This window comes from Mobula hypostoma, chromosome 3 (genome assembly GCF_963921235.1).
Source record: "Mobula hypostoma chromosome 3, sMobHyp1.1, whole genome shotgun sequence".
Taxonomy (NCBI): domain Eukaryota; kingdom Metazoa; phylum Chordata; class Chondrichthyes; order Myliobatiformes; family Myliobatidae; genus Mobula; species Mobula hypostoma.
The window spans coordinates 179,963,401-180,107,579 of record NC_086099.1 but is presented as its reverse complement, the minus strand read 5'-3'; the positions used below and the strand labels follow the sequence as shown (position 1 = coordinate 180,107,579).

The following is a 144,179-nucleotide window of genomic DNA, read 5'->3' as shown; positions in this document are numbered from 1 at the left end:
ATTCTTTTTACATTATATTTCATTTATTTGGGTGATGGAATTGATGGTTCTGTTGCAAAGTTTGCAAACAATATGAAGGTAGGTGGAGGGGCAGGTAGTTTTGAGGATGTAGGGAGGCTAAGGAAGGATTTAGACAGATTAGGAGAATGGGCAAAGAAATGGTGGATTTAATAGAGTGTCGGGAAGTGTCTGGTCATGCACTTTGGTAGAAGAAAGGAAAGGGTTGACTAATTTCTAAATGGAGAGAAAGTACAAAGAAAACTGAGGTGTGAAGAGACTGGGGAGACCTTGTGCAGGATTTCCTGAAGGTTAATTTGCAGGTTGAGCCTCTGGCGAGGAAGGCAAATGCAATGTTAGCATTCATTTCAAGAGGACTAGAATATAAAAGCAAGGGTGTACTGCTGAGACTTTACACTGGTGAGGACTCACTTGGAGTATTGTCAGCAGTTTTGTTCTCCTTATCATAGAAAGGACATGCTGAAATTGGAAAGAGTCCGAAGGAGGTTTGAGAAAATGATTCCAAGATTGTCATATGAAGAACGTTTGACGGTGCTCACTAGGAGGTGATGAATTTAGTCAAGGAGAGAAAGGAAATGTCTGTAAACTAGAATCGAACAGGATCCTGGATGATTATAAAGAAGCAAGAAAATAACTCAAAAAGGGATTTAGGGAATGTAGGAGGCGTCATCAAAGGTCCCTGTCAGGCAGGCATTCTGTTCATACATCAGGAATAAGAGAATAACTGGCGGGGGGAGGGTTCAGAGGTGGAGAGCATCAGTAACTTTGAATTCTTGTGTGTCATTATCTCAGAGGACCTGTCTTGGACCTGTCACATAGAAAAGCAGCATCCATCATCAGAGATCCTCACCTCCCAGGCCATGCTCTTTTCTCACTACTGCCATAAGGTAGAAGGTACAGGAGCCTCAGGATTCACACCACCAGGTTCAAGACAGTTACTACTCCTTAACCATAAGACTCTTAAACAAAAGGAGATAGCTGCAGTCATTTATGGACTCTGTTATATTGTTATTTCATGCTCGTTATTTATTGCTATTTATTATTATCTGCATTTGCACTGTTTGCTTACAGTTAACAGTTCCTGATATTTATAGTTTACAGTTACTGTTCTATAGATTTGCTAACAAAACCTACAGAAAAAGAACCTCAGCATCGTATGTGACACGTATGTACTCTGATTATAAATGTTACTTTGCACTTTGAACTTTGACCACTCAAGGATAAAGGGGGAACATTTGTTTGGATGTAAAGGGTGAGCGTGAGGTCGTTAATGAATACTTTACATCAGTATTTACCAAGGAGAAGGACGTGGAGGATAAATAGATCGGTGCCGAGAGTATTAATATGCGAGATAATTTTGAAGTAAAGGGGAAGGTAGTATTGGGTGCATCCGGGAGGGACTTGGATAAGTCCCCAGTGCATGATGGGAGATGGCTCGGTTATTGAGAGAGGCAAGTGAAGAGATTGCTGGGGGCCTGACCAATATCTTTGTGTCCCCTCCAGACACAGGTAAGGTCCTGGAGGACCGTCGAGTAGCTAATGTTGTTCCATTATTCAAGAAGGGAACCAGCGATAATCCTGGAACTATAAAGTCTCACATCAGTGGTAGGGAATTTATTGGAGAGAACTCTTAGAGATAGGATTTATGAGCATTTGGAAAACTGTGGCCTAATAATGGAGAGCCTGCATGACTTTCTGCAGGGCAAGTTGTGTTTTACTCATTTGATTGAGTTTTTTTTAAAGGTGGCAAGGGTGATTGATGAAAGTAGAGCTGTGTAAGTGTCTACATGGATTTTAGTAAGATGTTTGACAAAGTCCCTCAGGAGGCTCATCCAGAAGATTATGATGCATGTGATCAATGGTGAATTGGTCGTTTAGATTCAGAACAGGTTTGTCCAGAGAAGGCCAAGGATGGTGGTTGAAGGGACTTATTCCAGTTGCAGGTCATGATTCATGGTGTTTCACAGGGATCTGTACCGGGACCTCTGCTTTTATGTTGTGATAGATATAAAAATATACATGGAAGGGTTAATAAGTTTGCATATGATATGAGGATTGGTGGTGTTGTAGATACCATAGATGACTGACAAAGAATACAATGAGCTATAGATCAGTTATAGATATGGGCGGAGTTGGTGTTTAACCCGGCCAAGTGCTGCACTTTTGTGGTCAAATGTAAAGAGACAACACACCGTTGAGGGCAAGACCCTTAGCGGTGTTGTTGAGCAGAAGGACCTTGGAGTACAAGTTCCTAGCTCCTTAAGAGTGGCCATGCAGGTTGTTAGGGTGGTTACGAAGGCATATGGCATGCTTGCTTGTATTAGTCGAGGCACTGAGTTCAAAATTCAGGAAGTTACAGTATGTCACAACCTTATAAAACTCTTGTTAGGCTGCATCTGGAGTATTTCATACTGTTCTGGTCACAGTAAGGATCTTGAGGCTATGGAGAAGGTGCGGAAGAGGTTTACCCAGGATGCTACCTGGATTAGAGGGCATGTGCTATAACGAGAAGCTGGACAAACTTGGATTGTTTTTTCTGGAGCACCCGAGGCTGAGGGAAAATCTGATGGAGGTTTATAAGGTTATGAGAGGCATAGACAGAGTAGACTGACAGTATCATTTTCCCAGGGTTGAAATGTCTAATACCAGAGGGCAAGCACTTCAGGTGAGAGAGAGTAATTTTTAAGGAAATGTGAGAGGCAAGTTTTTACCCAGAGAGTGGAGGGTGTCTGGGATACGCTGCCTAGGGTTGTGGAAGAGGCTCAGACTTTCAGAACATTTATGAGACGTTTAGATAGGCACATGAAGGTGGGGAAAATGGAAAGATACGGACTTTATATTAAGGGATTTTCTTAGTGGGCCATTTGATCACTAATTTATTTGGTTCAGCACAGCATATTGGGCTGAAAGGTCAGTTCCTGTGCTCGACTTTTCCATGTTCTATGTTCTAAAACCCAGGCCTCTATACCTCCCTCTGGAACTTTCTTACTGGGAGACCATAGCAGGTGTGGATAGGTAATAGCGTCTCCTCCTTATTGACTAGCAACATAGATGCACCTCAAGGATACGCATTTAGCCCACTGCTCTACTTTCTCTGCACTCATCTGTGTGGCTAAGCACAGTTTTAACACCATCTATAAAATTGCCAATGACACCACTGTGGTTGGTAGAATCTCAGACAGTGAGGAGGATGCTTACAAGAGCAACATAGATTGGCTGGTAGAGTGGTGTCACAACACCAACATTGCACGGAACATCAGCAGAACCAAAGAACTGATTGTGGACTTCAAGAAGGAGAAGTCAAGAGAAGACGCAGTTCTAATTGAGGAGTCAGCAGTTAAAAAGCTTAGCAGCTTTATGTTCCTGGGCATCAACATTTGGAGATCTATCCTGGGCTCAATATGTTGCAGTGATCGTGAAGAAGGCACACCAGTGACTCCACTTCAATAGACTCTTACAAATTTCTACATCACCAAAGGCTCTTCCAAATTTCTACAGATATATGGTGGAGAGCGTTCTGACTGGTTGATCGCAGCCTGGTATGGAGGCTCCAGTGCAAAGCATTGCAAGAGGCTGCAGGGGATTATTGACTTAACCAGCTTTGTCACCGGCTCAGCCCTCCCCATCATCGAGGACATCTTCAAGAGATGGTGCCTGGATTAGACTAAGATCCTCATCAACTGGGATGTATCTTCTTCTCAATCCTACCATCAGGGAGGAGGTACAGGAGCCTGAAGACATATATTCAACAATTCAGGAACAGCTTTTTTCCCTTTCGTATCTGAATGGTCCATAAGCTCATGAACATTAACTTGTTGTTCCTTTGTTTTGCTTTTTTTTTTGTAACTTATAGAATGCCACAGAACAAAAAATGTTGTGTCATATGACAATAAATCTGATATTGATATCTGGTAATTTCTGGTCCATAATTTCTTGAAGAAGGAGCATTGGGCAGGGTAATGAGATACAGTATTTTTACAGTGTTTCCCTTTTTTTAATCATTATATTATTTAGCATGTCCTTTGATAGCCACAAGATTTTTTTTAAATCTGAGAAGCCCACTTTTATTTTGCCTTCAACTCTATATTTTGTTCCAACTCTGTATTTACAGTGGCATGCAAAAGTTTGGGCACCCCGGTCAAAATTTCTGTTACTATGAATAGCTAAGTGAGTAAAAGGTGAACTAATTTCCAAAAGGCATGAAGTTAAAGATGACACATTTCTTTAATATTTTAAACAAGAAAACTTCTTTGTTTCCATCTTTTACAGTTTCAAAATAACAAAAAAGTAAAAGGGTCTGAAGCAAAAGTTTGGGCACCCTGCATTACAGTACTTAGTAACACCCCCTTTGGCAAGTAACACAGCTTGTAAACACTTTTTTTAGCCAGCTACGAGTCTTTCATTTCTTGTTTGGGGGTTTTTGTCCATTCTTCCTTGCAAAAGCTTCTAGTTCAGTGAGATTCTTGGGCCATCTTCAATGCACGGCTCTTTTGAGGTCTATCCACAGATTCTCAATGATGTTTAGGTCAAGGGACTGTGAGGGCCACGGCAAAACCTTCAGCTTGTGCCTCTTGAGGTAGTCCATTGTGGATTTTGAGGTGTGTTTAGGATTATTATCCTGTTGTGGAAGCCACCCTCTTTTCATCTTCGGCTTTTTTACAGATGGTGAGATGTTTGCTTCCAGAATTTGCTGGTATTTAATTGAATTCATTCTTCCCTCTACCAGTAAATGTTCCCCGTGCCACAGGCTGCAGCACAAGCCCAAAGCGTGATCGATCCACCCCCGTGCTTAACAGTTGGAGAAGGGTTCTTTTCATGAAATTCTGCACCCTTTTTTCTCCAAACATACCTTTGCTCATTGCAGCCAAAAAGTTCTATTCAAACAATTCAAAGGAACATCTAAACAAGGCTGATGCATTTTGGAAACAAGTCCTGTGAACTGATGAAGTTAAAATAATGGACTACCTCAAGAGGCGCAAGCTGAAGGTTTTGCCATGGCCCTCACAGTCCCCTCACCTGAACATCATCGAAAATCTGTGGATAGACCTCAGAAGAGCAGTGCATGCAAGACGGCCCAAGAATCTCACAGAACTAGAAGGCTTTTGCAAGGAAGAATGGGCGAAAATCCCCCAGACAAGAATTGAAAGACTCATAGCTGGCTACAAAAAACATTTACAGGCTGTGATACTTGCCAAAGGGTGTGTTACTACGTACTGCCATGCAGGGTGCCCAAACTTTTGCTTTGGGCTCTTTTCCTTTTTTGTTATTTTGAAACTGTAAAAGATGGAAATAAAATAGTTTTCTTGCTTAAAATATTAAAGAAATGTGTCATATTTAACTTCATGCCTTTTGGAAATCAGTTCATCTTTTACTCGCTTAGCTACTCACAGTAACAGAAATTTTGATCAGGGGTGCCCAGACTTTTGCATACTACTATCTTTAATGCATCCACCTTTTCTGTCATGTTTTAATGGCTTCACTTTAGTTTGTAAAGTCCATAATTATCCCAATTGAGAACTATTATTGCTATTTTCCTTCTGTATATGTCAAACTGTTCTTGTTCCATATTTGAAAGGTACCCACCATGCAGGCTATGCCATCTTCTTGCAGCTACCATCAGACAGGATGCAAAGGAGCCTAAAGTTCCTCACCACCATGTTCAAGAACAGCAACAATTCTTTAAGCATTTGCCTCTTGAACCATCCTGCATTATCCTAATCATCCACCTCAGTATTTCAACACTATAACCACTTTGATCACCTTGCACTACAATGAACTTTGTTTTTTTATTGTAATTATTCTTCTTCCTGTAAAAATTGTGCATAATATGTTTAATTCATGTTTGTCTTATGAATGCTGCATTTGTGCAATTAAACTCAGCATTGACTTTTGACTTTGCCACTGTTATAAAGAAACAAAATGATTACTGTTGTTTATATGGCCTGGTTACACAACAATGATATTAATAAAAACACTGGAGATGGGAGCTAAGTTTCATGGTTCTTTACTGGTAGAGTCCGAACTCGGCACACATGTACAGATCAATACGCGTCTAATAGCGCATGCTCAATACGTGCCTAATAGTGCATGCAACTATATGTCTCTACAACATAAAGTAGTCCCTTATTATACTGTAGGCCACACAGTACACTCTACCCTTTTTATTTTAATAGTGTATCAACTGTATTTTTTACTGGGTCACTATGCTGAACAAATATGTCTACCCTTAACATATAAATGCCTTCCATTTGTTTACTTAGTAATTTAATAATATCAAATCAGAACAAAATAACTTAATAATGTCAAATTATAACAAGCCTTTTTTTTACTTTTGTTTTAAGACCCAATTATAACTCAAGTCCCTGAGGGTGGGGGGTCTTCTCTAGATTGTCCAGCACTGAAGCAAATAGGTCTTCACTCTATTGTCTGGAATAAATTGAGCAATCCACAAATTGGCAGGTTCCAGTGAAAAAGAGTAATCACCTCCACGTTGCAAAGATGACAAAAGCAAAGTGAAATCTGTGAAAAGGTGAAAGTTATTCTTAAAAATATATACAATCATCAAAACTGAGATGGCATTGGAAAATGTCTTCAAATAGTGTGTTCTTCAGTCAGTCAATAAACTTACTTGTTTTAAGACAGATTTCCATATAAAAGTCATGAAAAGTTGACCTCTGAGCATAGGGAGTTAAGAAGATGTGCACCTCCAACTTGCTAAGAGATCTAGGCAGCAGATCACCTCCGTATAATGAAGACTCCCTTGTGCAGCTGTCCTAGATATATACGCATCTTTGTGCTATCACTTGTCTTCCTTACCCATATTTCATTTGTTCCAACGGAGCTAAATACACAACCAATCTTCGTATTCTCCTTATATTCCAAATAGATAACCTGACCTTTATGATACCATCTCTGTTCGTAATATAACTATCCATCTTCTATTCGTGCTTCATATCTTTGTGCTGGTGATTCAGCAGGGGTGTTGGGAAGATGCTCAGGAGAAGTTGGAGATGCTGGTCTTTTCAGAGATTTAAGCTTATTGAGAGTTCGCAGATCTTCCCTTATCTGTTCATCTGTTAACAAGTAATTTAACTGCGCAGGTGCAGGTTTTTGTCTTTTGTCTGTAATTGGAACAGGGTCATTAGGTCTCCTCCTTAGTTTCCTAGTCATTATTGGCTTTACCTCCATAGAATCTCCTGTGAGTTCCATTGTTAGCTTCTCATTCTCAACCACCTTTTTCTTTTCTTCTAACTCAATTTTTTTATCTTCAAATTCCTTCACTGCTGCTTTTGTAGGGTTCTCAGTAATATTAGATGGACTGTTAACTGTTAATTGCTTATTACAAAATGGCTTCTCGTACTGTTAACTGCTGAGCAAGGAGTTCTCTGTAACAGCATATTTGGGTTATAATTAGTGATGATGGAAATTGTATTCATTTGCTACCCAGTGGAAGTCATGTTATACCATCTTGTATGTGTGTGCGGAGCTGAGGAGCGCAGGCTTTTTCGGGAGGTGAACAGAGAAGACAGACGTGCGGGGAATGAACAGAGGTTCCGGGGTGGCAGATACCGGACCTCGGGGGTTTGGATGGTGGCCGGAGTCTCAGAAGGACGTTGTGGATGGAATCGGAGGCATGAACTGCAACGTATTAAAATATTATGTGCACAAGACTAATACATTACTTATGTGGCGCCTTTTCTTTTAGTTGTTGCTACTAACCCATCACCAAAAATTGCTATAAGGTATAATTCTTTACTCGCAATTGGTATATTGCTTGATATTTGTCTCATGGCTGATCATTGGGTGCCTCACACCGTATCCATACCAAAGTATTTTCACTGTTTGGCGGGGTCGATGGCTATTCTCCCTAGGCAACGGGAGTCAGTTGGGTGCAAAGGCGTTACATTGTGGGTTGCTAGTCCGCAGTTTCAATTCTGTCGGATACGGTGTAAGTCACCCAGGTTAGATTAGAAGAGATGGACGCGGATAAGATTGAACTTTGGTGTGAGATCGAGGATGTACCAGTTAATCACGCCTGCGTATTAAGTGCGGTGGATATACATACCTCAGACGATGTGTTAATTCGATGTTTGAGTACGGTCAGAGCTATCGGGAAGGTTGAAATTGTAAGCAGAAAGATGGTAAAATGGGGTCTCAGCCTTTGTGCTGGTACGGACTGGTGCTGACATCAAGGAATTGGGACTGCCGTCATGTATCAGTGACCTCAGTGAGGCGGGGCTATGGGGCGTGCACGCTGTCATGGAGGAGGGGTCTGAAGGGACACGAGAGGAGTTGCCCGACGCTGGGGGCGGAGATTTTAGAGAGTGGGTCCAATCGTTTTTGAAGGATGGAGGAAGGAAGTGGTCGGATTTGGAGAATGGAATTAGTTCTCATTCCTCACAGAAGGGGGAAGGCTCTGAGTTGGCCTCAGCCATTAACCCCCTGGTGAACCAGGCAGTGGGTCTGCGTCAGAAGTTAAGAATTTTCTCCGGAAGGTCTCCTATCCCCAAAGGGGAGGATGATTATGAAACATGGATAGAACATACCTCTCAGCTGCTATGTGAGTGGCAGTGTTCTGAGGAGGAGAAGCGGCAACGATTGGGAGAAAGTCTGAGAGGGGTGGCAGCTGAGGTGGTAAAAGGCGTGGAAGCGAACCTGCCCTTGGCATCTTGGAAGGAGTGTCTAGTCACCCTAGAGGAGACTTTTGGGTTAACGGGGGACACGGTGGAGCTTTTGGAGGGAATTCAGAATCTGCGTCAGGAGAAAGGAGAAAAGCTTTCTGAGTATCTTTTCTGGCTAGAGTGAAAGCTAAATTGCTTGAGGCACGGGGGGGATCATTTCGGGGCTTGAGGTGGATCGGATAAGGATCCAGGGGAGTGCAGAGACATGATGCGATCGCTGCGCACCTCCGGCAATCCCGTAGAGCACGTTCCCGCCCCCCCGTCTTTTGTTCAGTTGCTCAGAGAGGTAAGGGAGGAGGAGGATGCATTGGCAACAGAAGAGGGCTCCGTTAGTACCGTGCAGACCTCGGTAGCAGCTCCTGGCGGTGAAATGACCGGAGCAAGCTCCTTGCGGGAGATAGCAAAAGGAGTCTCTCCGCGGGAGGGGACTCGCAGAGAAGGCCCCTCCCAGGCGGGACGAACAACATTAAGGCCAGGTGGAGGCCGGGGTCCAGCGAGGCGAGGCATGTGCTATAACTGTGGTGAAGAGGGGCACTTCAAGCAGGAATGTGAATGGCAGGGATCCCCTCAGAGGGAGAGCCCACGGGTGTCCGGGGGGGGGGGGGGGGGTCGGGAAGCTTAGAAGAGACGCAGTGAGGGAACAGACTGGAGTCTCCAGAAAAATACGTTCCCAAAAATGTGCCACGGGGCCCTCAAGAGGAAAAGACCCTTTCTCAGAAGGATTGGTGGGACCCCGATCCAGCATGTCGATAAGGATAGAGGGGATAGATGCAAAAGCCATACTCGACACTGGGTCGCAGGTCACATTACTGTAGCGGTCATTCTACGATCAGTATCTGGCGCATTTACCCCTGACACCTTTCAGTGCACTGGAAATTTAGCGTATCAGTGATGGTGATTACCCGTACAATGGCTATTTGTCTGTGAAACTGGAGTTCCTGGAAGCTGAGGTGAAGGTATCTGAGGCTCATGAGGCCCTGGTACTGGTTTGCCCAGACCCTGGTGAGACTGGGGGTGTGTCAGTTGTCATGGGGACCAACACCCCTATTGTACGGAGACTCCTGGAAACCCGTAAGGAGAAGGCGGGTGAAGACTATTTGGAGACTCTGTCAGTGCACCCAGTGTTCTGAGCTGCTTTTGAGGAAGCATGGGGTCGCCTTGGGCTGGACGCGGTGTGTGAACGAGGCACTGTGTGGTGTGCCCAGTCGAAGACCAGGGTGGTGTGGCCAGGTGAAGTAGCGAGAGTGATGGGGATCCCTAGATTCCCGGGTGTGCCTGAAGGTGAAGCCCTTTTAGTGGACACCCCCCCCAAAGATCTTGAGGGGGAGTCAAGATTCCCTGTTGGGGTGCTGGTGAGACCTGAGCTGCAGAAGCCCTCGGTAGTACAGGCACGCAGGCTAGTGGTGATCGTCAGGAACACTACTGCACGGGAGGTCACCTTTAAGCGAGGAATGCCTCTGGTGTATTTGTTCCCAGTGACAGTGATGCATAGCGCCCCCATGAGGCCAGTTGGGGGAGAGCTGTCAGGAAAAAGCCAGGTTGGCCGCTGTAGCTTTTAAGTTTGGGGCATCACCTGTGCCGGAGGGTTGGAAGCGGAGGCTGGTGGAGAAGATGTTGACGATGACAGATGTTTTTTCCCTTGACGAGTTTGATGTGGGTTGTTCCAGGATCACTCGCCACACCATACGGTTGAATGAGGACACTCCCGTGAGGGGAACCTGAAGTACCCCTATTAACAGTGCTTTTGAAAAGTCAGAGAGTTACTTAACACTGACTTCTTTGTAAAAGAGAGAGAGAGAGAGAGATGAAGATTAACGGTTGGACTGTCATTTTAAGGCACTGGAAGTAATTTTGGATTTCAACTGAGTTGGGTTTGGAGACAGCACCAAGCAGCTCGAAAGTTCTATGGTGACCAAAGGCAGGTTGTTGATACTTCTTTCAAGGACTTGTTGCTTGCTTGCATTTCTTCACAGACAAAGAAAAGAGGGATTATTTGAATGACAGTTGATGCTCAGTATGGTGAGATAAATAGGAGGTCAGATGATACAGACCTCAGACACATGATCTGGACACTGAATGAGCATTGTTGTTCCCACAGAAAAAATGGGTTTTGGAGGATTGATCAGGTGGATCAATTCAATCGCTCTTGCAGTGGAAGGAGGAAGAGGGGTTGACTGGTGGGGAGTTGTTCATGTGTCCACCCTCACCTGGGGGATAGCTTCACCACAGAAAATCGGTCCCCTTAGTTAAAGTCACAGTCGGTGACTTGTAAAAGATTTCGAATGACAACGAGAAGATCTACGGCATTAGCTCACCTGAAGACTCAAATCACTCCCCCTGTCTCTCTCTCCATCACTACTCAACTCAATACCACGAATTGAACTGAACTGAACTTTACCCATCATTGTAAGACTGTATTTTTTTACCCCTAGACTTAAAGAAGTTCGGTTTTTCATACCTATATATTCCACACTTACTTTTATGTAATCATTGCTAACCTGTTTGATTTATCTACATTTATATTACTGTATTGCGTAGTTACTAATAAATACCATTAGTTTATAGCAATACTGGACTCCCAAGTGTTTTCCATTTCTGCTGGTTCTTAATTCCCGTCACGGGGTACGTGACACTCCGTTTAGGGATTGATCACTGCGACTGGCCTCTCCAGATATGGAAGACATGCGACAGCATTTGTGTAAGTTGAAGGAGGCTGGAATCATCATGGAGTCCCGAAGCCCTTATGCTTCCCCTATCGTGGTGACCCGGAAGAAGGATGGGAAGGTTTGTATGTGTGTGGACTATAGAACACTGAACAAGTGCACGGTCCCTGATCAGTACACAATCCCCCGGGTCGAAGACGCGCTGGCCTGTCTGAGAGGGGCAAAGTGGTTTAGCGTGTTGGATTTGAGGTGTAGGTATTACCAAATCCCGATGAGTGAGGCCGATAAGGAGAAGAGAGCCTTCATATGCCCTCTGGGATTTTACCAGTTCTAAAGGATGCCCCATGGTATATCAGGGGCTGCTACCACTTTCCAGAGGGTCATGGAAAAGACAGTGGGGGATATGAACCTGCTTGAAGTGCTAGTATATTTGGATGACCAAATAGTATTTGGATCCAGCTTGGAAGAACACAAAGTGAGACTAATGAAGGTACTCAACCGGCTGAAGCAGGAAGGGTTAAAACTTTTCCTGGACAAGTGCCAGTTCTACCAGACGTCTTTTGGCTATGTTGGACACATCGTCTTAGGGAATGGAGTCGCTTCAGACCCAGCTAACATTGAAGCGGTGACCACCTGGCCAAGGCCCCAGACCGTGAGTGCTCTGTGCTCGTTCTTGGGGTTCTGTGGATACTATCGGAGGTTTGTGAAGGGATACACTAAGGTGAGTCATCCCTTGAATCAGCTTCAGCGTAGCTACGTTCCCCTGGGACAGAGGGGGAAAGGAAGGAAAGGATGGGAGGCTGGAGAATAGTTGATCCCATCAGAGCCCTTCGGAAAGAGATGGGATGACCAATGTGAAGCAGCTTTCCAGTCACTGAAGGACATGCTGACTCAGGCTCCGGTACTGGCTTTTACAGACCCCCGGCTGCCCTACATGCTACACACTGACGCCAGCCATGAGGGGTTAGGGGCCATTTTATACCAGGATCAGGGCGCAGGCCTGAGGCCTGTAGCGTTTGTCAGCCGGAGTTTGTCACCCTTGGAGAGAAACTATCCCACTCACAAGTTGGAGTTCCTGGCGTTGAAATGGGCAGTGGTGGATAAGCTGAGTGACTATCTCTACGGGGCCAAGTTTGAGGTGAGGATAGACAACAACCCGCTCACCAACATCCTGACGTCGGCAAAACTGGATGCCACAGGCCATCCGTGGCTGGCAGCTTTGTCTGTATATGATTTCAGCCTGAAATACCGGCTGGGGAGCCGGAATGTCGAAGCGGATGCCCTGTCCCGAAGGGGGCATGGAGAAGGACGAGGAGTGGGAGAGTGTTCCTGCATCCGGGGTGAAGGCAATGTGCCAGTTTGTTATCACTGTGCAGGCTGAGGAGAAGGAGAGGCCAGATCGAGCAGTGGACTCATTGGGGGCGTCCGATGACACCCTGTCCCTAGTTTACTGTGACATGGCTGTCTGAAGACCACGCAGCTGCGGGGGTTAAGCCCTGGGGAAGTGGCTGCTGCGCAGCAAGATGACCTGGACATTGGCCCTGTCTGGCATGCCGTGAAAGAGTGGGTAGTGACATGGGCAGAGAAGGCTAAGCACGACTCAGTGCCTCTGTTACTGAGAGAATGGCTTCGGCTGAGGTTGAAGAACCGAATGTTATACCGGGTAACGTCACCCCCGGACTGACCTCGGTGTTGGCAGCTGGTCCTGCTGGAGAAGTATTGGAAGGTTGTGTTGAGGTCCCTCCATAATGACTCTGGACATTTGGGGGTGGAAAAGACCTATGGATTGCTCAATGATTGGTTTTACTGGCCCCGAAATGGGGACAGAATTTGATGAGTACTGCAAGTCCTGCATTTGTTGCATACGGCAGAAGACGCTGCCTGGGCAGGCTGCCCCTTTGTCCCACTTGCAGAGTGAGGGGCCTTTAGACCTGATGTGTATGGATTTCCTGGCCATAGAACCCAATGCCAGCAACATGGTGAATGTCTTGGTCATCACGAACCATTACACCAGGTATGCTCAAGCTTTTCCTACAAGTGGGTGCCTACAGTGGCGAAAGTGCTGTGGGAGAAATATTTTGTGCATTATGGCCTTCCTAGGCAGATACATAGTGACCAGGGACGAGACTTTGAGAGTAAGCTCATCTATGAGTTGCTGGGTATGCTGGGGGTTGAGAAATCGAGGACCACACCCTATCATCTGCAGGGCGATCCCCAGCCAGAAAGGTTTAATCGGACGCTGCTAGACATGCTTGGGACTCTGGGGATCAGCAAAAAGAGTCGTTGGAGTTGACATATTGGGCATCTGGTTCACTGTTACAAATGTACACACAACGAAGCTACTGGCTACTCGCCCTATTTTCTTATGTTTGGGTGCGAGGCAAGGTTGCCCATTGACTTTTGTTTCGGGACTGATGCGGGTGAGGTATCGCCGAAGCCTTACCTGAAGTATGTGTCTGATATGAGGAAAGAGCTGAAAAGAGCTTACGAGTTGGCCGGGGAGATGGCCGCCTGGCAGAATCGGGGACATAAGAGGAGGTATGACCAGAAAGTAAAGTTCTCTCAACTCCTACCAGGAGACCAAGTCTTCATCAGGAATCTGGGATTACCTGGAAAGCACAAGTTGGCTGATCGCTGGGCAGTCACGCCCTATGTGGTAGAGAGTCAGGTGCCAAACCTGCCGGTTTTCCGGGTACAGCCTGAGGATGGAAAGGGGCTTGTCAAGATTCTCCATTAGAATCACCTGTTGCCCCTGGGGCAAGATGTGCAGGTAGGGCGGGAGCCTGATGAGGCGGTTGCACCCAATACCAGGACTCTGCGTCCCCGCAGGGTGGAGGAAATGCCCACCCCGGGAGAGACGGGACCAGGCCCAGCCCCTGTGAGGGATACTGACTCGGAGGATGATTGGTACATTCTGCCGTTCGCTGATGCTCCCGTGATGGAGGAAGAGACTCCTGGCCTTTTCTCCATTGGGTTAGATGGGGCTAGTGAGGGGCAGACCGTGGTACCACAGGGTGCTGAAGGAGAGGATGTAGGTCCTGAACCTGAGATAGAGGGTTCCAAGGTGCAAAGGGGCTTGGGTGACCGAACAGGGGAGGGTTTGCCTTGTAGTTTCAAAGTGTCCCCTGTAGTGTCCGAACCGGAAGAGTTAGAAGAGTTAAAATAGGTCTCAAAGAAGTCGGAACCCCCCAGGGAGGTTGGCCTACATAGCAGCCCGGGAACAAGGTGTGACCGCTACTGTTTTGGGGAGTCAAGTCACTGCTTTCTGCATGTAGGTTGGGCTGTGTGATTTGCAGGAAGGGATGGTGAATTATCTGAACGTCATGAAGGCATGACTTAATTCGGTGGGGGGAGAATGTAGGGTTCTCAGTAATATTAGATGGACTGTTAACTGTTAATTGCTTATTACAAAATGGCTTCTCATACTGTTAACTGCTGAGCAAGGGGTTCTCTGTAACAGCATGTTTGGGTTATAATTACTGATAATAGAAATTGTATTCATTTCCTAGCCAATGGAAGTCATGTTATGTTATCTTGTATGTGTGTGCGGAGCTGAGGAGCGCGGGCTTTTTCGGGAGGCGAGCGGAGAGGACAGATGTACGGGGAACGGGCAGGGTTCCAGGGCGGCAGATACCGGACCTCCGGGGTTCGGATGGTGGCCGGAGTCTCGGAAGGATGTTGTGAATGGAATCAGAGGTGTGAGCTCCAAAGTATTAAAATATTATGTGCACAAGACTGATACGTTACTTATGTGGTGCCTTTTCTTTTAGTGGTTGCTACTAACCCATCACCAAAAATTGCTATAAAGTATAATTCTTTACTGGCATTTGGTATATTGTTTGATATTTGTGTCTCGGTTGATCACTGGGTGCCTCACACTGTATCCACACCAAAGCATTTGCACTGTTTGGTGGGGTCGACGGCTATTCATCCTAGGCAATGGGAGTCAGTTGGGGCAAAGGCATTACACTTTCTTCTCTTTAATATAATTCCTTTCCACTTGTTCTGTCTCCAGCTGCATTTCATATTCTTTCCTTGTATTGTTGATCTAGTTTCTTCATCCTTTTCTGATACTCTTTCAAAGTGCCTTCCTGTAACTGCTGTAGCTGTCTTTTGAGAGATGTCAATTTTTCCTGATACATCTGCTGTTTTACTTCCAGGTAGTCTTCATCATCCTGCTTATTGGCAATACCTGTCTCCCTTGCATCTCTGTATCTTCATCCGAGTCGTGGCCACGGATACTGCATTTGTCCTCATCGTTGATGCTGTCTAGCTCTTCCTCGTCATTGTAATAGTCGACAATGGGTGAGAGGATAGCTGCAGAAATCTTCCCCGCTGTGCTGTCCTCTTTTGTTGACACATCTAGTGCCTTGATGTTGTGCCAATCCAACTGGATTTTCCTGAGCCATTCACATCCCAGCAACAGTGGTCCTCCATTTTTCAGTACATAGAGGTTCAGCTGTAGTGTTTTGTCTCTGTACGTCACTGTCACTTCAATTTTACCTTTGGGACGCACTTTCTGTCCTGTGTAAGTCTTTAGCAGTAGTTTAGTTCGTTTCAGAGGTTTGAGAGAAAACAGTCGTTTATAGTCGTGTACAGAGATCACTGTTAAAGCTGAGCCTGTGTCCAACTCCATTTTCAGTCTCATGCCCGCCACTTGTGGGGTGATCCATTTTACTCTTCAATTACCTGTCTCTTTCATGCTGTGAAGTTGCCAACAAGACAATTCACTTTCATTGGAGTCATTCTCATCAGAACTACCTTCTTTTATTTTGTGTACCTTGTTGTGTTTTCCTTTCAGGGATTTCTTGTTTCTCCGTATTTTGTCATTTTTCTGCTGTTTACTAGCTTTGCATACTCTGCCAGTGTGGCCCTGTTTGCCACAGTTTCTGCATTCTTTGTCTTTAAACCAACAGTCATCCAGGTCATGTGACCTGTTCCCACAACGGTAACATTTCTTTCCTTCATTCCTGACATTTTATTTGTGGCATATTCCAGAGTTTTTTGTTGTATCTCAGAAGCACCCTGTGCCACTGTTTCCATTGATATTGCAATGTTTAGCGCTTTCTCGAATGTAAGGTTTCTTTCACACATAAGCTTCTTCTGTGTGGTTTCACCATGCATGCCACATACTAACCTGTCCCTCAATGCGTCCGATAGACCAGCTCCAAATTGACAATGTTCTGATAATTTGCACAATTCAGCACAATATTCAGAAATGCTTTCATTTTTGCTCTGATTCCGATTGTGAAATTTAAATCTTTCAACAATGACCAGTGGTTTGGAGTTTAAATGCTGTTGGAGAGTGTCTGTTATTTGCTTGCACGTTTTGTCAGCTGACGTTTCAGGGGTTAACAAGCTCCGTAGTAGCCCCTATGTTTTTGTTCCCATAATACTGAGTAAGACGCTGGCTTTCTTTTCATCATTAACATCGTTAGCCTCACAATATAACTCCACCACTCAATATAAGTTGCCCAGTCTTCAATACCACTATCAAATGCTGAAATGGTTCCAATCATCACCATCTTTGTTATCTTAATTTCGCCCTGTTTTCCCCTTGTTTTCTTTTTGACTCGTGTCCTTTTTGCTAAGCCACGAGCGCACTCCGTCTAGATGTATGTGTTGCTCCTTTTTATCTCCCTTCTGGGGCAGGCAGACCCTCAGCCCCTGGGGGTCAGCACCAGCTGTGGTCCCTGCTGGACGTGCTGCAGTTCTGACTGTGTCTCTTGGTCTCCCAACATTCCTGACCCCGGATGTGCTCCCGCTTCCTTTCGGACTCGTGGCCTCGCCCTGCCTCCATCTCCTGCTCCTTGGCTCATTTCTTGCGCTCTTCTTCCGAGTGTCGTTATCAATTAAAATACAGCGTTCCGATACAAGGTAGGTCCATTAACCTTGTCACCGATTTGTTGTGTTTGTGGCCTGGTTACACAACAATGCTATTAATAAAAACACTGGAGACAGGAGCTAAATTTCATGGTTCTTTGCTGGTAGAGTCCAGACTTGGTGCACATGTACAGATCAATATGCGCCTAATAGTGCATGCTCAGTACGTGCCTGATAGCAATGCAACGACGTGTCCCTGCAACATAAAGTAGTCCCTTATTATACTATAGGCCATACAGTACAATTACAACAAAAAATATTCATCAAAATTCTGAAAGAGCACCTGTCTCCAGCAATGAAATCAGCAGAGATCTGAATAGCAATTACAGCATTTGATAGTCTGTTATGTTTAGGACTGCTTAAATTCCAGGAGGTTCACAGAAAAGTACAAAGGTACAACCACACATACTGATAATTGATCAGAAAATTTGCAGTAACAGAGAACTGATAATAGATAAAAACTATATTGGAGATAGAAGGATGCAAGTGAACTTTGAGAATCAGTATAATATTGTTCATTGGAAAGCTAATGTAAACCCCAGAATGAGAAAATTGAATATTAGTAACCTTAAAATGTGACCATGATCATTGTTACAGAATTTTAATAGGATCAATTTTATTTTTCTAAAGTAACCTTGTGAATCCACATGTGTAACACGGTGTTTAAAATTTAGATTTCCAAAGTGCTTTTCATATGCTACGATGTTATGATACTATCCAACTTTGCCAAGCCATGGATAGGAAACAGAACAGACATTATGTTGACTGTTAGGCAGAGAGTAGAAAATTGGGATAAGTCATGACTTTTCTACGTCTTCTTCATCCATATGATACTGAGAAAGCAAATCAAACATCAATGTCCAAGGCCTAGGCTTTTTGAGGGCTCCCTGCTAATTTATTCCAGGAACAGATTTTGTTATGTTCATGATCTGCTTCGCAGCTAAACATTATATAATGGTGAACCCAACACATAAAGTGATGGAGGAGCTCAGCAGGTCAGGCAGCCTATGGAGAGAAACAAACAATCAATGTTTTGGGGTGAGACTCTTCATCACGACTGAAAAGGACACTGAGGGACTTGGGCTATATTTTGTTTCATTGTGACTGTATGTTTTTCTGAATTCGTAACCATATGTTCTAACTCTGCTGTGTGCTGTTGTTGATGTATTTTGAGGGAACGCTGTTTCATTTGGCCACATTCACGTATGGTTGAGTGATAATTCAACTTGAACTTGAACTTGATATCCAAAAGATCCAAAAACCCTCAGAATCAACTCTAGGCATATTGAATTAGGCATTCAGTCCTGTCAATACTCAGTCTTCAAAACCATTATATGACAGATGCACACCGAAAAATAAGGAATCTTTTGTTTTTACCCCAGAAGATTATGAGACAGTAGAGAAATTGATGAATGCAGTTCAGCAAGCAATAGACACCCGGACTAGAGATCCTACAAAACCTCTCGTTCTGTGAATTTTTGTTACTCCAGAAACCACTGTAGCCATCTGCTATAATGAGGGAAAAGAAACTCAAGCCCTTCATAAACTATGCCTCATTTAATTTCACCCCAACAGAACAGAAATTGACTGCCTTAGAACAAAACCTTGCTCTGCTTAATGCAGTTATTGTGTAAGACCACTGTAAGGGGACAAATCAATTGTTATGCAAATAGAGATCATGCCTTTGAAAAGTGATAGCATATTACCATGAAGTGAACGGAGATCTGCTATAACTAGATCTGGGGAAAAGAAAACACTTTTACATGACGACACTTTAATCTGAAATACATTTTATGGAAACGTTTGTTTGATGATGAACTTCAATAAAAAATAAAATACAAAAAAAAATGGGAATATGTTCCTGAGAACTCTGATTTACAATTCGTAAGTGTCATACGGAGGGTGGGGGGGTTGCTGGGAGTGGACTTAAATGCATGAAGCAGACACTGAAGTACTAGGAAAAGGACTAGGTAAGTCAAGAAAGCAAGGGAAGAGGGAAAGAAACAACGCTCGACAAGACACAGGCTCTGGACGAGACTAGGATACAGGGCCTGGGCTAGGACTAGACTAGGAAAGCGGGACCTGGACAAGCAACAAGGAACTTGGAACCTGGAGAAGGACTTTCAGACCTGTCAGATCTGGTTTTCAAGGTCCCAGATGATTGGGGCAAGGATCAGAGGGGATAGAATGATGGGCTGTGGGTCCACCTCCATTTCTGCTGTGTCAAACTGTCGTGACAAGGCTCCCACCTTTGTGTTCTTGAAGCTGGGTCAGTAGGATATGCTGAAGTTGAATTTCTCGAAGAAGAAGGCCCAGTGAGCCTGATATGGTTGAGTTGACAGGTCTGCTGAATGTTCCTGGGGTTCTGGTGGTCAGTCCAGATCAGGAAAGGCTCGATGGTTCTCATTAGACAGTGTCTCCATTCCTCCAAGGCTCATTTAATGGTGAGTAGCTCCTTTTCCCATTCCATAACAGTACTGCGTACAGTTGAACTTATGCAAGAAGGCACAAGGGTCTTCCCGTCTAATCATCTCTGGGAGAGGATGGCCTAGAATCCACATCAGATGCGTTCACCTCTACCACAAAATGCCTTGAGGGGTTCAGATGGTGGTGGTGTAAGGTCTCTAAGCTCTTCAAAGGCCTGGTCTAAGGCAGAGGGCCAGGTTATTTCAGAGGTAGGTGACTTGGTGAGGGAGGAGAAAGGAGTGGTGATTTGGCTATACTTTCTGATGAAACTATGGTAGAGGTTGGAAAAACCGCAGAAGCACCGTAGTTGTTTGATGGAGAACGGTCTGGGCCATTCAATGATAACACACATTTTCTCGGGATCCATGGTTGTGCTTTGAGATGACAAGACGTAACCCAGGAAGGAAATGACTGGGGTACTGGACTGTCATTTCATTCATTTGCAGTACCTTTGCTTTTCAAGAACGTGACAGACGTAGTCTTGGGGGTCCTTAAAGAAGACGAGAATGTCGTCAAAGGTGATGAACACATACCCGTGTAGCATGCTTTGGAGGATTTTGTGAATTAAAGCTTGAAAAACAGTTGGACTATTGGAAAGTGTGAAAGGCATCACCAAGTAACAGCCAGCAAGTGTTATCAACAGCGTCTTCTATTCATCCCCCTTTTGAATGCCGATAAGGTTGTAACACTCAGTTCTTCATCCATCAGAGGCCTAGTAGAGTGCTTCAAATGTACTATCCATCAAGGGGAGAGAGTACGTTCTTAATGTATCTTAATCCACAGTGGTCTATGCAAGACCGGAGACCACTTTCTTTCTCTTTGACAAAAAAGAATCCTGTACTGGCTGGGGACTGGGATGGTCAAATGAAGCCATGTTGTAACACTCCAGTGATGTAGTCATTCATGGCTTGGTCTCAGGAGGGAAGAGGGGGAATAGACCACCTCAGGAAGGGGTAGTGCCTTGGAGGAGGTCAATCGTGAGTCGTGTGGTCTGTGAGTTGGCAGAGTGCTGGTTTCCCTTTTACTGAAGGGGATGGCTAAATCCTGTGGGAGTCAGGTGAGGTCGAAGGGTTCCTCTGACTCCATGGATTTATAGTGTGAATTCAACTGAGGTTTCAGGTAGGCGAGTCCCCAACTCAGCAGTGAACCAGGTGACCAGATGAAGTAAGGGTCATGACAGGAAAGCCAGTGGTAACACAAGTTGAGAGGAGCTTGGGTGAGTTGAACATGTGAATTGAATGGACTTACGGTTCTCTCCGATATTCATGGTGCACAGGCCATGTGTGGGCTCTGGCCATCCCAGACCCCAAGGGACATCCATCAATGGCTGTGATGCTGAAGGGGTAAGATGTTGTCTCAGTAGTAAGCTCAAGCTACACACACAAAGTCCAGTCCAGAAAGGGGAGGGCATCTCTTGTGCACATAGAGCTGCCTGAGTGTGGAGGATGACTGAGTGAGTCAGGTTATGGTGCTGGAATGAGGAGCCGGGGGAGCTTATCAGTTAGGAGACCCCTTGTCTCTCTCTGTTGGTGCTGTTTCCCAGACACGATGATTATTTGATATGTGGGTGCTCTGTATAAGATGCCCAAATTGTTTCTCCACTGATGCTCACACTCTTAGGGGGTGGGAGGTGTGAAGGGAGCTCTCCCCAACTGGAAACATTGCTGATGAGGGTCCTGCAGCCTGAAATAGTTCTGGAAATGGGACTGGGAATGGGCCTGATTACTGGATGATGATTTGGAGGATCATTCCATAAGCCATTTGTCAATATGGAGAGCCAGAGTGACGAGGCTTTTGAGGTCGATGCCGAGAGTTCTTCTTTCAAGCACTCCCAGAAGCAGTGGTGGTAATGGGCCAGCAGTGCTTCTGCATTCCTGCCACAGTCCGCTGCGAGGGTCCTGAATCGCACAGTGCAATCCAGCACAGAGCATGTGACACAGGCAAAGTATTTGATCTGCTGCTTCTCTTCCACTTCCCAGATGGTGTAAAACCCATAAGACCACAAGACATGGGAGTTGAATTCGGCCATTTGGGCCTTTGAGTCAGCACCACCATTCATTCATGGCTGATCATTTTCTCTCCTCTCAGCACCACTCTCCGGCCTTCTCCCCGTAACCTTTGATACCATGTCCAATCAAGAACCTATCAATCACTGCCTTAAATACACCCAAACACTTGGCCTCCACAGCTGCCTGTGGTAACAAATTCCACACATTCACCAACTTCTAGAAACACAGAAACATAGAAAAACCTAAAGCACAATACAGGCCCTTCGGCCCACAAAGCTGTGCCAAACATGTCCTTACATTAAACATTACCTAGGGTTACCCATAGCCCTCTATTTCTCTAAGCTCCATGTACCTATCCAGGAGTCTCTTAAAATACCCTATCATATCCACCACTGCCACCATCACTGGCAGCCCATTCGGCGCACTCGCCACTCTCTGCGTAAAAAACTTACCCCTGACATCTCCTCTGTACCTGCTTCCAAGCACCTTAAAACTGTGTCCTCTTGTGCTAGCAACTTCAGCCCTGGGAAAAAACCCTCTGATTATCCACATGATCAATACCTCTCATCATCTTATACACCTCTATCAGGTCACCTCTCAGCCTCCGTCACTCCAAGGGAAAAAGGCCAAGTTCGCTCAACCTATTCTCATAAGGAATGCTCCCCAATCTAGGCAACATCCTTGTAAATCTCCTCTGCACCCTTTCAATGGTTTCCACATCCTTCCTGTAGTGAAGCGACCAGAACTGAGCACAGTACTCCAAGTGGGGTCTGACCAGGGTCCTATATGGCTGCAACATTACCTCTCGGCTCTTAAACTGAATCCCACGATTGATGAAGGTCAATGCACCATACGTCTTCTTAACCAGACAGTCAACCTGTGTAGCATCTTTGAGTGTCCTATGGACTCGGACCCCAAGATCCCTCTAATCCTCCATACTGCCAAGAGTCTTACCATTAATACTATATTCTGCCATCCTATTTAACCTACCAAAATGAACCACCTCACACTTATCTGGGTTGAACTCCATCTGCCACTAATCAGCCCAGTTTGGCATCCTATCAATGTCCTGCTGTAATCTCTGACAGCCCTCCACACTATCCACAACACCCCCAAACTTTGTGTCATCAGCAAAGTTACTAACCCATCCCTCCACTTCCTCATCCAGATCATTTAAAAAATCACGTAGAGTAGGGACCCCACAGCAGATCACTGAGCACACCACTGGTCACCAACCTTCATGCAGAATATGACACATCTATATCCACTCTTTGGCTTCTGTGGGCAAGCCAGTTCAGGATTCATGAAGTAATTTCTCCTTGGATCCCATGCGTCCTTACTTTATCAATAAGCCTTGCATGGCGTACCTTGTCAAATGCCTTGCTGAAATTCATATACACTATATCTACAGCTCTACCTTGATTAATGTGTTTAGTCACATCCTCAAAAAATTCAATCAGGCTCATAAGGTACAATCTGCCTTTCACAAAGCCATGCTGACTGTTCCTAATCATATAATGCCTCTCCAGGATCTTCTCTATCACCTTATCAACCACTGAAGTAAGACTCACAGGTCTATAACTTCCTGGGCTATCTCTACACTCCCTTTCTTGAATAATCAAACAACCTCCACAACCCTTCAATCCTCCAGAACCTCTCCCATCCCCAATGATGACGCAATAATCATCGCCATAGGCTTAGCAATCTCCTTCTTGCCTCCCACAGTAGTCTGGGGTATATCTCGTCTGGACCTGGTGACTTATCCAACATGATGCTTTCCAAAAGCTCCAGCGCATCCTCTTTCTTAACATCTACATGCTCAAGCTTTTCAGTCCACTGTAGGTCATCCCTACAATTGCCAAAATCATTTTCCGAAGTGAATACTGAAGGAAAGTACTCATTAAGTACCTCCGCTATCTCCTCCGGTACCGTACACACTTTTCCACTGTCATACTTGATTGGTTTCACATCTTATCCTCTTACTCTTAACATATTTGTAGAATGCCTTAGGGTTTTCCTTAATCTTGTCCGCCAAGGCCTTCTCATGGCCCCATCTGGCTCTCCTAATTTCATTCTTAAGCGCCTTTCTACTAGCCTTACAATCTTCTAGATCTCGATCATTACCTAGTTTTTTCAACCTTTCGTAAGCTCTTCCTTTCTTCTTGACTAGATTTACAACAACCTTTGTACACCACAGTTCCTGTGCCCTTTCCCAGTCTCACTGGAACATACCTATGCAGAACTCCACCAAATCTCCCCTGAACATTTGCCACATTTCTTCTGTACTTTCCCCTGAGAATCTGTTCTCAACTTATGCTTCCAAGTTCCTGCCTGATAGCCTCATATTTTCCCTTACTCCAAATAAATGCTTTCCTAACTTGTCTGTTCCTATCCCTCTCCAATGCTATGGTAAAGGATATAGAACTGCGATCACTATCTCCAAAATGCTCTCCCACTGAGAGATCTGACACCTGACCAGGTTAATTTCCCAATACCAGATCAAGTACAGCCTCTCCTCTTGTAGGCTTATCTACACATTGTATCAAGAAACCTTCCTGAACACACCTAACAAATTCCATCCCATCAAAAGCACTTACTCCAGGGAGATGCCAATTGACATTTGGGAAATTAAAATCTCCCATCACGTCAACCCTGTTATCATGACACCTTTCCTGAATCTGTCTCCTATCTGCTCCTTTATGTCCCTGTTACTCTTCGGTGGTCTATAAAAACACCCAGTTGAGTTATTGACCCCTTCCTGTTCCTACCTTCCACACTCAGAGACTCCATAGACAATTGCTCCGTGTCTTCCTCCTTTTCTGCATCTGCAACACTATCTCTGATCAACAGTGCCACTCCCCTGCTGCTTTTGCCTCCCACCCGGTCCTTTCTGAAACATCTAAAGCCCGGCACTCTACGTTGCCATTCCAGCCCCTGAGCCATCCAAGTCTCTGTAATGGCTACAACGTCATAGCTCCAAGTACTGATCCACGCTCTAAGCTCATCCGTTATGTTCATGATACTCCTTGCATTAAAATAGACACATCTCAAACCATCGGTTTGAGCGTGCCCTTTTCTATCACCTGCCTATTCTCCCTCTCGCACTGGCTCCAAGCTTTCTCTAGTTGTGAGCCAACCGCCTCTTCCCCTGTCTCTTCATATCGGTTCCCACCCCCCAGCAATTCTAGTTTAAACTCACCCTAATAGCTTGAGCAAACCTCCCCACCAGGATATTGGTCCCTCTGGGATTTAAGTGCAACCTGTCCTTTTGTACAGGTCACACCTGCCCCCAATAAAAGTCCTAACGATCCAGAAATCTTAATCCCTGCCCCCTGCTCCAATCTTCTGGCTAAAGAAATTTCTCTGCATCTCTGTTTTAAATGGACACCCCTCTACACTGAGGCTGTGTCCTCTTCTCTGAAACTCCCACACCATGGGAAACTTCCGTTCCACACCCACTCTGTCTAGGCCTTTCAACATTTGAAAGATTTCGATGAGATCCCCTCTTATCCTTCTAAATTCCAGTGAGTACAGACCCAGAGCCATCAAGCGTTCATCAAATAATGACCCTTTCATTCCAGGAATCATCCTTGAGAACATCCTCTGAAACTTTTCGAATGCCAGCAGTTCTTTTCTTTGAAGAGGAGCCCAAAGCTGCTCACTATACTCAAGATGAGGCCTCACCAGTGCCTTACAAAGCCTCAGCATCACATCCCTGCTGTTGTAATCTAAACCTGGCAACAACCTGGCGCTCAGCATCAGTAAATGAAAGAGCTGATTGTGGACTTCAGGAAGGCTAAAATGTAGGAACACATACCCATCCTCATAGAGGGATCAGAAGTGGAAAGAGTGAGCAGTTTCAATTGCTAAAGGTGTAGTCATGGGCACCCGTATGGGTCCCAGCTATGCCTGCCTTTTTGTTGGTTTTGTGGAACAATCCATGTTCCAAGCCTATACAGGTATCTGTCCCCCACTTTTCCTTCGCTACATCGATGACTGCATTGGTGCTGCTTCCTGCACGCATGCTGAGCTCGTGGACTTCATTAACTTTGCCTCCAACTTTCACCCTGCCCTCAAGTTTACCTGGTTCATTTCCAACACCTCCCTCCCCTTTCTGGATCTTTCTGTCTCTATCTCTGGAGAGAGCTTATATACTGATGTCTACTATAAGCCTACAGACTCTCACAGCTACCTGGACTATTCCTCTTCTCACCTTGTCTCTTGCAAAAATGCCATCCCCTTCTCGCAATTCCTCCATCTCTGCCACATCCGCCCTCAGGTTGCGGCTTTTCATTCCAGGATGAAGGAGATGTCCTCCTTTTTTAAAGAAGGGGGCTTCCCTTCCTCCACCATCATCTCTGCTCTCAAATGCATCTCTCCCATTTCATGCACATCTGCTGTCACTTCATCCTCTCACCACTCCACTAGGAATAGGGTTGCCCTTGTCCTCACCTACCACCCCACCAGCCTCCAGGTCCAACATATAATTCTCCGTAACTTTCGCCACCTCCAACGGGATCCCACCACTAAGCACATCTTTCCCTCCCCACCCCTGCCCCTGCTTTCCACAGGGATCGCTCCCTATGTGACTCCCTTGTCCATTCGTCCCCCCCATCCCTTCCCACCGATCTCCCTCCTGGCACTCATCCTTGTAAGCGGAACAAGTGCTACACATGCCCTTACACTTCCTCCCTTACCACCATTCAGGGCCCCAAACAGTCCTTCCAGGTGAGGCAACACTTCACCTGTGAGTCGGCTGTGATGATATACTGCCTTCGATGCTCCCGATGCGGCCTTCTATATATTGGCGAGACCCGACACAGGCTGGGAGACCATTTCGCTGAACACTGACGCTCTGTTCGCCAGAGAAAGCAGGATCTCCCGGTGGCCACACATTTTAATTTCACATCCCATTCCCATTCTGACGTGTATCCACGTCCTCCTCTACTGTCAAGATGAAGCCACACTCAGGTTGGAGGAACATCCCTTTATATTCTGTCTGGGCAGCCCCCAACCTGATGGCATGAACATTGACTTATCTAACTTCCATTAATGCCTCACCTCCCCTTCGTATCCCATCCGTTGTTTATTTATTATTATATATATATTCTCCCTCTGTCCCTCTCACTATACTCCTTGCCCATCCTCTGGGCTTCCCCTCTCCCCTTTTCTTTCTCCCTGGGCCTCCCGTCCCATGATCTTCTCATATCCCTTTTGCCAATCAACTTTCCAGCTCTTAGCTCCACCCCTCCCCCTCCTGTCTTCTCCTATCATTTCAGAACTCCCCCTCCCCCTTTCAAATCTCTTACTATCTTTTCTTTCAGTTAGTCCTGACGAAGGGTCTCAGCCCGAAACATCGACTGTACCTCTTCCTGTAGATGCTGCTTGGCCTGCTGCATTCACCATGTGTGTTGGTTAAAATTCCAGCATCTGCAGATTTCCTTGTGTAGCAGTTTCAATTTCCTGGGTGTCAAGATTTCTGAGGACCTAACCTGGTCCCTATATATTGATGCAGTTATAAAGTTGGCAAGACAGCGACTATACTTCATTGGGAGTTTGAAGAGATTAGGAGTGTTAACAAATACACTCAAAAATTTCAATCGAAGTACTATAGAGAGCATTCTGACTGGCTGCATCACCTGTTGGTTCGGGGCAGGGAAGGTGGGGCTACAGCACAGGACCAAAAGAAGCTGCAGAGTGTTGTAAATATAGTCGGCTTCATCTTGAGTACTAGCCTACAAAGTACCCAGGACGTCTTCAAAGACCGGTGTCTCAGAAAGGGAGCATCCATTATTAAGGACCTCCAGCCCTTTTCTCACTGTTACCATCAGGTAGGAGATACAGAACCCTGAAGGCAAACACTCAGTGATTCAGGAACAGCTTCTTCCCCTCTGCTGTCTGATTCCTAAATGAACATTGAACCCTTGAATACTACCTCACTTTCTTAATATATATTATTTCTGTTTTTTGCATGATTTTTGATCTACTTAATATACATATACTGATTTACTTATTATTTTTTTCTTCTATTATGATTTGCATTGATGTATTGCTGCTAAGATAACAAATTTCATGACACGTGCCTGTAATAATAAACCTGATTCTGATTCTTTTGAAAACAATGCTAACATTGCATTTGACTTCCTCACCACTGACTGTACCTGCAAGTTAACCTTCCAGGTGTTCTGCACAAAGATGCCCAAGACCCCTTGCATCTCAGATTTTTGGATTTTCTCCCTGTTTGGAAAAAAGTCTGCACATTTATTTCTTCTACCAAAGTTCATGACCATGCATTTTCCAACATTGTATTTCATTTGCCATTTTCTTGCGTATTCTCCCAATCTGTTTAAGTCCTTCTGCAACCTGCCTGTTTCCTCAACACAACTTTCCTCTTCAGCAATCTTCGTATCATCTGCAGGCTTGGTAATAAAACCATCTATTCTGTCATCTAAATCACTGATATACAGCATAAAAAGAAGTGGTCCCAGTACTGACCCCTGCAGAACACACTGGCAGCCAACCAGAAAAGGAACCTTTTATTCTCACTCGCTGGCTCCTACCAATCAGCCAATGTACCTTTCCTGTAACACCTTGGGCTCTTAACTTGGTAAGCCATCTCATATGTGGCACCTTGTCAAAGGCCTTCTGAAAGTCCAATATGAACATTCACTGCATCGCCTTTATCTATCCTAATTGTAATCTCCTTAAATAATTCCAACAGGTTCATCAGGCAAGGAAATCATGCTGATTTTGTCATATCTTGTCCTGTGTCACCAAGAACTCCGTAACTTCATCTCTAACAATTGACTCCAACATCTTCCCAACCACTGAGCTCAGGCTAACTGGTCTATAACCTCCTTTCTGTTACCTTCCTCCTTTCTCACACTGTGCATCTCAGTTAGCAGCAGCCCAGGTCAGAGTTCATTCAGTCAAAAGAGAGAGAGATGACAAACGCATTCTTGGCTCAGTATGTGAAATAGAGATGACTGGAGCTCTAAGTGCAAGACTTCCTGGGACAGGAAGTTACGGCCCTAAGTTAAGTATCCATTGAGCATTCAGGCTCTTGAATTTGGAGCTCTAAGGGAGGAGGTTGACTGGCGCAGGATTGCTATATTGAGACAGATTTGGTTGAAAGTGGTGAGCAGATGGCTTCCTGCTGTTTCTGGATCATGTGCTCATGTCAACAGATGATTTAATTCAGGCAAGCAAACACTGCTTCATCCATCCAGTCAGGTATTGTAGAGCAGCCGGTCAAACAATATTTTAGAACAATATTTTATTAATAAACTGCAACATTCAAGCCATGAAGGGCCACAAAGCAGGGGAAAACAGATACTAAACTGCTGTGAAATTTGTTAACTTTACAGCAGCGGTACAATGAAATATATGATAAATAGAGAAAATAATGGAGTTACATTTAGCCTGTACTGTGCTGTACTATTCCATGTCTATGTTCTATTTATAAGCTGTGATACTTGCCAAAGCGGGTGTTACTAAGTACTGACCATGCAGGGTGTCCAAACTTTTGCTTCGGGCCCTTTTACAGTTTCAAAATAAAAAAAGAAAAGATGGAAATAAAAAAGATTTCTTGCGTAAAGTATTAAAGAAATGTGTCATCTTTAACTTTCTGCCTTTTGGAAATCAGTTCATCTTTTACTCGCTTAGCTATTCACAGTAACAGAAATTTTGACCAGGGGTGCCCAAACGTTTGCATGCCACAGTATATACACTACATATTTCTATTAAATTGTTATGTTAAAATAAGTAGTGCAAAAACAGAAATAAAAAGTAGTAAGGTAGTGTTCATTGGTTCAATGTCCATTTAGAAATCGGGGGCAGAGGGGCAGAGGAGAATAGATTTGTGAGGTGCCAACACAGACCATCCGAAAATGGTGGCAGCTCAAAACAACTCACACAGATGTTGCTGAAAAACTTCGAGTGACAGATATCCCAAACATTCACAATTAATGCTGTGAAGGCTAACCCTTAAGTGCACAAACACCCCAACATGTAACCATGTTTGATGTGTTCAGTGACATACAGTAACCTTATTTTCTTGTGTCTGGCTAATGAACACAAGTCCCCTAGTCACTTTACTTTGCAAAGCTGTGCTTCCAAATTCAAATTGATTGCTACTTGGAATTGACATTAAATACTGGGACACCTTCTGTTTAAAACAAAAAGCTCAGCAAAGAATATTTGTTTAAAGTTTAACTTTATTAACAACAACTCTGCCGCCTTAGAAAGGTCATGCAGTTTTGCAAGGAAACTGAACTTTTTTTTAAGCCTCTCAGGCTCTGAAAACTGAAGGTCCATCATAAGTGACAACCAACTCCCTGCAGTTCATGAAAACATCCTTGGCCTCTTCACTATGTTCTCCATACTTCACTCTAACTTTCTCCCCTTCTTTATCCCTTTTATGATCTGCACAGTACTTTCAGTATCTTCCATTTTTTATTTCAGATTTCCAGAAACTGCCTTTTTTTGTTGTTTTTAAGTGTAAACAGATCTTGAGAAGCCACATATATATGTTTATTTTTAGCGTCATTCCCAACAGAGTATAGAATGGGCTGCAGGACAGGTAATTACTCTCCTGGGTACGAACGACTTAATGGACGAGAAAATCTAATGTGAAAACTGCTGCAAGATTCAAACTGCTTTCAGAAGAGTTTGTAGTCCACACGAGTTTATCGATGGAGCTGAGCCCATGCATACAGTGGAGAAGCGAATGGCGTGGCTGTTCACGCACCCTCGGCCGTGGAAGATGGCATTAAGAGTGGGAAAATGAATGTCTGTCCCTCTGCGCTGGGAGGCGTCGGTCAACATGGAAAAAATACCTGTAACGCGTACAGAGGTTGACGAACGACAGGGATTTCAAAACTGCAATTGTTCAAATTTAGTGATTTGTATTGGTGTCAAGAGGATTGATTACACTTTATTTTAAGATTCAGTCAGCAATCTGAGCAAGGTCGGGCAACGCTGCTGCAAATGAGGGTTTATCCAAAAGTCACATCCAACTAACGCCAAAAATAATATGTTGTTGAGAACCGGGGAACCAGAACATGAGAACCGATTATATTAAGTTTTTAGAGCAAACAAACCTGTTGGAAGAACTCAGCGAATCGAGCAGCCTCTGGGGGAGGGTTTCTGGTCAAGGTTCTGCTTCAACTCTTTCCATCATTCACCCTTCCCCAAATGCAGCTGGAGCTGCTGAGCTGTCCAGCAGGTTGTGTGTTGCTACACTCTCCTCTCTGGCTGTTTGTTGTTAAAACACGCAATAAGTGGGCGGAACCACTGGGTGAACCGATCGCTATAACGAAAGTAGAGTCACACTAGAAATCAGATTGTCGAGTTTCTCTGATCGTTGCGGGATCAGCCATGAACTCAAAATCACGGTATTTCCTTCTTTTAGTTTCTTCCGTTTGCTCCTGCTTCGTCTTTTGGATGGGAAGAGAACAGACAAATAAGTTCAGGTACGGAAAAATGATTTGCAAGTAGTTTGACATATTTTCCAAACCGTGGGAGAATAATTTTTCAGAAAAGTCCGTTGATAGTATCGATAATTAAATTGGTACATGGAAATATACTGACGTTATCTCAGCAAATGAAATTTGGTCTGGCCAGTTTACAACGGTATTTAACTTTTTTTGTGAATGAATTGTTTCAATTAGTTTTAGTCAGTTTTTTTCTTTAACTTCTGAAGCATCCTTGGTTAAAATTAAATGTGAAACACTGGCCAACTAGTTGTGCAACGGGAAAGGATCAGTTGAACTGCAGTCCTTAGGTTTCTTTACAAATTCGTCGAATTCCCCAGCGATAAACATCAAATATATTCTTAGGAAATCAGGGATATAGAACAACTGTAGAATGATCTTGAGGTTAAGTGATCAACCGTATTTTTGTTAATGGCGGAGCAGGCTCAGCAGGTTCACATAGCCTCTGTTTCACGTCTTTAGTTGTGGCGCTTAGTGTGATATCACACTTTCATCCTTGCTGCCGCTCTTTGCCATCAAAGAGACTTGACGTATACTTACATTACTGGAGGAGGCATTTCATTCATACAAATATGCTGTTCCGATTGTCTGCTTGTGGTCTTTGGAGAAACTCATTGCACAGTCAGTCTCTATATTGCCATATAACCCTCTTATAACTGTTACAAATCCCATGAAAACATTTTGTTTTCAGACCACTTAAAGTATTCTACCCATAAATGATGGGGTGAATGATCACTGAGTTATTGTGGGGCAAATGCATTTTCTTGAAGGCTACGGACTAGGACATCTCCTTCTATGCTACAGTTCAGCTGTAAATAAAATCCTGAAATTTCTTTACAGGTGCTTTATTTTGTAATATAAATTAAGTATAAATTATGTTCATTTAATTTTATGTTACATTATCTTTGTCATGTTTGTAATGTACTATACTGCTGTTGCAAATAGCTAATTTCTATTTTGGTATGTACTATTAATAGGTACGTAAGTGTAACAACTTAAATGTTGCACTTTATAGAAATATTAGGGCAGATATGCAAAAGTTTAATCAAAGACTTAGGTTTTAATGTGAATGTTAACAAAGAAAGGGAGAGCCAGAAATGAAGATTAAGGAGGGAATTCAGAAATTGGAGCATGGGCAGTTGAGGATGTGACAATTAGTGGAGAAATCAAATGCAGAACGTTTAAGATACCAGAATTGGAGATCCCAATTATCTTTGAGAGTTGGAGCAGTGTGGGAGATTATAGAGATATAAAAGGATTTTAAGACAAGGTTCGAATTATACAGTTGAAGTTTTATTTATGCAAAAGCTAAGGTGTAGTTAGCTTTTAACTACCCATCAGTAGTTGGTGAAAGGTGCATGATGTGTTGGGTAAGAGTGACCATAATAGAAACATAGAAACATAGAAAATAGGTGCAGGAGTAGGCCATTCGGCCCTTCGAGCCTGCACCGCCATTTATTATGATCATGGCTGATCATCCAACTCAGAACCCCGCCCCAGCCTTCCCTCCATACCCCCTGACCCCTGTAGCCACAAGGGCCATATCTAACTCCCTCTTAAACATAGCCAATGAACTGGCCTCAACAGTTTCCTGTGGCAGAGAATTCCACAGATTCACCACTCTCTGTGTGAAGAAGTTTTTCCTAATCTCGGTCCTAAAAGGCTTCCCCTCTATCCTCAAACTGTGACCCCTCGTTCTGGACTTCCCCAACATCGGGAACAATCTTCCTGCATCTAGCCTGTCCAATCCCTTTAAGATCGTATACGTTTCAATCAGATCCCCCCTCAATCTTCTAAATTCCAACGAGTACAAGCCCAGTTCATCCAGTCTTTCTTCATATGAAAGTCCTGCCATCCCAGGAATCAATCTAGTGAACCTTCTTTGTACTCCCTCTATGGCAAAGATGTCTTTCCTCAGATTAGGGGACCAAAACTGCACACAATACTCCAGGTGTGGTCTCACCAAGGCCTTGTACAACTGCAGTAGTACCTCCCTGCTCCTGTACTCGAATCCTCTCGCTATAAATGCCAGCATACCATTCGCCTTTTTCACCGCCTGCTGTACCTGCATGCCCACTTTCAATGACTGGTGTATAATGACACCCAGGTCTCGTTGCACCTCCCCTTTTCCTAATTGGCCACCATTCAGATAATAATCTGTTTTCCTATTTTTGCCACCAAAGTGGATAACTTCACATTTATCCACATTAAATTGCATCTGCCATGAGTTTGCCCACTCACCCAACCTATCCAAGTCACCCTGCATCCTCTTAGCATCCTCCTCACTGCTAACACTGCCGCCAAGCTTCGTGTCATCCGCAAACTTGGAGATGCTGCATTTAATTCCCTCATCCAAGTCATTAATATATATTGTAAACAACTGGGGTCCCAGCACTGAGCCTTGCGGTACCCCACTAGTCACCACCTGCCATTCTGAAAAGGTCCCGTTTATTCCCACTCTTTGCTTCCTGTCTGCTAACCAATTCTCCACCCACACCAATACCTTACCCCCAATACCGTGTGCTTTAAGTTTGCACACTAATCTCCTATGTGGGACCTTGTCAAAAGCCTTTTGAAAATCCAAATATACCACATCCACTGGTTCTCCCCTATCCACTCTACTAGTTACATCCTCAAAAAATTCTATGAGATTCGTCAGACATGATTTTCCTTTCACAAATCCATGCTGACTTTGTCCGATCATTTCTCCGCTTTCCAAATGTGCTGTTATCACATCCTTGATACTGACTCCAGCAGTTTCCCCACCACCGACGTTAGGCTAACCAGTCTATAATTCCCCGGTTTCTCTCTCCCTCCTTTTTTAAAAATTGGGGTTACATTAGCCACCCTCCAATCCTCAGGAACTAGTCCAGAATCTAACGAGTTTTGAAAAATTATCACTAATGCATCCACTATTTCTTGGGCTACTTCCTTAAGCACTCTAGGATGCAGACCATCTGGCCCTGGGGATTTATCTGCCTTTAATCCCTTCAATTTACCTAACACCACTTCCCTACTAACATGTATTTCACTCAGTTCCTCCATCTCACTGGACCCTCTGTCCCTTACTATTTCTGGAAGATTATTTATGTCCTCCTTAGTGAAGACAGAACCAAAGTAATTATTCAATTGGTCTGCCATGTCCTTGCTCCCCATAATCAATTCACCTGTTTCTGTCTGCAGGGGACCTACATTTGTCTTTACCAGTCTTTTCCTTTTTACATATCTATAAAAGCTTTTACAGTCCGTTTTTATGTTCTCTGCCAGTTTTCTCTCATAATCTTTTTTCCCCTTCCTAATTAAGCCCTTTGTCCTCCTCTGCTGAACTCTGAATTCCTCCCAGTCCTCAGGTGAGCCACTTTCTCTGGCTAATTTGTATGCTACTTCTTTGGAATTGATACTATGGTGGAATTCTTCATTAAGATGGAGAGTGACATAGTTAATTCAGAAACAAAGGTTCTGAACTTAAAGAAGGGTAACGTGGAAGGTATGAGACATGAATTAGGTAAGGTAGACTGGCAAATGACACTTAAAGGGTTGACGGTGGATATGCAATGGCAAGCATTTAGAGATCGCATGGATGAACTACAACAATTGTTCATCCCAGTTTGGCAAAAGAATAAATCAAGGAAGGTAGTGCACCCATGGCTGACAAGGGAAATTAGGGATAGTATCAATTCCAAAGAAGAAGCATACAAATTAGCCAGAAAAAGTGGCTCACCTGAGGACTGGGAGAAATTCAGAGTTCAGCAGAGGAGGACAAAGGGCTTAGTTAGGAAGGGGAAAAAAAGATTATGAGAGAAAACTGGCAGAGAACATAAAAACTGACTGTAAAAGCTTTTATAGATATGTAAAAAGGGAAAGATTGGTTAAGACAAATGTAGGTCCCCTACAGACAGAAATAGGTGAATTGATTATGGGGAGCAAGGACATGGCAGACCAATTGAATAATTACTTTGGTTCTGTCTTCACTAAGGAGGACATAAATAATCTTCCAGAAATAGTAGGGGACAGAGGGTCCAGTGAGGTGGAGGAACTGAGGGAAATACATGTTAGTAGGGAAGTGGTGTTAGGTAAATTGAAGGGATTAAAGGCAGATAAATCCCCAGGGCCTGATGGTTTGCATCCCAGAGTGCTCAAGGAAGTAGCCCAAGAAATAGTGGATGCATTAGTGATAATTTTTCAAAACTCTTTAGATTTTGGACTAGTTCCTGAGGATTGGAGGGTGGCTAATGTAACCCCACTTTTTAAAAAAAGGAACCGGGGAATTATAAACCAGTTAGCCTAACATCGGTGGTGGGGAAACTGCTAGAGTCAGTTATCAAAGATGTGATAACAGCATATTTGGAAAGCAGTGAAATCATCAGACAAAGTCAGCATGGATTTGTGAACGGAAAATCATGTCTGACGAATCTCAGAATTTTTTGAGGATGTAACTAGTAGAGTGGATAGGGGAGAACCAGTGGATGTGGTATATTTGGATTGTCAAAAGGCTTTTGACAAGGTCCCACACAGGAGATTAGTGTGCAAACTTAAAGTACACGGTATTGGGGGTAGGGTATTGATATGGATAGATAATTGGTTGGCAGACAGGAAGCAAAGAGTGGGAATAAACGGGACCTTTTCAGAATGGCAGGCAGTGACTAATGGGGTACCGCAAGGCTCAGTGCTGGGACCCCAGTTGTTTATAATATATATTAATGACTTGAATGAGGGAATTAAATGCAGCATCTCCAAGTTTGCGGATGACACGAAGCTGGTCGGCAGTGTGAGCTCTGAGGAGGATGCTAAGAGGATGCAGGGTGACTTGGATAGGTTAGGTGAGTAGGCAAATTCATGGCAGATGCAATTTAATGTGGATAAATGTGAGGTTATCCACTTTGGTGGCAAAAACAGGAAAACAGATTATTATCTGAATGGTGGCCGATTAGGAATAGGGGAGGTGCAACGAGACCTGGGTGTCATTATACACCAGTCATTGAAAGTGGGCATGCAGGTACAGCAGGCGGTGAAAAAGGCGAATGGTATGCTGGCATTTATAGCAAGAGGATTTGTGTACAGGAGTAGGGAGGTACTACTGCAGTTGTACAAGGCCTTGGTAAGACCATACCTGGAGTATTATGTGCAGTTTTGGTCGCCTAATCGGAGGAAAGACATCCTTGCCATAGAGGGAGTACAAAGAAGGTTCACCAGATTGATTCCTGGGATGGCAGGACTTTCATATGATAAATGACCGGATGAACTAGGCTTATGCTCTCTGGAATTTAGAAGATTGAGGGGGGATCTTATTGAAATGTATAAAATCCTAAAGGGATTGGACAGGCTAGATGCAGGAAGATTGTTCCCAATGTTGGGGAAGTCCAGAATGAGGGGTCACAGTTTGAGGATAAAGGGGAAGCCTTTTAGGACCGAGATTAGGAAAACCTTCTTCACACAGAGAGTGGTGAATCTGTGCACTTCTCTGCCACAGGAAACATCTGAGGCCAGTTCATTGGCTATATTTAAGAGGGAGTTAGAAATGGCCCTTGTGGCAAAAGGGATCAGCGGGTATGGAGAGAAGGCTGGTACAGGGTTCTGAGTTGGATGATCAGCCATGATCATACTGAATGGTGGTGCAGGCTTGAAGGGCCAAATGGCCTACTCCTGCACCTATTTTCTATGTTTCTATGTGAGATTGGATTATTGCCGCCTTGTTTCGGTTAAGAGGAATAACAGTTCTACTACACTAAGTTTTTTGGTTTTGAACTCCTTTCTCATACTTTTCATGAAGCCAATTTTTAATTTTTTTATTATAGAATCAAGAAACAGATATGGACTGATCAAAAGGAAATGAATCAACCAGAATGTGTGGAAATAGCCAAAATCCTCACACTTAAACCCAATAGGTAACAAAACTTTCAATTCTGAGTTCCACATCTGATTATATAAACTAAACCATTATATTGAAATAAGATGGATTGCAATGGACAAATAAAATTGGATCATTTAAAGATGTGTTCCTAACTTTAACAGTGGGGTGGAAACCTCCATGGAAAGAGTGGAGAGGAGCTCTGATTCATAATTCTAGATTGATATCAAAAGTGATACTCAGACAAATGGATGTCTTTATGCCCTTTCCCATCAATTGTTTTCTAGGATCTCTAAACCCTCTTCTGCTACATGGGCATAATTATCTCATTGATACCCTGTTATGGAAGAAAAGCAACAATGTACCCAATAGAATGGATTAGAAATAAATATCAGTTTTGGTACGAAAATAAAATTTTGACTGCTTGCCGGGGAACCTCTCAGTTTCTTGAGTCCCTCATTTTCTTTCAATGCATTCTGATAAATTTTCAAATGACTTGTGGTACAATTTGATATCGTGTAAAAAAGTTTTAAATTGAATTAAATAATAGAACAAGTTAAATTACCACAGCAGTTGTAAACAAAGGTGATTAAGGATGGAGTTGTAGTCAATAAACAATGTACGAGCCATTACTGCTGCAGAGATGAGTGATAGTGTTTGCCATAAACATGCTTTAGTGGTCAGTGATTTGTCTTGTGCCAAAGTTGACCAGGAAGTTGGAGTTGATGTGTGCAATGATCAGCCCGTCGAAGTACTTCATGACGGTGGATGTCAGAGCCACCAGGCACAGTGAATAAGGCACGATACCTTTTTTTTTCCCCCCCAAAGGTATTAGGATGATATAAGAAATAATAAGAAATAATATTCTGTGTGTAAGAAATAATATTAAATCATTGGAAAGAGATGACATAGGATTGGAAGGTGTAGCGTCTCTATGGGTTGAGTTAAGAAATGGCAAGTGTATGGCAGTTGTATACAGGCCTCCAAACAGCAGCCGGGATGTGGATTACAAATTACAGCAGGAGATAGAAAAGACATGTCAGAAAGTCAATGTCATGATAATCATTGGGGATTTTAACATGAAAGTGAATTGGGAAAACCAAGCCAGTACTGGACCTCAAGAGAGAATTTGTAGAATGTCTAAGGGATGGCTTTTTAGAACAGTTTATTGTTGAGCCCACCAGGGGTTCGGCTGTGCTGGATTGGGTGTTGTTCAATGATCCAGAGGTGATAAGAGAGCTTAAGGTTAAGGAACCCTCAGGCAACAGTGATCACAATATGATCGAGTTCACATTGAAATTTGGGAGGGAAAAAATAAAATCCAATGTGTCAGTATTTCAGTGGAATAAAGGAAATTACAGTGGCATGAGAGGGGCACTGCCTGATGTTGACTCGAAAAGGACATTTGCACAAATGGTAGCAGAGCAGCAATGGCTGGAGCTTCTGCGAAAAATTAGAGAAGTACAAGGCAGATATATTCCAAATAAGAAGAAATTTTCAAAGGGAAGGAGGACACTACTGTGATTGACAATTGAAGTCAGAGCCAAAGTAAAAGTAAAAGAGAGGGCGTACAAGGAAGCCAAAGCTAGTGGGAAGATAGACAACTGGGAGGCTTTTAAGAAAACTTGCAGAAGGAAACTAAGGTGGTCATTATGAAGGAAAAGATGAATTATGAGAGGAAGCTGACGACTAATATCAAAGAAGATACTAGAAGTTTTTTTTAAGTATCTAAAGGGTAAAAGAGAGTCGAAGGTAGATGTAGGACCAATACAAAATGATGCTGGAGATATTGTAATGAGAGATGCAGAGATGGCAGAGGAACTGAATGCGTATTTTGCATCAGTCTTCACAGTGGAAGACGTCTGCAGTATACTGGACATTCAAATGTGTCAGGGAAGTGAAGTTTGTGCAGTGAAAATTATGACTGAAGATGATAAGGAAGCTTAATGGTCTGAGGGTGGATAATTTTCCTAGACCCTCGGGTTTTGAAGGAAGTAGCTGGAGAGATAGTGGAGGCATTAACAATGATCTTTCAAGAATTGATAGATTCTGGCATTGTACCGGATGACTGGAAAATCTGCTTTTTAAGAAGGGTGGGAGGCAGCAGAAAGGAAACTATAGACCTGTTGGCCTGACATTAGTGATTGGGAAGTTGTTGGAATCGATTGTTAGGAATGAGATTACGGTATACCTGGAGGCACATGATAAGATCGGCCAAAGCCAGCATGGCTTCCTGAAAGGAAAATCCTGCCTGACAAACCATTGCAATTCTTTGAGGAAATTACAAACGGGGTAGACAAAGGTGATACAGTAGACATGGTGTACTTGGATTACCAGAAAGCCCTTGACAAGGTGCTGCACAAGAGGCTGCTTAGCTAGGTAAGAGCCCAAGGTATTATTGTGAATTTACTAGCATGGGTGGAGCATTGGCTGGTCAGCAGAAAACAGAGTGGGAATAAAGGGATCTTATTCTGGCTGACTGCCAGTTACCAGTGGAGTTCCACAGGGGTTGGTGTTAGGACTGTTGATTTTTACGATGTATATCAATGGTTTGGACTATGGTATTAATGGATTTGTGGCTAAATTTGCCGATGATACTAAGATAAGTGGAGGAGTAGGTAGTTTTGAGGAAACAGAGCCTGTAGAGTGACTTAGATAGTTCAGGGGAATGGGTAAAGAAGTGGCAAATGAAATACTATGGTGGAAAGTGTATGGTCATGCACTTTGGGGGAAGAAATTAACAGGCAGACTATTATTGGAGAGACTTGAAAATGCTGAGATGCAAAGAGACTTGGGAGTCCTTGTGCGGAATACCCTAAAGGTTAACCTCCAGGTTGAGTCGGTGGTGAAGAAGGAGAATGCAATGTTGGCATTCATCTCTAGAGGTATAGAATATAAGAGCAGGGATGTGATGTTGAGGCTCTATAAGGCCCTCACGAGACTATACTTGGAGTATTGTGTGCAGTTTGGGGCTCCTTATTTTAGAAAGGATATACTGACATTGGAGAGAGTTCAGAGAAGATTCACAAAAAGGATTCTAGGAATGAAAGGGTTATCATAGGAGGAACATCTGACAGGTCTGGGGCTGTATTCCCTGGAGTTCAGGAGAATGAGGGGGGATCTCAGAAATATTCTGAATGTTAAAAGGTCTGAACAGATTAGATATGGCAAAGTTCTTTTCCATGGTAGGGGATTCTTGGACTTCGGGATTGAAGGACGTCCTTTTAGAACTGAGATGCAGAGAAATCTCAGTTAGTGTCATAAGGGGGCAGCTGGGAGCGGACCCAAATGCAAGACAGACATTGAAGTACTCGGAACAGGACTAGAGTAGGGACGGGACTGGATGCAGACTAGGAGCTGGGACAAGAACACAGACTTGGGCTAGGACTTGACTAGGAAAGCGTGCCCTGGACGAGGATCTAGGAACTTGGAACCTGGACAAGGACTCCGAGCCAGAGACTGGACAAGGACCCGAAACCTGGGTCTTGACTCGGCCTCAGACCCCGGATCTAGGCGAAGACATGACGTGGCTGCAAGACTGGATGTGGCTTGGGTTCCTCAAGGTGAGGACATGACGAGGTTTGGGTTCGGACTCTGAGCCAGAGACTGGACAAGGATCAAGAACCTGGGTCTTGACTCGGGCTTCGGAACTAGGCGAAGACCTGATGTGGTCTTGGGAAACGAACCTCGGAACACAAAGCTGGAGCGCAGGGCCTTGGCCGAGGGAGAGACCGGAACGCAGGGACAGGAAAACAGAGACCCCTCCTTGGGAACAGGACGTAGGGCCGGGACTCATACACGAAATGCTGAACACGACAAGACCGTTCCCAACACTGGGTAGCTGTAAACAGCCAGACCTACCTAGCGAAGGTGTGGACACAGAGAAACAGTTCCCAACACTAGGCAGCAGCAAACAGCCAGACCTGCCCAGTGAACGGTGAATACAGAGACAGTTCAAAACAACGATAGACAGTTCCTTGTCTTGCTCCGGCAGTTGAACTTGACAGCTGTACAGGCAAGGGTTCAGGCAGGGCTCCAGGAGGAAGGAGAAGGGAAGGGAACAGTCCAGTAATTGAAGCTAAACCCAGGAGCTATTTATGTAGCAGCCCAAAATCAGAACCATGTGCTTCAATTAAGGCACACAACAGGACAAGGGAAAACTGGAAAACCTGGAATAGGATCGATGGACGAGACCATGAATATTTAGTCAGAAGGTGGTAAATCTATGAAATTCATTGCCACGTGCGGCAGTGGAGGCCAAGTCATTGGGTGCATTTAAGGCAGAGATAGATAGGTTCTTGATTAGCCAGGGCATCAAAGGATACGGGGTGAAAGCAAGGGTGTGGGGATGACTGGAAGAGTTGGATTAGCCTATGATTGAATGGCGGAGCAGACTCAATAGACTAAAAGGCTCCAACAATTCTAGTTTAAATTCTCCCCAATAGCCTTAGCAAACCTCCCTGCCAGGATATTGGTCCCCCTCATATTGAAATGCAACCTATCCTTTTTGTACAGGTCAGACCTGCCCCAAAAGGGGTTCCAATAATGCAGAAATCTGTATCCCTACCCCCTGCTCAAATCCCTCACCATGCATTTATCCTTCACCCCACTCTATTCCTATACTCACTGTCGTGTGGCACAGGCAGCAATCCCGAGATTACTACCTTTGAGGTCCTGCTTCTCAGCTTCTTTCCTAACACTCTGTAGACTGTTTTCAGGACCTCCTACCTTTTCCTACCTATGTCACTGGTACCAATATGTACCACAACCTCTGGCTGTTCACCTTCCTACTTCAGGATATCGTGGCCACAATCAGAAGCATCCCAGACCCTGGCATCTGAGAGGCAAACTACCATCTGTGTTTCTTTCCTGCGTCCTCAGAATCACCTGTCTGCCACCTAACTATAGAGCCCCTATCAGTGCTGCCATCCTCTTCCTTTCCCTACCCTTCTGAGCCACAGGGCCAGACTGTATGCCAGAGATGCAGCCACTGTTGCTTTGCCTAGGTAGGTTGGCCCCTCCGACAGTACTCAAACAGGAATACTTACTGTTAAGGGGGACAGCCATTGGGGTACTCTCTAGTATCTGACTCTTGGCCTTTCCTCTCCTGACTGTTACCCACTTATCTGTCCCCCAAGGCTCCTAGTGTGACCTCTTGCCTGTAGCTCCTCTCTATCACCTCCTCACTTTCCCTGACCAGACAAAGGTTATCACGCTGCATCTCCAGTTCACTAACCAAATCCTTAAGGATCTGTAGCTCGACACACCTGTGCAGATGTGGCCATCCAGGAGGCTGGGAGCCTCGAGCCTCCTGGACATCCCACATCTGACCCCCAGTACAGAACACTGGCCTCACAGACACACTTCCTGTTTCTTTTCTTCACAAGTAACTTACCTCACCTCGCCGCGTTATTGCTGAAGCCCCATTGAGCCAAAGCCCTCTACTCCGACGCCCTCTACTCTGACTCCCTCTACTCCATCACCCACTCCTCTATAAAGCTGTCTTCCTTTTGCATTCCTCCCACCGGTCTAACTTGTGACATACACACGCCAGCGCAGTCATGCCTCGATCAAAACTTTTTCTTTTCCCAGCATACCATCACCTTCTATTCTAATATCACTTTGTGGTTCGAATTTAAATTTCATAGCAATATTTGCGTTCGATATTTACTCATTGAATCATTCTACTACAAGCTACTTGGATGTATTCCTCAACAATCTCCTTAACTGTAGTGTATTCACCAGCAGGACTGGACGAAGGGTTTTGGCCCGAAACGTTGACTGTACTCGTTTCCATAGATGCTGCTTGGCCTAAGTTCTTCCAGCATTTTGTGTGTGCTGCTAGGCAGGCTTCACTCTCTTGCTTCTTCTTTCCTCTTTGGTGGGCTGCCACGTAACTGGCCTCTTACAGTACTGTCTCTAGCAACTGTTGTACCCATCCCATCGATTTCAGGTTCTGACAAATTTAATGATAACAACTCCTCTAATACTCTCATGTCCCTTCTCATCCTGAGTTTATAAGGGATGGAACCTTTTGAAGATGCCACTGTATTCCCTATTATCATTAAGGCAAAACTACCTGCCATGTTGCTGCACCATTTTTGCAATCGTATTTTGTAGTTGTCACAAAAAACTGTGGGTCAATTGTTTAAGAAGAATAACATATACACACACACAAATATATACATATACACATACACACACACGTATACACACACAAACGTACACACATATACATACATACACACATATACATACATATACTGGCTTCTTACCATGTGAACCTCTTGAAAGCCTGGGAGGAAAGAAGCAGCCCTCCTTCCATCAGCTCTCTATTGGCATGCCAGGTGATTGAGGAAGATGACTCTGAAGGTGTAGTGGAGGCCTGGAAACAGCCTGCCAAGGTGGATCTCTCTCACCTGGATGGTAAGAAGCCAATTGAATTGCAAGTCATATTCGACACCTTCCCTCAGTTGTTCACACAGAAACCAGGCCATACAGACGTGTTGCAGCATGCCATCCGAGTCAAACCAGGTCAGAGTCCAGTACAGCAGGCATGCTACCGAGTACCAGAACGTCTGGTGAAGGCGTTGAAGGAGGAGGTCCGCTTGACGTTGGAGCTGGGACTCATCGAACCACCTGAAAGTGAGTGGAGTAGCCCTATTGTCATTGTGCTGAAGAAGGATGGATCTCTTCGCATTTGCAATGACTTTAGGAAACGGAATGCCATCTCATTTTTCGATGCCTACCCGATGCCCCGGATTGAGGAGCTGCTGGAGAGGATTGGGAGAGCCAACTACATCACCACCTTGGACCTCTGCAAGGGGTATCAGCAGGTCCCCGAGTCCTGGCCCCTCACTGCATTCAGGATCCCTCTAGGCCTCTTTCAGTTCACGGTAATGCCCATTGGCTTACATGGTGCCCCAGCCACACTCCAGAGGCTTATGGACAGAGTGCTGCAAGGCTGTGAGGACTGCAGCACTGCCTGTTTGAATGATGTGGTCATTTTTAGCCTGACCTGGGAGGAACATCTGGAGCACCTTCGTCGATTCCTAGGTGTAATCATTGTGGCAGGACTTACACTCAACCTGCAGAAATATGAGTGGGCCAGGCAGGAAACCCGGTACCTGGGGTATCAGTTGGGGAGAGGAGAAGGCCAGCCTCAGGTGGATAAAGTTGAGGCCATTCTGAACAGCCCCAGGCCCCGTACCAAGACCCAGGTCCGGTCTTTTCTTGGCCTAGTGGGCTCGTACGGACGGTTCATCCCTCACTTTTCAACCCTGGCATCCCCATTGACCAACCTCACCTGCAAGTTGGCCTGTAATCCTGTGGAATGGAGTGAGGAGTGTGAAAGTGCCTTCCAGGGCCTGAAGGAGAAATTATTTTCTTCCCCTGTGTTGCAGAGTCCTGACTTTGAACGTCACTTCCTGGTGCAGGTGGATGCCTCAGGTGTAGGCATCGGGGCAGTACTGGCTCAGGGAGAGCCAGGTGGGGAACGTCCTGTGTTATATCTCAGCAGGAAACTTCAACCTCGTGAAACCCGGTACTCCACAATCGAGAAGGAGTGTCTGGCAATCAAGTGGGCGTTGGACAGCCTCAGGTACTACCTTCTTGGGAGGGAGTTTGACCTCCAGACGGACCACAGAGCCCTGACCTGGATCCAGACCTTGAAGGACCAGAATGCCAGGGTGACTAGGTGGTACCTGGAACTTCAACCTTTCAGGTTCTGTGTGCGGCATAAAGCAGGCAAAGAGAACATCACAGCAGACTTCCTGTCAAGCCGGCCAAACATTGCCGCAGCAGGAGAGGAGGGTGGTAATGTGACGAAGGCCCCTCACTGACTACGGAGGGCACATGGCGCACTCGGTAAAACACTCATCCCCAGCAGTAATAGTGACTGGGTCTGAAACAGAGCTGCTGCACAGAGCTGTCTCATATAGAGGCAGCAGCAACCTGCACAGGTGTGCTGATGGTGGAGGATAACATTGTTAATTGGATAATTGAGTTAATTAGCTTTTGGTCAGTCTAGGGGGAGGGGCTTAGCAGTTTTAAGCCTCAGGTTACCAAGGCTTTGGGGGTTAGTTTTCTTTTGAGTTTAGACTGAGTGTAGCTATATGTATATATACACATATATATATATATATAGACATACACACACACATATACATATATACACACATATACACATATACATACATATACACATATATATAGCTACACTCAGTCTAAACTCAAAAGAAAACTAACCCCCAAAGCCTTGGTAACCTGAGGCTTAAAACTGCTAAGCCCCTCCCCCTAGACCAACCAAAAGCTAATTAACTCAATTATCCAATTAACAATGTTATCCTCCACCATCAGCACACCTGTGCAGGTTGCTGCTGCCTCTATATGAGACAGCTCTGTGCAGCAGCTCTGTTTCAGACCCAGTCACTATTACTGCTGGGGATGAGTGTTTTACCGAGTGCGCCATGTGCCGTCCGTAGTCCGTGACGGGCCTTCGTCACATTACCACCCTCCTCTCCTGCTGCGGCAATGTTTGGCAGGCTTGACAGGAAGTCCGCTGTGATGTTCTCTTTGCCTGCTTTGTGCCGCACACAGAACCTGAAAGGTTGAAGTTCCAGGTACCACCTAGTCACCCTGGCATTCTGGTCCTTCATTGTCTGGATCCAGGTCAGGGCTCTGTGGTCCGTCTGGAGGTCAAACTCCCTCCCAAGAAGGTAGTACCTGAGGCTGTCCAACGCCCACTTGATTGCCAGACACTCCTTCTCGATTGTGGAGTACCGGGTTTCACGAGGTTGAAGTTTCCTGCTGAGATATAACACAGAACGTTCCCCACCTGGCTCTCCCTGGGCCAGTACTGCCCCGATGCCTATACCTGAGGCATCCACCTGCACCAGGAAGTGACGTTCAAAGTCAGGACTCTGCAACACAGGGGAAGAAAATAATTTCTCCTTCAGGCCCTGGAAGGCACTTTCACACTCCTCACTCTATTCCACAGGATTACAGGCCAACTTGCAGGTGAGGTTGCTCAATGGGGCTGCCAGGGTTGAAAAGTGAGGGATGAACCGTCCGTACGAGCCCACTAGGCCAAGAAAGGACCGGACCTGGGTCTTGGTACGGGGCCTGGGGCTGTTCAGAATGGCCTCAACTTTATCCACCTGAGGCTGGCCTTCTCCTCTCCCCAACTGATACCCCAGGTACCGGGTTTCCTGCCTGGCCCACTCATATTTCTGCAGGTTGAGTGTAAGTCCTGCCACAATGATTACACCTAGGAATCGACGAAGGTGCTCCAGATGTTCCTCCCAGGTCAGGCTAAAAATGACCACATCATTCAAACAGGCAGTGCTGCAGTCCTCACAGCCTTGCAGCACTCTGTCCATAAGCCTCTGGAGTGTGGCTGGGGCACCATGTAAGCCAATGGGCATTACCGTGAACTGAAAGAGGCCTAGAGGGATCCTGAATGCAGTGAGGGGCCAGGACTCGGGGACCTGCTGATACCCCTTGCAGAGGTCCAAGGTGGTGATGTAGTTGGCTCTCCCAATCCTCTCCAGCAGCTCCTCAATCCGGGGCATCGGGTAGGCATCGAAAAATGAGATGGCATTCCGTTTCCTAAAGTCATTGCAAATGCGAAGAGATCCATCCTTCTTCAGCACAATGACAATAGGGCTACTCCACTCACTTTCAGGTGGTTCGATGAGTCCCAGCTCCAACGTCAAGCGGACCTCCTCCTTCAACGCCTTCACCAGACGTTCTGGTACTCGGTAGCATGCCTGCTGTACTGGACTCTGACCTGGTTTGACTCGGATGGCATGCTGCAACACGTCTGTATGGCCTGGTTTCTGTGTGAACAACTGAGGGAAGGTGTCGAATATGACTTGCAATTCAATTGGCTTCTTACCATCCAGGTGAGAGAGATCCACCTTGGCAGGCTGTTTCCAGGCCTCCACTACACCTTCAGAGTCATCTTCCTCAATCACCCGGCATGCCAGTAGAGAGCTGATGGAAGGAGGGCTGCTTCTTTCCTCCCAGGCTTTCAAGAGGTTCACATGGTAAGAAGCCAGTTGACCAGTTTTAGCCTGACCTGGGAGGAACATCTGGAGCACCTTCGTCGAGTCCTAGGTGTAATCAATGTGGCAGGACTTACACTGAACTCGCAGAAATGTGAGTGGGCCAGGCAGGAAACCTGGTACTTGGGGTATCAGTTGGGGAGAGAAGTCTGGCCTCAGATGGATAAACTTGAGACCATTCTGAACAGCCCCAGGCCCCGTACCAAGACCCAGGTCCGGTCTTTTCTTGGCCTAGTGGGCTGGTACTGATGGTTCATCCCTTACTTCTCAACCCCGGCAGCCCCATTGACCAACCTCACCTGCAAGTTGGCCTGTAATCCTGTGGAATGGAGTGAGGAGTGTGAAAGTGCCTTCCAGGGCCTGAAGGAGAAATTATTTTCTTCCCCTGTTTTGCAGAGTCCTGACCATGAACGCCGCTTCCTGGTGCAGGTGGATGCCTCAGGTGTAGGCATCGGGGCAGTACTGGCTCAGGGAGAGCCAAGTGAGGAACGTCCTGTGTTATATCTCAGCAGGAAACTTCTGCCCCGTGAAACCCGGTACTCCACAATCGAGTGGGCATTGGACAGCCTCAGGTACTACCTTCTTGGGAGGGAAATGACCTCCAGATGGACCACAGAGCCCTGATCTGGATCCAGACCATGAAGGACCAGAATGCCAGGGTGACTAGGTGGTACTTGGAACTTCAACCTTTCAGGTTCTGTGTGCGGCACAAAGCAGGCAAAGAGAACATCACAGCGGACTTCCTGTCAAGCCTGCCAAACATTGCTACTGCAGGAGAGGAGGGTGGTAATGTGATGAAGGCCCGTCACTGACTACGGACGGCACATGGCGCACTCGGTAAAACACTCATCCCCAGCAGTAATAGTGACTGGGTCTGAAACAGAGCTGCTGCATGGAGCTGTCTCATATAGAGGCAGCAGCAACCTGCACAGGTGTGCTGATGGTGGAGGATACCATCTTTAATTGGATAATTGAGTTAATTAGCTTTTGGTCGGTCTAGGTGGAGGGGCTTAGCAGTTTTGTGACTCACCATCCCACTGCTGCCACCATATGTCACAAAAACTGTGGGTCAATTGTTTAAGAAAAATAACAAGATGGCTTGCGTCGCAAAACGAGATTGAGGTGCTGTTATCTACCTCAAAACAAGACAAGAACTGGAAAAAAAACAATATATATAGCTACACTCAGACGAAACACAAAAGAAAACTAACCCCAAAGCCTGTCTGTCTGTATCTTGTTTTACAGTGGTTGGCATCCAGCTTAATGGTGCATTACCGCCACCCTCTGCTCCGGAATCACACACACACTTCACCCTCCCATCTTTGACCATCCTAGTATCCTATTCCTGTTTATTCATCATATCCTAGAAAAAACCCCTGTACCCCTTAAAAATGCTAAAAATACCCAGACTTGTGCTCTCTCACCCATGCCCAGCAACCCTTTTAATGTGAATTCCTGCATCCCCGACTCTCTTAATTTATTTCTCATCATCTCTCTGTATCCCATACTTCCTGCAACACAGAACTACATGTTCTACTGACTCCTCTTCCTGACATACCTCACACAATCCTGTCTTGTGTTTCCCTATCATTTTCAATGTTTTGTTTAATGCACAGTGCCCCAGCCTTAACCTAGTCCACAGTTTCCTCTCTTCTGTTTCCATTACCTACCCTAGTAACTGCAATACTCTTTTGTATTTGATATAAATGCCTCCCTTTCCCCTCCCTGTCCCATCTTTCTTGCCACATTCGCTTGACTTTTTCCCCAGATTACACACTTAACCTCTGCTTTACTGATACTAATGTGCATTTCCACATTTTCTTTCTTTAACACCCTCTTTGCCAACTCAACCACCCTCTCATTCCCCTTCACCCCTACATGTGCTGGAACCCATAGAAATTTTACCTGACCTCCCTGATTTGCAATTCTTGTAACTAACTGAAGGACTTCATAAAGTACATCTTGCCGACTGTTTGTGTGAAAAGACCTTAAACTTGCTAGAACTGAGGATGAATCTGAATATCAATGCTTTGGCTTGTCTGGCTTTCTGCACCCATTGCAACACAACCAACACTGCCAGCATCTCCACTGTAAACACCCCTAACTTATTAGATGTTCTTCTGCTGATTCCAATTTCTTTTGCTGGTATAGCCACCCCAAACCCTGTCACTCCTGTTTCAGGTTCCTTCGCACCATCCGTATAAATATGAGTATAATCACTATACTTTTCCATCACATGACAGTTAAATGCATTTACCAAATCTGTTTTATATTTTTCTTTCCTTTTTACCTCTAACAAATGCCAGTCTATATCAGGCCATACAAGCTTCCATGGAGCTACAACCGGATAAACTACTGAAGGACTTATCCTCAGATCAAACACTCCACATTCTTTCGCGATATCATTCCCTACCTGACTAAAGGTATCCCTCTGAAACCTCCCATTTTCCCAGCACTCCTGCAACATTCCTTTAGTAGGGTGAGAATCATTGTACCCCTGCAAGTTAGCCCAGTAGTTTGCCATCAGTTGCATCCTTCTTAGTTCCAAAGGCATTATTCCCATTTCTACCTGTAGGGCTGACACTGGTGACGTTTTAAAAGCCCCACTGCACACTCTCAAGGCCTGAGCCTGAATCACATCCAGTTTCCTTATAAGAGACCTAGCTGCTGATCCATATACTATATTTTCATAATCCAATACAGATCTCACATCTCACTAAAGCCACATACATTCTCTTCAATGCTGAACAACTTGCTCCCCATTCCCTACCAGTCAAACATCTCATCACATTTATTACTTTTTTACATTTCTCCTCAACTTTCCTGATATGATCTGCCCATGTTAATCGTGAATCAAATATAACTCCCAGAAATTTAAATGATGCAACCCTTTCTAATTCAACCCCATACATCCTTAATTTCTTCCCTACCTCAACCCTTTTCCTAGTAAAAAATACAGTTTGAGTTTTATCTACTGAAAATCTACATCCCCAATCATAACCCCACTCCACCACTTCATCAATTGCTTCTTGTAGTTTCCTGATTATATGGTCCATGTTCCTGCCTCTTTTCCACAAGGCCCCATCATCCGCAAACAGTGACCTACCCATATCCACTGGTACCTTTGTGAAGACATCATTGATCATAATGATGAAAAGTAACAGGCTAATCACACTACCTTGAGGTGTGCCATTTTCCACTATGTACTGTTTTGATAATTCTGATCCAATCTGAACTCGAATTTTTCTACCAAACAAAACATCTTTAATCCAATTAAAAACTCTCCCACCAACCCCCATCTTGTGCAGTTTAATTAATAATCCTTCCTTCTACATCACATCATAGGCTTTTTCAATGTCAAAGAACACTGCCACTACTGACTCTCTATTTGCCTGGGCCTTCCTTATTTCAGTCTCTAACATTATCACTGAGTCCATGGAATTCCTTCCCTTTCTAAAACCACTCTGATAACTTGCCAGCATTCCCCTTTTCTCAAGCTCATATGATAACCTTTCAGTTATCATCCTTTCCATTATCTTACATATACTTGATGTTAATGCAATTGGTCTGTAGCTAGTGGGTTTTGACAGATGCTTGCCAGGCTTCCTTATTGGAATTACTACTGCTTCTTTCCATGCACTTGGTAATCTTCCCTCCTCCCACACTCCGTTATAAAAATGCAGCAACTTCAAGAGCGCTCCTTCTCCTAGATTTTTTAGCATCACAGAGCATATCAGATCTTTCCCTGGGGAGGTTGGTCTCAATCTCTTTATTGCTCTCACCATTTCTACTAATGTAAATGGATCATCAATTATATCATCTGTTCCTTCCCTCCTGCTTAACACACCTGGGTGTTGGCTCATTATTCTTTCCCTTCTTCTCCCTTCTTCAGACAAATTTTCTGAACTGTGTATCAGTACAAATGACTTGGCCATGACCTCAGCCTTATCCCTACTGGAAACTGCAGTTTCCTCCTCAGATATCATTACTGGATATTCCCATTCCCTTCTATCTCCTCCCATCCTCTTAATCATTCCCCATATCTCTCCCATAGGTGTTGTTCTTCCTACCTTGTCGCAAAAACTCCTCCAACTTGCCCTTTTAGCTTGACGTATAGTTCTTCTCACCACTGCCTGTGCTTTCTTATATTGAACCAAATGCTGCATATTATGGGTTCTTTTAACTAGCCTGAATGCTCTATTTCTGTTTTTTACAGCCTGACAATATTCCTCTGTCCACCATGGTACCAGTTTTCTATTCATCCTATTTTTACTCCTAGGTATAGATCCTTCTGCTGCCATAATAATTGCTAAAGTCACCTGACTGTTTAATTCATCTACATTTCCAGAAATATCAATCTCTGTCAACCCTTCTTCACTCAACTTCTGGAACTTACCCCAATCAGCTACCCCAAAGTCTGTCGTTGTCGTTGTCGTTGTCGTTGTCGTTGTCGTTGTCGTTGTCGTTGTCGTTGTCGTTGTCGTTGTCGTTGTCGTTGTCGTTGTCGTTGTCGTTGTCGTTGTCGTTGTCGTTGTCGTTGTCTTACAGCAGTTGGCATCCAGCTTAATGGTGCATTACCACCTACCCCAAAGCCTTGGTAACCTGAGGCATATAACTGCTAAGCCCCTCCTCCTAGACCAACCAAAAGCTAATTAACTCAATTATCCAATTAACAATGTTATCCTCCACCATCAGCACACCTGTGCAGGTTGCTGCTGCCTCTATATGAGACAGCTCTGTGCAGTAGCTCTGTTTCAGACCCAGTCACTATTACTGCTGGGGATGAGTGTTTTACCGAGTGCACCATGTGCCGTCCGTAGTCCGTGACGGGCCTTCGTCACAGTAGTGTTTGTTTTATCCTTTCCAAAATTCCACTGTGGTCTATAGGGTACATGAAATCTCTGCTTCATCCCTAAAAGTGCCAAGACATCTTGTATTATCTGGGCCGTGAAATGTGTGCCTTGTTCCGGTTTGTTACTCTGGGGTAGCCCACAGCGAGTGAATAACCTTCCTGATAAGACTTTTGCGGTGGCCTTTGCTGTGTTTGCCTTAGCCAGGAAAGTTTCCTCCCATCTATTACTAATAGAATATATTTGTACCATCCTCAGGTGGGCAGTAAGGGACTGATGTAATCTATCTGCAAATTAGTCCAAGGCCCTTCCACTGGTCTGGTGTGTCAAAGGGCTCCTTCCTTTATATTTCTCTCAGGATTATATTGTACACAAATGTTGACATAATTCTCTACATCATTCTTCATCTTAAGCCACCAGTCCACTTCCTTGATCTTTTCCAGAGTGCCTGGTGTCCCCATAGATCATGGTACCAATAGATCACCTGGTTTCTTCCTTCCAAAACTTCCTTCATGACATGAAGTACAGCTCCATCTTTGACAAGCACTCCCGAGTACTCTATGTATATTTCAGATAATTTTAAAAATTCTTATATAACTTGCTTCTGATCCTTTGTTAAATTCATAACTTTAATCTGTTGTTCCTTCTGCCTCCCAATATCCCCAATCTGTGGCTGCCATTCCTCCCCAAATAAAGCACCTTGCTTTGCCAGTTCGTCCGCCTTTCTATTTTCCTCAGGAGATGATTTGGAGTGGGATTTCACCTTTATGATTCCATACTTTTTCCCTTTGCCTCCTCAAATATATATTGTAATAAAGTAGCAGATGGGAGGGGCTTCCTGTCAGCTGAAACAAGCCCTCTGGCTTCCCACAGAGGCAAATGTTCTGTAGGGCTGTTCCAAACATACATACTATCAGAGTGTAAGACTGACCCTGGCAGAAAACGTTCTGGATGGCTAACAACATATGCTACAGCTGCCATTTCTGCTGCCTGTGCACTCATGGTTTTGTGTAACTTTAAAGCTATACTATACCTTTCCTGGCCATGTTCATCCTCTACATATATGCCACACCCAGTTCTCCTCTCACTATCCTGTACTGATGAGGAGTGATGTACAAAAATTTTAAAATAAGGTTTTTCTTTTTCCTTTGTGCTTTTGTTCTCAGGCATTACTCTATCTGATCTGCTTTCACCCCCTCCTCTTTGTTCTGACACAAATGGACCCTTGCAATCATTTGCTCTCATAACTTGACACTCATGTTCACTTCCTTGGTATACCGGGTTTTTGGCTAACATGAAGTAACGTTTATTCATTTTACACTAATATTTCTCCCTTGCAACAGCAATGTCCATTCTAGCAATTCTGTTTTGGCTTACTGAGCCATCTTTAATCCTTCCATCTGGCAGTAATTGTATGTGGGTATGTTCTGTCAGTATGTAAGTGGATTAAGTCCCACTATGTAGGCAAAATGTTGTACCACCCAGAAAACTGCCAGCAAGTGTTTTCACATACAATATACCCCTGTTCGACTGGTGAGAGCATGCATGATGCATACGTTACTGATCTTAACTTCCCATGCATCTCCTGTAACAGCACTGCTGAGAGGGTGGGTATCAGTTGTAGCCATCTCCAATGAGAATGGTTCATTCGGATTTGGGATTTTTACAGTACGCACAGTGGCCAGCACTTGCTTTAGAGCTGTGATGGCCTGGGTGTGTTCTGATTTCCATTCCCATGCAACATTCTTTTTCAGTAATTCCACTAAAGGAGCCGTGTTTGTGGAAAATCCATCAATGTGATTCCTACAGTATCCTACCAGCCCCAGAAAGGACCGCAGCCCTTTCAGGTCTCAGGGAATAGGCAGTTTCATAACCGATTCTACTCTTTGCTTATCAATTTCTCTTTTTCCCAGTGTCAAGATTATTCCCAAATTACAAACTTCTTGTTTCATCGCCTTTGCTTTTTAAGAGTTTACCTTTAATCCCAATGCAAATATTAATTGCAACAATTCTGTCAATAACTGATTATGTTCCTGCTTGGTTTCAGTCTGCAGAAGTAGATCATCTTTGTATTGTACCAAGCACTAAGGTTTTGAAAACTGTTTTAATCCTTTGCCAATGCACTGGTGAAATATAGATGGGGAATTATGGAACCCCTGTGGTAGGGCAATCCAAGAAAGTTCCTGAAACGTAAATGCAAACTTGTATTGACACTCTCGTTTTAGTGGGATAGACCAAAATCCATTATTTATATCTAAAACTGTGAACCATTGTGCTCTTTCATTCTGTTTGGCCACTGTCTCCAGGTTTGTTGCTACAGCTGGGGCTGTTAATCGGGTTACTTTATTCAGCTCTCTATAGTTTATTGTCAACCTCCAACTACCATCTGGTTTCCTCATTGGCCATATAGGTGAGTTACTAATGGAGACTACAGGCCTCAGTACCCCTTGTTGTACCAAACTCTCTATTACCTTACCTACATCTTCCTCTGCTTTTTGGGAGACCCATATTGCTTTTGTGGTTTGGTGTCTAAACCTTGTATATGCACACTGACAGCCATCCTTCCTCAGTCGTGCTTGTGCCTTGCAAATGCTCCTCAGTTCTGTGCAATAATTTGCTGCACCTTCTGATCATTGCTCATCTCCTCCAGTTTTATCCACACTTCACCCATTGTGCATACTCAATCCCGATATTCTCTTGCTGGGATCTGCATGTGGTATATTTTGTTCATGCTAGTTGGCATCTACCAAATCATACAATTAACTGATTCAGAACAAAGCCCTGCTTCGGCCATGTAATCACTCCCCAGTATATGTTCCTGATCCCAGGGTAATTCCACCAACACTATCGAATGTTCCGATGCTATCTGTCCTACCCTTACTTCCAATGGTGCACTCACATGTCCCACTTGTGAATGTCCTGTGAATCCACTGAGGATAATTTTACCTTGTATCTCCCAATTTGCGTTATTTACATTAGTGGCTTGGGATCCTCTTGTGTCCCATAAAAAGGTAACAGGGCAGCCTCCAACCCTACCACTCACTGGAGGTCTTCCAGTTTCATCCCACCTTGTGTCACACTCCCATGTTGGTGAGTCCTGACACCATCATTGAATCTGTATTTGCCGACAAGTAACTTTTATTGCCACAAGTATAAAGCATGTGGGTTCACAAACTAACTACCAGTGTGCACCCCACTAGAATCCCTGACGCTCCATGAACAGTCAATGAAGAGGAGAGGCGTTACGCGGGAAAACAGTCTATGCTGGCCAGGCATTCCTTGTGGTCCTGATCACCATGTGTCCACGGGGTCCTCCCTATTGGCAATGGTTGGTCTCTGGTTGCTAGAGTGTATTCACTGCTACGTATTTGGAGCTCCTGACTCTTGTACTGTTCCTAATCAATTGAACTGGTGGATCTCTGTCCCATCGGCTCAAGGTCACCTGCCCTACCCGGGCCACCTTCTTGCTGGTTCTTGTACAGGGCTACAACCAGCATTGTTTCATAGTTCTGCCCTACCCAGCCTTGTGTATTTGTGTCTTTCAAATCTGGCTGGTCCAAAGCAGTTAAATGTGGTGACCCAGACATAGTCTGATGAGATTACAGATTGTTTCTTTGGTAGGTCTGGTATTTTACATAATAATTAGCTACTCATCTGAGAATGGCCTCAGATTTAACAGGTCATTACCTGAAGTTCCTTGTGTCCGCATTGAATTGTTCTAATTAGATTGTTCCAGAGTAAGAATCAGTTCACAGAATGAGGGGGAAACAAAGACAATTGGTTTGTCTGCTTTCCCTGTGCTTTATTTGTCAAATCCACAAATTGCACTCTGTAGTTTCTACATGGCCAACAAGCTGATCGAAAAACCCATTTGTAGGCCACGGGTTGAGTTCAGTACAGAGACGAGTGAACCTCGCGGAGCAGCCCGCTGAATGGGTTTGACCTTCACCTCTGGCACCAACACTCAATCTGGCCCAGCACTTAAATCAATCAAACCTCTGGTCTTTCCTCATTCCTGGGCCCCATCACCTTGACTCTGCCTCATCTCCATTCACCTCTCCTCAGTTCAGCATCCAAATCCACTCCAGCAATGGACAAACCTTTCCCGCCTTCGGGCCTGGGTCTCACCGCCTTGATTCTGGCCGTACACGCCACACCACAACCATTCTTCACCTTTGAGACTTCAGTTCACACCACAAAAATGCCAAGTGATCCAGGTAGTTTGAAAGCTCAGCTCAGAAAGGGAAGTTACAGGCTATTGATTGCAATGATCATTTACCAGAAAGAGTGTGATTAACAAAGTAGGTAGTAGTTTTCTTTGTTTTATTTGCTACAGGCGAATAGTCCCTGTGCTTCATCTGCACCATCTTAAACTGGAAACGTATCTGAAAGAGAGTGGGAACAGACTACTGTGCCTCTGTAACGTTTTCTACCATTCATCAGGATCATGACTGATCTTCGATCTTCAACGAATTTTCCAGATTCAGCCATTGAGTTCCAAAGGGATTACTTAATTTGGAAATTGTGATTCATCCAGTCTAGATCCCTCAACTGAGGAAAACTTCCTTCTGAATGGACTCAACAAATTCTGGCCATCTAAGGCCCTCACACTACAGCAGTACCAGTCAATATTGAGGAAGACGAAATCACCTATTAGAATGTGCTGTTCTATTCACAGTATGCCTTGGCATGACCTGCCTGTAAATCTGTTCCACTATATAAGTAGTTTGTAAACTTTTTTCAGTTACCATCTTGGGTTGAACTCCATCTGCCATTCCTCAGCCCAATTTTGCATCTTATTAAAGTCCCACTGTAAATTCTGACAGCCCTCCACACTATCCACAACACCCCCAACCTTTGTGTCATCAGCAAGTTTACTAACCCATTTCTCCACTTCCTCATCCAGGTTATTTATAAAAATCCCGAAGAGGAGGCATCCCAGAATAGATCTCTGAGGCACACCACTGGTCACCAACCTCCATGCAGAATATGAACCGTCTACAACCACTCTTTGCCTTCTGTGGGCAAGGCAATTCTGGATCCAGAAAGCAATGTCCCCTTGGATCCCATGTCTCATTACTTTCTCAATTAAGCATGCAAGGGGTACCTTGTTAAATGCCTTGCTGAAATCCATATACAATACATTTACTGCTCTGCTTTCGTCGATGTGTTTAGTCACATCCTCAAAAAATTCAATCAGCCTCATATGGCACAACCTGCCTTTGACAAAGCCATGCCTACTATTCCTAATTATATTATGCCTCTCCAAATATTTATAATTCTGCCTCTCAGGATCTTCTCTATTAACTGACCAACCACTGAAGTAAGACTGACTGGTGTATAATTTCCTGGGCTCCCTCTACTCCCTTTCTTGAATAAGGAAACAACGTCCGCAACCTTCCAATCCTCCGGAAGCTCTTCCATCCCCATTGATGATGCAAAGGTCATCGCCAGAGGCTCAGCAATCTCTTCCGTCGCCTCCCACAGTAGCCTGGGGTACATCTCGTCCAGTCCCGGTGACTTATCCAACTTAATGCCTTCCGAAAGCTCCAGCACATCCTCTTTCTTAATGTCTATGTGCTAAAGCTTTTTAGTCCACTGTCAGTCATCCTCCGCTATCTCATCCGGTTCCATATAAACTTTTCCACTATCACACTTGATTGGTCCTATTCTTTCATGTGTAATCCACTTGCTCTTCACATACTTGCAGAATGCCTTGGGATTTTCCTTAATCCTGTCCACCAAGGCCTTCTCATGGCCCCTTCTGGCTCTCGTAATTTCATTCTTAAGCTCCTTCCTGCTAGCCTTATAATCTTCTTGATCTCTGTCATTACCTAGTTTTTGTTAACCTTTCATAAGCTTTTCTTTTCTTATTGACTAGATTTACGACATCCTTTGTACACCACGGTTCCTGTACCCCAGCAGCCTTTCCCTGTCTCATTGGAACGTACCTATGCAGAGCTCCACGCAAACATCCCCTGAACATTTGCCACGTAAATCTTCCGTACATTTCCCTGAGAACATTTGTTTCCAATTTATGCTTCTAATTTCCTGCCTGATAGCCTCATATTTCCCCTTACTCCAATGAAATACTTCCATAACTTGTCTGTTCCTATCCCTGTCCAATGCTATGGTAAAGGAGACAGAATTATGATCACTATCTCCAAAATGTTCTGCTACTGAGATATTTGACACCTGACCCGGTTCACTTCCCAATACCAGATCAAATACAACCTCTCTTCTTGTAGGCTTATCTATATATTGTGTCAAGAAATGTTCCTGAATACACCTCACAAACTTAACCCCATCTAAACCCCTCACTCTAGGGAGATGCCAATCGATATTTGGAAAATTAAAATCTCCCACAACAAACAACCCTGTTATTATTACACCTTCCCAGAATCTGTCTCTCTATCTGCTCCTCAATGTCGCTGTTACTATTGGATGGTCAATAGAAAGCACTCAGTAGTGTTATTAACCCCTTCCTGTTCCTAACTTCCACCCTCAGAGACTCTGTAGACAATCCCTTCATGACTTCCTCCTTTTCTGCAGCTGTGACACTATCTCTGATCAACAGTGCCACACCCCACCTCTTTTGCCTCCCTCCCTGTCCCTTCTGAAACATCTAAAGCCTGGCACTCAAAGTAACCATTCCTGATCCTGAGCCATCCAAGTCTCTGTAATGGCCACAACATCATAGCTCCAAGTACTGATCCACACTCTAAGCTCATCCGATTTGTTCATAATACTCCTTACATTAAAATAGATACATCTCAAACCATTGGTCTGAGCACGTCCCTTCTCTATCATCTGACTATCCTCCCTCTCGCACTGTCTCCAAGCTTCCTCTATTTGTGAGCCAACCACCTCTTCCTCTGTCTCTTCAGTTCAGTTCCCACCCCCCAGCAATTCTAGACAGTAGATGATCATCTTCAACCTGCGGGCATCAAGTTGCTGACACATAGTCTAATGGATTTAATTTCATTTTTCGCTTGCCTGTTTCATAACCCAGCCTATTGCCAACAGGAATATGAAAGGAGCCATCAAACATCCTTGCTTCATCCCAGTATTGACATTGAAGACTTCTGACCATTTTTCTGCATGTATAACTTTGCTTCACATGCTGTTGTAGGAGTTCCTGATGATATTGATAAATTTCTGTGGTACTTAAGGCTTTCTCGTAGTCAATGAAGTCGACATGGAGAGAAGTATTCCATTCGATTGACTTCTATGATTTTCTGAATGTAGCTGTCAGGAGCAATCTTTCCTAAAGCCTGCTGGTTCTTTAATGTTATGTCAACAACTTGTTGAAGGTGTTGCAGAATCATTCTGTTTAGCGACTTTCCAACCACAAGCATTAGCAGTATACTTCATTAAATTTTAGTCTCTCCTTTCTTTGGAAGCTTTATTATGTGACTTTACTTCCATTCTTGTGGCATCTCTTCTTTGTCCCAGATGTTGCAGAACTAAGTGTACAGGATATCTGTTTAGGGTCTACCTTCAACACCTCTGGTGGTTTGCAGTCTGGGCCAGCTGCTTTTCCTGACTTTAGCCTCTTGATTGCCTGCATGATTTCCTTCTTTGATGGCTTGACACAGTTGACATTCAAGTCCAATGGTAATTCTTGATGTAAAGGAGATTCCGGAGGAGGTGGTCTGTTCAGAAGCTCATTGAAGTTCTGTACCCTGCATTGGAGCTGTTCCTCTTCTTTAGTTATGACATTGCCATCTTTATCCTTCATTTAGGTATTAATCTGGTTGAATTTGCCAGTTAGCTTCTAGGTAGAATCCTGCAGTTCTTTCACAAACCTATTTGTTGAGGATTATTCTGCTTGGGAGACAAGGGTTTTGATGTACTCTCTCCTGTCCCTCTTGATGATTATCCTTAATTCCTTGTGCACTTTCTCATGTTCCCTGTGTGCCTCTGCTTTCTTGTTCCTAGTTCTACTTCTATTGCATTTTTCTTTCAGTGTTCTTCTCTTATTGATTGTTTCCATCATTCCTGGTATAACTCACTCCTTATGCCAAAATATCCTTTCTCCCACCACTTCCTCACAAGTTTCATTTATTGACTCTGACAGCAGTCCACTTGTCTTCAATATCAAGGTCCTCAAGTGCCAGGAACCTGTTGGAAAGTGTGACAATAATCTCTGAGATGTTCCTTTGTATTTCAGGTAGCTCATATTGTACTCCAGTCGCTGATTGGGTGGTGTGTAGTTTCTTTTATCTTCATCTGTACTTTGGCCATCAGAAGATGGTGGTCTGATCCTGCACCTGCACCATGTTTCACTCTTACATCACAGAGTGATCTTTGAAATTTCTTTGAGATGCATACATGGTCGATCTGATTTACTGTTACCTTGCTTGGTGACATCCATATTGCCTTGTTTATTTACTTGTGTGGGAATAAGCTTCCTCCAATAACAAGCCAGAAGTTAGCACAAGGTTCAGCAAATTGTTTCCCATTTTTGTTCATTTCTCTGAGCCCGTGTTTCCCTCTCTACTGTTTATATCCTGCATGATCCCTGCTTATTTTGGCATTAGAGTCTCCAATGACAATGGTCAAGATTTTTCCCTTCCCTCTGCTGATGACTGCAGTGAGTGTTAAGTAGAATTCTCTTTGTCTTCATTAGTATCATTTATTGGTGTATCACGTTGGATAACTCAAGCTGTGATCTTCTTGCTCTTGGTTTTAAAGCTAGCAGTGATGGTTCCGGAACTGATGGTTTCCCATGCGATCATGCCTGTATGTGCTTTTGGTTTCTTCATGAAGGCTACATTCTCTGTAGGTGCTGCATCATTGCTTTGATAGCCTGAGTAGATGATACTTCACCTGTTTGTCAGTCGAATCTCTCCAGATGACATCCATCTTGTATCAGTCAGTCGGAGAATGGACAGTTTGTATCTTTTCATCTCATTTGCTATGATGATGTATTTTCCTGTCTGGTATATGGTTCTCACTGTTGTGTATTTGATTTTTTCAATAATACTTGAGTAATCTTGCAATTGTGCATATTGTTTGCTCAGGCATTCTTGTTTGTTTAAATAACGAATTATGGCTTTTATGTAAAAATATGTTAACCACATACATCATCACGTCTGTGCCTCGCTTAAAATAAAGACGTAACTAGACCTGCATTACCAGACCCCTGTGTCTTCCTTGGAAGTAGTTTAATCTTTTGAAGTTACAACACATAACGTTGGCGATTAGGTATTTTAAAATGAACCCAAAATGGCTACCGACCTGTTCAAGTGAGCAAGATGTTCAAAATAAAATTCTGTGCGAAACAGCCAGCTAGAGCACAGACAAGTCAAGCTCTTTTTTTTTTTAAAAAAAAACGTTCTTCGGAAAGGAAGATAAGATTGAGTTGTTTTTAAAGAAATTCAGAAAACGGAAGATTCAGGGTTTCCTAAAGCGTGAGTACTGGGTGATAATAACCACAGAAAAAAAAACAGAGATGGCGGGCTACATTGGAAAGATTGATGTTTAATTACACAATGGTTAATTGGCTCATATATACTGGACTATTGGAACAATATTTTGAAGCAAATGAAACAGCAACAAGAAGCGAGTGCCAATTTTACTAAGTACAATGAGCTTAAAGGCATACAGTGTGCTTCAATATTTGACTGCTCCATTCAAACCAGCTGAAATGATCTGTGCTGTTATTCTAAGAGTAATGCAGGAACTTAACCATTGCTGATTGGAGAATGCTTCAGGTTTCATAAATAGAATCAAAAACAAGGGGAGTCCATTTCAGCATACGTGGCTGAATTGAAGAGATTGAGCATTTTCAGTTTGGTAATGGTTTTAATGGCACTTTAAGAGATCATTAAGTTTGTAGAATCGTAAAGGAAGCATTCAAGAATGGCTCCTATGTGAAGCACAACTTACATTCAAGTGAGCAGTGGAAATGGATATTTCAAAGGAAACTACAGACAGAGTTTAGATTATGAGGACACTCAGTCCTTGTTTATTGTGTTAGGTACCCCGTAACTGGGTTGCCAAACCAGCAGAAATGGACCACTTAGTTGGAGTCTGGATTACTGGAACTAAGAAAGTTTTATTAAAGAAATAAGCAACACAGTACTCTAATCAAAAGGATATAAATGCAACAGTTTAGCAATGATAAAACACACATGTACGCAGAACTAGGATAATAGGATCAATCAAGCTCTATCGCAGTCCAGGGGTAAAATGATTAGTCATCAATTGACACAGAGTTCAGTTTAATTCAGTTTGCAGTAGTCGCCGTCGTGTCATTGAGGAGAGAGAGATAGAGAGAACGAATGAATATGCAAATCGGTTTCCAAACAGACCTTCGATATTCCTCGCAGGTAGCTTTCGGGCGAGCCCTTTGTAATGTCTTCTGAGGTCACCGACTGTGACCCCTCCATTCCAGATACGATCGTTCTTCTGCGGTGAACCCGGCACCCAGGCAAGGGCGGACACACACACCAGGTTCCCGCCCGACCGTATCTTTCCACCCTGTGCGTCTATGGCTGGTCCCGCGACCAGATCTCCAAAAACTCCCTCCAACTTGTGGGGGGCACACCGCTTTCAGGGTCTCGTTACCTCGTGGAGTCGTGTGTCTGTTGCCTTAGTGAACCTGTCCCTTTTTATCCCCCTGCTGGGGTATCGCCTGTCCATCAAACTTCAAATAGTTCAGGGTTCAAAGCCACCGGTCTCTGACAATACTCGGAACCGTGTCTCCTTTCGGTAATCTCTCTCGTCTCTCTCTTATTAGCACCTTTCATGTTCCCCCATTGTCCTCTTATCGGCATCAATCTTCTGATAACTGGTTCTTTTGTCACAACCGTCATTTAGAAATACATGCATTAAAAAATGATACAATTTTCCTCCAGAGAGATATCACAGAAACACAGGACAAACCAAGACTAAAACTGACAAAAACCACATAATTATAACATATAGTTACAACAGTGCAAAGCAATACCGTAATTTGATAAAGAGCAGACCATGGGCATGGTAAAAAAAAGTCTCAAGTCCCGATAGCCCCATCATCTCACGCAGACAGTAGAAGGGAGAAACTCTCCCTGCCATGAACTCCAAGCGCTGCAAACTTGCCAATGAATTGGAAGCACCCGACCGCAGCTGACTCTGAGTCCATCCGAAAATTTCGAGCCTCCGAACAGCCCTCCGACACCGAGCACCGAGTACCATCTCTGCCAAGCGCTTCGACCCTGCCCCAGCTGCCGAGCAACAAGCAAAGTCGAGGACTCGAGGCCTTCCCCTCCGGAGATTCTGGATCACACAGTAGCAGCGGCAGCGAAACAGGCATTTCAGAAGTTTCACAGATGTTCCTCTGCGCTCTCACATCTGTCTCCATCAAATCAAGATTGTGCACGGCACCCTACTTGACAAATAACAGATATCATTCACCAGAGTGGCCGCTGCAAGCTGCGTAACGTCACCATCTTCTCCTGAGTTGCAGTCAGGAATGAAAGTGAGTGTGAACAAAATTGCAATACAAAAACAGAATCCTGCCTGGCGAAACAAATTTAAGTTACCATTGTGACAGGGGCTCACATACACCAAATACATGTTGATTTAAAGGTAAAACTGGCAGAAAATAGAAAGGAAAAGCAAAGTTTCCTGAAAAGAGAATTCAGAGAGCTAGGTAGAAAGCTGAGAAGCAGGACCTCCCATTTCTGGACTGCTGCCTCTATCACGTGCCAGTGAGGGTAGAAACAAGATGATTTGGTAGATAAATGTGTGGTTGAGAAGCTGGTGCAGGAAGCAGGGCTTCAGGTTCTTGGACCATTGGGATCTCTTCTGGGGGAAGTATGTCCTATTCAAATGTGGTGGGTTACACCCAAACCCAACGGGACCAATATTCTCAGGGGCAGCTTTGTTAGAGCTGTTGGAGAGGGTTTAAACAAATTTTGCAGGGAGGTGGGAACCAGGGTGAAGGGAGTCAGGATAGGACGGATGGTAAAGAAGTAAATATAGCGTGCAGTGAGACTGTCAGGAAGGGCAGGCAGGTGATGGGACTTAGTTGCAGCCAACAGGCTGAATATCAAAACATTAGAGATGCAGAATCAGAAAGGATAGCAAATATGGTACTCAAGGTGTTGTATCTAAATGTGCGTCGTATATGAAATAAGGTGGATGATCTTATTGTACTGGTACAGATTGCCAGGTATGATGTTCTGGCCATCACTCAATCATGGCTGAAGGATGGTTGGAGTTGCGAGCTGAATGTCCAAGGTTACACATTGTATCAGAGGGATAGGAAGGTAGGCAAAGGGGGTGGAATGGCTTTGCTGGTAAAAAAAAAATGGCATCAAATCAGTAAAAAGTTGTGATACAGGATTGGAGAATGTTGAATCCTGGTGGGTTGAGTTAAGAAACTGCAAGGGTAAAAGGACCCTGATGGCAGTTATATAAAGGCCTCCCAACAGTGGCTGGGAGGTGGACCACAGATTACACCAGGAAATAGAGAAGGCATGTCAAAGGGGCAATGTTATGATTGTCGCGGGAGATTTTAACATGCATGTTGATTGGGAAAATCAGGTTGCTAATGGATCTCAAGAGAGTGAGTTTCTTGAATGCCTAAGAGATGGGTTTTGTCATTGAGCCTACCAGGGGATCAACTATGCTGGATTAGGTGTTATCTAATGAACCGGAGGTGATTGGAGTGCTTAAGGTAAAAGAACACTTAGGAATCAGCGATCACAATATGACCGAGTGCAACTTGAAATTTGATAGGGAGAAAGTAAAGTCTGACGTAGAAGTATTTCAGTGGAGTAAGGGAAATTACAGTGGTGTGAAAGAGGAGTTGGTCAAAGTAAACTGGAAGGAGCTGCTGGCAGGGATGTCAGCAGAGCAGCAATATTGTGTGATTCTGGGGAGAAAGAGGATAGCACAGGGCATGTGTATTCCAAATATGAAGAAATACTCAAATGGCAAATAGTACAACCATGGCTGACAAGGGAAGTCAAAGCTATTGTAAAAGCAAAAGAAAGAGCATACAACAAAGCAAAAATTAGTGGTAAGATAGGGGATTGGGAAGTTTTTTGAAAACCTACAGAGAGCAACTAAAAAATCATTGGAAGGGAAAAGATGAAATATGAAAGCAAGCCAGCAAATAATATCAAAGTGGATAGTAAAAGTTTTTTCAAGTATGTTGAAAATAAAAGAGAAATGAGAATGGATATAGGACCGCTAGAAAATGAGGCAGGAGGAATAATAATGGGGGACAAGGAGATGGCTGATGAACGAAATGAGTATTTTGCATCAGTCTTCACTGTGGAAGACACTAGCAGTAAGCCTGATGTTGTAGTGTGTGAAGGAAGAGAAGTGGGTGCAGTTACTGTTACAAGAGAGAAGGTGCTCAAAAAGCTGAAAGGCCAAAAGATACAAGTCAGCCAGAGCAGATGAACTGCATCTTAGGTTTCTAAAAGAGGTAGCATTAGAAATTCTGGTGGCATTAGAAATGATCTTTCAAAAATCGTTGGACTCTGGCATGGTGCCAGGGAACTGGAAAATTGCATATGTCACTCCACTCTTTAAGAAAGGAGGAAGGTAACAGAAAGGAAATTATAGACCAGTTAGCCTGACCTCAGTGGTTGGAAAGATGTTAGAGTCAATTGTTAAGGATGAGGTGATGGAGTACTTGGAGACACAGGACAAGATAGTACAAAGTCAGCATGGTTTCCTTCGGGGAAAATCCTGCCTGACGAACCTGTTGGAATTCTTTGAGGAGATTACAAGTAGGATAGATAAAGAGGATTGTATATTTGGATTTTCAGAAGGCCTTTGATAAGGTGCCACACATGAGGCTGCTTACCAAGTTAAGAACCCATGATATTACAGGAAAGTTACTAACATGGTTAGGGCATTGGCTGATTGGTAGGAAGCAGCAAATGGGAATTAAAAGATCGTATTCTGGTTGGCTGTCAGTGACTAGTGGTGTTCCACAGGGGTCAGTGTTGGGGCATTTCTTTTTATGCTGTATATAAATGATTTAGATGATGGAATAGATGACTGTTGCCAAGTTTGCAGATGATACGAAGATTGGTGGAGGGGCAGGTAGTGTTGAGGAAACAGGTAGGTTAACTTGCAGGTTGAATCAGTAGTGAGGAAGGCAAATGCCATGTTAGCATTCATTTCAAGAAGTCTAGAACAGCCGTCCCCAACCTTTTTTGCACCGCAGACCAGTTTAATGACAATATTCTTGCGGACCAGCCCACCGGGGTGGTGGTGGTGATCAAGTAGGGTCAAACTCACCTCAACATGTCTTTTACAGTTAGGGTTGCCAACTTTCTCACTCCCAAATAAGGGACAAAATTAGCAGTCAAATCCCAGGACACTTGTGTTTACCCCAGGAAAGACTACCATGAACATGAAGCCTTGCGCGGGCACCTGTGTGCGCTTGTGTGACGTGCACATATGTGATGTGCGCATCCGCGTACATGCGGATTTTTTCCGCAGATCGGTTTTGGCTTAATCTTCCCGACTATACTATACATACATAATTTCTATTTTATATAGGCTGTGTATTAATCATATCATTCCTACTTTTACTATATGTTAGTGCTATTTTCAGTTTTATGTGTTATTTGGTAGGTTATCTTTTTGGGTCTGGGAACGCTCAAAAATTTTTCCCATATAAATTAATGGTAATTGCTTCTTCGCTTTATGCCATTTCGGCATGAAAAGTTTCATAGGAATGCTCTACCTTAGCGGGGGAAACACAGGACAAGGGCGGTCCCATATGGGACAAACCAATTTAGCCCAATATACGGGATGTCCCGGCAAATACGGGACAGTTGGCAATCCTATGTTCAAGTTCAACAGTGCGTGACAGGGAATGAGGAAAGGTGCAGCTGACTCATATCGTTTCCTCACGTCCCGGTAACACATGCTTTGCGGCCCGGTACCAGTCCGCGGCCCAGTGGTTGGGGACCGCTGGTCTAGAATACTTGGCCAAGGATGTGATGCTGAGGCTTTATAAAGCACTGATGAGGTCTCACCTTGAGTATTGTGAACAGTTTTAGGCCCCTCATCCTGGAAGAGAGGTACTGGCATTGGAGAGGATCCAGAGGATTTTCACAAGGGTGATTCCAGGAACGAAAGGGTTATTATACGTGGAACATTTGATGGCTCTGGGTCTGTACTCGCTGGAATTCAGAAGGATGAGGGGGGATCTTTCGAATTTCGAAAGGCCTAGACAGAGTAGATGTGGAAAGGATGTTTCCCATGGTGGGAGAGTCTAGGACAGGGGTCCCCAAACTTCTTTGCACTGTGAACCAGTTTAATATTGACAATATTCTTGCGGACCAGCCGACCCGGTGGGGGGGGGGGGGGTATGGTTGCCAACGGCCAAGAGTAGCAGTCAAATACGTTATGTTTACCCAAGAAAGACTACCATGACCATGAAGCCTTGCGCGGGCAACAGTGCGCATGTGTGTAAGTGCCGATTTTTTTTCCTACAACTCATTTTTAACGATTCTGTTTGCGGGGGGGTTAATCACAGCCGGAATGTAGGTGATAAGCGGCTAATATACTCAATTTCATTGCTAAAAGGGTTTATCTAATGAATTTAATATTAGACACGCATGCATATTTTCCTCACATGAAGACAACTATCAGGGGAGGACAGGAAAGCCTGAAGTAAGTGTTGAACCAATTTCCAGTGGAAGTGGTAGAGGCAGCTTCGATATTATCATTTAAAGAAAAATTGGATAGGTATATGGACAGGAAAGGAATGGAGGGTTATGGGCTGAGTGCAGGTTGGTGGGACTAGGTGAGAATAGTGTTCCGCACAGACTAGAGGGGCCGAGATGGCCTGTTTCCGTGCTGTAATTGTTATATGGTTATGTAAGTCACTTATAAGTCAATAGCATCATAACATTTTAAGTAACCTTTGGATATTTAACACACAGTGCATATTTTCCCCCTACAAACATATAAAATCATTGCAACACACCAATATCGCTGAATCAGTGAGAGCCCTGGGCTTGTTTCCCTGCAACAAGACGGTCCCATCGAGGGGTGACGGGAGACAGTGATACTTGAAGGGGGTTCCTTATGTCCAGTCTATTCCGCAGTTTAGTTTTCGTTGCATTCATTGCAGAGATATGTTGGAAATGGAAGCAACGTTTTCAGTGCTTTCGTGGCTATCTCAGGATATTTAGCCTTGACTTTGATCCGGAATGCCAGCAGAGATGTTATGTCAAACATACTTTTCAGCCAGCTGTCATTTGCAAGCTCGAGGAGTTGATCTCCTTCCCGCGCTGACATGGATGACGCGCAGGTAATGACCTCGCGTGCGTTCAAGTTCAACAGTGCGTGATAGGGAATGAGGAAGGGTGCAGCTGACTCATATTGCCAAATCATATCATTTCCTCGCGGTCCGGTAGCACATGCTTTGCGGCCCGGTAGTTGGGGACCGCTGGTCTAGGACAAGAGGGCACAGCCTCAGGATAGAGGGGCATCCTTTCAAAACAGAGATGCAGAGAAATTTCTTTAGCCAGAAGGTGATGAATTTGTGGAATTTGTTGCCACATGCAGCTGTGGAAGCCAGGTTGTTAGGTGTCTTTAAGGCAGAGATTTATAGATTCTTGACTGGACAAGGCATCAAAGTTTACGGGAAGAAGGCCAGGAACTGGGGTTGAGGAGGAGAAAAGAAAAGATCAGCCATGATTGAATGGCGCAGCAAACTTGATGGGTCAGATGGCCTAATTCTGCTCCTATGTTTTATGGTCTTATGGTCTAAAACACGACAAAGTAAAACACACAAAAAACATATCTTGGGCATACAAAAATAAATGGTCTGCACAGGCAAGAGAAAGCACTAAAATGTCAAGTTGTAGTTTCAAACAAAACACTAATCTGGACCCTGTTGACGAAAAATCTTATATGATGAGATTGTCACAGGATTGTGTAGTTCTGAGATTTACAGTGTAAAAATTAGCGATAGGCAAGAAATATGGATTACACCAGAAGTGAATGGCAAATTAATTAAAATACAATGGGCCACTGGCTCACCTGTTTCATTCATTCCACAAAATGAGTCTCAAAAGTCTCAAAGGTACATTTAATGTCAGAGAAATGTATACAAGATACTTCCTGAAATGCTTTTTCTTCGTAACCATCCACAAAAGCAGAGGACTGCCCCCAAAGAATGATCAACAGTTAAATGTTAGATCTCTAAAGTACCCCCCCCAGCTCCCCTCCCTCCCACATGTAAGTGGCAACAAGCAACAATCCCCCCCTCCCTCCACCAACAAAAAAAAGCATCAGCACCTGCCCCCGAGCACTCAAGCCTGAGCAAGGCAACGGCAAAGACACATACAGCACTTGCAGTACTCCAAAGATTACATTGTTCACCTGACATTGGACATACCCTTTTCAGGGAGAAAGAGGTGTCTCCGTTTCACAGTGAGAGGGGAGACATAACAAACAACTTGCTGGTTTATGATGTTAAAAGTCCGTTGCATTGCTTTTTCCAAGCATTGTACCCAAAGACATCTGGTATCTGGGCACACAGCCTTAGATTTTCCATCTCCCGCTAGTCTTCCCTGAAAGGGAAAATAGAGATATTAAAGATGGAAATAGAGCTGTTTCCAAAGAAGCAAGCAAAGGAGTTCCCTCCTAAACTCCGCCTTCCATGTGACTGGCATTTCAAAAGTACCAAACTGAAACCCAGCTGGATGAAAAAAGAAAGGAATAAATGGAGATACGGAAACACAGAATTCGTCAGATGAAGGAGCAATAGAAGGATTAATAAGAGAATACTCCAATGAACTAAACGCACCTTCTCAAGATCACAATGAACAATCTAGAAGAAGAAAAAGGAGGGAAAAGATGAAGAAAAAAATTGTGAACAAGAAAGAGAATGGTGTGAAAGAGAGAAGGAATATGAGAAAGGGAAAAATGGATCAACGTAGATCCAGAGAGAGAAAAGGAGAAGAAAGATGTCCAGAGCTGTCAGAACCAAGTCCTGAAGTCTCAAGGTTGATTCCAGCAGCCCCCATGGAGGAGACCCCAGGGCCTGGGATTGTTTTTGCAGAAGTAAGTCTCACCTGCCAAGCGGCGTGATCCTCCCGTCAGGAAATACATTATCCGACAAGGGTAAGAAATTCTCCACAGCAATTAAATCTTTCATCCTGAATGGGACAATTCTGAAAGTATTATGCTTTGGATGTCTATATGTATCAGTTATATTATACAATATACTGTGTATATAGTTGAGTTGCATTCTATATTGAGTTGAAGTTTACAGCTAAGTAGGGGTGAGTGTTGTGTATTTGATATTTCAATAATATTTGAGTAATCTTGTATATATGTTGGTTGATTAAGCATTCTTGTTCATTTGAATAGTTAGGAGTTATAAATGAGTATAAATACATTAATTGCATATGTCGTCACTGTACCATGTGATACATGCACGTCATGCTTAAACTCTTAGGAGACAGTGATTATAATCTGATAGAATTCATCCTGCAGTTTGAGAGGGTGAAGATGAAGTCAGATAGATCAGTATTACAGTGAAGTAAAGGGAATTAGTGGCATGAGAGAGGAGGTGGCCAAAGTTGATTGGAAGGGGATGCTATCAGGGATGATGGCCGAGCAGAAATGGCTGGAGTTTCTGGGGGAAGTTTGGAAAGCAAATCCCAAAGATGAAGAAGTATTCTAAAGGGAGAATGAGGTAACCGTTGCTGACAAAGGAAGTCTATGACAGCAGAAAAGGAAAAGAAAAGGCATATAATATGGCAAAAATTAGTGGGAAGCTTTCAAAACCAGCAGAAGGCAAATAAAAAAATTCATAAGAAGAGAAAAGAATAACTAAGAATGTTGGCTAGCCAGTAATATAAAAGAGGACACCTACAGTTTTTTTCCAGATATATAATTAGTAAAAGAGAGACAAAATGGATTTAAAACCACTAAAAAATGACACTGGAGAGGTAGGAATGGGGGACAAAGAAATAGCAAACAAACTTAATAAGTATTTTGCATCAGCATTCGCTATGGAATACTCTAGCAACATTCAAGAAAATCAAATTCTTATGGTCTTATGGAGTGTCAGGGATCAGAAGTGTAGTTGCTATTATTAAGGAGAAGGTGCTTGGGAAACTGAAAGGTCTGAAGGTGAATAAGTCACCTGGACCAGATGAACTACACCCCAGGGTTCTGAAAAAAGAAGCTGAAGAGATTATAGAGGCATTAGTAGTGATCATTCTGTAAATATCTGAAATATGCTTCCAGAGGAGATGGTTCAGGCAGATACAATGACAATGTTTACGGTCACAACATTTAAGAAGATCTAAATAGGCACTTGGATCATAGGGATATAAAAGGCTAAGGACCTAATGTGGGTAAATAGAGTTCATAAGGAAAGGTACAATGGCCATTGTGGACATGGTGGGCTGATTATGTTTCTGTGGTGTATGACGATCTCTCAGAAGCCTGTCTGCATTTTCATCTCTACTCACCTTCCCACCTCACGTATAAAACATGTACATATTTTTTTATTGAGGCATGACTGTGCAGGCGCGCGAATATCAGCGAGTTAGACTAGTGGGAAGAATTTAAAAGCAGGAGAGTTTTTTCTTCAGCAGTTTGATCAAGGCACGACTGCACAGGTGTGTGAATGTCAGCGAGTTAGACTGGTGGGAAGAATTTAAAAGGAGAGAGTGTTTTCTTCATCGGTTTGATCAAGGCACAATTGCACAGGTGCATGGACACCAGCGGGAAGAACTTAAAAAGAAAACAGCTTTATAGAGTAGGCAACAGAGCAGAGGGAGTCAGAGCAGGAGAGCTTTGGCAAAACGAGGCTTCAGCGATAACGGGTCAAGGCGAGGTAAGTTACTTCTGAAGAATAGGAATGGGAAGTATGTCTGTGAGGCCAGTGTTCTGTACTGGGTGTCAGATGCGGGATGTCTAGGAGACTCCCAGCCTCCTGGACGGCCAGATCTGCACCAGGTTCATCAAGCTGCAGCTGCATAGGGACCGGGTTAGAAAAATGAAGCTACAGATCGATGACCTTCCTTTGGTCAGGGAAAATGAGGAGGTGCTGGAGAGGACCTAGAGCCAAGTAGTCACACCGGGGCCTCAGGGGACAAATAAGTGGGTAAAAGACAGGAGAGGGAAGGGCAAGAATCAGGTACTAGAGAGTACCCCAAGATACTAGAGGGCTGTTCCCCTCAACAATAAGTACTCTTGTTTGAGTACTGGTAGGGGGGACGACCTACCTGGGGGAAGCAACAGTGGCCGTGCCTTTGGCACTGAGCCTGTGGCTCAGAAGGGTAGGGAAAGGAAGAGAATGGCAGCAGTGATAGGGGACACTCTAGTTAGGGGAGCAGACAGGCGATTCCGAGGATACAGGAAAGAAACACAGATGGTAATTTGCCTCCCAGGTGACAGGGTCCGGGATGTTTCTGATCACATCCATGATATCCTGAAGTGGAAAGGTGAACGGCCAGAGGTCATGGTACATATTGGTACCAACGACATCGGTAGGAAAAGGGAAGAGGTGCTGAAAAAAAACTACAGGTAGTTGGAAAGGAAGTTGAGAAGCAGCACCTCAAAGGTAGTAAATCTCAGGATTACTGCCCGTGACACGCGACAGTGAGTATAGGAATAGATTGAGGTGGAGGATAAATGTGTGGCTGAGGGATTGGAGCAGGGGCAGGACTCAGATTTCTGGATCATTGGGACCTCTTCTGAGGCAGGTGTGACCTGTTAAAAAAGGGCGGGTTGCACTTGAGTCTGCAGGGGACCAATATGCTGGCAGGGAGGTTGGCTAAGGCTATTGGGAAAAGTTTAAACTGGAATTGCTGGGGAGTGGGGACTGAACTAAAGAGACGGAGGAGGAGTGGTTGGCTCACAAATAGAGAAAGCTTGTAGGTAGTGTAAAGGGAGGGTGGGCAGGTGATGGAGAAGGGATACACTCAGACTGATGGTTTGAGATGTGTCTATTTTAATGCAAGGAGTGTCATGAACAAAGCGGATGAGCTTAGAGCGTGGATCAGTACTTTGAGCTAAGATGTTGTGGCCATTACAGAGACTTGGATGGCTCAGGGGCGGGTAGTGCCAGGCTTTAGATATTTCAGAAAGGATAGGGAGGGAGGCAAAAGAGGTGGGGGTGTGGCACTGCTAATCAGAGATAGTGTCAAGGCTGAACAAAAAGAGGAAGTCATGGAGGGTTGTCTACTGAGTCTCTGTGGGTGGAACTTAGAAACAGGAAGAGGTCACTAACTCTGCTGGGTGTTTTTTATTGGCCACCCAATAGTAACAAGGACATCGAGGAGCAGATAGGGAGACAGATTCTGGAACGGTGCAGTAATAACAGGGTTGTCGTGATGGGGGATTTTAATTTACCCAATATTGATTGGCATCTCCTTGAAGCAAGGGGTTTAGATGTGGTGGAGTTTGTTAGGTGTATTCAGGAAAGTTTCCTAACACAGTATGTAGATAAGCCTACAAGAGAAGAGGCTTTAATTGATCTGTTATTGGGAAATGAACCTGGTCAGGTGTCAGGTCTCTCACTGGGAGAACATGATGGAGATAGTGATCACAACTCTATCTCCTCTACCACAGCATTGGAGAGGGATAGGAACAGACAAGTTAAGAAAGAATTTAATTGGTGTAAGGGGAAATATGAAGCTATCAGGCAGGAACTTGAAAGTATAAACTGGGAGCAGACGTCCTCAGGGAAATGTATGACAGAAATGTGGCAAATGTTCAGGGGATATTTGCGTAGCGTTCTGCATAGGTAAGTTCCAATGAGACAGGGGAAGTATGGTAGGGTACAGGAACCATGGTGTACAAAGGCTGTTGAATATCTAGTCAAGAAGAAAAGAAAAGCTTACGAAAGGTTCAAAAAACTAGGTAATGATAGAGATCTAGAAAATTATATGGCTAGCAGGAAGGAGCTTAAGAATGAAATTAGGAGAGCCAGAAGGGGCCATGAGAAGGCCTTGGCGAGCAGGATTAAGGAAAACCCCAAGTCATTCTACAAGTATGTGAAGAGTAAGAGGGTAAGATGTGAAAGAATAGGACCAATCAAGTGTGACAGTCGAAACATGTGCATGGAACTGGAGGAAGTAGCGGAGGTACTTAATGAATGCTTCAGTATTCACTACAGACTAGGATCTTGGCAATTTTAGGGATGATCTACAACGGACTGAAAAACTTGAAGCATATAGACATTTAGAAAGAGGATGTGCTGGAGGTTTTGGAAAGCATCAAATTTGATAAGTCCCTGGGTCCAGACGAGATATACCCCAGGCTACTGTGGGAAGTGAGGGAGGTAATTGCTGAGCATCTAGTAATGATCTTTGCATTATCAATGGGGTTGGGAGAGTTTCAGAGGATTGGAAGGTTGCAGATGTTGTTCCATTATTCAAGAAAGGAATTAGAGATAGCTGAGGAAATTATAGACCAGTGAGTCTTACTTCAGTGGTTGGTAAGTTGATGGAGAAGATCCTGAGAGGCAGAATTTATGAACATTTGGAGAGGCATAATATGATTAGGAATTTTCAGCATAGCTTTGTCAGAGGCAGGTCATACCTTACAAGCTTGATTGAAATTTTTGAGGATGGGACTGAACACATTGATGAAGGTAGAGCAGTGGAATTCAGCAAGGCATTTAACAAAGTACCCCATGCATGGCTTATTGAGAAAGTAAGGAGGCATGGGTTCCAAGGGGACCTTGCTTTTAGGTTCTAGAACTGGTTTGCACACAGAAGGCAAAGAGTGGTTGTAGATGGGTTATAGTCTGCATGGAGGTTGGTAACCAATGTTGTCCATCAGGGATCTGTTCTGGGACCTCTTCTCTGTGAATTTTATAAATGACCTGGATGAGGAAGTGGAGGGATGGGTTAGTAAATTTCTTGATGACACAATGGATGGGGGTGTTGTGGATAGTGTGGAGGTCTGTCAGAGGTTACAGCAGGACATTGATAGAATGCAAAACTGGGCAGAGAAGTGGCAGATTGAGTTCAACCCGGGTAAGTGTGAGGTGGTTCATTTTGGTAGGTCAAGTATGATGGCAGAATATAGTATTAATTTTAAGACTCTTGGCAGTGTGGAGGATCAGAGGGATCTTGGGTTTTGAGTCCATAGGACACTCAAAACTGCTGTGCAGGTTGACTCTGTGGTTAAGAAGACATACGGTGTATTGGCCTTTATCTTCCTTTTTCAATCTTTTTTATTGAGCTTCAAATTGATAAACATAACAATGATAATAATACAAAGAGACTGGGATTACATCAATAACGGTTAACGTATATAGACACAGACTCCAAGTAACATATTTAATTTAAACTTCCTAATCTCTTAATAACTGAACATGAAAAAGATTCAAAAAAAAGTTTTTTCCCCTACACTAAAAAAAACAAAACGAAACAGAAACTGGGCTGCCATATTTCATCGGTTAGAATCATTATTTGTAATTAACACTGCTGCTCTATACGCAAACAAAAAGTTATTAAAAAGGATTCAGAAAAGGTCAACTTACATCATATGAAAATGTTGAATAAATGGCCTTCAAGTTTCTTCAATTTTAACCGAAGGATCAGTCGTACTACACCTAATTTTTTTCAAGTTTAAACATGTTACAGCTGGGAAAACCATTGAAATGTAGTACGGGACTTTGACTCTTTCCATTTAAATAAAATGGATCTTCTGGTTATTAATGTAACAAATGCAATCAAATGACAAGCTGAAGGGGATAAATGAATGAAGTCTATCATTGGTAATCCAAAAATTGCAGTAATAGCATGAGGTTGTAAATCAATACGTAAAACTACTGAAATAATATCAAAAATGTCCTTCCAATATTTTTCTCAAAGAGGACAAGACCAGAACATAAGCGTCAAGGAAGCTACCTCAGAATTACATCTGTCACAGACAGGATTTATATGACCATAAAAACGAGCTAACTTATCCTTAGACATACGGGCCCTATGAACCACCTTAAATTGTATCAAAGTGTGTCTAGCACACATTGAAGAAGTGTTAATTAGTTGGAGAATTTTCTCCCATTTCTCTATAGGTAAAGATACCTGAAGTTCTCTTTCCGATTCATTCTTAATTTTATCAGACATACATTAAATGTATTTTTGTGATTAAATCATAAACAATTGCTATTAAACTCTTCTGATAGGGGTTTACACTTGAAAATTTTTCTGTAATTTCAATCTGATGTTACATTGGAAAAGTAAGTAAAATAACCTTCAAAAAGTTTCTAATCTGTAAATATCTGAAAAAATGTGATCTAGGCAAATTATATTTATCAGACAACTGTTCAAAGGACATGAGACAATTATCCATGAATAAATCACAAAAACACATTATCCCCTTCGTTTTCCATAAATAAAAAGCTTGATCAGTTCTGGATGCTTCCAAGAGAAAAATTGGATATAATAGGACTTGATAGAATAAATTTATTCAATCCAAAAAAATTTACGAAATTGAAACCATATTGGTATTGTATATTTAATTATTGGATTAATTGTTTGTTTATTCAGTTCAGTAAGTGCAAAGGGAAAGCGGCACCCCTAAAATAGAAGCCAATGAGAACCCCTGTACAGACTCACACTCGAGCTGCACCAATCTTGGAAATTGAATTTCATCCAAACCTTGCGTCCAGAACGTTAGGTATCGAATATTAATTGCCCAATAATAGAATCTAACTTTTGGCAATGCTAAACCGCCATCCTTTTTTGATTTCTGTAAATATTTCTTACTTAATCTAAGATTTTTATTCTGCCATATATATGAAGATATCTTAGAATCAATAATATCAAAAAAGGATTTAGAGATGAAGATTGGTATCGCCTGAAATAGATACAGAAATTTAGGTAAAATAATCATCTTAATAACATTGATTCGACCAATCAATGATAGGGACAATGGGGACCATTTAGTAAGCAGTTGTTTAACATGATTAATTACGAGTAAAAAGTTAATCTTAAATAGATCCTTATGCTTCTTAGTAATTTTAACACCCAAATAGTAAAATAATCAGTAACCAGTCTAAATTGTAATTGTCTATAGATTAGAACTTGCATATTTAATGGAAAAAGCTCACTCTTATTAAGATTCAATTTATAACTAGATAAACTACTAAACTGGGCAAGTAATAATATTACTACAGGAATGGATTTCTCTGGATTAGAGATATATAGTAACAGGTCATCTGCATATAATGATACCTTATGCATCTCATTCCCACGAATAATGCCAAATATATTAGATGAATCACGAAGAGCGATTGCCAAGGGCTCCAAGGCAATATCAAATAGTAAAGGGCTTAAAGGACAGCCCTGTCTTGTACCTCGAAAAAGCCTAAAAAAGGGGGATCTCTGATTATTTTAAGTACAGAAGCTAAAGGTATATGATATATCAACTTTATCCAAGATATGAATTTTGAGCTAAAATAAAATTTCTCAGTAGACAATAGAAAATAGGTGCAGGAGTAGGCCATTCGGCCCTTCGAGCCAGCACCGCCATTCACTGTGATCATGGCTGATCATCCACAATCACTACCCTGTTCCTGCCTTGACTCCGCTATCTTTAAGAGCTCTATCTAACTCTTTTTTGAAAGAATGCAGAGAATTGGCCTCCACTGCCTTCTGAGGCAGAGCATTCCACATATCCATAACCCTCTGTGTGAAAAAGTTTTTCCTCAACTCCGTTCTAGATGGTCTACCCCTTATTCTTAAACTGTGGCCTCTGGTTCTGGACTCCCCCAACATCGGGAACATGTTTCCTGCCTCTAGCGTGTCCAATCCTTTAATAATCTAATATATTTCAATCAGATCCCCTCTCATCCTTTTAAATTCCAGTGTATACAAAACCAGTCGCTCCAATCTTTCAACATATCACATTCCCGCCATCCCTGGAATTAACCCAATGAACCTACGCTGCACTCCCTCCATAGCATGAATGTCCTTCCTCAAATTTGGAGACCAAAACTGCACACAATACTCCAGGTGGTGTGCCACCAGGGCCTTGTACAACTACAGAAGGACCTCTTTGCTCCTATACTCAACTCCCTTTGTCATGAAGGCCAACATGCCATTAGCTTTCTTCACTGCCTGCTGTACCGGTATGCTTACTTTCATTGACTGATGAACAAGGACACCCAGATCTCATTGTACTTCCCCTTTTCCTAACTTGACACAATTCAGATAATAATCTTCCTTCCTGTTCTTGCCACCAAAGTGGATAACCTCACATTTATCCACATTAAACTGCATCTGCCATACATCTGCCCACTCACCCAACCTATCCAAGTCACCCTGCATTCTCATAACATCCTCCTCACATTTCACACTGTCACCCAGCTTTGTGTCATCTGCAAATTTGCTATTGTTACTTTTAATCCCTTCATCTAAATCACTAATGTATATTGTAAATAGCTGCGGTCCCAGCATCGAGCCTTGGGGTACCCCACTATTCACTGCCTGCCATTCTGAAAAGGACCCATTAATCCCTACTCTTTGTTTTCTGTCTGCCAACCAATTTTCCATCCATGTCAGTACCCTACCCCCAATACCATGTTCTCTACTTTTGCCCACTAACCTCCTATGTGGGACCTTATCAAAGGTTTTCTGGAAGTCCAGGTACATTACATCCACTGGCTTTCCCATGTCCATTTTCATCATCACATCCTCAAAAAATTCCAAAAGATTAGTCAAGCATGACTTCCCCTTCGTAAACCCATGCTGACTCGGACCTATCCTGCTACTGCTATCCAAATATACCGCTATTTCATCTTTTATAATTGACTCCAGCATCTTCCCCACCACTGATGTCAGACTAACTGATCTATAATTGCCTGTTTTCTCTCTCCCTCCTTTCTTAAAAAGTAGGATAACATTAGCTACCCTCCAATCCGCAGGAACTGATCCTGAATCTATAGAACATTGGAAAATGATTACCAATGCGTCCATGATTTCTAGAGCCACCTCCTTAAGTACCCTGGGATGCAGACCATCAGGCCCTAGGGATTTATCAGCCTTCAGTCCCATCAGTTTACCCAACACCATTTTGTGCCTGATGTGAATTTCCTTCAGTTCCTCCGTTACCCTAGGTCCTCTGGCCACTATTACATCTGGGAGATTGTTTGTGTCTTCCCTGGTGAAGACAGATCCAAAGTACCTGTTTAGCTCATCTGCCATTTTCTTGTTCCCATAATAATTTCGCCTGTTTCTGTCTTCAGGGGCCCAGCTTTGGTCTTAACTAATTTTTTCTTCTTCACGTACCTGAAGAAGCTTTTAGTATCCTCCTTTATACTCCTGGCTAGTTTCCCTTCGTACCTCACCTTTCCTCCCCCCCCCCCCCCGTATTGCCTTTTTAGTTATCTTCTGTTGCTCTTTAAAAGTCTCCCAATCCTCTGGCTTCCCGCTCATTCTTGCTATGTTATATTTCCTCTCTTTTATATTTATACTGTCCTTGACTCCCCTTGTCATCCACAGTAGCCCCTTACTCCCCTTAGAATCTTTCTTCCTCTTTGGAATGAACTAATCCTGCACCTTCCGTATCATTCCCAGAAATACCTGCCATTGTTGGTCCACTGTCATCCCTGCTAGGGTATCCTTCCAGTCACCTTTGGCCCGCTCCTCCCTCATGGGTCCATAGTCTCCTTTGTTCAACTATAATACTGACACTTCCGATTTTCCCTTCTCCCTCTCAAATTGTAGATTAAAATTTATCATATTATGGTCACTACCTCCTAATGGCTCCTTTAGCTTGAGTTCCCTTATCAAATCTGGCTCATTTCACAACACTAAATCCAGAATTGCCTTCTCCCTGGTAGGCTCTAATACAAGCTGCTCTAAGAATCCACAAACTCCCTTTCTTAGGGTTCAGTACCAACCTGATTTTCCCAGTCTACCTGCATGTTGAAATCCCCCATAACAACTGTAGAATTACCTTTGTGACATGCCAATTTTAACTCTTGATTTAACTTGCACCCTATATCCAGGCTACTGTTTGGGTGCCTGTAGATAACTCCCATTAGGGTATTTTTGCCCTTACAGTTTCTCAGTTCTATCCATACTGACTCTACATCTCCTGATTCTATGTCCCCCCTCGCAAGTGACTGAACTTCATTCCTCACCAACAGAGCCACCTCACCCCCTCCACTTCACCCTGTCTGTCCTTTTAATACGAGGTATACCCTGAATATTCATTTCCCAGCTCTGGTTCTCTTGCAGCCATGTCTCTGGTATTCCCACAACATCATACTTGCCAATTTCCAACTGAGCCTCAAGCTCATCCACTTTATTTCTTATACTCCGTGCATTCATATATAATACTTTCAATCCATTTAAAGTAATACTTTTACTCCTCTCACCTTTCACATCGATTCCTATTGCACTTGGCTATACTCTCTGATCCCTTCCTGAGCTTTCTGCCCCATTAATTCTGTGGTCTTTCTTAACCTTTCTTATTCTCTCTTTCCCTTTAACTCCATCCTTATATTTCCAGTTCATTCCCTCCCCCCCACTACTTAGTTTAAACACACCCGCGTCGCAGTGGCAAACCTGCCTGCCAGAATGCTGCTCTCCCATCCGTTAAGATGCAACCCGTCCCTTCTGTGCAATTCATCCTTACCCCAAAACAGATCCCAGTGGTTCAAGAATCTAAATCCCTGTCCCTGCACCAGGTCCTCAGCCACACATTCAGATCTCCTATCTCCCTGTTCCTGCCCTCACCAGCACAAGGAACTGGAAGCAAACCGGAGATAACCACCCTGGAGGTCCTGCTTTTCAGCCTTCTTCCGAGTTCTCTGAAGATACGCAGCAGAATTTCTTTCCTCTTCGTCCCGCCGTCATTTGTGCGGACATGCACCACCACTTCCGGCTGTTCACCTTCACCCTTGAGGATGCCCTGCAATCGGTCTGTGACTTCCTGGATCCTGGCACCAGGGAGGCAACACATCATCCTTAAATTCCACCGTTCCTGCAGGAACCCCTTTCTGTACCTCTCACTATGGAGTCCCCTACCACTACGGCTCTGCCTGACTTCTGTCTCCTCGGCTTTGTTTCAGCGCCAGTTTTTGACTTGCAGACCTGAACACCTCTCAGACTGGCAATGTCTTCTGTCCCAGCAGCTTCCAAGAGGGTGAACCTGTTTTCAAGATGTACATCCCTCGGGGTCTCCTGTACTCCAAGCATCCATCCCTTCCTCATTGTCACCCCCCTTTTCTCTTCCAGTATCTTCGGTGTAACGATCTCACTGTAGGTCCTGTCCAGAAAAATTTCCGTTTCCCGAATGAACCCGTGGTTCTCAAGGATGTTAAATAAATATTCCCATTCAACTCTAACAAACACCTTCTTGGCATCAAGTGAAGGAACCCATTCTGCAGTTTCAGATGAAGAAGTATATACAATGTTCATCAACCTCCTAACATTAAAATGCGAATAACGATTTTTAACAAATCCTATCTGGTCATCAGAAACAACTTGTGGCAATATATTTTCCAAACTAATTGCTAATATTTTGGAAAAAAATTTCAAGTGAACATTTAACAAGGATAGAGGTCTATATGATGCACATTCAGTGGGGTATTTATCTTTTTTAGGAATTAAATAAATAGATGCTTCATAAAAAGATTGTTAATTTACCTACAAATTCTACATAACCAAGGATAATCTTTAAAAATTCTACATAACCAAGGAGAAAGTAGATTTGAAAAGGATTTAAAAAATTCTACTGTATACCCATCTAGGCCGGGTGCTTTGCCAGAATTCATCAAAGAAATTGCTTTCTTTCTTTCTTCTTCCATAATAGGTGCATCTAATGATAAACATTCATTAAGTAGTAATTTTGGAATATTCAATTTTCTTAAAAATTCATGCATTATGGTAGAATCATCAGGAAATTCTGATTGGTATAAAGAGGTATAGAATTCTTGAGAAGTTTTATTAATTTCATTGTGATCAACTGTCAAAGTACCATCCCATTTTCGAACTTTCATAATCTGACGTTTAGCCGAAGCAGCTTTCAATTGGTTGGCCAGTAATCTACCCGATTTATCACCATGTATATAAAATTGACTCTTAGATTTAAGTAATTGATTTTCAATTGGGGATGTTAAGAACAAACTGTGTTGCATCTGAAGTTCAACTCTCTTTTTGTAAAGCTACAAAATAGGAGCAATAGAATATTCTTTACGCAACACCCACAAAGTTGCTGCTGAACGCAGCAGGCCAGGCAGTATTTCTAGGAAGAGGTACAGTCAACATTTCGGGCCGAGACCCTTCGTCAGGACTAACTGAAAGAAGAGCTAGTAAGAGATTTGAAAGTGAGAGGGAGAGGGAGAGGGGGAGATCCAAAATGATAGGAGAAGACAGGAGGGGGAGGGATGGAGCCAAGAGCTGGACAGTTGATTGGCAAAAGGGATATGAGAGGATCATGGGACAGGAGGCCCAGGGAGAAGGAAAAGGGGGAGGGCGGAAAAAACCCAGAGGATGGGCAAGGGGTATAGTGAGAAGGAGAGAGGGAGTAAAAGGAGAGAGAGAAAAAGAAAAAGAATGTGTGTATATAAATAAATAACGGATGGGGTACAAGGGGGAGGTGGGGCATTGGCGGAAGTTTGAGAAGTCAATGTTCATGCCATCAGATTGGAGGCTACCCAGACGGAATATAAGGTGATGTTCCTCCAACCTGAGTGTGGCTTCATCTTTACAGTAGAGGAGGCCATGGATAGACATATCAGAATGGGAATGGGACGCGGAATTAAAATGTGTGGCCACTGGGAATTCCTGCTTCCTCTGGCGGACAGAGCATAGGTATAGGGTTTCCCTTGTCCTCACCTACCACCCCACCAGCCTCCGGGTTCAACATATTATTCTCCGTACCTTCCGCCACCTCCAGCGGGATCCCACCACTAAGCACATCTTTTCCTCCCCCCCCCCGCTTTCCGCAGGGATCGTTCCCTACGCGACTCCCTTGTCCAGTGGTACCCCCCATCCCTCCCCACCGATCTCCCTCCTGGCACTTATCCTTGTAAGCGTAACAAGTGCTACACATGCCCTTACACTTCCTCCCTTACCACCATTCAGGGCCCCAGACAGTCCTTCCAGGTGAGGCAATACTTCACCTGTGAGTCGGCTGGGGTGATATACTGCATCTGGTGCTCCCGATGTGGCCTTCTATGTATTGCCAAGACCCGACGCAGACTGGGAGATTGTTTTGCTGAACACGTACTCTCTGTCTGCCATTTGGGCTTAATGATAGGCACCTGATGCTCGTCTTGGGGCTGGGAATATAAGTGACCCTGGGTTCGAGTATGGTTGCTGGTTCATCTCGTCAGTATCCTGTCCTCGCCTCTGTGGGGTAAGTCAGGCTCTCTTTGCCATTACCCTGTGGATGGATCTGTCTCTTCTTGTCCTTGCCTCTGTTGGGTAAGCCAGGCCATCTTTGCCGTTACCTTGAGACTGGACTGTTCCCTTCCCTTCCCTTTCCGTCTCAAGCCTTGCCTACAACCTATGTCTGAAGCCTTGCCTGTAACCTGTGTCTGGAGCCTTGCCTGCAACCTGTGTCTGGAGACTTGCCTGTAACCTGTGTCTGGAGCCTTGCCTACAACCTTGTCAAGTTCAACCACCGGAGTGAGACCGGAGCCTTGCTGTGTAAAGATAAGGATCTGTCTGTCATTGAGTTGGAACGGTCTCTTTGTCCACGCCTTCGCGAGGTAGGTCCGGCCGTTTGCCGCTACCTAGTGTTGGGAACCGTCTGGTCGTGTTCAGCATTTTGTGTATGAGTCCCCACCCTATGTTCTGTTCCCAAGGAGGGGTCCGGGCTCTGTGTTCCATGTTCCTGTCTCTCAAGTCCAAGGCTCTGTGTTCCCGTGCTCTAGACCAAGGCTCTGTTTTCCTGTCCTCCCCAAGACCAAGGCTTTTGTGTTCTGCGTTCCTGTCGTCCCAAGTCCAAGGTTCTGAGGTTTCTGTCATCCCAAGTCCAAGGCTCGGCTGTTCCTGAGTACCAAGTCAAGGCTTCGTGTTCTCATCCTGTTCATGTGCTTTGTCCTCTGCTGGAGTTCCCTCGTCCTGTACTGGAGTTCCCTCATCTTGCCCAGGAGTCTCTCATTCTGTCCTGTAGCCTCGCCTAGTCCTACCTTCCAAGACCATGTCATGCCTTTGCCTAAGTCCGGAGTCCGAGCCCTAGTCAAGACCCAGATTCTGGGTCCTTGTCCAGTCTCTGGCTCGGAGTCTGAACCCAAGCCTCGTCGTGTCCTCGCCTTGAAGAATTCAAGCCTCGTCATGTCCTCACCTTGAGGAGCCCAAGCCTCATCATGTCCTTGCCTCGAAGTACCTAAGCCATGAAGTACCCAAGCTATAAAGAACCCAAGCCATGTCCAGTCCTGTAGCCACGTCATGTCTTCGCCTACTTCCGGAGTCCGCGCCCGAGTCAAGACCCAGGTTCTGGGTCCTTGTCTAGTCTCTGGCTCGGAGTCCAAACCCAAGCCTCTTCATGTCCTCACCTCGAGGAACCCAAGCCCCGAGGACCCCAAGCCTCAAGGAACCCAAGCCATGTCCAGTTCTGTAGCTACGTCATGTACTCGCCTAGTTCCAGAGTCCGAGCCTGAGTCAAGACCCAAGTTCTGGGTCCTTGTCCAGTCTCTGGCTTGGAGTCCAAGCCCAAGCTTCTAGTTCCCAGTTCCTAGTCCTGGTCCCACTTGCCGAGCCAATGTCCTAGCCCAAGTCTGTGTTCTTGTCCCAGCTCCTAGTCCACCTCCAGTCACATCCCTAACCCTAGTCATGTCCTGTTCCTAGTACTTCGGTGTCTGCGTCTTGCATTTGGGTCCGCCACCAGTGCCCCACTTATGACAGTAGAAACAGCAAATTTATTAGATATTTGAGCTCAGACTTTGATCCTCAAGTAATTGATGTGCTTCGTCCATGGATTTAAACCACTTACGCAATTTATCAGGCAGAACAACCCTTAGGTAAGCTGGAAATAGCAGAACTGGTTGGAAATTTCTTTGATATAATTCAGACATCACCGGTTTAAAAAACGATCTTTCTTGCATTACCTCAGGGCAGTAGTCTTCAACCAGACGAAACTTGAGATCTCCAAGCACAATAACCCCTTTCCAATGAGCAATTCGAATCAAATGCTCCTTAGTATGCACATAATGAAATCAGAGTATCACAGATCGGGGTTTCAATTCCTTAGGGGATTTAACTCTTAAAGACTGGTGAGCGTGATCAAGTATGGGGGGTGGGGGAAGAAAAAAATATCAGAACCAAACACTTCCATTAAAAATTGAGAAAAAAATTAAGTAAGGTCTCCACTCTCAACATCTTCACTGAGTCCTATTATTCGCAAATTCTGTCTCTGACTATGGCTCTCCAGGTCAATATTCTTAACTTTATACTGTTCCAGTGTTTGAGTGGTTGAAGTTAATTTCTTTTCCAATAGATAGAGCCTGTGATCTCTCTGTCTCCCAGCTTCAACGAGTTTGGAAATTTGTTGTTGTTGTTTTTCATTCTCCTGCTTAAGTACTGCCAATCTACCTTTGATCTCCTTTAACAATACCTCCAAGGTAGCAAATCTTTTATCGAATTTATCATCCAAGAGCTTCGAGGTAGCCTACAAAGTAAGTTGAGACTGTTTAGGCTGTTCAAAAACACCTTCTTTCTTTCTGTTTCCATTACCGGTTTCCTTGCCTTCAGCTAAAGCCTTTGTTCCTTTGCTAGTCATTTCCATCCATTAAAAATCAAAATTCAAGCATATAAAAGTGTAATAAACACTTTGATATAGATAGTAAAAGGGTGGTAAAAAGATTGAAAAATGAACATAACAAAGCCAAAATGCAACCTACTCCATCTAGTGCCCCAAGAGAGATCTGTATTGGCCTTTATCCACTGTAGGATTGAGTTCAACAGCTGAGAGGTAGTGTTACAGCTATATAGGACCCTGGTCAGACCCCACTAGAAGTACTCTGCTCAGTTCTGGTCACCTCACTACAGGAAGGATGTGGAAACCATAGAAAGTGTGCAGAGGAGCTTTACAAGGATGTTGCCTGGACTGGCGAACATGCCTTATGAGAATAGTTTCCACGATCTTGGCCTTTTAAGAGACTCCTATACAGGTAAAGGGAGCTTAGAAAAGTAGACGGCTATGGGTAACCCGAGGTAATTTCTAAATTAAGTACATGTTCGGCACAGCATTGTGGACCGAAGGGCCTGTATTGGTTTTTCTATGTTTCTATGTTTTTCTAATAGTCGATTACTCTAGAAATTACACTAACAATCAAGCTAAGGAAGGGCTTATGAAGTTACCAGGGGAAGCCCCAAGCCCAAAGATTGGGAACATATTAAAATTTTCTGAAGAGAAAACAAGGAACCAAAAGTTCCTTCTTTCCTTGCTGTGCTGACAATTAGCTGATCAAAATTAGTAATTACCACTGTGACTGCAAACCATAATCAAGTCTGGCAAAAATACAATAATCTAACCAGGGCTTGTGTGTGGTTATGTTGCTGCTTCCTCTTCCTCACTGCAAGGATGTTGAATCATTAATATCCAGGGTTCTTAGTCTTAAGACCATAAGACAAAAGAGCAGAAGTAGGCCATTTGGCCCATCGAGTCTGCCCCACCATTTTATCATGAGCTGATCCATTTTCTCCTATTTAGTCCCACTCCCCTGCCATCTCACCATAACCTTTGATGCCCTGGCTACTCAGATACCTATCAATCTCTGCCTTAAATACACCCAATGACTTGGCCTCCACTGCTGCCCGTGGCAACAAATTCCATAGATTCACCACCCTCTGACTAAAAAAATTTCTTCGCATTTCTGTTCTGAAAGGGCGCCCTTCAATCCTTAAGTCATGCCTTCTCATACTAGACTCCCCCATCATGGGAAACAACTTTGCCACTTCCACTATGTCCATGACTTTTAACATTCGAAATGTTTCTATGAGGTCTCCCCTCATTCTTCTAAACTCCCAGGAATACAGTCCAAGAGCGGACAAACGTTCCTCATATGTTAACCCTCTCATTCCTGGAATCATTCTAGTGAATCTTCTTTGTACCCTCTCCAACGTCAGCACATCCTTTCTTAAATAAGGAGACCAAAACTGCCCACAGTACTCCAAGTGAGGTCTCACCAGCGCCTTATAGAGCCTCAACATCACATGCCTGCTCCTATACTCTATTCCTCTAGAAATGAATGCCAACGTTGCATTCGCCTTCCTCACTACTGACTCAACCTGGAGGTTAACCTTAAGGGTATCCTGTACGAGGACTCCCAAGTCCCGTTGCATCTCAGAACTTTGAATTCTTTCCCCATTTAAATAATAGTCTGCCCGTTTATTTTTTCTGCCAAAGTGCATAACCATACACTTTCCAACATTGTACTTCATTTGCCACTTCTCTGCCCATTCTTCCAATCTATCCAAGTCTCTCTGCAGACTCTCCGTTTCCTCAGCACTACCGGCCCCTCCACCTATCTTCGTATCGTCAGCAAACTTAGCCACAAAGCCATCTATTCCATAATCCAAATCGTTGATGTACAATGTAAAAAGAAGCGGCCCCAACACTGATCCCTGCTGAACACCACTGGTAACCAGCAGCCAACCAGAACAGGACCCCTTTATTCCCACTCTCTGTTTCCTGCCAATCAGCCAACGCTCTATCCACGTCTGTAACTTTCCCGTAATTCCATGGGCTCTTATCTTGTTAAGTAGCCTCATGTGTGGCACCTTGTCAAAGGCCTTCTGAAAATCCAAATATACAGCATCCACTGCATCTTCCCTGTCTAGCCTACTGGTAATTTCCTCAAAAAATTGTAATAGGTTTGTCAGGCAGGATTTTCCTTTAAGGAATCCATGCTGAGTTCTGCTTATCTTGTCATATGCCTCCAGGTACTCTGTAACCTCATCCTTGACAATTGATTCCAACAACTTCCCAACCACCGATGTCAAGCTAACAGGTCTATAATTTCCTTTTTGCTTCCTTGCCCCCTTCTTAAATAGCAGAGTGACATTTGCAATCTTCCAGTCCTCCGGAACCATGCCAGAATTTATCGACTTTTGAAAGATCATCGCTAATGCCTCCACAATCTGCACAGCTACCTCCTTCAGAACACGAGGGTGCATTCCATCTGGTCCGGGAGATTTATCGACCTTTAGCCTATTCAGCTTCCTGAGTACTTCCTCTGTCGTAATTTTGACTGCGCACACTTCTCTTCCCTGCCACCCTTGAGTGTCCAGTATACTGCTGTCTTCCTCAGTGAAGACTGATGCAAAATACTTGTTCATTTCCTCTGCCATCTCCTCAGCTCCCATTACAATTTCTCCAAAATCATTATCTATCGGTCCTATATCTACTCTCACCTGTCTTTTACTCTTTATATACTTGAAAAAGCTCTTAGTATCCTCTTCGATATTATTTGCTAGTTTCCTTTCATAGTTAATCTTTTCTCTCTTAATGACCTTCTTGGTTTCCTTTTGTAAGGTTTTAAAAACTTCCCAATCCTCTCTCTTCCCACTAATTTTTGCTTCCTTGTATGCCCTCTCTTTTGCTTTAACTTTGGCTTTGACTTCTCTTGTCAACCATGGTTGCATCCTTTTTCCACTCGAAAATTTCTTCTTTTTTGGAATATACCTGTCTTGCACCTTCCTCACTTCTCGCATAAACTCCAGCCACTGCTGCTCTGCTGTCTTTCCCGTCAGTGTCTCTTTCCAGTCAACTTTGGCCAGTTCCTCTCTCATGCCACTGTAATTTCCTTTACTCCACTGAAACACCGACACATCAGATTTCGGCTTCTCTTTTTCTAATTTCACAGTGAACTCAACCATGTTATGATCACTGCCTCCTAAGGGTTCCTTCACCTCAATCTCTCCAATCACCTCTGGTTCATTACACAATACCCACTCCAGTACAGCCGATCCCCTAGTGGGCTCAACAACAAGCTGTTCTAAAAAGCCATCTCGCAGACATTCTACAAATTCTCTCTCTTGAGGTGCAGTGCTGACCTAATTTTCCCAATCTACTCACATGTTAAAATCCCCCACAATTATCATAACACTGTCCTTCTGACAAGCCTTTTCTATTTCCAGTTGTCATTTGTAGTCCACATCACTGCAGCTATTTGGAGGCCTATAAATAACTGCCATCAGGGTCCTTTTACCCCTGCTATTTCTTAGCTCAACCCATAAAGATTCTGCACCTTCCGATCCTATATCACCTCTTTCTAATGATTTAATATCATTTCTTACCAATAAAGCCACGCCTCCCCCTCTGCCTACCTGCCTATCCTTCCGATACACCGTGTATCTTTGGACGTTCAGCACCCAGAGACATGCATCCCTTAGCCAGGTCTCAGTGATGGCCACAATATCATACCTGCCAACCTGTAGCTGTACAACAAGATCATCCACCTTATTCCTTATGCTGCATGCATTTGAGTACAACACCTTAAGACCAGTATTTGATACTTCTTGCTTTGATTTCACTGCAACTTTATTGCACTGCAACTCATCCCAATGGCTACAAATTTGCCCCATCACCTGCCTGTCTTTCCTGACATCTTTACTGCTCTGAACTATTCTCTGAATTAGTCTTGCTCTGAACTATTTTAATACTATTCATTGTGTGACTTATTTTCCTCTTGTTAAGTTTGCTTCAACATTGGCCTGTTCACCTTTCTATTGCTGTGGGACTTGATTGTATCACAGGATGTGGGAGGGACAGGTCTGGGCAGTTGAACATCGGGTTTCCAGTGTTTCAGACATGATAGAGAGAGAAGTAAGACAGGGGAAGAGAAATTGTGCTACTGATCAGAGAATATCTTACAGCAGCAGCCAGGGAGGACAAACTGGAGGGCTGATCCACTGAGACAATATGGGTAGAGCTCAAAAATAAGGAGAATGTAATAGAACCATCGTCATACGGAACCACAGCACAGAAACAGGCTTTTCAGCCCATCTAGCCCATGCCACCCGGGTTTCTGCTGAGTCCCATCCGCATGCACCCAGATCATAGCCCTCCATACCTCTCTCATCCATGTACTTAATCAAACTTCTCTTAAGTGTAACAATTGAACTCACACCTACCAGTACTGCTGACAGCTAGTTTCACACTCGCACCACCCTCTGAATGAAGTTGTTCCTCCTCAGATTCCCGTTAAATATTTTTGCAACAAATTTTTGGACATTGTGGCTGTTTCAGGTCAAATTTGACCCGTATCTATTGAAATGAATTTTAGATCTCTGAAACATTGATTAAGGATTAATCGCCTGTTTAATAATGTCAGATAGGCTATTTATACATTCTAAATAGATCTGCAGTTCAAAATTTGGTATAGAACTTGTTATGAGGGGATTCTTGGGCCGGATCAGAATTGACCCAGACCATACTGTGAAGGTATAGAACAGGGGTGTCAAACTCATTTTAGGTCACGGGCCGGATTGGGCAAAATGCAACTTTATGCGGGCTGGATCAGTTGTGCGCGCGGGCGTGCTCCCACAGCTTTCGTTGCCTTCGTTTTTTCAACCTGCTCTCATGCATCTGCATCTCATTCTCTGCTATAACTACAAAGTGTTTCACTTTATGAATTTTGTCTCTTATAAAGAAGATTGCCGAGCAAGCATTATTTTTATGATTGGTATTAAGTTACAGTCGTAGGCTGCAAGGAAGTTTTGATGAGAGAGAAGAAAGGATGCTAGTTTGGCTAAGATTATTTTGGGAGCCACACCCTTTCCATTAATAAACGATTTGAAATTGAACATTAGCAGACACAAATGTAGACCTAACAAAACAAATTGTAAATGTAGGCTACACAACTGCACCTAATTCTTATTTGTCATAGTCATAGTCATAGCAAAAATATTTAACTGGAATCTTAGCCTGCTTCCAGCAATCAAACTCAGACAATGAACACAGTTAGCCTCTAATTTTTATTGAAGTGATCACATTTACAATAATAGAATAGTCAGAAAATGAATGAATCACAATATTATGAGACTCAATATTTCATAATGCATTTTGCTTACATGTCGCAGTGGATCGAAAAGTGTCACTCATTTTTCACTTGCTGCTTCCAGACACCTGACATCTCGTAGCTTTAACCAGCTGATTTTCATAATGTGATTTAAATGTCTGTGTGTCAGCTGCGAGCGCCGTTTGAATTTGTTAATGTTCATTATGGAGATCGCCTGCTCACAGAGATACGTTGTCTCGAACATGCAAAGGATCTTTGAGGCAAAGTCTGTCATCTTGGGGTACATTGGTCCCAGGTATTGATAGAATGAGTCCAGACCCACAGTCTAAAACCATAGAAACCACAGAAACTACAGCATGGAAACAGGTCTTTTGGCCCTTCTTGGCTGTGCCGAACCATATTCTGCCTAGTCCCACTGACATGCACACGGACCATATCCCTCCATACACCTCCCATCCATGTATCTGTCCAATTTATTCTTACATGTTAAAAAAGAACCTGCATTTACCACCTCGTCTAGCAGCTTATTCCATACTCCCACCACTCTCTGTGTGAAGAAGCCCCCCCTAATGTTCCCTTTAAACTTTTCCCCCCTCACCCTTAACCCATGTCCTCTGGTTTTTTTCTCCCCTTGCCTCAGTGGAAAAAGCCTGCTTGCATTCACTCTATCTATACCCATCATAATTTTATATACCTCTATCAAATCTCCCCTCATTCTTCTACACTCCAGGGAATAAAGTCCTAACCTATTCTACCTTTCTCTGTAACTGAGTTTCTAAGTCCCGGCAACATCCTTGTAAACCTTCTCTGCACTCTTTCAACCTTATTTATATCCTTGCTGTAATTTAGTGACCAAAACTGAACACAATACTCCAGATTAGGCCTCACCAATGCCTTATACAACCTCATCATAACATTCCAGCTGAGATCTATATTTCAAAGCCTAGTTACACTGAATTTCAATTAGTTTCATTTGGAGATCCTCCGGCACATCTGATGCTGCGTTGACAGCAAACGGTGAGCAAAGTAGTGATAATTCCTTCTCCAGCTGAGTGAAGACTTGGAAACGATTCTGAAACTCACTTTTCAGCCGTGATATTTTGTCCTTGTACCTGTCCATGTTGTCATTATTCCCAGAAGCGACACACACAGACTGCAAAGCGAGCAAATGAGCTGGTTTGCTTCAGGATAGTTGCATCTCCCACAGGCCTAATTTAATTTGAAAGGCACGAATGCTATCATAGTATTCCATAACAAGTTTGTTGTGGCCTTGCAAGTTAACATTAAGCACATTTAGTGCTCTGTTATATCCACCAAAAATACAAGATCATGAAGCCAGTCTGGGTCATCCAACTCTGCCACTGGCTTCCCTTTCTCGCACATGAATAGCCCAATTTCCGCACGTAATTGGAAAAAAAACGTTTGAGCACAACCACTCTGCTCAACCAGTGGACTTCAGTTTGGTAGGGTAGGCCGTGTCTAATATTACTTTTGGACAAAAGAGTGCCAAATTGCCGATGGTTGAGTCCCTTGGCTCTAATAAAATTAATCATTTTGATTACTACATCCAAGACATTGTCCATTTTCAGGCTCCTACTACATAATGCCTCTTGGCGTACAATACAATGAAAATTCCGGAATTCCTGCTCTGTCTGAACTTTCTCTCTGAGTTTCGCAACAACACCTGCCTTTTCCCCGACAATGGATGGTGCACCATCTGTTGCCACGCTGACAACGTGACTCCAGTCAACCCTCAGTCTGTCCAAGGCCTTGATGAGGCTGGAGAAAACGTCGTTCGCCATTGTGGTGTTTGTCATGGGCACCATCTCTACAAACTCCTTGGTGACGGTCAGAGATGCATCAACACCATGAATAAAAGTTCCCAATTGAGCTACATCAGTCACATCGGTGCTCTCATCAGTTGCAATAGAGAAAGTAATGAATGACTTCACTTTGAATTTTAGTTGACTGTTCAAATCTCCTGCAAGGTCCCCGATTCTCTTTGCCACAGCATTTCTTGACAAGCTGATATTACTAAAAGCCTGTCTCTTCTCAGGGCACACCAGCTCAGCTGCCATCAGCATGCATGCTTTGATGAAATCCCCATCTGAGTATGGCTTCAACACAGCAGCTATTTTGTTGGCAATAATATCGCTGGCCTTGACAATTCCATCGAGTCTCTTGACTTTTGGTGAAAACTGATGGCTGTTTTTTCAGAGCTGCTTCAAGCTCGTTTACCTTTTGCTTTCTGAATCATCCTGCGTACTTGTCATATTTATCTCCGTGTGACATCTCATAGATATTGTACTCTTTTGCCACTGCCACTTGTTGTGAGCATATCAGACACATAGGTTTGCCGTTGATCTCACAGAAGAAAAAACGATCTTTGCAATTATAATTGAATATCCGACCTTCGATGTCAACTCTTCTTTTCTTGGAAAGCATTATGAGCCACAGCAGCAAACAGTCTCAGCCTTGGTACAGGTGTTACTTACCTGAGTACCCTGTGTGTTCATACTGTGCCTGACGATGGAAGTGGGGCCCTAGTGGTCTTCAGTGCAGGGAGGTAGGTGCTTATGCACAGCGGGTGGTGAACTGCCGCCTGTTGTTTTCTAACTGCTCACAACAAGCTGCTGGAGCAGCAGGTGGCACAGACAGCCGTGGCAGAGAGAGCGGCTGCCGTACAGATACATAACAAATGGTCGTGAATATACTTTCCTCCCCCCAAATCATCCCACGGGCCAGATTGGACCCATTCGCGGGCCGGTAGTTTGACACCCCGGTATAGAATATGAACAGTATGAAAGGGTTAAGAAGCAGTGTTTGCGGGCTTTCAGCTTTTTCCCAGCGCCCAATCAAAGCGGGAGCATGATCGGAGGTGACTCACAAATTGGGGAGAGATATTTAAAAAGGAGCATTCACGGTTTTTTTGGTGTTTTTCTAGTGGTCCAATCTCATCAGGACTGAGAAAGAAAACTACTCACAAGTCGGGGAGAGAGATTTATAAAGGAATGTTAGCGGTCTTTTGCTGTTTTCTGGTGGCCCAATTACATCGGGAGTGAGAGAGGAGCAACTCATAGGTCGTGGAGAGAGATTTAAAATGGAGCATTTGTGGACTTTCGGTGTTTTCCAGAAGCACAGCCAAATAGCAATTAATTAGCAAGGGCAAATAAAATTAAGACAGGGTTAGGCATCAGGCTTTGAAGAAAACAGGATTGCGTGAGATAAGTATATGGTGAGCTACTTCTTCATTCTTCATCTGTTAGTGCAATGAGAAACGCTGGAGGAGCTGTGTTGTGTACTTTGTGTAAGATGTGGGAATGTTGGGGGACTTCCAGCCTCCTAGGTAACCACATCTGCACCAGGTGCAGCAAGCTACAGCTCCTCAGAGAATGTGTTAAGGAACCTGAGCTTGATGAACATTGGAAACTGAGGAGATGGTAGATAGGAGATATAGGGAGATAGTCACCCCTGAGTTGCAGGAGGTGGGTAACTGGGTGACTGTCAGGAGAGGAAAAGAAAATGGGTAGCCAGTACAGAGTACCACTGTGGCTATTCCTCTCACTTTGGATACTGTTGAGAGGGTCAACTTACCAGAGGGACTCACAGTGACCGGGTCTCTGCACTGTGGCTCAGAAGGGAAAGGAGGGAGAAGAGGACTGCAGCAGTGATAGGAGATTCTATAGTTAGGAGCATTAGACATGAGATTTTGTGGATGTGATTGAGACACCCGGATGGTATGTTGCCTTCCAGGTCCCTGGGACAAGGACATACAAGAATGGGTATACAAGCAGAGGCAGTGTGAAATGAGACTGTCAGCAAATTCAAGCTGATGACAGGGCAAAATTGCAGTCAGTGGGATGAGTTACAATGTTACAGGGGCCAAAATAAAAAAGGGTGATGAATACAGGGCAGGAAGTTTTATATTCAAATGCATTCAGTATAGGGAATAAAGTAAATGATCTTGCAGCTTATTAGAAATTGGCAGGTATGATGTTGTGGGCATCACTGTGTCAGGACTGAAATAAGATTATAGTTAGGAGTTTAACATCAAAGGATACGCTTGGCATTGAAAGAACTGGTAGATGGGCAGAGGGGGTGGCATGGCTCTGTTGGCAAAAAGGGAACCAAATCCTTTGAAGGAGATGACAGAGGATTGGAAGATGTAGAATCCTTTTGGGCAGAGCTAAGAAACTGCAAGGGTAAAACAGCCTGATAGGAGTTACATACAGGCCTCCAAACAGTAGCCAGGATGTCGACTGCAAATTACAATGGGAGATTTAAGACCATGCTTGTGATACTGGCAGCTAACAAAATTACTAGCTACTTTATTAATAACACTTTTATTCTGGAAACAATCATTGCAATCAATAAACAAGAGAAAATCTGCAGATGCTGGAAATCGAAGCAACATCCACAAAATGCTGGAGGAACTCAGCAGGCCAGGCAGCATCTATGGTAAAGAGTACAGTCAATGTTTCAAGCCGAGTTTCTCCAGCATTTTGTGTGAGTTGCACTGCAATCAATAGCCTGTAACTTCCCTTTTTGAGTTGTGAACTGAAGTCTCAGAGGTACAGGATGGTTGTGATGTGTGTCTATGCCTCATGAATCAAGGTGACGAGGCCAAAGCCTGAGAGCGAGGAATGAGCCAATGTATAGTCATTGCTGGGGCAAATGGAGCAGATTTGAAGCAGCGCATCCGAGGCGAGGCAAGGCAAGGCAAGGCAGGGTCTGAGAATGAGGAACAAATCGATGTTTGACCAATTTAAGCTCTGGGCCAGATTTGGAAGGTCAGGTAGGGGCAAAATCGAGACTATCAGGCCCAGGACCGAAAGCGTATCGATGTGGCAGAGCCTGGGTGCAGGAGTGAGGAACTAGCCGACATTTGGTTGATTTAAGCACCAGGTTATATTGAAAAGGTCTGGGTGTCTGGGCCAGAGGCGAGGGACAGGCTGGTGTTTAGCTCACTGCACGGCGAGGTTTACTCGTCTCCATGCTGAACTGAGGCTGTAGCCTGCAATTACCAGGCTTCTGGATTGGCTGTGACTGGCTTCGTGTCTGTGAACTCACTTTCATAAATGTTCGTTCGGAATTTTACTTGCTTACTTTTTATCGATTGCACGATTTTCTTTTGTAGGTTGGGTACTTGACGGTCTTTTTCAATGGGATCTTTAGGGTTTCTTTGTTTTTTGATGCCTGTAAGGAGATGAATCTCAAGATTGAATATAGTATACATACTTTGATGACAATTGTACCTTGAACTTTGAGATAGAAAATGCATGTCATTGTGGATTTCAATATGCAGGTAGATTGAGAAAATCATGTTGGTACTGAGTGCCAAGAGAGTGAATTTGTAGAATGCCTGCAAGGTAGCTGTTTAAAGCAGCTTGTGATTGAGCCCAATAGGGGATCAGCTATTCTGGATTGGGTGTTGTGTAATGAACTGCATTTGATTAGGGTAATTAAGGTAAATGAAGATATTGGAGACAATGATTATAATGTGACGGTATTCACCCTGCTGTTTGAGAGGGAGAAGATAGTCAGATGTATCAGTATTACAGGCGAGTAAAGGGAATTACAGAGGCATGAGAGACGGACCAGCCAAAGTTGATTGGAAGGGGACACCAGCAGGGATGATAGCAGAGCAACAATGGTTGGAGTTTCTGGAAGCAATTCAGAAGGCACAGGGTAGATACATCCCAAGGAAGAAGAAGTGTTCTAAAGGCAGAATGATACAAGCATGGTTGACAAGGGAAGTCAAAGCCACTTTAAAAAACCCAAAGGGGGCTATATAATATAGCAAAAATTAGTGGGAAGTTAGAGGATTGGGAAGCTTTTAAAAAGCAACAGAAGACAACTGAAAAACCTGTAAGGAGGGGAAAGATGAAATGTGAAAGTAAGCTCACAAGTAATATCAGAGGATACTGATACCAAATGATTTTTTCAGATATGTAAAGATTCAAGATTCAAGATTCAAAAAAATTTTGTTATCATTCTAACCATACATCAGCTCTGCAGGGCAGAATGAGACAGTGTTTCTCAGAGGCAGTGCAATGAATAAAGTGTGAAAGAGAGGCGAGAGTAGATATCGGACTGCTGGAAAAATAACACTGGAGAGGTAGAAATGGGGACAAGGAAGTGGGATATGAGCTGAGTAAGTGTTTTGCATCTGTCTTCACTGTGGGAGACACTAGCCATATGCCAGAAGCTCAGGAGTGTCAGGGGTCAGAAGTGAGTGCAGATGCTATTACCAGGGAGAGGATGCTTGGGAAGGTGAAAGGTCTGAAGGTAGATAGGTCAACTGAATCAGATGGACTACACTCCAGGGTTCTGAAAGAGGTAGCTGAAGAGATTGTGGAGGTGTTAGTGATAATCTTTCAGGATCAAAAAATTTTGGCATGGTTCCAGAGGACTGGAAAGTTGCAAATGTCTCTCTACTCCTCAAGAAGAGAGGGAGGCAGAAAAAAGGAAATTAAAGGCCAGTTAGCTTGACCTCAGTGTTGGGAAGATGTTGGAGTTGATTATTAAGAATGAGGTTTTGGGATACTTGGAGGCACATGATAAAATAGGCCACAGTCAACATGGTTTCCTCTCGCCAGACAAATCTGTTGGAATTCTTAGAGTGCTTAGCCCATTGCTCTACCATCTCTACACCTATGACTGTGTGGCTGGGCATAGCTCAAACAGCATCTATACATTTGCTGATGATACAACCATTGTTAGCAGAATTGCAGATGGTGCCAAAAAGACATAAAGGAGTGAGATACACCAGTTAGTTGAGTGATGTCACAGCAACAAAATTGCACTCAACATCAGCAAGACCAAAGAGCTGATTGTGGACTTCAGGAAGGGTAAGATGAGGGAACACAATCCAATCCTCATTCAGGGATCAGAAGTGGAGAGACTGAGCAATTTCAAGTTCCTGGGTGTCAGTATCTCTGAGGACCTGAACTGGATGCAACATGTTGATGGAACTATAAAGAAGTCAAGGCAGCGCTATATTTCATTTAGAGTTTGAAGAGATTTGGTTTGTCAACTAAAACACCCGAAAGCTTATACAAAAGCTTCTACAGGTGTATGGTGCAGGGCATTCTGACTGGCCGCATTGCTGTCTGGTATGGGGGGAGGGCACTGCTCAACATCAAAATAAGTTGCAGAAACTTGTAAAATTAGTCAGTTCCATCACGGGTACCAGTCTCTGTACTATTCAACACATCTTCAAGGAGCGGTGCCTTAGGGAGACAGTGTCCATCATTAACAATCCCCACCACCCAGGACATTCCCTCTTCACACTGTTACCATCAGGAAGGAGGTACAGAAGCCTGAAGGCACACACTCAGCGATTCAGAAACAACTTCTTCCTCTCTGCCACCAATTTCTAAATGACATTGAACCCATGAACGCACCCTCACTATTTTTATTTCTATTATTTTGCACTATTTATTTTAACTGAAGTGTTTAATAGACATATATATTGTGATGGGATGGGGGGTGGGGGAGGGGAGTGTGGTCAACAACCTGCCCCAGCATTCCTAGTGACCTGTGCTATTTATTGTTATTGTGTTCAAGTGCTTTTGTGGGATTATGGTGGGATGTTCAAGTTCATTTATTGTTACATTTTAACCTGGGTTATAAGGTTGTTCGTACACGTTCGTTCGTTCACCCTCACTGTAACTGGGGTGTGTAATAATCACCTCCCATGTCTGTATGTGACTGAGTGGGTTCTCTCCCTGGGTCATAGTGCCCGGTCTTTTTTTGTGTTCATCACAATAAAAATAGACGTTGAGTTTAATGAGATTCTTCCTCTGTCATTATGGACCAAGTGCTCATCACATTGGTGTCAGGAGTGGGATTAGAAATTAACGATAAATTTGAAGAGCTCTGACATTGGATAGGCTGCCTTAAAACCCAGGGAATAAGTCGAGGGACTGAGGAGTATGCCTCCCCACACCCCCAGGCGGGCTCATGAAGACAGGACCCAGAGGGAGGACCTGAGAACCAAGCACTGTGCCTTCCCAGGGAACCCTGACAGGGTGAGCGTACCCAGGTTCCCCAACCCAGGGGACACATTGGAGCACATCACCCACTTCCCTTGCAGCCCACACCAGGGAACCAAGATGCTGCAGCCACTGGAGGATGGGCAACATGGCAGGCACCATCAACACCGTCAGAGCAAAAGGAACACCAACAGACCTCAGCAGTTCATGCTACAAGATCCAACCTGAATCTCCCCAGATACAATGGTACCAGCCACCCGGAGCCTTACCTGGCACAAGGCAAACTTCCCGCATGGCACAATGGGTGGAACCCGACTGAGACGGTGTTAGGTCGAGGAGGGTCTGCAGGGCATCTCCCTCCTTGACTCTGGCACTGGATGGAGATGCCCTCTGGGCATTCCTCAACCTAACGCCAGCTGAGCAGCATGATTACAGGGCCCTTGTAGTGGCACTGGATGCTGTTTCTCCAGCAGGGCAGCTTCAGACTGCATCTCCAATGTGTTACACAGGGTGCAGTTACCTGAGTGTTAGAAGGCAGTTGTGTGCACTGGGATCAACTGGCACTGTATTGGCCCTCGACCACCACCGACCGAGCAAGGCTGAAGGAAGGATGTGACACTCCAGCTGTCCTGCCTCTTGCCTCACCAAATAATGCCTCTATTGGGTGAGCTACAGACACCCCATAGCACCCCAGGCAGCAGTGTCAGTGACCACCAGGACTTAGGGACTTTGTTGTGAACTCCGGGGTAGCTGGGGACAGCTGACCCTTCTGGTGGGGAAAGTGTGGTCGACTGCACATCCCAGCATTCCCAATGAGCAGTGCTACTTATTGTTCTTGCATTAAAATGCTTTCATGGGATTATGGTTGGGTGTTCAAGTTCATTTATTGTTACATTTTAGCTCAGATTATACAGTTATTCGCATGTGTCTTTGTGGGTCACACTGACTGCAACCAGGATGTGTAATAATCACCTCCCCCGTCTGTATGTGACTGAGTGGTGTCTCTCCTGGGTCACAGCTCCCGGACTGTTTTTGTGTTTATCACAATAAAAGTAATGGTTGAGTTAAAGGAGCTTCGTCATCTGTCATTATGGACCAAATGCTTGCCACATTATACTTAAAGAAATTCAGTTTTTTTTTCTATATTTTTTATGTATTTCATAGTTCTGCTACCATAAAGTTAACAAGTTTCACAGCGTATGCTGGAGGTGTTAAATTTGATTCTGATTGTGATAGACAAAGCAGAATCAGAGGATGTTGTGCACTTGGATTTTCAGAGGGCCTTTGAAAAGGTGCTGCACATGAGGCTGCTTAACAAGATCAGAGCCTGTGGTTTTACAGGAAAGATACTTGCATGGATAGAGCATCGGCTGATTGGGGGGAGGCAAAATGTGGAAATAAAGGATGCTTTTTCTGATTGGCTGCCAGTGACTAGTGGTATTTTGCAGCAGTCAGTGTTGTGACTGATACTTTTCATGTTATACATCAATGTTCTGGATGACAGAATTGATGGCTTTGTGGTCACATTTGTGAGCAATACAAGATAGTTGGGGGCAGGTAGTACTGGGGATGTAGGGAGGCAGCAGAAGGATTTAGACAGATTAGGAGAATGGGCAAAGAATTGGCAGATGGAATCAAGTGTCAGGAAATGTATGGGCATCAATTTTGTTAGAAGGAATAAAAGTGTAGACTCTTTTTTAAAAGGAGAAAATTCAAAAATCTGTGGTGCAAAGGGACTTGGCAGGATTTCCTAAAGGTTAACTTGCTGGTTGGGTCAGTGGTGAGGAAAGCAAATACAATATTAGCATTCATTGCAGTAAGACTGGAATATAAAAGCAAGAAGCATAGAGATAAGGCGTTAGAATGGGGTTGAGAGAGTAAATGGATCAGTCATGATGAAAGTATAGGAGAAACCGCAATGGGTCGAATGGCCTAATTATGGTCCTATGTCTTATGGTCTTATGGAGAGTCAGTGAGTGTTGTTTACTTGGATTTTTAGAAAGCCTTTGACAAGATTCCGCACATGAACCTGCTTAACAAGATGAGTGTTTGTGGTATTACAGTAAATATCCTAGCATGGACAGAAGACTGGCTGACTGCAAAGAAGCAAAGAGTGGTGTTCCACAGCGGTTGGTATTGGGACCACTTCTTTTCACATTATGTGTCTATTTCTTTTTAACAGAATTGATGGCTTTGTGGCCAAGTCTAAAGATGATATGGAGATTGGTGGAGGGGCAAGTAGTTCTTGTGGATACAAGGAATCTGTAGAAGAACTTAGCCAGACTTAGGCAAAAAGTGGCAGATGGAATATAATACAGGAAAATGTATGGTCATGCACTTTGGTAGAGTGATTAAAGCTGTAAACTATTTACTGAACAGAGAGAAAATTCAAAAATCAGGGATGGAAAAGGACTTGAGAGTCCTCATGCAGGATTTCCTAAAGTTTAACTTGCAGGTTCACTCTGAGGTAAGGAACATAAATGCAATGTTCGCATTCATTTTGAGAGAACTAGAATATAAGAGCAAGAATGTATGCTGAGGCTTAATAAGGCTTTGGTCAGACCGCACTTGGAGTGTTAGGCTCCTTATCTAAGAAAAGGTGTGCTTTCATTGGAGTGTGTCCAGAGAAGGTTCATGATAATGATTACTCTATTGAAAGGGTTAATGTATGAGGAGTGTTTGTTGGCTCTGGGCCTGTATTCACTAGAATTTAGAAGAATGAGGGAGTCTCATTGAAACATATTGAATATTGAAAGACCCAGATAGAGTGGATGTGAAAGGGTCGTTTCCTGTATTGGGTTAGTCTCGGACCAGAGGGCAGAGCTTCAGAATAGAGGGACGTCCATTCAATAGGAGGAATTTCGTTAGGCCGAGGATTGAGTATCTGTGGAATTTATTGCCACAAATGGCTGTGGAACTCAAATCATTGAATGTATTTAAAGAAGAGGTTGATAGGTGCTTGATCAAGGTTACAGGCGAAGGCAGAATTGAGTTGTGAGGGAAAATGAATCAGCCATGACGGAATGGTGGAGAGACTCGATGAGCCAAATGGCCTTATTCTGCTCCTATTTTTATAGTCTTTTGGAAGTCAGCCAGTTTACTGTTTTGACCATTATGCTAAAAGCTATTTTGATGGGAAATGTTACCTGCATTTTCTCATCTGATGAATGAACTTCACTCCAGTAATAAGTTGGACATTTCCAAAGTTGTTGGACATGAATTTACACTTGGTATAGCCATAGTTGTACAACACACACATAATGCCTGAGCAGCTCAGCAAATCAGGCAGCCTCAATAAAGAGGAATAAGCCGTCAATGTTTTGGGCCAAGACCCTTCAGCAGGACCATGATTGTTACTTGTTGTTGAGATTTGTAACTATTACTGATAGACGACTACAAGGTTTTAGTGAAGAAAATAGATTTAAGCAGACAGATTTACAATAGACGAATGTGACATTGTGTTGTTTCATTACTCCCCGAGTTTCTTTTGGTTTGAGCAAAGTCCATTGCTATCTGTTCCTAGATATGGACAAATCCTTCTGTGAGATACGGTTTATCTTACTGCCTGATTTTTTTTAAGTTTATGAAGTCATTTTGTCTTTTCGTGTCATCGTGAAATTTGAAGCTTGGTCACAAAACTGCCTTCATGGTACAGTTACCTGACGTATTTGATGTTGTAATTATTTGAGTTAAGTACTGGCTCTTTCTGCAGGTCTGATTGCCCTCTCAGCCTATCAGAAAGTGGTGGTTACTATATGATTAGTGTAAATGTGTGCTTGATGGTTGACATGGATTCAATAATCAAGATGGTAGGAACAGTTTTCCCATCTAGAGCTCAGTGAAGAACAGTCAGTGAGATGCCTGCACTTTATTAGAGGTGCCCTCACGGAAATCTGCCAACCACTCCAGCCAGTGTTCCTCCCCTATATGTGGTGCAGGCTGGCTCCACATAGTTGATCAATTAATGTTCTTCATTTATTTATTTAGCGACACACTTGACATAAATAGTCCCAGCCTTAAAATCTGACTTGAGATGTGCTTACATTGCGTTTGCATGCTGCTTATAACATGAGAATTTGCAAACCTTTCAACTGTACATCATTTGATTTTATGCTCTTAGGTTTACTGAGGATGATTTTATTAAACTGTTCAAGCAACTTCAGAAATGCAAATGGGTGAAGAACATAGAAGAGCAGAAGATTTTGAGGTAATTTGCAGAGTTTAGTATTGCTGAAGTATAACTGAACTGCATCTAAATAATTCTTGAAAGAGAATGGTGGATTTATTTCTGGTGCTTCACTTTCATCTCACATCCCAAAGACAGCTCATAGATTTACAGAGCATGGGAAAAGGGCCTTCAATGCAACATATTCATCCCGACTAAGGTGCCTATCTCAGCTAACCCCATTTTCCTGTGTTTGGAACATGTCCCTCTCAAACTTTCTGACCCATGTACCTGAAAATGTCTCTGTAATTATTCCCACCACTTCCTCTTGCAACCACTCTGAGTGGAAAATCTTGCTTTTCAGGAACCCTTTAAATACTTCTCCTTTCATCACAAACCGAAGTCCTTTAGTTTAAGGCAATGGCCATCCACCTTACCAATGCTTCACATCATTTTATAAACTTTCATTAGGACACCCCTCAACCTCCTTTGTTTCAGGAAAAATAGGGAATAGATGTGCGGAATGATATATTAATCATCCAGTGTTTGTCTATGAGTTCCTACAAGACCATTGTCCACAGGTCTTACAAACAATATTATGTGATCCTCCTTTTAATGAGGGATAACCCTTTAGAACTGAGTTCAGGAAGGATCTTTTCATCCAGGAGGCCTTCAAAATCAAATTTTGACAGTAGAAAACTTATATGTGCCTGTCAAAATAAAATACAAGGATAACAGGTTTAGAGAACCTTGGTTTCAAGAGATATTGAGGCCCAATTTAAGAAAAAAGTGGGTGTATCGCAGGTATAGGCAGGTAGGAACAAATGAGGAACTTGGGTAGCAGTAGAAATGTAAGAGAACACTAAAGAAAGAAATCAGGAAAGCTAAAAGAATGCATGAGGTTGCTCCTTCATCATGAAGGAGAATCCTAAGAGATTCTACATACACTGTATGTTAAGAGCAAAAGAATTGTAAGGGACAAAATTAGTTCACTAGCAGATTAGAATGGTAATTTATGCTGGAGAGAAAGAGATGTAGGAGATCTTAGGTTGATTTCTTGCATCTGTATTGTTACAAGAACCACCCCTTGTTATAATAATCAAGGAGGCACAGTGAGAATCTGTAATTACCAACAAATACCTTTATTGTCTCAATGGAAGAACACGTGAACTTGCACAACCAAATATCTGTGTGCAGACCTATGAAGTTTTATTACTAAGTGAGCCTGACATTAGCAGGGAAAAGTTAGACGGTATTCTAAGAGACCTGATATATGGGTATTTGGATAAACAGTTCAAAAGTGTCAGGGGGCAGAAGTGTGTGTGGTTAACATTACTATGGAGAAGGTTCTGGGGAAGCTGAAGGTCTGAAGATTGATAAGTCACCTTCACCAGATAGTACATCCCAAGGGTTCTGAAAGACGTGGCAGAAGAGATTGTGGAGGCATTAGTAATCATCTTTCAAGAAACAATTGCTCTTGGTTGGCATGGTTCCAGAGGAAGGAAAATTACAAATGTCATTCCACTCTTCAAGAAAGGAGAGAGGTAGAAGAAAGGAAATTGTAGGCCCGTTAGTCTGACTTTCGTGGTTGGGAAGATGCTGGAGTCGATTGTTAAAGATGTGGTTTTGATGTACAGTACTTGGAACACATTATAAAATAGGCTGCAGTCAGCATGGTTTCCTTAAGGGAAAATCTTGCCTGACAAATGGTTTGGAATTCTTTGGAGAATAACCATAGACAAAGGAGAATTGGTGGATGTTGTGCACTTGGATTTTCAGAAGGCCATTGACAAGGTGACACCCATGAGGCTGCTTAACAAGTTAAGAGCCCATGCTATTAGGGAATGAACTTCGCATGGATAGAGCATTGGCTAATTGGCAGGAGGCAAATAGGAGGCAATAAAGGGAACTTTTTCTGTCTGGCTGCCAGTGACTAGTGGTGTTCCACATGTGTCTGTGTTGGGACAGCTTTTTTTTGCATTATATGTCAGTGATTTGGGTGACAGTATTGCTGGCTTTGTCGCAAATTTGTGGATGATACAAAGGTAGATGGAGGGGCAGGTAGTTGTGAGGAAGTAGAGAGGCTGCAGAAGGACTTGAACATATTAGAAAAATGGGCAAACTAGTAGCAGATGGATTACAGCATCGGGAAGTGTATGGTCATGCACTTTGGCAGAAGAAATAAAAGCATAGACTTTTTTCTAAGTTGAGAGAAAATTCAAAAATTCTGAAGCGCAAAGGGACTTGGAAGTCCTTGTGCAAGATATCCTAAAGTTAATATGTAGGTTCAGCCATGTGATGTTAGTGTTCATTGCGAGAGGACTAGAATATAAAAGCAGGAATGTAATGTTGAAGCATTAGTTAGGCCTCACGTGGAGTATTGTGAGCAGTTTTTGGGCCCTTATCTAAGAAGGAATGTGCTGGCATTGCAGAGGGTTCAAGGGAGGTTCAGGAAAATGATTTCAGAATTGAGAGGCTTGTCATTTGAGGAGTGTTTGATGGTTCTGGGCCTTGACTCACTGCAATTCAGAAGAATGAGGGGTGACCTTAGTGAAACCTATCGAATGTTGAAAGAACTCCATTGAGTCTATGTGGTGAGGATGTTTCCTATGGTGGGGGAGTCTAAGACCAGAGGCCACAGTCTCAGAATAGAGCAGAGTTCGGTTAGAAAAAAAGATGAAGAGGTATTTCTTTAGCCAGGGAGTGGTGAATCTGTGGAATTCATTGCCACAGACAGCTGTGGAGGCCAAGTCACTGGGTGTATTTAAGGCAGAAGTTGATAGATTCTTGATTAGTCAGGGCATGAAGGGATATGGGGAGAAGGCAGGACATTGGGGCTGAGACAGAAAATGGGTCAGCCACGATGATATGGCAGAGCAGACTCAATGGGCAAATGGCCGAATACTGCTCATATATCTTATGGATTTATGGGACTGATTTGGGATAGTCAGCATGGCTTTGTGCATGGTAGGTCATGTCCAAACAATCATAGAGGGATTTTTGTGGCAGTTACCAGGAAAGTTGATGAAGGAAGGCAGTGGACTTCTGTAAAGCATTTGATAATGTCCTGCACATGAGGTTAGTCAAGAGATTCAGTCACTTGGCATTCAAGATGAGCTGTAAATTGGACTAGACATTGGCTTTGTGGGAGAAGGCAGAGAGTGATAGTATATGGTTGCCTCTCTGACTGGAGGCCTGTGATTAATGGAGTGTCACAGGGATCGGTGCTGGGTCCATTATTGTTTGTCATCTTTATTAATGATCTGGATGATAATGTGGTGAACCAGATCAGCAGATTTGTGGATGACACCAAGACTGGGGGTAAAATGAACAGCAAGAAAGAGTATCAAAGCTTGCAGCAGGATCTGTACCAGCTGGGAGAATGGATTGAAAAATGACAGATGAAATTTAATGCAGACAAGTGTGAGGTGTGGCAGTTTGGGAGGACCAACCAGGATAGGTCTTACCACTGAGCAGTCGGACAGTGAGAGATGCGGTAAAACAATGTTCCCACACACATTGTGTTTGTTGCCACATAGCTGAAACTTTCTTTTATATAATGTTTTATTAAAATGCTGTGCAGTTTTCAGACCATGTGAAAATGTTTCTGCTCAGAGCGATGGTTGGTCTGCACAACTGTAAAAAAGAAAGTTGAGGCGTTGGATATGAGTCTAACGATTAGTAGAAACAGGCATCATGGTTGCTATAGATAGAATAAATGGTCCTGAGTGCTTTTTCCCAGAGGAGAAAAGTATAGAACTAGAGGGCACAGGTTCAAGGTGAGAGGAAAGGCATTGGAATGAGAATTGAGGGGTAGTTTTACACAGAGTGATGAATGGTTGGCTTGGGTGAGGTTGGTCAAGAGGGCCTGGTTCTGTGCTGTTTGCTTCTGTGATTCAATGTTTTCTCTTCCAGGTCACAGCTGCAGAAATGCTGCAATGCAAGTCAAAATTTTATTGTCACTCAGGACAATTCACCATTGGGAACAAATATCAGTTATAGTGCAGAACCTCAAAGAATTTTTAAAATTACAGAAGATGTTGTCAATCTACTTCCTAAGGTAGGTGATAGTTTACTCAAGTATGCATGAATTAAAAGTCAGTGTAAGATGTGCTGCATCTTTAAAAACCTTGTATACTGCAGAGGGCTCACAACTCCATAGTTCATTTTTCCAATTTACCAACCATTCCACTTCTCACGACATTTTCACAAATGCTGCATATGAAACTCTTGCTCTCTACCTCATCCTTTTCCATCATCCATGGATCCCATCAGTCCTTAAACGTGAAGCAACAATTGATTTGTATTTCTTCAAGGTGAATTTACTCCATTTGATGCTGCTGTTGTGGAGAAATCAATTGCAGACTGTGACTCTTCTACATTGTTCCAATGATGCCTAATGTAAGTTTGAGAACGGGCATCTCATTTTCCAATTAAGGATATCACAATCCTTGGGACTTAATGCTGAGTTTAACAGTTCCAGGTGACTTTTATGAAGATGTACCTTTGACTTTATTTCAATATTTTATGTTTCATTTTGTCTCTGTGGTATTTTTGTTCCAATTTTTATGATGATTGTTGCCTTGACAACTTTGGTCTTATCACAGACAATCCCTTTGGTTAAAATTGTGGAGATATTGGAAATCTGAAATTAAGACAGAAAGTACTGGAAACAGTAGTCAGCATCTGTGGAAAGAAAGTCAGTTACTAATTATCTTCTCACTTTTCCTGTTCTGATCAAGGGTTCTTAGTTAGAAACACTGACTCTTTTCTCTTTACGCTGGTTCTGCATGACCTGCCAAACACTTTCATCCCAGAAATGGGTGCCTTATCCCGAGAACCATGCTGAGAGGTCTCCTGCAGACACTCTCCAATACTTGCATATTCTTTCAAGAATGAGTTGACACACACCCACAGGACCCTCTGCCCCTGTATCCCTTTCAGAATGTTATTTTTCTTCCTACAAAAAAGGAATCACTTCAAATTTCTCTACACTAAACTTTATTTGCAAATTTAAATTGAGGGCTTCACATAGTTTTGTCTGAAATATCTAATTTAAATTCCTGTCAATACATGAGGCATGAGCCTAGCCTGGCCAAGCTTTCCTCAAAAAGCAACAAGCTCTCCCTGTGGTATTAGTTTAATGACCTTAACTGGTTCAAATACATTAACTTCCTTCTTTAAATATGTTGTATGCAATACTGCAGATATCACTGAAGCATAACCTCCCTAATTTATTTATTAGAGTTATCAGGAAATAAATAATGAAATTGTTAGCTGGTCAACTATCTGTTTATTCCAATCTGTTATGTTCTGTGTTAGGTGCTTTTATTGTGGCACTAACTTTTGATGCAGTTTTATCTCATATGTACATATAGCATTTCAGCTCAATATCTTGGTTCACCAAGAAAGAGTGGGTTCATGAAACAACAGGAATAGTGTTTAAACATCTGGAATGTAATTTAAAATTATGACTATTGCATGAAAATTGAATCAAACAACTAGTTCAGATACTAGCAGAAAAGGAGAAGCTCGTTGAAGTACCTTTGTACACAGTGGCAGACTAGAAGCAGTGGAAAACCTAGCTTTAGATCAAAGAAAGATATGCAATGTCTAGTCTTTATGGTTACTTCTACTGTTAATGAGAATTTTTATCTTAAACATATTAAATGGCAGCCACTGAAACACTGCTGTATGGAAAGGAATCCTTACCTATCATTGGAGTCATTCATGAATTAACATCTTGGGTAGGCAAATGTTCATCTTGTAGCAGACAGGGTCAGTGAGAACGGGAAGGCTATCCTAGTGTCAGCTACTGTCTTACAGTTACTGTAACCACATAAGCTTAAAGTATTTTATCATAGAATACGGTTTGTTTTCCATTTAGCAAAATCTCTTGGCAGCACTAATGCACAGCTCTTGGCAATTCAAGTTCAGCTTAATTCAAATGGAGGTAGGCAAAGGACACTCCAATTCTAGATGATCCGAGTAAATATCTCATCAATGGTGAACACTGAGCAGTATTATGTTGATGATGGGAAATTCTGTGATACAAATGCCATGGAAGGTCAAGAGAATATGGGAACATAACCAAAGAACCAGAAATTGGTTGTTTGACCCTCTGAGGCAGCACCACTACTCATCATGGCAGACCTTCTTCCTCAGCTCCATTCTCACACCTTTCCCCATATCTGTTAATATTCAGAAATCTATTCTTTTGTGTGAAGTTGATGACTGAGGCTCCATTGCCCTAGACAATAATAAACAATCAGCAAACGAAAAAACTTCTTCTCGTCTTAGTCCTAAGATTAATATTTGATTACTCAGCCAGTGGAAATGGCCTCACTCCATCCAGCCTGTCTGGACTTGTAGGAATACTTCAGTCTTCAAATAATTCTTCTCTCGTTCTTTTAATCTCTGGAGAAAAACAAGCTTAATCTGTGCAATTACTCCTTGTACAGCAACAAGAAAATTAAGTTTGATGAATATTAACTGCACACCCTCCAGAGCAAGTACATCCCTTTTAAAGATATGTTACTAAAACTATAAATGATATTCCAGTTGAGGAATCAGCAAAGCCCTTTATAATAAGACAACGTTGCTCCTGTACTCAAATCACCTAGTAATAAAGACCAGCATACAATTTGCTTTTCAAATTGGTTGCTGTATATTCACATTAACTTTTAATAGCATGTGTACAAGGTCACCAACGTACCTTTCAGGACAAACGTTTCCAAATAGGTCACTGTTTTGTGTTCTGTGTGTCAAGGTGGATGATTTCACATATCTCCTTATTCCATCTGCCATGTGTTTACCCACATGCTTGTTCATGTTAATTTTCTAAAACAGAATGTTTCTAGTCCAACAAGTTCTCCATGAGGCGGTGTAAATATCAAGGGTCTTTAGTAGTACCCTTGCAGAGGGAATTTAGTGATAGTCATGTTTAGTAAGGAATATTAACATTTCACTTTCAATTCAAGACCATTCTGCATGGAAGGAAGCCAGATATCTGACTTAAGCGTAAAGAAATTGGCTACTAAAAATATCAAGGGAAGATTATGGTGCATTGAACCAACAGCTTTATGTAATCACGGTGAATTGTATAGAATACAGTAGCATTATAGCACAATGATTTGGCAATACACTATCAGAGTGCTATCTGTAAGATCGAGGTTCAATTCCAGCTGCTGTCTGTAAAGAATTTGCATGTTCTCCCTGTGACCGCTTCAGATTCTTCTGGGTGTTCTGGTTTCCTCCCACATTACAAAGATGTTCGGTTCAGATGGGAGAGTTGTGCACATGCTGTGTTGGCGCTGGAAGCCTGGCAATACTTGTGGGCTGCAGAGCCCTATCCTTGCTGATGTGATTCGATGCAAACAATGCCTTTCACTGTTTGTTTGAATGTATATGAGACAAAAAAAAGCTAATCTTTGAATAGGAGCATAACACCTTTGGCGTCTGCTTATTTCCCATTAATATTACCTCTCTCATGGTCTGAGCAGTTATGATTTTGTATACTTCTGTATATGTGTATACAAAACCATTATTCTATTTTATATACTTGTAGATCTTACTGATTCCTGCCACTTCACTTTCACTCTTTATTTGATAAATTTTAAGTATGTAATCCACTGGGTAAGTGTGTAGGTATCTACCTGTTGTGAGAGGGGAAACGTGCTTTGGTTGGAGTTACAGCTGAAGCCACAATTGAATCCATTGCACACGTTTTATTCACTTCCCAGCTGTAGTTGCATGCAATAAATTCAATGTATTAAATAATTATCCTGTGAAATTCCCATCTCAGCAGAACATGTATGTCTTGGATCACATTTTATAAACTTGTGAAAAAGAACACTTCATTGTCTAAGTTAACCATTTTAGTTGTGAAGACTGCTTCACTGTGGCAACTCGGACCTCACAGCATCGAACATAAGGAAATTTTGATAACCTATAAAACTTGTTTCAAATACAATTATTTTAAACTGCATTCAGATAATTTGTAGATTCTTTTGTCTTCTTTCTGTCTCTGAAATGAGTTTTAAAACATAATGAGGATGATTGATGTTTTCCTACCTCCTCACCCTGCTATTTCCTTCTTTAAATGTACTGTAAAATAATCCCATGAGGTTGATTATGCAAATTCAGTTTTCTGCAGAATTTAAGAAATGATAAGAATTGTAAGAGATTCTAATTCAATGTCACTGATTTTGTTTAGACAGTACCATTTAAAAAACTTAAGCACTGCTCTGTTGTTGGAAATGCTGGAATTTTAGCGAACAGCAGTTGTGGAACTGAAATAGATCGGGCTGACTTTGTATTCAGGTATGAATCAAAATGTGGCTTGCATTTGCTTCTGAAATGTTGGCCTGCTAGAGATAATCATTTGGTTTGAAAATCACCTCTGACTAGAATTTTCTGAGGCCTATTGCCAATTCAATGATTAATGTGGTGTTAATGATGATTACAAAATTTGAGTCATTTATTGTTAAATAATTAAATTACAATCTATCACATCAGTCGTCTTCGCTAGTCTGATTAAAAATGTATGCTTATTTTTTCCCATTAACTTGCTGTTCTTCATGATGTACATATAAGTAGCAAGTTTATATTATGCAATATTAATTATAATTTTTTATGTATTTGCTTGCAGGTGTAATCTGCCTCCTGTTGTTGATTATAAGGATGATGTGGGTACTAAAACGGATATTGTGACTTCCAATCCAACTATCATTGTGAATAGGTCATTATTTATTTATTTAGCTACTAAAAACAAAGATTAAGAGAAATGTATCTAAGATTGAAGAGCCGTGAATTGAAAACAGATGTATGTTGTAGCCAGTCCCCATATCTTCAGGAATTTTTCTTTCTATTTGTTTCTTCATCATTGTCTTCTCTAGGAATTTGATGAGTTCATGCAAGCAAGGAATTTCATTGCTCCTTGGTGTACATGACAATAAACTAATCTGAATCTTTAGCAACATGTAAAATACTGAGGAACTCAGTGGCTCAGGTGGCTTCTGTGGAGAGAGACAGACAATCAATGTTTTGAATCAGTTGTCTTCATCTCGACTGAAAGAGAGAGGGGAGCTAGCCAGTATTAAAGTGTGGAGGGAAGGGATGGTGCAAGAGCTAGCAGGCAGTGGGTAGATCCGGGTGAGGAGGAATGGAAAAGCAGATTGGGGAGGGAAAGTTGAATTTTCCCCAGTTCATCTATCTCCACCACATTCTTCCTCCATAAACCTTCCACAAGAGGTCATAAAGAAGCTGGTATCATTGATTTTGATGCTTTCATGTTGCAGAGCAACAAGACAGAATATGAGATGGTGCTTTTCCGGTTTGCTTCTGCCCTCAATGTGGTATGCATAGACATCTCAGTGTGGGAATGGAAAGTGGAGTTAATATGGCTGGCAACATGACTTTGATCTCTGGGGAGTGTGTAGACCACATGATTCATAGCCAGAGGCTTTAGTACAGAATGTGACATGAATCAGAGACTAATGCTGTGAAAACCGGAGCTTTTGGAAATTTTGCTCACCAGAGAGGTCCTGAGAGGATGTAATGCCTCTGAAACCCCAGCACTCACTGATGTGCTGTTATTCACCTCCTGCCCTATGATCCTTGACCTCTCTGAATGGCGAGTTATTGCCACATCACCACCTCCACTAATGGAGTACTACGAGAGGGGTGACCATTGAAGTATTGTATCTCCAGCTGCTTGCTGGAAGTGGCACCCACTGTTAGTTAGAAAAGTAGCAATGTAGTGTAATATGCTCCTCAGTGGATTATGTTTATCCAACAGCTGAAGTCACATGCAAAGCTCCAATTTGTGACAATAAGGCAGAAATGGGCCTTGCATGAATAGTGAAGACATTAAGCTTGGGTTGTTTTCTCTGGAGTGACAGAGGCTGAGGAGAGATCCTTAAAATTATACAAGGCATAGATAAAGAGGTCATAAAGAAGCTGGTATCATTTTCCTGGGGTCAAAATGTCTAATACTAGAGGTCATGCATTTTATCCATGAAGGAATAGTTCAAAGGAGTTGTGTGGGGCAAATCTTTTACAAAGAGAGTGGAGTGTGCCTGGAGTACACTGCTGGGGGTGGCAACTGGAGACAAATATGAAAGAGGTAATTAAGAGGGTATATAGAATGTCTATAGAATGGAAGGATACGGACATCGTTTAGGCAGAAGGGATTAGCTGAGTTAGGCATTTTATTACTAGATTAATTTGTATCGCACAGCATGGGCCAAAACGCATGTTCCTGTGATATTCTATGTTTTACATATCATAATTACATATCTGGAAACTAACACGTGGAATTGTCATTTTGAATGTTACTTCGTCTGCATATGATTGCTAATTTGACTTTACTTACAGATTCTCCTGATCACTTACAAAAAATATTTTGTGGGATTGATAATTTCCTTGAACTTCAGGGCCTAAATTTAAACTGTATAATTTAAATTACAGGTTTAAAAGTCTTAATTTAAGAAGAAAACCATTTATGGACCATATATCTGCATATGAAGATGCATTTATTCTGTTGCCTGCATTTTCTTTTTCATTCTGTACTTCAACTTCATTTAAAGTTTTATACACTCTGCAAGATTTTGGAACGAAACAACAGGCAGTGTTTGTAAATCCTTCGTATATGAAATCCATCAGTAAATTCTGGAAAGATAACGGTGTAAACGAGGGTTTTCTTTCCAGTGGTTTGATAATATTAAGTGCAGCATTGGACATGTGTGAGGAAGTTCGGTTGTATGGATTTTGGCCCTTCACCAAGGACATGAATGGAAACCAATTCTTCCATCATTACTACGACAATGTGTTGCCATCAAGAGCTCACAAAATGCCTGCTGAGTTCTACAAACTAATGCAGCTTCACATGAAAGGCATTGTGAAACTGCGAGCTGGTAGCTGTGAAAACGTAAGAAATTGATAAACTTGAAACAAAAAATCTTAATATTTTGTGATTGGGAAGCAAAAATAAACTTCCTTACAACTATTATTGATGCAACATAGAAAACATTCTGTCTGGATATTTAACAGCTCTGCATATGACTGCAAGAAACTGCTGAGAGTTTTGGACGTAACTTAGCACATCACGGAAACCAGCCTCCTCTGTGGTAATTCTGTCAATATTTTGTGTGGAAAGATGCCTTTCAACCCAATGAGTTCAGGCCCATCCACTTTACATTAATCCTATGTTTTATTTTCCCTAAATTCTCTTCAATCCTCTTCCCCTTATCAACAACTGGCAATTTACAATGGCCAGTTAACCTACCATTCCACACATCACTGAAATGTCAGGGGAAGCTATGTGGAAGCACCCAGAAGTTACCCACATGATCACAGGGAGAACCAGCAAACTCCAGTAACAGAGCACCCAAGATCAGGAATGAATCTGGTTGCTGGCACTATGAGTCAGTCACTCAACTAGCAGAGCCACAGTGACAGGGTATAAATGTGTTTTTTTTTTAAATTTATGGTTTTCTCTCTCTTCAGATAATCTAATAAATTATTACTACTGATAACACTTTATGATACTGCACTAAATATGTTAACTAAATTGTAGCACCCTGGTTAAGATTTTACTGCTAATGTTGTAGGTTTTTGTAAAGTTGCTGCCATTTTCTGTGGAAGCAGTGTGTTCTGCTGGTAGTGTTTGGGTTATCGTTAAGGGGTTGTGATGTTCATGCATCCAATCATGATGGTGGAATTGGGAGAAGGTTCTAGAGAATGCTGGGCAGAGAGGTTTTCTAATGGACACTGGGGTGGGTCGAGGTCTTTTTGGCGAGAGATAGAGAGAGAAGTATCTGAAGAGAACCAGCCGTGGGATTCATTCCAACGAAAGTGCGTGATTCGATGGAGTCCGAGAGGGGAAATCCTACCGGTGATCGGTGAATAGGAGTTGGCGCCGTGAGTACATTGGACACATCAGCTTTTGGAAGATCTGAGCTCCAACCTCTGCACTTTTGACTTTTAATTATGGTGGGGGCCCTTTGGTTTTTCTCTTTTACTTCTTTCATCTTAAATAACAGTGTATTTTGTGTGTAAGAGAAAGAGATATATGATTAGATTGACCAGATTTAAGTGTTCAATTACTTATATTCATACTCTGAATAAAGTTATTTTGATTTTGAACACCCAAGTTGTAAAGAATGGTGAATATAACACATTTACAGTTAAGAAAATGTACATTGATTAATGGCTTTGGTAAAGCTTTGCAAAGTACAAATAACAAATTGAAAGTTCTTTGAATTCTGCATTTTACATCTTCTCCAAAATTTTAAGACTTTAATATTACCCAAGCAATGAACACAATTATGAAATTGCAAAATGTTTTTAACATGGAAAGAGACATTCAACCCATCCTGGCTCCACATATGAACAATCCAGTTCATCTCCCCATCCATAGAGCCCTGAGAATTATTTCAGATACTGATCCAACTTCTTTTTGAATGTTCTCATAGAATCGTCCACTCCAACTCCCCTGGTCATGAAAACAAATTGTATCACTATTGATTCTTTTGTCTTTCAGCCTCATTCTAATTCCTGTAGTTCCAAATCGTTCTGATGCTCAGACCAGGTTCTCCCCATCTACTCTCTATGAGCTCCTAATGATTTTAAGTCTTTCTTCATAGGATCACCTTGCAGCCATTAGCATTCCAAAGAAAACAAACTTAACTTCCTGAACATCCATATAAATAACATCTCTCATCCTTGGCATCATAACCTGAGGCTATAGGAAATTGTGCTATTTCTCTATATGTGTCGAAATTGAGTGTGCCTGACCAGACCATAAGACCGTAAGACATAGGAGCAGAAATTAGGCTATTTGGCGCATTGAGTCTGCTCCACCATTCAATCATGGCTGATCCTTTATTTTTCTCCTCCTCAATCCCATTTCCCGGCCATCTTCCTGTAACCTTTGATGCCACGTCCAATCCAATCAAGAACCTATAAATCTCTGCCTTAAAAACATCCAATGACCTGGACTGCACAGCTGCATGTGGTAACTAATACCACAAATTCATCACTCTTTGGCTGAAGAAATTTCTCCACATCTCTGTTTTGAAAGGACGTCCCTCTATCCTGAGGCTGTGCCCTCTTGTCCTCGAATCTCCCACCATGGAAAACATCCTTTTCCCACATCTATTCCATTTAGGTCTTTCAACATTTGAAAGATTTCAATGGGATACCCCCTCATTCTTCTAAATTCCTGCATGAACAGACTCAGAGCCATCAAACATTCCTTATATAATAACCCTTTTATTCCTGGAATTATCCTTGTGAACCTCCTCTGGACTCTCTCCAATACCTGCATATCTTTTCTCAGATAAGGAGCCCAAAACTGTTCACAATACTGAAAGTGAGGCTTCACCAGTGACTTATAATGCCTCAGCATCACATCTCTGCTCTTGTATTCTAGACCTCTTGAAATGAATGCTAACATTACATTTGCCTTCCTCACCACTGACTTAACCTGCAAGTCAACCTTTCAAGTCCCTGTGCATCTCAGATTTTTGGATTTTCTCCCTGTTTGGAAAGTAGTCTGCACATTTATTTCTACTACCAAAGTGCATGACCATGTGTTTTCCAACATTATATTTCACTTGCCACTTTCTTGCCCATTTTCCTAATCTGTCTAAGTCTATCCGCATCCTATCTGTTTCCTCAACACTACCCATTCCTCCACCAATATTTATATCATCTGCAAACTTGGCAACAAAGCTATCTGTTTTATCATCTAAATCATTTATATACAGCATAAAAAGAAGTGAGCCCAACACCGACCCCTGCCGAACACCACTAGACACTGGCAGCCAACCAGACAAGGATCCTTTTATCTCCAGTCACTCTCTCCAGCCAATGCTGTAACCATGATAGTAGCTTTCATCTAATACCATGGGCTCTTAACTTGGTTAACAGCCTCATGTGTGGCACCTTGTCAAAAGCCTTCTGAAAGTCCAAATATACAACATCTACTGAATCCCCTTTATCTATCGTACTTGTAATCTCCTCAAAGAATTCCAATAGTTTGTCAGGCAGGATTTTCCCTGAAGGAAACCATGCTGACTTTGTCCTATCTTGTCCCATGTCATCAAGTACCTCATCCTTAACAATTGACCCCAACATCTTCCCAACCCCTGAGGTCAGGCTGACTGGTCTATAATTTTCTTTCTACTGCCTTCCTCCTTTCTTAAAGAGTGAAGTGACATTTGCTATTTTCTATTATCTGGCACCGTGCCAGAGTCCAATGATTTTTGCAAGATCGTTGCTAATGACACCACAATGTCTAATGCTACCTCTTTCAGAACCCTAGTGTGCAGTGTATTTGGTCCAAATGACTTGTGTACCTTTAGGTCCTTCAGCTTTTTGAGTATCTTTTCCCTTGTAATAGTAACTACACCCACTTCTCTTCCTTCACACACTACAACATCTAGCACACTGCTCGTGTCTTCCAGACTGAAGACAGATGCAAATGCTCATTTAGTTCATCTGCCCCATCTTCTTGTCCCCCATTTTTTTTCCTCATGCCTCATTTTCTAGTGGTCCTATATCCACTTTGATCTCTCTTTTATTTTTTATATACTTGAAAATGTGTTTACTATCCACTTTAGTTTTCTAGCTTGCTTTTATATATCATCTTTTCCCTTCTAATGATTCTTTTAGTTGCTCTCTGTAGGTTTTTAAGAACTTCCCAATCCTCTATCTTCCCACAAGGTTTTGCCTTGTTGTATGCCCTTTCTTTTGCTTTTACATTAGCTTTGCCTTCTCTTTTCAGCCACGGTTGTAGTATTTTACCATTTGAGTATTTCTTCATTTCTGGAATACACATGCCCTGCACCATCCTCATTTTTCCCAGAAACGCACACCATCGCTGCTCTGTTGACATCCCTGCCAGCAGCTCCTTCCAATTTACTTTGGCCAACTCCTCTCTCATACCACATTAATTTCCTTTACTTCACTGAAATACTACTGCATCAGACTTTACTTTCTCCCTTTCAACTTTAAAGGTGAACTCAGTCATATTTTGATCGCTGGTTCCTAAGTGTTTTTTTACCTTAAGCACCCTAATCACCTCTGGTTCATTACATAACACCTAATCCAGTATAGCTGATCCCCTCGTAGGCTCAATGACAAACTGCTCTAAAAAGCCATCTCTTAGGCATTCAACACACTCACTCTCTTGATATCCATTACCATCCTGATTTTCCCAGTCGAACTGTATGTTAAATTCTCCCATGTCTGTCATAACGTTGCCCCTTTGACACGCCTTCTCTATTTCCTGTTGTAATCTGTGGTCCACCTCCCAGCCACTGTTGGGAGGCCTGTATATAACTGCCATCAGAGTCCTTTTACCCTTGCATTGTCTTAACTCAAACCACAAGGATTCAACATCTTCCGATCCTATGCCACATCTTTCTACTGATTTGGTGCCATTCTTTACCAGTAGAGCCGTGCCAACCCCTCTGCCTACCTTCCTATCCCTCCGATACAATGTGTAACCTTGGGCATTCAGCTCCCAACTACAACCATCCCTCAGCCATGATTCAGTGATGTCCACAACGAGAGTCCTTAAATTAAGCCGAGACTTTTGCAAATCCTGCCTGCTAGCATTTTGTTGTTCATGCAGCAAAACACCTAGATTCCTCTTCAGTTCATTCACTTGCAATCACTTTCCATTTAGATAGATATCTGCTTTTTGATTTCCCGCTCTGCATGACTTCTATACTTTCCCACATTAAATTCCACTTACCAGTCTTTTGCCCACTCGCTCAATATACATATCTATACCCACTGCACAGTCAGAGTGGTGTAGTCATAGAACACAGATAGAAGATTTCTGTGTCACTTCACTTGTCCATACCAATCAAATTGCCTACCTGAGCAAGTCTCAGTTGCCTGTGTTCAGCCCATCTCCTCTTAACCTTTCTTGTCCACTACCTCTCGAAATGTCTTAAATGATGCCATTTGCCTGCCTCTACCACATCTTGTGGTAGCTCATTCTATATGTCCACTACCCTCTGTGTGAAAAATTTACCCATCACCTTAAATATATGTCCTCGACTTAAAACTCCTTGATGCTGGGAAAAAGATGGTGAACTTTCACCTTATCTATGTCCCTCAGTACTTTTAAAAACCTCTCTAACATTATGTCTCAGACTCCTACACTCCATAGAAAAAGATGCCCAATCCAATCCTGCCTCTATTTATAATTAAAGCTCTCTAATTCCCTTAACTATTCCTTGTGAATCTTTGCTGCATGCTTTCCAGATTTCTCTCACCAGCAAGGGAGAGAGAGGTCACTCCTGCAATGATGAGAACAGAGACGAGGGACTCACTTTTCCAATGTTACGATCTTCCATGTCACTTCTCCAAGACCTCCGTCTCGAGGACCAAGAGGCTTTCACACTCCATTTAAGACAAATTTACAGCACTAAATCAGACTTAGAAACAAAAGCTGCTTCATTTTATCTTCATCACCTTTGCCTTCTTGTTAAATATAGCCCCATACTGAATACAACTATACTAGAGAGGACACAGTGGGCATTCACTGGGATTTTGTCTGAGATAGAGCATTTGAGTTATATGGAGATTGCTGAAGGCAGAGGAGCAACATGTTAGAAGAACATAAAATACTGAGAGACATAGGCAGACGTCAGAGTCTTTTTCCCAACATGAAAATATCAAATTCTAGAGGGGCACAGCATTACTCTGAGAAAGGGAATGTTTAAAAGAGGTTTACAAGGCAAGATTTTATACACAGAGAATGGTGGATGAGGTGATGGAAGCACCAATGATAGCAATGTTTATGGCAGTTGTTCACCTGAGCAGACAGAGAATGGAGGGGTATAGATGGTATGCAGGAAGATGGGAACATTTTATTAAATTTGCATCATAAACTATGCAGACATTGTGCGTCGAAGGGTCTATCCCTTCACTGTAGTGTTCCACCTTCTTTCTTAATAGAGACCAGGAAGATCAGGGTCATGTGAAGCTATGGGTGCAGGTGGTGGATGGTCGTATGAACAGCTGATGCATATCACAAGTCCTGGTTATGCAACCATTGATGCCAGGCAGACAATCTCTGAGGAGTATTGATAATGGCTGGGGTCATCCGTCTTGTGAAGACACTGCCCAGAAGAGGACAATGGCTAATTACTTCTGTAGAAAAATTTGTCAGGAACTCTTGTGGTCAAATTCCACGATCACCCATGTCACGACATCGCACATAATGACAATGGTGATAAATCTAATATCATAACTAGTAAGTTATTGGGGAGAAAAAAACTTAAGAACAGTTTTATTCTTTACTTGGAAAACCAGGATTATTGCGGAATCACTAGCTTGGATTGCTTACAGAGATACTGTCTGATCAATGTCATGTATTTTCCAAAGAGGTAATGGTGTATTATAAACTCCGAGTCATTAGAATCAGACAGCCTAGAAGCAAGTCCTTGAGCTCAACTCATCACTGCTGACTGTGTTGCTCAGAGTCAGTCCCATCTGCCCATATTTGGTCCATCGTCCTCTCAACATCTCTTAACTGTTAATGAGGGCAATGTGGTTGATGTAATCTACAGAGAATTCATTAAGGCCTCTGAGAAAGTTTCAGGGCCAGATAACAAATTAAATCTAAAATTGACTTGCTAATAGAAGCAGAGGTGATGGAAAAGGATTGTATTTGTGATTAGAAGCCTATGATGAGAAGTGTCTTTTAAGTATTGATGCTGTTAGTATATGTAATGATTTGGCATGAATATAAGAGGTGTGGATTAATATACTTCATGTGAAAACTCCTGGCTTCATTTCGAGTACAGTTGGAGGAAGTGGAGGCTGTCTTTTCCTCAATTAGCCCTTTTTGCAATGAAGCACTTGGAAGTTGCATAATCAAGGCCCTACCTTGAAACGCAATCAGAGATAATTTCTAAATAAGGAGTTATTTGTGGGATGATGTTTGATAAGGCAGAATAAAACTGGCTGATAAGAAGAGTAGTCTGTATCTGTGGTAATTTTGGATTGGCAATAGCATCTTCTCCACCCCGAACCCTTGAGTCAGTGTTGGAATTATGTAAATCATAGCTTACAAAACATAAAATTATCTATAAAATAAAAACAAACATGGCAGAAATAAATATCAATATAATAACCATGTGTGTCTATTTCGACCTCGAATAACAGAAAAGGCTGCCATTCAGCAATATGCTTCACCACTACATTCACCAATATTTCCCCCCAGGAAACCTGAATATTTGCCCTGCATGGCCATATTTAAATATTTTTTGTTGATAGCACTGTTGTTGGCTGAATCAAAGGTGGTGATGAATGGGCATACAGGAGGGAGATTGAATGGTACTGTGCAATCAACCTCTCACTCAAGGTCAGCAAGACAAAGAGCTGATTTTCATCTACTGGAGGAAGAAGCCAAAGGTCGATGAGTCAGTCATTAAAGGCTCAGAGTTGGGGAGGGTCAGTAACATTAAATTCCTTGGAGTTAAGACAGAGGAGCTGTCCTGGGACCAGCACGTAAATGCCATCAAAATTAAGGCTCAAGAGTGCCTCAACTTTCTTAGATGTTTGCGTAGATTTGGCATGTCATCTAAAACTTTCTGTGGATACACAGTGGAGTGTATCCTGACTAGCTGCATCATGGCCTGGTACAGTCATAGAGTCATAGAAAAATACAGCACACAAACAGGCCCTTCAGCACATCTAGTCCATGTGGAAAACCGATGAAACTGTCTACTCCAAAATCCTGCATAGGACCAGAGCTCTTGATATCCCTGCTATCCAGGTAACTATTCAAACTTTTAAGTCAAGCACACATGAACCACTTGTGCTGGCAGCTCATTCCCCACTTTCCTGACCTTCTGAGTGAAAAACCTTCCCCTTCGGTTACCCTTAATCTTATCACCTTTCACCCTTAAGCCATGACCTCTAGCTGCAGTCCCACCCAATCTCAGTGAAAAAAGCCTGCTTACGTTTATCCAATCTATAACCCTTATAATTTTGTATGCCTGTATCAAATCTCCTCTCAATCTTTGAAAGAATACAGTCTCAACATTTTCCATCTTATAACTCAGGTCCAACAGACCCCCAACATCCCAACTCTTCCTTCAGTTAGTCCTGACGAAGGGTCTCGGCCTGAAATGTCGACTGCGCCTCTTCCTATAGATGCTGCTTGGCCTGCTGCGTTCACCAGCAACTTTGATGTGTGTTGCCCCAACATCCTTGTAAATTTTCTCTGTAATCTTTCAACCTTGTTTATATCTTTTCTGTAGCTAATGAGCAAAACTATACACGATTCTCCAAATTAGGCCTCACCAAGTTCTTATACAACTTATAAATAACATCTTAATTCCTGTACTCAAAACATTGATTTATGAAGGTCAATGTGCCAAAAGCTTTCTTTATGATCCTTTCTACCTGTGATGCCACTTTCAATGAATTATGGACTTGTATTCCCAGATCTTTTTTTTCTACCACACCCCTCAGTGCCATATCGTGTAAAGACTACCCTGGTTAGTCCTACTTAAGTGGAAATCCTTGCACTTATCTGCATTAAATTCCATCTCTCATTTTTCCACCCATTTTTCTTGCTGATCCAGATCCCTCTGCAAGTCATGATAGCCTTCTTCGCTGTTCACTCACCCCAGTCTTGGAGTCATCCGCAAATTTAATGATGTAGTTAACCATATTATCATCCAAATGAGTGATATAGATAACACACAGCAAAAGACCCAGCACCATTCCCTGCGGCACTCCACTAGTTACAAGCCTCCAGTCAAAGAGGCAACTCTCTACGACCACTCATCGGCTCTCCCTCAAAGCCAACGTCTAATCCACTTTACTACCTCATCCTGAATACCAAGCGACTGAACCTTCCTGACCAGCCTCCCATGCGGGACCTTGTCAAATGCCTTCCTAAAGACAATAAGATCAAAAGACATAGGAGCAGAATCAGATCATTCCATCATGGCTCATCTTGGATCCCACTTAATCTCATACTCTTGCCTTCTTGCTATATCCTTTAATGCCTTGACCCATCAGGAAACTATCAAATTCTGCTTTAAATATACCCACAGACTTGGCTTCCACCGCAGTCTGTGGCAGAGCATTCCACAGATTCACCACTCTCTGGCTAAAAAAATTCTGATCTACTTCCGTTCTAAATGGCTGCTCTCAATTTTCAGGCTGTGCCTTCTAGTTCTGGATACCCCACCACAGGAATCATATTCATGAACCTCCTCTGGACTACCTCCAATGACAACACATCCTTTCTGAGATATGGGGCCAAAACCTGTTGACAATACTCTTGTGTGCAGCCTGACTTGCGTCTTACAAAGCTTCAACGTTAGCTCCTTGTTTTTATATTCTATTCCCCTTGAAGTAAATGCTAACATTGCATTTGCCTTCTTTATCGCAGACTCTACCTGTAAATTAACCTTCTGGGAGTCTTGCATATGGACTCCTTGTCCTCAGCATCTCTGATGTTTAAACCATCTCGCCATTTAGATAACAGCCCTCACTCTTGTTCGTTTTACCAAAATGCATTATCATACATTTCCCAACACTGTATTCCACCTGCCATTTTTTTGCCCATTCTTTCCATTTGTCTAAGTCCTGCTGCAAAAACATTGTTTCCTCAGCATTACCTACACCCGAACCTATCTTTGTACCTTCGGCAAACTTTGCCACAAAGCAATCAATTCCATTATCCAATTCATTGGCAAACAATGTGAAAAGAAGTGGTCCCAGTACTGACCACTCAGGAGCACCACTACTCAATGGTGGCCAACTAGAAAAGGCCCCCTTTATTCCCACTCACTGCCTCCTGCCTGTTAGCCATTCCTCTATCCATGCCAGTATCTTTCTGTAATGCCAAAGCAGCCTCATGCGTCACACCTTATTAAATGCCTTCTGAAAAATCCAAGTAAATGACATCCACAGCCTCTTTTTTGACACCCTGATTGTTATCTCCTTGAAGAACTCTAACTGATCTGTCAGGCAAGACTTTCCTTCACAGAAACCATGCTGACTTTGACTTATTTTATCATTAGTCTACAAGTACACCGAAACCTCATCCTTAGTAATACAATCTCCCAACCACTGAAGTTTGGCTAACTGGTCTATAATTTCCTTTCTTCTGCCTTTCTCCCTTCTTAAAGAGTGGAGTGACATATTCCTGAGTGATTCTTGAAATATTATGACCAATGCATCCATTACCTCTTCAGCAAACTCTCTCAGGACTTTGGGGTGTAGTCCACCTGGTCCAGGTGACTTATCCACCTTCAGATCTTTCAGTTTGCCTAGCATGTTTTTTTCCTTTTTAATAGCAATGGCACTCACTCTTGCTCCCTGACACTGACAGACCTCTGGTACACTACTAGTGTCTTCAACAGCGAACACTGATGTGAAGTATTAATTAAGTTCATCTGCTTTTTCTTTGTCCCGCATTACTACCTCACCAGCATCATTTTCCAGTGGTCCAATATTAACTCTCACTTCCCTTTTACCCTTTATTTTAGTATCCTACTTCATATTATTGGCGAGTTATCATGGTCCGGTCCGTTAAGTCCGCATTCCAGATCATGGTCCAGTCCGTGGATTCCGTATTCCAGCTATTCTTTTTTCCCTTGTTCTGCTGGGCACATTAATTGAGGCACCTGATTCTCATTTCGGACTGGCAACATAAATAGCTCTGGGGCACAGTGATTCCTTGCTGGACCATCCCCGCCAGTAACCTCATCAGTAATCTTGTCAGTATCCCCGTCACGTTAACACGCCGGAATGAGACTAGAGCCGCTGTCTGTAGTTCCTGGGCCACGCTGAGGTCTTGCCGCTACTTGGAGCCTTTTCGTGTCATGAAATAAGTACAGTCTGTGATTGTGTGGTTTTGTCTCTTCATGTTCTCTCCTTCACTGGGTAGGTCTGGCCGTTTGCCGCTACCCTGAGGGGAGATGGGTCTCAGTGTTTTGTGCCCTGTGTCTGAGAAGAGTCCCGGTTCTATGTCCAATGTCCAAGGAGGAGCCCTGACTCAGTGTTCTGTGTCCTCTGTCTAAGAAGAGTCCCAGCCTTTGCCCTGTGTCCAAGGAGGAGCCCCGGCTCAGTGTTCTGTTTCCTGTGTCTAAGTCAAGTCTGAACCTAGTCCAAGTCAAGAGTCAAGTTCCAAGTGCAAGTCGAGAGTCAAGTCCAAGTCCAAGTCGAGAGTCAAGATCCAAGACCAAGTCGAGAGTCAACTCCAACCCAAGTCCGTGTCTAGTCCCAGTCTTGTCCAAGCCAAGTCCAAGTCAAGTCCGAGTCCAGTTCCTAGTACTTCAGTGTCTCTGTCTTGCATTTGAGTCTACTTCCATTGCCCCCTTATGACAGAATGGCCCAGTTAAACGTGGACCCAGTGACAAAGCCACTGTCGTTAAACTCTCACCGTTCAGGTTTCCCTCTTGTTGAAACATCTCCCACCCGCTAGGATTGATGATAATCCTGGCAAGCCTGTTGGATTGCCAGGAGGCTCCCATGGGGGGTGGGGGTGGATATTGTCATGGTCCAGTCCGTGGATTCGGTATTCCGGCTATTCCTTTTTTGCCCTTGTTCCATTGGGCACCTTAATTGAGGCACCTGATTCTCGTTTTGGGCTGGCAACATAAATAACTCTGGGGTCCAGTGATTCCTTGCTGGACCATCCCCGTCAGTAACCTCGTCAGTAACCTCACCAGTAACTTCCCCAATAACCTTGCCGGTAACCTCATCAGTAAACTTGTCAGTAATCTCGTCAGCTTCCCCATCAATTTAACCTACCAGAGTGAGACAAGAGCCGCTGTCTGTAGTTCCTGGGCTGCATCGAGGGCTTGCTGGTACTTGGAGCCTTTTCGTGTCAAGATAAAGAACAGTCTATCGTTCTGTGGTTTTGTCTCCCCATGTTCTCTCCTCCGCTGGTTAGATCCAGCAGATTACCACTACCCTGAGGGTGGAATGGTCTCAGTGTTTTGTGCCCTGTGTCTAAGAAGAGTCCCAGCTGTATGTCCAATGTCCAAGGAGGAGCCCTGGCTCAGTGTTCTGTGTCCTGTGTCTAATTCAAGTCAGAGCCTAGTCCAAGTCAGGAGATCAAGTTCCAAGTCCAAATCGAGAGTCAAGTTAAAGCCAAATCCGGGTCAAGTCCACGTCACGTCTGAGTCAGGTCCGAGCCTAGTCCAAGTCAAGTCCAAGCCAAGTCTGAGTCCAATTCCTAGTACTTCAGTGTCTGTGTCTTGCATTTGGATCCGCTTCCATTGCCCCCGGATGACATTCGTTTGCCCTCATATTTCAACCTTTCCCTTCTTATTGCTTTTTGTTGCCTTCTATTGGATTTTAAAAGTTTCCCAATCATCTAACTTCCCATTCACTTTTTCTTCTTTATATGCCCTTTCCTTGGCTTTTATGCAGTCCTCAACTTCCCTTGTCTAACATGGTTGCCTATGCCTGCCATTCAAGAACTTCTTCTTTGGGACATATCTGTCCTGAGACTTGTGAACTTCTCCCAGAAACTTCACCAATCTCTGCTCTGCCGTCATCCCTGCCAGTATCCTCCTCCAATCCACCTGGACAAGCTCCTCTCTCATGCATCTGTAATTCCCTTTATTCCATTGTGATAACAATATATGTGACTTATATGATTCCCATAAGGGTCCTTTTACCCTTGCAATCTCTAAACTCCACCCACAAAGTTTCAACATTCTCTGACCCTATGTCACCTCTTTTTAAGGATGTGATTCCATCTCTTACCGACAGAGCCACACCACTGCCTATGCCTTCCTGCCTGTCCTTTCGATACAAAGTATATCCTTTGATGTTCAGCTCCCAACTATGGCCTTCTTTCAGCCACGACTCAGTGATGCCCACAACATCATACCGACCAATCTGTAGTTGTGCGACGAGTTCGTCCACCTTATTCCGAATGCCACATGCATTTAAATACAACACCTTCAATCCAACATTCTTCACGCTTTTGAATTTTGCTTCTGTGGTACAATTTAACTCTTTGCTCTGTCTGCATTTGTACCCAATCATTAGCTTGTCCTTCCGTACATTCATGTGAAACCTCCTGGTTTCCTTGGCTGTGAGAGTCTAGGGAAGACGACCTCCGGCCCTGCCAAACTCGTGAGATTGAGTTGAGCTCCCACCCCAAACCCCTGTTTGTGTGGATGCTGTGTAATTCACTACCCTGTAACAAATTAATGCCACAAAGTAACAGACAACATACTGCATACAATTAAAAGATTATCTTCGTGATTCTTAATTCGACTAAAGCGTTAGTAAAGAAAAGAACAAAAAAAAGAAGGCCCATTTTAATGAAACAGCCTAATGTGCACAAGTTGGAGCTCAGAGTTTCTCCAAGTCACAAATTCTCAATCGATCTCACCCCAGGCATCATCAAATCATGATCCTGCTCCAGGTCGAATCCTACGGCCTCTTCTCTCCTGCGTCTTCCTTCTTCATCTCCTCTCGAACAAATGCCCCAAGTCCATCCTTAGTGTTCCTCACCAGAGAAGCCTCTCCTAAATTTGCCCATCCTAATTGGATAGCACACATTTCTTCTCATCTGTAATCTTCAACAATAACCCAAACAAGCTGAAAACAGAACAAGCAGAAAATAAGCTGCTCTTACAGAACTGCCAAAATCAAATATATACAGCAGAACAGTAAAATATGAACCAGGACATTACACATGTTACACCCATCATCTACTTGTAAGCCTGCTGGCCCATCTTCAGCTCTATCATCCTGGTTCCCATCCCACTGCCATACTAGTTTAAATCACTCCCAATTGCCTGAGTAAACCTGCCTGCCAGAATATTAGTCCCCCTCAGATTCAAGTGCAAACCATCCCTCTTGTACTGGTCACACCTGCCCCAGAAGAGGTCCCAGTGATCCAGAAATCTGAAACCCTAGCCCCTGCTCCAAATCTTCAGCCACACATTATCTGCAATCCTATTCTATTCCTATACTCACTGTTGCATGGCACAGTTGCCAATCCTGAAATTATTACCCTTGAGGTCCTACTTCTTAGCTTCCTTCCTAACTGCCTGTATTCTGTTTTCAAGACCTCCTCCCTTTCTCTACCTATGTCATTGGTATCAGTATGTACCACAACTTCTGGCTGCTCACCCTCCTGTTTCAGGATATTGTGGACGCATTCAGAAACATCGCGGACTCTGGCATCTGGGATACAAACTACCATCCATGTTTCTTTCTCGTGTCCATAGAATCACCTATCTGTCCCCCTGACTAGAGTGTCCCCTATTCCTGCTGCCATCCTCTTCAGTTTCCTACCCTTCTGAGCCACAGGGCCGGACTCAGTGCCAGAGGCACGGCCATTGTTGCTTCCCCCAGATGGGTCGCTCCCCCTCAACAGTACTCAAAATGGAGCACTTACTGTTGAGGGGGATGGCCACAGTGTGCTCTCCACTATCTGACGTTCTCCCTTCCCTCTCCTGACAGTCACTCATTTATCTGTCTCCTGTAACCTTGAGGTGACTACCTCCCTGTAGCTCCTGTCTATCAAAAGTTCAAAGGTTCAAAGGTCAAATTTAATGTCAGAGAAATGAATACAATTTACATCCTGAAATGCTTCTTCTTCACAAACATACACGAAAACAGAGGAGTCCCCCAAAGAATGAACGACAATTAAACGTAAGAACCCCAAAGATCCCCCCAGCTCCCCCCTCCCATACAGAAGTGGCAGCGAACAATAATCCCCCCTCCCCCCACCGGCAAATAAAAGCATCAGCTCCACCACCGAGCGCTCAAGGATGAGCAAAGAAATAGCAAAAACACAAACTTGCAGTTACTCAAGAACTTCGCATTTCACCCGGCATTCGACATACCACAGGTTCTCTCTCTCTCTCCCTAATAAGGGCGAAGGAGGTGTCTCCATCTTTCCCCATCAAACAGGGAGACTTAACAAACAACTCACTAGTTTATGATGTTAGAAGTCCACTATGTTGCTTTTTTCAAGCTTTGTGCCTGAAGATCGTAATGATCCCAGGTCTTCAGCCACGTAGCAGTGGATTTTCGGAATCCACTGACGACACATGGGTCTCCTGCCATGACACTGACCCTCGATCTGCCCGTTTCCAGAGCCCCGGGATCTTAGGCTTCCAAATCCAAGCCGGACTCTCAGTCCAAACCTTTGGAGTGCCAAACCATGGCCAGTCCCGAAACTCCGAGAGCAGGTCCGATTCCCGCAAAGAACCGAATTCTAGGTAAGGGTCTTCAAAAGAAACCTGAAAGGGAAAATTAAAGATATTAAAGATAGAAATAGAGCTGTTTCTGAAGGTGTAATCAAAGGAGTCATTGTTTAGCACCATCTTGACTTCGCTCCGCCTCACTCTCCCTAAAAAGCCAGAACAGAACACTGCCCTGCAGACATACCCCCTATTCTTTTAAGGGTTAACTGAGAAAAAAGGAATAAGAAATAAGGAATAAACTTACCTAGTTACCTCACCTATGCCTGTTCTTGCTGAAGCCTGTTGAACCAAAGCCTTACGTCTCTAACTCAGACCACTCTGACGACAGCCGCTCCCACGATGACCACCCGGCTAGACGGTACCCCTCTTTTATGGAGACTGGATTTTTAAAGCTTTTTGATCGACCTGCGCAGGAATGCTTCAACTGCACCTGTACAGCACTCCAATTAACAACTCCCGCTGAAAATACTTCCCGCTTTTTAAAGCTCTTCTCCGGACCTGCGCGGGAATGCTTCAACTGCATTATGCGCAGCACTCCAATCACAGTTCATGTAGACAACATCCACTGCCTTGCCTTCATCCACTTTCTTGGTAACTTCCTCGAAAGATTCTATCTGTTTGGCTAGACGTGATCTACCATGAGCAAAGCCATGTTGACTATACTTAATCAGTCCATGTCTATTAAAATACTCATATATCTGGTCCCTTACAACATCTTCCAATAACTTTCCCACAGCTGATGTCAGACTCACTGGCCTATTATTTCCTGATTTCTGTTTAGAGCAGTCTTTATACAGCGGAGCAACATTTACTATCCTCCAACCCTCTGGTACCTTTCCTGTCGTTAAGTACGTTTTAAATATCTCTGCCAGGGCCCTGGAAATTCCTGCACTTGCCTCCCGTAGGGTGCAAGGGAACACCTTGTCAGGGCCTGGGGATTTATCCACCCTGTTTTACCTCAGTGTAGCAAACACCTCCTCCTCGCTAAACTGTACAGAGTTCATGAAGTTGATGCCGCTTTGCCTCACTCTGAAATCCATCTCCCGAGTAAATACAGATGCAAGGAATGCATTTGAGACCTCCCCCATCTGTTTTGGCTCCACACATAGATTACAATTCTGGTCTTCCAGAGGACCTCTCTACTTGGACGCTTTATGGATAAGGATCTTCTCAGTAGACAATGAAGACAAATTCTCAACAACATGTTCTGGGCTCACTGCAGCCGTGAATACCTCCCAACTCTGCAGGTCCACCAGAAGTGGATGGAAGCTTGCAGAGATCTACAAGAGGGAGATGTTGTGCTCCTGAGAGACAGTCAAGCCACCCGCAAAGCGTGGCCCCTGGCTAGGGTTACTGCTGCCTTCCCTGGAAGGGATGGAAGAGTCCAGAAGTAGAGTCAAAATCACAGACCAAGGTTCTGCTAGGACCTCCCTGAAACCTGTCTCAGTTGTTTTGCTCCTCCTCAAAGAAGACTTACGTTAAACATGATAGCAAAGTATTTATTAGTGACTCACAAAGGTCAGACAAGGAGTTTTCTGCCCTTCACACAATTGATTTCTTTTCCTTTCTATGTGGTCAAGCACATTTAGCTTTTACTTTGAAATGAGCAGAGTCAGATCTGTATTAGATCCCTTCCTGTGCAGTCAAGATGTCAGAAGTAGGAAAGCACTTCCACAAACTGAAACTAAACAGAAAGGCTTGATACTCATCTCTTTTGGAAACTCCTCTATCTCGCCCCAAGTCCCGACTCCAGCAAGCTGTCAAAAAGGTTCAACGTGGGAGATTGGTACAAGAAGTTAGAGCTCAAGGTTCCCGAGGCAAGTGGTAATTTCAATCCAACATTGGGTTGGTATTAGGAAGCAGAGAGTGATCTTCCTGGTCTCAGCTACTATGATGTGTTCTTAAAGCTGCAGTCTTCTGATCCGGGGAAAAGAATGCAACCAACCAAAGCGTTCGTAAATGAAAGGCAACATAATGACAAGAGAATATCTAGAGTTACTTGTCAGGCAACATAGTTTAAAAAAAAGTAAAAGAAGTGGAGCTAGAAGTGGTGGGCTTGTGTTTGAAGAGCAAATAGTACATGTGAATATGTGAATAGAACACACAAGGTATTTCAGAGATAGTTACAGATTTGAAAATATGGGCTGGTGAGTAAAGAATAGCGAGGAGAAAATATCAAAAATGGAATGAAGTATTGTTACTGTCAGAAAGGGTGGACACAGGTGAGTGGGAAGATGAAAGCCAAATACTTATTAGAAGCAACAATTCCTTCATTTCAAAACCATCTTCCTTTCCTTCTCAATTCCAATGATCTTGAACCTGATAACTCATCTCCGGTTCTCTGTCCACAGATGATGCCTAATCTGTTGAGTGCTCCCAATAACTTCCAGTTTTATTTATCATGTATTATGGCCTAGTATGGAAACACCAATGCCTTCGAACAGAAAATCTTATCAAAGGTAATGGATTCGGCCCAGAATGTCATGGGTAAAGCCCTCCCAAACTTTGAGCACATTTACATGAAATGCTGTTTTAGGAAAGGAACTCCTTTCTATTCTGGGACTGTGTTCTCTGGTCTTAGACTCTCCCACCATCCTCTCTATATCCATCTTATCAAGGCTTTTCACCGTTCAATAGATTTCAATGAGGTCAGTCCTTATCCTTCTGAATGCTAGTGAATACAGGCCCAGAGCCATCAAATGCTCTGCATATGACCATAAGACCCTAATTTATAGGAGCTGAAGTAGGATATTCCTCCCATCGAGTCTGCTCCACCATTCAATCATGGGCTGATCCAATTCTTCCAGTCATCCTCGCTCCCCTACTTTCTCCCCATACCCTTTGATGTTCTGGTTAATCAAGAATCTATCTATCTCTGCCTTAAATGCACCCAATGACTTGACATCCACAGCAGCTCGTGGCAACAAATTCCACAGATTTATCACCCTCTGACTAAAGTAATTTCTCCACATCTCAGTTCTAAATGGGCGTCCTTCAATCCTGAAGTTGTGCCCTCTTGTCCTAGAATCCCCCACCATGGGAAATAACTTTGCCATATATAATCTGTTCAGGCCTTTTAACATTTGGAACATTTCTTTGAGATCCCCACTCATTCTCCCGAACTCCAGGGAATACAGCTCAAGAGCCGACAGATGTTTCTCATACAGTAAACCTTTCATTCCTGGAATCATTTTCGTGAATCTTCTCTGAACCCTCTCCAACGTCAGCACATCCTTTCTAAAATAAGGAGCCCAAAACTGCACACAATACTCTAAGTGTGGTATCATGAATGCCTTTCAGAACCTCAACATCACATTCCCGCTCTTATATTCTATACCTCTCAAAATGAATGCCAAAATTGCATTTGCCTTCTGCACCACCGACTCAGAATACCTTTCGGGTATTCTGCAGAAGGACTCCCAAGGCCCTTTGCATCTCTGCATTTTGAATTCTCTCTCCATCTAAATAATAGTCTGCCCGTTTATTTCTTCCACCAAAGTGCCTGACCATACACTTTCCAACATCGTATTTCATTTGCCACTTCTTTGCCCATTCCCCGAAGCTATCGAAGACTCTCTGCAGTCTCTCCGTTTCAACAACACTACCCACTCCTCCACCTATCTTTGTATTAACGGCAAATTTGGCCACAAATCCATAAATCCCATCATCCAAAGCATTGACGTACATCGAAAAAAGCAGCGGTCCCAACAACATTCCTTGTGGAACTCCATTGGTAACCAGCAGCCAGCCAGAATAGGATTCTAAACGACAAGCCATTGAATTCTGGAATCATTTTTATTAATCTCCTTTCAACCCACTCCAGTTACAGCACATCCTTTCCAAGATAATGAGCCCAAACTGCTCACAATACTCCAAGTGAGGCATTACCATTGGTTTATAAAGTCTCAACATTACATCCTTGCTTTTATGTTCTCGTCCTTTTGAAATGAATGCTCACATTTTGTTTGCTTTCCTCACCACAGACTCAACCTGCAAATGAACCTTTAGGGAATCCAGCACAAACACTCCCAAGTCCCTTTGTGTCTCAGTTTTTTGTATTTTCATTTCTTCTACCATAGTGCATGATCATACACTTCCTGACACTGTATTCCATCTGCCATTTCTTTGCCCATTCTCCTAATCCGTCTAAATCCTTCTATCACCTCTCTACTTCCTCAAAGCTACCTGCCTCTCCACCTATCATATCATCTGCAAACTTTGCAAAAAAGCATCATCCAAATCACTGACATATAATATAAAAAGAAGCAGTCCCAACACAGAGACCTGCGGGACACCTCTAGTCACCGGCAGCTAGCCAGAAGAAGCTCCCTTTATTCCCTCTCTTTTCCTCCTGACAATCGGCCACTGCTTTATTCTTGCTGGTATTTTTTCTGTAATACCATGGGATCATAGCTTGTTAAGCAACCTCATTTGTGGCACCTTGTCAAAGGCCTTCTAAAATCCAAGCGTACAAGATTAACTGATTCTCTTTGTCTCTCCTGCTTGTTATTTCTTCAAAGAATTCCAACAAATTTGTCAGCCAAAATTTTCCATTGAGCAAACTATGCTGACTATGGCTTATTTTGTCATGTGCCTCCAAGTATCCTGAGATCTCATCCTTAATAATCGACTCCAACATCTTCCCAACCACTTGAGGCCTGACTAACTGGCCTATAGCTCCCTTTCCTCTGTCACTTTCTCTTCAAGAAGAGTGGAGTGACATTTGCAATTTTCCAATCTTCCGGAACTATTCCAAAATCTAGAGCTCCTTGAAGGATTGCCTCACAGAGACAGGGAAAGGATGGTAGGGAGAAGGAACCATGGTTGACAACAAATGAGGGACATTTTTTAGTCAAGAACAAAGAAAGAAGCATACTTAAGGTTTAGAAAGCAAGGACCAGCCAGGGATTTTGAGAGATATAAGGTGGACAGAAAAGTGCGTAAGAATGGAATTTGGAGAGATAGAAGGCCTTTCTGAATAGGATTAAGGAAACCCCAAGGCATTCTACGTGGAAGTGAAGAACAAGAGGATGACTAGAGTAAGGGTAGGACCTACCAGGGATAAAACAGGAAACACATGCCTAGAGACAGAGGAGAAGGTGAAGGCCTTTAATGAATACAGTGAGAGGGACTTTAACAAATGTAAGGTCATTGTACAACGGGCTGACATGGTGGAACATATTGATATTAAGAAAGAGGACATGTTGCAACTTTTGAAAACTATTGGGATAGATACGTTCTTGGGGCAATACCCCATGTTGCTACAGGAAGTAAAGTAAAAGATTGCTGTGCCTTTGACAATGATTGTTGTCATCACTGGCCACTGGTGTAGTACCAGATGACTGGAGGGTGGCAGAAGTTATTCCTTTGTTTAACATGGGTAATAGGGATTACCCTGTGGATAATAGACCAGTGAGTCTGACATCAGTAGTGGGCAATTTATTTGAGAGGATTCTTAAAAGAGGATTTGTAAGCATTTGGAAGAGCATGGTCTGTTTGGGAATAGTCAGCATTCCTTTGTGAAGGGCAGATCATGCCTCACAAGCCTGACTGAATTCATTGAGGAAGTAACAAAACATATCAATGAAGGTAAAGCAGTGGATGCGGTATATATGGATTTTAGTAAGGAGTTCCCCATTGTAGGCTTATTCAGAAAGTTAGGGGCCATGAGATCCAAGGAAACTTGGCTGTGTGGATGCAGAGCTGACTTGCCCACAGAAGGCAGAGGGTGGTTGTAGATGTGGAGTATTCTGCCAGGAGGCCGGCAACCAGTGATGTTCTACAGGGATCTGGTTTGGTGCCTCTGTTCTCAGTGATTTGTACAAGTGACTTGGATATGATCATGGAGCAGTGGGTTGGTATGTTTGCAGATTCCATGAAGACTGGTGGTGTTGTGGATAATGTTGCAGGTTACCATAGGTTAACATTGGGAAATTGACAGGATGCAGAGTCCAGCTGAGAGGTGGAGTTTAATCTGGAAAAGTGTGAAGTGATTCACTTTGGAAGGTCGAACTTGAAGGCAGAATTCAGGGTTAGTGGCAGGAGTATTTAGAGTGTAGAAGAACAGAGGGATCTTGTGGTCCATGTCCATAGGTCCCTCCAAGTTGCCACACAAGTTGAGAGTGTGGTTAAGAAGTCATATGGTGTGTTGGCCTTCATTAGTCGGGGGATTGAGTTCAAGGGTCATGAGGCAATGTTGAAACTCTATAAATGTCTGTTTAGACCACACTAGGGATATTTTATTCAGTTTGGTCACCTCCTTATTGGAAGAATGTGAAGCTTTAGAAGGGTTGCAGAGGAGATTTACCATGATAGTGCCTGGATGAGAAAGCATGTCTTATGATGATAGGTTGAGTGAACTAGGCTTTTCTCTTTGGAGATAGTACAGATGAGAAAATGACTTGATAGATGTGTGCAAGATGATAAGAGATAAAGACTGGGTGGACAGCCAGAGATTTTTTTCCCAGGGCAGGAATGGCGAATGCAAGTGGCCGTAACTTTACGGTATTGGGAGGAAAGTAAAGGGGGTTTCAGAGGTAGGTTTTTTGTACAGAGAGTGATAGGTGCATGGAATGCCCTGCCAGGGGTAGTGGTAGATGCAGATACATTAGGGACATATGCCTCTTAGGCAGATGGATAAAAGAAAAATGAAGTGATAACCAGAACCAGAAGCTTCATTCAGTTGGTCCTGACGAAGGGTCTCGGCCTGAAACGTCGACTGCGCCTCTTCCTATAGATGCTGCTTGGCCTGCTGCGTTCACCAGCAACTTTGATGTATGTTACCAGAAGGGAAAGTTTAGATTGAACATGGAGTAGGTTAAAGTTCGGTATATCATGAAGGGCTGAAAGGCCTGAGCTATGCTGTATATGCTCCTCCACTGTCTCACAGTGGAGAAGCAGATCATATGGCTGTCCACATGCCCACGGCTGTGGTCAATCAGCATAAAGTGCAGGAAGAATGAGCATTTATCCTGCTGCAGAGGGAGGGGTCAGTCAGCTGGAGGAAATATGTCTGATGCAGACTGATGGTCTGAGGGACAATGGGGATCTAAAAATTGCAATGTTTTAAGTGATTTGAATGCATGGTTATTTGCATCGGTGCCAAGGGTATTTATGTGCGTTTTTTAAAGAATCAGTCAGCAATTTCAGTGAGGTCAGACAACGCTAGTGCCAGTGAAGGGAACTTTTCCAAATGTCTCTTCCAAGTAATGTCCAACTAATGCCAAAAATAATATCACGGACAAGAGAAAGTCTGCAGATGCTGGAAAACCGAGCAACACACACAAAATGCTGGAGGAACTCATCAGGCCAGGCAGCATCTGGGGAAAAAAGTACAGTCGGTTTCAGGCCGAAACCCTTCAGCAGGACTGGAGAACAAAGGCTGAGGAGTGGATTTAAAAAGTGGGGGGAGGGGAGAGAGAAACACCAGTTAATAAATGAAACACGAGGCTCGAGAAATGAAGCTCTCTGAGGAAGAGCGCTCTGTCCTCAGCAAGGGCCTTACCTTTGTCCCCCTTCACCCACACCTCAGCGAATTCCCGGTACGCCATGATGCTGAACTCTTCTTCTGCCAGCTCCGTCTTCGAGTCTACTTCTTCGGCAAGGACCCTCCCACCCCCACCAATGACCTCTTCTCCCATCTTCAAACCTCCTCCTTTTCATGGACACCCCACTCTGGTCTTCTGCCAGCTCTGGATTTCTTTATTGCTAACTGTCGACGGGACATCAACCGTCTCGACTTTACCACACCTTGTTCCCATTCCAACCTCACTCCTTCCGAACGCTCTGCTCTCCGCTCCCTCCGCACTAATCCTAACCTTACTATAAAACTCGCCGATAAGGGGAGTGCTGTTATAGTCTGGCGTACTGACCTCTACCTTGCCAAGGCACAGCAACAGCTCGCGAATACCTCATCTTATTTACCCCTCGATCATGACTCCACTAAGGAGCACCAGGCCATTGTCTCCCACATCATCACCGACTTTATCCGCTCAAGGGACCTCCCATCCACTGCTACCAACCTTATAGTTCCCACACCCCACACTTCCCATTTCTACCTCCTACCCACGATCCACAAACTTGCCTGTCCTGGCAGACCTATTGTCTTAGCTTGCTCCTGCCCCACCGAACTCATTTCTGCATACCTCGACACGGTTTTATCACCCCTTGTTCAATCCCTTCCTACCTATGTTTGTGACACTTCTCACGCTTTGAAATTTTTCAATGATTTTAAGTTCCCTGGCCCCCACTGCTTTATTTTCACCGTGGATGTCCAGTCCCTATATGCTTCCATCCCCTACCAGGAAGGTCTCAAAGCTCTCCGCTTCATTTTGGATTCTAGACCTAACCAGGTCCCCTCTACCACCACTCTGCTGCGTCTAGTGGAATTAGTCCTTACTCTTAATAATTTCTCCTTTGTCTCCTCCCACTTCCTCCAAACTAAAGGTGTAGCCATGGGCACCCTTATGGGTCCCAGATATGCCTGCCTTTTTGTTGGCTTTGTGGAACAATCCATGTTCCAAACCTATTCTGGTATCTGTCCCCCACTTTTCCTTCGCTACATTGACGACTGCATTGGTGCTGCTTCCTGCATGCATGCAGAACTCGTTGATTTTATTAAATTTGCCTCCAACTTTCACCCTGCCCTCAAGTTTACCTGGTCCATTTCTGACACCTCTCTCCCCTTTCTAGATCTTTCTGTCTCTGTCTCTGGAGACAGCTTATCTACTGATGTCTACTATAAGCCAAGGGACTCTCACAGCTATCTGGACTATTCCTCTTCTTACCCTGTCTCTTGCAAAAACGCCATCCCCTTCTCGCAATTCCTCCATCTCCGTTGCATCTGCTCTCAGGATGAGGTTTTTCATTCCAGGACGAAGGAGATGTCCTCTTTTTTTAAAGAAAGGGGCTTCCCTTCCACCACCATCAACTCTGCTCTCAAACTCATCTCTCCTATTTCACGCACATCTGCTCTCACCCCATCCTCCCGCCACCCCACTAGGAATAGGGTTCCCCTTGTCCTCACCTACCACCCCACCAGTCTCCGGGTCCAACATATAATTCTCCGTGACTTCCGCCACCTCCAACGGGATCCCACCACTAAGCACATCTTTCCCTCCCACCCCCCTCTGCTTTCTGCAGGGATCGCTCCCTATGCGACTCCCTTGTCCATTCGTCCCCACCAATCTCCCTCCTGGCACTTATCCTTGTAAGCAGAATAAGTACGACACATGCCCTTACACTTCCTCCCTCACCACCATTCAGGGCCCCACACAGTCCTTCCAGGTGAGGTGACATTTCAATTGTCAATCGGCTGGGGTGATATACTGCGTCCGATGCTCCCAATGCGGCCTCCTATATATTGGTGAGACCCGATGCAGACTGGGAGACCGTTTCGCTGAAAACCTACGCTCTGTCCGCCAGAGAAAGCAGGATCTCCCAGCGGCCACACATTTTAATTCCACGTCCCATTCCCATTCTGATATGTCTATCCACGGCCTCCTCTGCTGTAAAGATGAAGTCACACTCAGGTTGGAGGAACAACACCTTGTATTCCGTCTCGGTAGCCTCCAACCTGATGGCATGACCATTGACTTCTCTAACTTCCATTAATGCCCCACCTCCCCCTCGTAACCCATCCATTATTGCCCATCCTCTGGGCTTTCCCCTCCCCCTTCCACTTTCAAATCTCTTACTAGCTGTTCTTTCAGTTAGTCCTGACGAAGCGTCTCGGCCTGAAACGTCGACTGTACCTCTTCCTATAGATGCTGCCTGGCCTGCTGCGTTCACCAGCAACTTTTATGTGTGTTGCAGGTAATAAATGAAACCTGGAGGGGAAGAGATGAAGTGAAGAGCTGGGAAGTTGATTGGTGAAAGAGACAGAGGCCATGGAAGATGTTAAAAGGGGGGTAGGAGCACCAGAGGGAAGCAATGGGTGAAGATAAGGTGAGAGAGGGAAAAGAGGATGGGAAATGGATAAAGAGGGGGTTGGGGGCATTACTGGAAGTTTGAAAATTCTACGTAAATACCATCAGGTTGGAGGCTACCCAAACGGAATATAAAGTGTTGTTCCTCCAACCTGAGTGTAGCCTCATGAGAACAGTGGAGGAGGCCATGGATGGACATATTGGAATGGGAATGGGAAGTGGAATTAAAATGGGCGACCACTGGGAGATCCCACTTGTTCTGGCAGATGGAGCATAGATGCTCGGTGAAGCGATCTCCCAATCTATGTCGGGTCTCACCGATATACAGGAGGCCACATCAGGAGCACCGAACACAGTAAATAATCCCCAACAGACTCACCGGTGAAGTGTCGCCTCACCTGGAAGGACTGTTTGGGGCCCTGAATGCTACCACTGCCTCAACTTATCCCAGTAATGTGTGGAACTTTCACTTTCTCCCCCAAAATACTGCTCAGCCCACTGCGTTCATCAAGCAGGTTACGTCTTGCTGCAGATTCTAGTATCTGCACTCTCCTTCATCTCCATATCTGAGTTCACTGTTAACGTATGCAAGAAGAGGGTGGAACGATTGGGCGTACAGTCACTATTATAAAAGAGAATCTAGTCCAGAGGTCAGGATTTAGTGTCTTTCTGATCATTGCAACATTAACCATGGAATTAATATTTTATTTATTTTTCTTATGCCTCATCTCCTGGATGGGAAGAGAACCGATATATAATTTCAGGAATGGAATACATGCTTTGCAAGAAAATTATAATACTCTACAACACACATGAGAATAATTTGAAGCTAAAACCCATTAATAGTATATATAATTAAATTGATACGTGCAAAAATATATTGAAATTACTTCACAGCAAAAGTTATTTGGTCTGACTATTTTACGTTGGTATTTATCTTTCTTCAGAATAAGTTGTTTTTATTACCTTTATTCAATTTTTTTCTTTAACCTTCGAAGGCAACCAATTTCAAAATTTCAATGTGAAGTGCTCAGTTGCTCTGCTGCCAGAAATGCTCAGTTGGACTGCAGTCCATAGGTTTCTTTACAAATTCCGCAAATTCACCTGAAACAAGGATCAGTAATCTTTTAACAATCAAGGTGGCATAGAATGAGTACAGAGTGATATTGAGGTTAAATGATCAACTGAATGGCAGAGCAGGCACAACACACTATCCTCTGTTTCTCGTGTTTAGTGTGAGCATGAAATCGCATATCCGTTCTCACTGCAGCCTTTTGACCACAAAAAGATACAAAGTATATTTCCAACAGTGGATGTGGTTTATGGTCTGACATGCAAGTGCTGTATGGAGTTCCCATTGCTGCTTGTGGGTCTCTGGAACAACCATCATCGTGCGTTCTTCCTCTGAATATTATTGATAAAATGAATAAATACCATAAAAGCTGTGAATGATCCCTCCTTAGAAAGTTATTGTGGGCCAAATTCATTTTCATGAGGACTAGGACATCTCCTTCTATGCTGCAGTACAACTAAAAAATAAAATCCTAAGTTAAATATAATGTATGCTAATTTAAGTTTGCTGTCTTATGTTTGACATGTTTATAATGCACTGGGGTGCTTTTGCAGCAAAAAGGCGATTTTATGCTATTTGTACTGTATGCATGTACATTATGCCTGTAACAATAAGCTTAAATTTTGCACATTAAAGAAATGTCAGTGTAGGTGCACAACAATTTAATCAAAGACTTGGGTTTTAATGTGAATGTTAAGGAAGAAAGAGAGAGCCGGAAATGAAGATTAGGGAGGGAATTCGGAATTTAAGTCATGGGCCGGTGAAGACATGAAGTTAAATGTGGGATGTTAAAAGAGACCAGAACTGAAGATCCCAACTATCTTTGAGAGCTGGAGCAGTGCAGGAAACCTCAGAGACATAGAATAACCTAGAAACACACATCAAAGTTGCTGGTGAACGCAGCAGGCCAGGCAGCATCTATAGGAAGAAGCGCAGTCGACGTTTCAGGCCGAGACCCTTCGTCAGGACGAAGGGTCTCGGCCTGAAACGTCGACTGCGCTTCTTCCTATAGATGCTGCCTGGCCTGCTGCGTTCACCAGCAACTTTGATGTGTGTTGCTTGAATAACCTAGAAAAGTGTTTTAAAACAAGGTTGGAATTATACAGTTGTAATCTTATTTAAGCTAACATAGATCAGCAATGAGTGATGGGAGAAGGGTGAAGGGGTAGCAATGTAAGGTTGAATCATTGCCTTTCCATTTGGTTTAGGAGTAATAACTGTACCACTGCACTGAGAGTAGGCTTGTTTTTCATCTCCTTTTCTCATACATTTTCATGAAGCCAGGTTTTAACATTTTTCATTATAGAATCAAGAAACAGCAAAGGAAGAATCAGCAGGAATTAAATTCACCAGAATGTGTGGAAATAGCCAATATGCTCACACTTCAACCCAAAAGGTAACAAAGTACCGAAGTTCAAAGTACATTTTTAATGAAGTGTGTAGACCATATACAGCCTTGTGATTCATCTTTTTCCAGGCAGTGGCAGTGAGGTATTCTATTGAAATAAGATGGAGTGGATTTTCCTTTAAAGATGCTGTTCATACCATTAGATAGAGCCTTTGAGCATACTGAACTGTGTATCGATGTTTGTGGCCATCAGAACCACTAGCCAATAGTCAATAAGGCACAATACCTTAATTTTCTTAGGAACACAATGATAGTGGTCTTCTTAAAGGAGATTAGAACCTCAGTAAGAAGAAGGGAGAGATTAAAAATGCCTATAGATATCACTTCCTACCATCCAATCCCACACCCCCCCCCCCCACCAGTTGATTTGCACAGGATCTAAGGACACCCTCTCGGCTAGATGCTTTCTGCAGCTTCTCTCTGATCTTATGTCTGCAACAGTGACTGTGAGTTCAGGTGTGATGGTGGTGGTGACATTCCAATGCTCTTCTGTTCAAAATGTGCATAGAATGTGTTATATTCATCAGGAAGGAATGCGCTGTTGTTCGTGTGCAGTTCTACTTAATTTTGTAGCCTATGACAGCATAAAGGCCATGTCACAACTGGTGGCTGGTCTGAGACTCTATTTTGGACTGGTGTTGTCTCTTAACACCCCGATAGCTTTACAGAGGTCATATCTCAATTTCCTCTCTCGGTCAGGGTCACTGGATTTGAATTCCACAGAATGGGACTTCAGTAGGGAGTGGATCTCTTGCATCATCCATAATTTTCTCTTTGGAAGTGCCTGGATTGTTTCTCTCCTTCGCACAGCCCTCAATACACTTGTTGATAAAGTCACAAAGGCAAGGCGCGGTGGATGGGGGAAGATATGGGAGTGTTTACTGGAAGTTAGAGAAATCAATGTTGATGCTGTCACATTGGAGTAATTTAGCTAGCTCCAATTTCTCAAACTTACAATAACTACTCGCTGATGTTTTCTGTTCTCCCACTTGCTTTTGCTCACTCATCCTTTTTCTTCCCCTCCCACCCTCATGCAGCCTTCCCATCACCGCCCTGTGCTTTCCCACCTTCTTCCTTTTATTCAATGGTGTACAGTTCTCTCCAATCAGATTCCTTCTTCCTCAGCCCTTTGTCATCTTCCAGCTTCTGAAATCATTTCCTTTCATCCCCCACTGCGCAATCTATCTTCTCCCCTCTCACCTGGACCTTTCTGCTCGTGATCTTCCCCCCCACCTTTTTATTCTGGCTGCTCCCCTCTTCCTTCCCGGACCTGATGAATGGTCTGGAACTAAAACTTCATAGATATTGCCTGGGTTGCTGAGTTCCTCCAGCAGTTTGTGAGTGTTGCTCAAAATTATCAGCATCAGCAGAATCTCTCGTGTCACCTGTTACGTATGTGTGGAGCGGGAATAACAATGGAATGGTAGGATCAAACATTTTTGCAGAGTCATGTTTGCTACTGTATACACTGGGCACCTTACTGTGAGGGAACAATGAACCAGCCCTGCCGAGATGAAAATCATGCACACTGCAAATCCCACATAAAAAATACAAAAGAAACTGCAAATCGATGTATTGAGTGCAGGAGTTGAGAAGTTATTTTTAAGTTGTATAAGAATTTGTTGAGGCCTAATTTGGAGTATCATGTGTAGTTTTGGTCATTACCTACAGAAAAAATATAAACAAGGTTGAAAGATTGCAGAGAAAATTTACAAGGATGTTGGGGGTCTGTTGGACCTGAGTTATAAGGAAAGATGGAAAATGTTGAGACTGTATTCTTTCAAAGATTGAGAGGAGATTAGATAGAGGTATACAAAATTATGAGGGTTATAGACAGGATAAACGCAAGCAGGCTTTTTCCACTGAGATTGGGTGGGACTACAGCTGGAGGTCATGGCTCAAAGGTGAAAGGTGACAATTTTAAGGGGTACCCAAGGGGAAAGTTCTTCATTCAGAAGGTCAGGAGAGTGTGGAATGAGCTGCCAGCACAAGTGGTCCATGCATGCTTGACTTAAACGTTTGAATAAGTATCTGGATAGCAGGGATAACAAGAGCTACGGTCCTATGCAGGACTATTGGAGTAGACAGTTTCATTGGTTTTCCACATGGACTAGATGCACTGAAGCGTCTGTTCGTGTGCTGTATTACTCTATGACTCTATGACTGTACCAGGCCACGATGCAGACAATGATTATATTGATATTTATTTCTGCCATGTTTGTTTTTATTTTATGGATAATTTTATGTTTTGTAAGCTATGATTTACATAATTCCAACACTGACTCAAAGGTTCAGGGTTAAAAAAATTTCTAGAAATATAATTTGAAAAAAAATGGCATTGGAGTTGCATTTAGTAGCAAAGTCATCAGTATAACGTATGTAGAGCAGGTGGCTGAGCACACAGCTTTGTGATGCACCTGCACTGATGGTGATTGTGGAGAAGATGCTATTGCCAATCCA

The 144,179-nt window shown here is 43.4% G+C and overlaps 1 protein-coding gene across 1 annotated transcript; it reads left to right on the top strand.

Annotated features, from left to right (window-relative positions):
* Positions 1-31,072: 31,072 nt before the first annotated feature.
* Positions 31,073-115,163, top strand: LOC134343620 (alpha-2,8-sialyltransferase 8F-like). Its single transcript, XM_063042387.1, has 7 exons — positions 31,073-31,193; positions 37,010-37,099; positions 103,035-103,121; positions 106,995-107,139; positions 111,295-111,401; positions 111,730-111,819; positions 113,550-115,163. The coding sequence occupies exons 1-7, from the start codon at positions 31,099-31,101 to the stop codon at positions 114,019-114,021; spliced, it is 1,086 nt and encodes a 361-aa protein (XP_062898457.1). The 5' UTR covers positions 31,073-31,098; the 3' UTR covers positions 114,022-115,163.
* Positions 115,164-144,179: the final 29,016 nt, after the last annotated feature.

Coding starts and splice junctions, on each gene's coding strand:
- LOC134343620 (XM_063042387.1), top strand. CDS start 31,099: ATGAACTCAAAATCACGGTATTTCCTTCTTTTAGTTTCTTCCGTTTGC. Junction 103,122..106,994: donor GAAGAGCAGAAGATTTTGAG/GTAATTTGCAGA, acceptor TTTCTCTTCCAG/GTCACAGCTGCAGAAATGCT. Junction 107,140..111,294: donor TTGTCAATCTACTTCCTAAG/GTAGGTGATAGT, acceptor GATTTTGTTTAG/ACAGTACCATTTAAAAAACT.